The sequence below is a fragment of the Heloderma suspectum genome, chromosome Z (assembly GCF_057233095.1).
Source record: "Heloderma suspectum isolate Gila_16-S chromosome Z, 16-S_ref, whole genome shotgun sequence".
NCBI classification, from domain to species: Eukaryota; Metazoa; Chordata; class Lepidosauria; order Squamata; family Helodermatidae; genus Heloderma; species Heloderma suspectum.
In genome coordinates, this window is record NC_139476.1 from 10,519,902 (window position 1) to 10,662,176 (window position 142,275).

The 142,275-nt window shown below is 46.3% G+C and overlaps 5 protein-coding genes across 28 annotated transcripts in view; 3 read left to right on the forward strand and 2 right to left on the reverse strand.

The window, feature by feature from the left end:
- The window catches only part of NCLN (nicalin), a 23,789-nt gene extending 18,972 nt beyond the window's left edge, over nt 1-4,817 (forward strand). For 9 of the 22 annotated variants that reach the window (XM_084825519.1, XM_084825521.1, XM_084825518.1 and 6 more), the window contains 5 exons: nt 736-774; nt 887-1,050; nt 2,951-3,004; nt 3,469-3,547; nt 4,242-4,812. In XM_084825519.1, the coding sequence (XP_084681645.1) occupies nt 736-774; nt 887-1,050; nt 2,951-3,004; nt 3,469-3,547; nt 4,242-4,301 (396 nt within the window). In that variant the 3' untranslated portion in view covers nt 4,302-4,812. Of the gene's footprint in view, nt 1-735; nt 775-886; nt 1,051-1,692; nt 1,791-2,950; nt 3,005-3,468; nt 3,548-4,241 lie in introns of all 22 variants that reach the window. The other 13 variants (XM_084825523.1, XM_084825520.1, XM_084825506.1 and 10 more) reach the window with 6 other exon arrangements.
- A 5,332-nt stretch (nt 4,818-10,149) lies between these two features.
- On the forward strand, nt 10,150-15,344 carry LOC146333661 (activated RNA polymerase II transcriptional coactivator p15-like). 2 transcript variants are annotated; one of them, XM_084825525.1, is made up of 6 exons: nt 10,210-10,267; nt 11,155-11,247; nt 11,405-11,477; nt 13,662-13,781; nt 14,767-14,875; nt 15,155-15,344. In XM_084825525.1, the coding sequence occupies exons 3-6, from the start codon at nt 11,406-11,408 to the stop codon at nt 15,232-15,234; spliced, it is 381 nt and encodes a 126-aa protein (XP_084681651.1). In that variant the 5' UTR covers nt 10,210-10,267; nt 11,155-11,247; nt 11,405; the 3' UTR covers nt 15,235-15,344. The 2 variants fall into 2 exon arrangements, with proteins under 2 accessions (XP_084681650.1, XP_084681651.1); XM_084825524.1 differs by lacking the exon at nt 11,155-11,247 and having other exon boundaries at nt 10,150-10,267.
- Nucleotides 15,345-20,661: 5,317 nt separating this feature from the next.
- CELF5 (CUGBP Elav-like family member 5) lies at nt 20,662-117,279 on the forward strand. 2 transcript variants are annotated; one of them, XM_084826094.1, is made up of 13 exons: nt 20,776-20,920; nt 52,263-52,345; nt 75,023-75,071; nt 85,300-85,428; nt 86,343-86,422; nt 93,906-94,052; nt 103,445-103,586; nt 107,156-107,302; nt 110,555-110,617; nt 113,155-113,157; nt 113,481-113,564; nt 115,232-115,375; nt 117,152-117,279. In XM_084826094.1, exons 1-13 carry the CDS (start codon nt 20,776-20,778, stop codon nt 117,277-117,279), a joined length of 1,344 nt encoding a protein of 447 aa, XP_084682220.1. The 2 variants fall into 2 exon arrangements, with proteins under 2 accessions (XP_084682219.1, XP_084682220.1); XM_084826093.1 differs by lacking the exon at nt 113,155-113,157 and having other exon boundaries at nt 20,662-20,920.
- A 19,298-nt stretch (nt 117,280-136,577) lies between these two features.
- LOC146333663 (repulsive guidance molecule A-like) overlaps nt 136,578-142,275 on the reverse strand; it is a 6,201-nt gene continuing 503 nt past the window's right edge. Inside the window, exon 2 of the mRNA XM_084825665.1 lies at nt 136,578-137,670. Within this exon, the coding sequence (XP_084681791.1) occupies nt 137,026-137,670 (645 nt within the window). The 3' untranslated portion in view covers nt 136,578-137,025. The remainder of the gene's footprint in view (nt 137,671-142,275) is intronic.
- Nucleotides 140,541-142,275, reverse strand: part of LOC146333664 (repulsive guidance molecule A-like) — a 6,212-nt gene continuing 4,477 nt past the window's right edge. The window contains exon 3 of the mRNA XM_084826277.1: nt 140,541-141,625. The gene's annotated coding sequence lies outside the window, so the exon portion shown is untranslated. The remainder of the gene's footprint in view (nt 141,626-142,275) is intronic.

Sequence of the window (142,275 nt, forward strand, 5' to 3'; positions counted from 1 at the left end):
ACAGCAAAGGCAGAGGTGGCTCTTGGCTCAAGCAGCTCATCAGCTTCTTTGGCTCCTCCCCTCCCCTCCCAGAACGGTGCTCTCTTAGGAGGTGCTCCCCCTGGCTGCAGCAGAGGGAGAGATGGGACAGCACAGCTTATTCCATCAGCTCTGCTGAGGGACCAGCTGCCTTGTGGTTCCTCTTCGCCTTGAAGCGCCCCTAGTCCAGCTGTTCATTATCATGTATACTAGCACTGCACTTGGGCGCTGAGCTGTGGTGGCTAGGTTTGCAAAAGCAGGGGAAATAATCCTCTAGGACCAAAACCCTAAAGGGGCAAATTAGAAAACCAAAACAGAACAGCCCAACAAGAATTGAATGTGCTCAGTAGCTACAGAATGCTACTGTTGAGGGGTGGGGATAGGGATAAAAATGGGGAAGGGGGCAGAGGATGGAATGGAGTATCTTGGAAAAAGGCATGGCTGGCTGGCTGGCTGGCACACTGAACAGGAGGACTGCAACATTTTGTTGCAAGTTGGACTTGTAAAGCCTATTATGTAATTTTAACTATTGATGTCTGAATGTGCTTGTTTTCCTCTTCCCTCCACATCCCCTTTTCCTTTTGGGTTGCAAAATTTCAAGCCTGCTGGGCGTGACAGTCTTGTCCTTTAATATTTGTACAGTACCTAGAAAATGCCGGGCACTTTATAAATGGGAAATCGTATTCACCGTTGTCTCTGTGTTTTCTCTTTCCCTAGGGAGTGCCTGCTGACCTTCAGATCTTCACAGAACAGATGGTAAGCATGCCTAGTAGTGGGATCTGTTGCTGTGAGGCAGGGAGGAGCAGGGGGAGGGGTTTAACCTGCAGAACAGGCCAACTGCCTCTCGGTTTTTTCCCTGCTTCTGCAGCAGATCCAGCAGGAGCAGATGGAGTCAGTGATGGACTGGCTCACCAGCCAGCCAAGGGCCGCCCAGCTGGTCGACAAAGACAGCACTTTTATCAACACTCTAGAGTATTACATGAGCCGCTACCTGAAAGATGTGAAGCAGCATCATGTGAAGGCAGACAAGCGGTAAGAGTGGGTGGAGAGGAGGTCCTTCTGGTACTGAACAGGCTACCCTTTTAGTCTTACCCCATTATGCTTCTCTTTTTCACTGTTGCCACCCCACTGTTCCCCCTAACAGACACACATATGCACATAGACAATGTTGAGTTGCCCCAGCTGGGTGGTCCATGTGGAGAAGGTGGCCCAGTAAAACATCTTTGGTAAGGACTTTAGATCAGGGTTGGGCAACCTTTTGGGGCCATGAGCACATGCGGCAATTTGAGAAACTGTCCTGGGCACCACCACAAAATGGCTGCCATGGGAGGTGAGGCAAAGGGCCAGTAACCTGTCCCAAAGACTGAGCACAAGGCAGAGGTGGGGTCTTGAGCCTCAACTCATTGAACCACTCATTTGAATCCACCATTTTCAGGATCAACAGACACCTATTTCATAGCCAAATGTGTTATTTTTGAAACATTTTTAAAAAACATTAATTTAAAAAATAATTGGGGGGTAGGGCACCTCAGTGGGCTCTAAGAAATGTGTCCAGGGGTGCACTGCCTATCCTTGCTCTAGATGGTCCTAGTATTTAGGTCTTGAACAGAATTCTCTCCTGGGTTACGTTAACCTTCCCCACCGCCTGCTTTTTGGCCTTGTATTTCCTTGCAGAGTGTGACTTGGCTTGCTTGCGCCTTCTCAACGGTGGCCCCTCATTTGTGGAAGTCCCTCCCCAGGATATGGTCGGCCCCTTCCCTGTTCATTTTCAGGCGAGCCCTTAAGACTTTTTTATTTCAAGTCTCCTTTAGCTAAATAGAATAGTCAGTCTTTCACGCTGAGGTTTTCCACCTTTTTTTGTTTATCTGGCTGGCTGGAAAGTGTATTTGATGTGGAGATGCTGGTTATGCTTGTTTTTGCACTTTAATTTTTACTCTACTCTGTTACTCGCGTTGGATTTTTAAAATTTTGAAATGTGGCCTAGAAGTATAAATTAAATCTCCAAATCTGTGGTGCAAGGCTTCCTTTGGCCACAGTATTGCTGGAAGGCTTTTTCGGAAGGCGTGTTGCTCAGCTGTGATCCCTGTATGTCTCAAGAACGTGAGCCTACTGTTTTATAGGGAGGGAGAGAAGTCACTGATCCTATGAGTGATCCTTTTAAGGAAAGGTTAGGATTCATGCATGTGGAATGGAATTATGTAGCGCAATTCCTGACAGCAGCATAAGATGGAATTGCCAAGGTGTACTTGCCATTTAAAATGATGACATTGAAGTTTTTATGGGGCTGTAGCTCAGTGGTAAACCACGTGCTGAAGATCCCACATTCCGGCCCCAGCAACTCCAGCTTGAAGGATCTTGGCAGAGCGGGGAAGGAGTCCGCCTGAGCCACTGGAGAGCTGCTGCTAGTCAGGGTAGACAGGTCTAAATGGGTTTGGTACAAAGCAGCTTTTTATCATTCCTTGGGGAACCTTTATATAGCTCAGCGGTAGGGACATGCGTTTTATGTATAAGATCCCGGGTTCAGCCACCAGTATCTCCTGTTAAAAGGGGCAGATAGAAGATGATGGGAAAGACCTTTTCTGCTTGAGAGTCACTGCCAGGGTGACGCAGTGCTGGGCTAGATGGACCAGTGGTTTGACTCGGTAGCGCTGTAGAGCAGGTACTTTGCACGCGGAAGGCCCCACGTTTGATCTGGGGTTCATCTCCATTCAAAAGGATCTCAAGTAGAAAGGCTAGGAAAGACCTTCATCTATTTTGACAGCAGCTCTTTAAGGTCTCAGTTGGAATAGATGGTTCTAGGTCAGATGGGCCAATGGTCTGACGAGGTATAAGGCAGCCTCATACTCTTATGTTGTCCCTCTAAAAAGCACAGCTATAATTAAACATTAAATTCTTCCATTTCCCCCCCTCTTCCCTTAAAAAAAAATTACAGGGATCCTGAGTTTGTTTTCTATGACCAGCTGAAGCAAGTAATGAATGCCTATAGGTAAGTACAAATGACCTTATTTTGTGGTCTGTCTTCTCCTATTGATACTACGGGGGTGAATGTTCCAGGGGGCTGTGCTTGGCGGGTGAGGAGAAGAGCTATTAATGTCATCCTGTTGACATAGGAAAGACTATGGAAACGCTTCTTATAAGCTCTCCTCAGGCACAAAATCTGGAGGTAAAAACTGGGAATTAGATTGTTGTTTTTCTAGAAGAAAAATGACCCCCCCCCCCCTTTGATGGATGAGGGGACACTGGGAAGAGCTCGAATAGGCTTTTCTAAGTAGCACTCACACAAACAAATGGCTTGAGGCAGAGTGAAACATCTTTCTCTTGAAAGGGTGGGTTGGTATTCCTGTTCCTTTTTCACTTTTAATAATCCTCTCAGTGGAAGTATGACGTCGTGCACGTGTTAGGCTTCAAGTAACTGTGTGCACACGCGCGAACATGGTGTTTGTTTTTCAGGGTCAAGCCAGCCATCTTCGATCTCCTCTTGGCGCTGTGCATAGCAGCGTATCTTGGAGTGGCCTACGTCGCTGTCCAAGTGAGTGCAACAGATGGTGGCTTGTTCCAGCTCCCTTTTTAAAGAAATCCCTCTTCACAAGTGCAGGCAGCGCTTTGCAAAATGAGGCACCAAAATGGCTTCCTGCTTTCCCCCAACGTGTTTTGCGCTTTCACGGTGTCTCTTAAAACGCTTCTTTTGCTGTATTGTGAGAGTTCGATCCCAGCCTCTAGCAGCCATTTTCAGGACTGAGGCTGTCTGGTAGGCTTTTTAAAATTAGATTAACGAATGTGCACGTAGCCAATTAAAAATGTCCAGTCCTCATGTCTACAGAGAAATGGTTGAAAACCGAACAACTGAAACAGCTCTGTACAAAAAACTTGCAGATTTTAAAAATCTGAAGCTTGATTTATTTCAAAACTTTTTTTTGCCTCCTAAAATTTCTGGTCAGTACCAAGAACCCAAAGAGTAGTAAGCAGTGCAAATCCTATCCATGTCTCCTCAGAAGGAGAGCCTTGCACTACCTCCAGACTGACACATTTTATTGTGACAAACTTATGTGCCTACAATAAATACATTATTCTTTAACATGCCACAGGTTTTTGCTGCTACAGACTTGAACACCCCCCTCCCAAAAAACCTTTCAGCCCCCCTCCCCTGCTTTGGCTTTACTCTAATTCAGCTTTAACTCGCGCATCCATTCACTATCTCACTACTTATGCTCTTTTTTTTTTAGCACTTCAGTCTCCTTTACAAGCTGGTGCAGAGGTTATCCCTGAAATCCAAGCAGCAATGAATGGACAAAGCAATGCTGTCAAAGGCAGCCCTTCAGGACCACCTCTTCTTCTTGCATCAGATGCTACTGCTGCTCGTTTCCCTGTTCTCTTTGACTACACTGGAACACGGAGCAAAAGTTGGGATGAAAAACACTCTTCAACTCCCTTGCATTTTTGCAAACCTGCATTTCTCCCCTCTTCCATCCCTTCCCTGGGATAGGACTGCAAATGTACACCACGCCTTCCACAATAATCTGATATTGGGGTGGCTATTCCCCCCCCCCCCCGGTCCCGGGAAATCATCCTCCGAACAAAGACGTTTCCATAAATTCAAAGCTGCTATACAAGAAGCAAGTGACACGTGCCATAGTTCTGAGCTTTGGGGGCAGAAACCTTGGGGGACTTGGCACATGGGGCCTGCCTGTCAAATGGAGAACTTGAAGTGTGGGTTGGTTTGTATTTTGATTTTGTTTGTTTTTTTAAAATGTGCACATGTAAATTAAAGAGAACTACTTAAGAGGTTTATTTCTGAACATACTTGGCTTTGATTTCACAGCATCTGACTCAAGTGAGTGCCAGCTAGAATGTTTAAGGTCTTTGCCCCATGGATGAGGAAGTTAAGTTCTGCCTGTTCCTCTGTGGGCACCTTCAAGAAGAGTTGCTCAATGGATTTTCTTCTATTTCTAGCTTATCTCGTCCTGTACTCAAGGTAGCTGAACCGTTGTGAAGATGAGCGGAGCCAAAAGTTCTGTGCAGGACTTTTATTTGGAAAATTTTAGGGACAAATTTTAGGAGGGCTTACGGGGACAGTGACTGATCTCGCCCCACCCCCCTTTAAACATAGTTTGTCCAAGCAGCAACAGACCTCCTCTTGACGGCTCAGTAGGCCTCCATATCCCCCTACAATGCCTCTGGAACAATGCTACATCATGATGTAATGTCATTTCTAGTAAAGCATTGTGGGGGAATATGGTGGCCCCCTAGGTTGCCATCCCGTGTGGTAGCAACCACCCCATTAAAAGAATTTTTAAAAAAAATACCCAAAGGAGTGTGGGAGGGGGCAGGAAATTAAGGAACACTTGAGCTTCCTGGGTTGTTGCAGCAGCATTACATCTCAGCTAGCACAGGGCTGAAATCTCTGCACAGTCATGTGTGGAGTACAATCATTTCCTGCCCCATTTGCAGGCTGCAAAAATGGGGGAGGGGCACATTTCAGTTGTTTCAGGACACATGGGAGAAAATCTAAAAATGCTGCTGTTGCTGGTGGGCTTGCCAAGACAAGCTGGAAAGCCGAGGGAGTGTTCACATCACAATTTCCTGGTTTGTCCATTATGGAGAAACTGGATTAACAAACCATGAACTCACCGCTGCTGCCAAACGCTCGAGGAGGAGGAAGGAGCTTGCTCATGCTCTGACAAACCATGATTTGTTGCAGGGGCAGTGTTATCTCTGACCTGGACTTTTACAGTCCATAATGCAAGAAGAAGAAAACATGGCTGTCCCTTCAACAGCAAGGAGCCACGGACCACCACCACCCCGCCACAGCTAACTTAAGTAACTTAATGGGGAATTCAGAGCTCTCCCTGTTTGTTTGTTTATTAAATTTATTAATTGCCCATCTGGCTGGCCACTCTGGGTGACGTGCAACAATAAAAACAGTTCAAGACAATAAAATTCAACATTAAAAACATCACATTTCTAAAATTACCCTAACTCCCACCCCAAATGCCTGCCTGAACAACCGCGTTTTTAATGTGTGGTGGAAGCTTTTGAGTTTTGAGTAGGTGCTTTTCCTCAGGGCCAGACTCCCATCATTGTACAAAAATTCCTTATGTAATGGTTCCTACAACCAACATAAATATCAAGCCTTTTAAAAATCACAGTTAAAAGGAATACTACCCATATATGCAGGCTGTACCATTAAAAAAAAAGGAACCTTTAATTGGACTTTGCAAGTCCCAAGGTAGGCACATCACTTTTAAAAGTGTGTCCCACGTTCTCGGTAACACTTGGAAAAGTCTTTATAAAAATGGCTACTTGTCATACTGCTTTTCCTGGCAGCTCACAGCAAAAGCAACTATAAATACTTTAAAATAAGTAATAATAAACTTATAGGTTAAAGACTACGGCGGGGGTGGGGGGACCAGTCTAGCTTGAGGCTTCATTCAAGTCATTTTATAACCTATCCAAAAGCTCAATTAAAGAGGTAACTCTTCAGGGAGGAGGTTTTGTTTTTCTGGAGCCATAACGGAGAAGGCTTAGCTCTGTTCCTGTGTCAAATCCATGAAATGGTAATGCTTCCCCACCCCAACATCCTAAAGTGCACATTAATGTCTTCTGAACTCAGATACTATTAATAAGTAGATGTTAATGTAGTGGACCATTTAACAAAATCTGAAAAAGGCTTTCATAATCAAATTTGTAATAAAGTGAGGAAACCCAATATTAGGAAGTCTGTAAGAGTGCAAAAGAAGCCAGCCAACCTGTGAATAACACAGGCCATTGTAAATCCTCTACTCATTAGCAAATTGGATGCGTAGGTAAAAACTGTTGCTCTTAAATACCAGTTCATTTTGCATCAGATTTGCTAATGGGTACGAAAGGATTTAAAATGGCCTTGTAAAACATTCCCATTTTATTTATCATAACATTTTTATCCCAACCAAGAAGTTGAGCGGCAGCATTACATGTTCAGTTTCTTCCCTCTTTTCCACACAATAACACTGTGAGGTAGGAGGTTAGGCAGTTCCCTAGCGAATATTCGTGGCAGAGATTTGAATTCAGGGCCTCACTGCTCAAAATTCAACACGTCGGGGAATGCTGGGAGTTGTAGGACTTTTTCCTGTCTAAAACTGCATAGGATTGTGCCCTAAAATGGGCAAGGTGATGAGGCCTTCCCAACAGTTGTCCACATTTTGATGACCTCCAGACTAGACTACTGCAATGCAATTGTGCATGGGGCTGCCTTTGATGACTATTTAGAATCATAGAATAGTAGGGTTGGAAAGGCCCTACAAGGCCATCGAGTCCAACCCCCTGCTCAATGCTTCAGTTAGTACAAAACGCACTGGGCCCAGCTACAAAGAACATATCTCACTAGTGCTTAAGTGAGCGATATTGGATACTACTATGTTTCTGGTCACAAGTCAAAGTGCTGGTGACTTTTAGGCCCAACACTTCTAGATTTTCAGTGCCAGTTCCCAGGAAGGTAAACTTGTCTTCTGTATATAGTACAGTACAGTACTGTATAGTACAGTAATATACGGTGTTTCATTATTATCTTATGCTGTATTTTTGTACATTGCTTAGAAGTTTCTTTTAATGCAAAAGAGTCATAAATATAATTAAATAATAATAATAGTTCAAAAACTAGCAACTCTGCTTGCAATCCGGCCTACGGAACTCATTGCCACATGATGTGGTTGCTGCAAGCCACATACATGGATTTTAAAAGATTAGATTAATATTCCAAGGATGGACTTTTTGTCAGTGGCTGGTATATGTGACTGTCAGAAGCACAGCCTCAGGTTTTATTACATTGCCATTCGAGTTGCTTATATTGTCAAACATAGCCTTCCCCAACCTGGCACCTGCCAGATGTGTTGGACTACAACTCCCATAACCCCCAGCTGGTGTATAGAGGGCACCTTGGGTGCTCTCTAATCCAGGCACTGATCTCACCCACAGGCATTTAGCTTCAGCAAGGTGACTGCATCATAAGAAGAATCCTGCTGGATCTAGCCAAGGTATAGTCCAGCATCTTTCAGCGGCCAGTCAGATGCCTCAATGGGAAGCTCACCAGCAAGGCGTAAAAGCAATAGCCCTCCCTCACTGTTCCCCAGGAACTGGTATTCAGAGGTAGGCTGCCTCTGAAGCTGGAGGCTCCATGGACAGACATATTCTCCACAAAGTTCTCTAATCCTCCTTTATAGCCAGCCAAGGGCCGGAAAAATAGACTTTAGACCAGGGTTGGGCAACCTCTTGGGGTCAAGTGGCTTCCAGGAGCATGATTCTGCTTGCAAACAAGGCAGGTGCTTCCTGTCTGCCCTGTTTGCTCGCAAAATTGCACTTTTGCTGCCATTGTGGCAGGGGAGGCCCACAGGTGTCCCATTTCTGCTTTACGCTGTTCATGGTTTTTTTTTTTTTAAGTGTAAATAGCAGGCAGATTGCAATAGGGGGAGGCGCTTTAGGAGGCTGGTGGCCCTAAGCCAGCAGCCATCCCTACATCTTGTGGCAGTGAGTTCCATAAATTAACCCTGCACTGTGAAATCTTTCCTTTTGCTGCCCTGCCTCTCCAGTTAGACATTCAGTACGATCGGATACCACCCTCCCTTCTAGTAGGGAAACAATTCTCTCTCTCCCTTTTCTCCACATCAGGCATCATATATCTTTAGATCAGGGGTGGGGAATGTATTTCTATCAAGGCAACATTCTGTTGGGGGCCATATGCTGGCAATTGATGAGACTACTCTCTCTCTTCCTGCCATTACATTCCCTTTTCTCTCTCCTGCTCTCTCTTTCTCTCTCACACACCCTCTCTCCCTCTCTCTCTCTGACACCCCCTTTCTCTCTCAATCTGCCCCCTCTAGCTTTTTGAAAGTATGCCAAGAGCCTTAGGGCTTCAGGTTGCCTATCTCTGCTTGCCCTAGGGCCAACGTTTTAGAGGCAGTATCTTTCTGATCACTAGATGCTGGGCATTAATGGCAAAAGAGATCAATAACACCATTTTGCTTTCCTGGTGATGCTTTGTGGAGAGTGCTTGGATGACTGCTTGATTCCTGACTTGGTCTGCTGGCCAGCTCCAAACAGTTGTTTGAATTACTGGGTTGAATTAGGCTAAGCCAGAGGTCCCTGACCTTTTAAACTTGGTGGGCACAGTTGGAATGTTGAGTGTCATGGGTGCACTCACCAAATGGGTACCAGAGTGGAGCTTGCCCATTCATAAAATGGCTGCCATGGTGGGCGTGGCTGGTTATAAAACACTTATTTTTTAGATGCCAAACTGGGGAGATGAAAAGTGATTTGCCCAAGAACAAGGCAGAAATGGGGGCTGAGCACCAAAACACCAAACTGCTCTTCTGAACCCACAGTTTCTTGGTCCAAGACCCATTTCACAGAAGGGAAATTGTGGCTCAGAGACAAGTAACTTGTCCAAGAAACTGAATACAAAACAGAGAAGTGAGTGAGGTCTGAGCTCCAAACACCAAACCACATATTCACCCTGAGAAGCAACGAGATTTCCATTTCACAGAAGGCAAACTGGTGGTGCTCAGAAAACTCTCTCTCTCTCTCACGCAAAATATACACATCCATATTTAAAAAATGCCAACACCCAGGTAAAACACATAACATACATACCACCCAGGCAAAATATGCACCATACCAAAACAGACAAACAAATCAGTTAACTAACATAGGCAGAGCACAGCACAGGCAACAGACAGACAGACAGACAGACAGAGACACACACACACACACACACACACACTGCTTACCTTTTTCTTTTTTGCTGGTCATGTTTTAAAGGAAAGCACTGGGCAGTAATCACCCAACTTCCTTATTTTCTAAAAATGCCTCTGGGGCCCATATGGAAATAATGGTATGCTGGAGTTGAGCAGTTACTTCCCTCTGCATGCTGCTAGCCTAGCAGGTTAAAAGGATGATAATTTAAAAGCAGCCTTAAAAATAATAAAAAAACTGGAGGGGGCGGGTGCCCATAAGCACCACATTGGAGATCCCCCCACCCCCCATAGCTAAGAGGTGACTAGTCCCCTTTAAATACTCCAGGCTGTCCTTACAAAGTGATTTGTAAGGACAAAGTGATTTGATGTCCTGACAAAATGATTTGTTCGCTCACCTGGGAAATCTACCTCCAGTGTGGTGATTGGTGGAGGGTTAGGATGAAAGTAAGGGCGGGGCAAGGCCTAGGATATAAGAATGGGAAGCCCAGGGCAAATAGCTGGCTATTGTGAACTTGCTATCTCAGGTAGGGTTTGCTAGCAGTGGTGTCTTTGGGGATCAGTGCTTTCTTTTGCTTGAGTTTGCTTCCTTGCAGGGGTGTTGGGCGGGAGTGTGAAAGGTCTGTTCTTTGGTGTCTGTAAGAGTGTTGAACAACAACAACAAAATTTTAAGGGTTTCTCTGTGTGGATGCTTCTATTAAGCCTCATAAGGACAGGAGAGAAAATGTATTTGATGGATGGGTAGGTGAAGGCATGGAGAGTGGGTAATCTATGCCTGTGAGCAGGTGTGGAGGGGGTGTAATCTTTTAAATCAGGGGTGGGGAATCTGTTTCAGCCCAAGAGCGGGGTTTAATCTTGCAGAAGATCTTGGGGGCTGCATTCCAGTGGTGGGTGAGGCCAAAGACAAAAGGGGAGGGGTGAAAATATTAGCATAATCTATCTTAAAGTTCTTACTGCTAGTAACTAAACCTTAGGAGAGGCATTTTGACCTTCTTGGAGTGGGGCAAAAAACTGCACAATAGGTTGGAAACCATTGAACAATTGATGGTCATGGGAAAGGGGTGGGGAATTTGGGGTACACCAGAGGGCTAAATCAGTCCCTGGGTCTCTGGTCCTGTACTCCTGTCCTAAATGCTTGCCTTTGTGCTTCCATGAAGGTGTTTTGTATCTCTTTGACTACTGCTCCTCCTCCTAGGGTGGGCTATATTGCATCCTTGAGCAGGAATGCAAAAAGGCCTCACCTGTTGAATTTTTGCCTGCCCTGTAGATGCTGAAGGCATAGGAGCTCTGCCAGAGGTGAGCTCCGTGAGGTGAGGTATTCACCGGGGGAGCTGTAGTAGCTGTAAAGCCACCAAAGAGTTTGTATTGGCCCGAATTTCAGATTGATTTGAATGCCACAACTGACATTTTTCAGCTCTCTGAGACCACTCACCCTGCCATTGGCTAAGCTGCTGTGATGTCACAGAAGGACTGGGGAAGCAGAGCAGTTGCAAAGCTGTGGTGAGAGGTGTGTTTGACTTGAGAACCAATGGGGGAGCAAAGGAGTTGGAGTTATTAAAACCTAATGGAGCATCTTAGACTTCCTGCATAGTATCATCCTCTTCTGAATTTATAGAAAGATCAATATTCACTCTTGAGTACTGGATCTCTTGTCCCTTCTCCAGAATGTCAGAGTCAAAGGTTAATGTGGAAACTACCTCGGTGGGCAAGGGATCAGATGAGGAGACCAAGAATAAGGTACAGCGAATGCATCAGTCTGCAAAATAGATACAGCCTCAAAGGCCTGCCTTGCAAGCGTGTTGTAAGGGTTGCAGTGACTGTGTATGTGGAGAGCTTTGTACACTGCTAAAGTGGGGCATAAATGCAAACACCAAGGGGGGTGCAAACCTTGTAAAGAAGTGGGCACAGCCAGAGGCACCTCTATATTTGTGGCAAATGGGGCAGTGACCCCCTGCCTGTCCCCTATGTAGTTGTGGTAGAGAGATCCCCCCCCAAAAAACCAGGTCCATTTACTCCACTGCTTCCAAGTGCCATATGTAGTCTTCTGTATTCCTCCACCAGTTGAATATTGAACACCTGCCCTGTCCTCTGCCCCACCAGCCCTAAGGGGCACCAGCTGCCACTGGGTACAGCAGCATTTCTACCCTGGTCATTCGTGAATGCTGGAAGCATCTATTTGGTTGATAGATCAAATCTATTTGGATCTTGATCTGATCTAAGAAGGAATGTCTGAGTTCTTTTTCTGTGGCCTTGTTGGAGCATTGGAGCATGCTTGTTGGAGTATTGTCACAAGTTTGATACTGGAATCCTTGTCCTCCACTCCTAACAAATACAGCTGAGAACTAGCTCAGAATTATTGTATTAAAACACCTTAAAAACGCACTTCATCCTTGCAGGTTTACAAATGGTTTACAAATACGATCAAAATATTACACACTACAATGAGAGCACTAACACTACATTGCCCTGGTTAAAAAAAATAAAAATAAATAGGGAAGGCAGCAAATACAATAGAACAGACAATTTTGTAAAAGGCATTGTATGTTTGGGGAAAATGTGGACTTTCACCACCACATTTTGAATGTGCCTCCCAGCCTGTTTTTTATTTTGTCCGTTGGCTCTGTAGTTTAATGGGTAGATTAATCAACTAAAGCATTAGTTGATCTGTCCATCAACCTACCTATTAAACCAATCAACAAATGCTTTAGTTGGTTGATCTTCCTATTAAACCACATAGCCAAATGACATTAAGCTTTAGTTGTTTGCAAGAGGGTATTTTTTAAAAATGGTGCGGGTGCAAGTTCTGTGTCTGCCTGCGTCTTCAAAGCTAATATGATTCTGATGTGTTAGGGAATGAAGGGGGGGGGGTAATCTTGCATTACATTTCCTTCTACTACAGAGCAGCCGATGTTTACCTTTTGTTTAAAAGTGTGTCTTCATTTCCTTCAGGCTGCAGTTCTCATTCACACTTCCCTGGGAGTAAATATCACTGAATTCGGTGGCACTTACTTCTGAGTAGGCCTGCACTGGGTTGAGCTGCCAGTCTTTCAAAAAGGCACCAGCGCCTAAGAACATAGGAAGAGTTGTGCTGGATCAGGCCAAAACCCTGTCTAGTTTACCATTTTTATCCACCATGGCTCTTGCATTAAGTGGGATTAACCAGGTACCTTCAAGAGGACCCAGAGAAGTGAATTAAATTTAGGTGGAAATGTAGTATTCCTTGTTCAGTGGTGCTGTTAGTATAGGACAGTGGAGCAAATATATAATGTTGCATTCAGCAGGAGGGCCCCTGAAGGCAGCCAGCCTGACTTACAACTTTTTGAAGTAATACACGTGAAGGAATCCCAGGAAAGCATTACATCCAGAACCTCACATTATCTATCTGCACCAGTGCTTTTCTGGGATGGGCACTTGGACCATGTCTGGGCTCTGGTGGGCTGAGTGGTGGCACTAGTAAAAATATTGGCGGTGGAGGCACAGAAGGGGCAAAGTGGTGTCTGGTCTGCTTCGGGAGCTGGAGATAAATTCTGTCCCATTTGTTGGATTTCTGGAAGAGGGTATTTTTTAATCTGGAAGATATGTTTTACACTAATGAGAAATTAGTATATTTTTGCAGTAATGCTCCCATCTTAAACACAGTGGCTCTGAAGACAGCCCTACTGAAACTGTGGTTTAGGCTTAGATAGAGTAACTTTCAAATAATCATGTTTAGGGTGGCATTCTTTATTTAATTGCCAGTTTGATTCAGTTATAATTTCCACAGGGGTCCAGCAGTGGGAGGAGCAGCGTTGAACCTACCTATGTGGGGCATGGTTGCTGTAATATGAACAAGAAAGCCAAAAACGGTCACATCTACACAACCCGTAGCTAGTGAGAGAGTGAACCACACTGACATTTAGTCTTCTTCTTCCTTCTGTACAGAGGAAGAAAAAGTTGAAGCATTTGAAACCGGAAAAGAGAGCCAAAACTGAATCCAAATTGCCACCAGCACCAGCAGCTCATAGTTCCAGCCAGGACAGTGGTGAAGAAGTCATGTTCCAGGTATTTCCAAACACTAGTATGTGAGGACAAGCTCCTGCTATCTATTGTCTCCAGATTTCAATTGTCAAATCCCAGATCCTGAAACAAGAAAATGCTGTATTCCATGTTTCAAAGAGGCCCGATGTAATATCACTCCCTCTAATAGATGGCGAGTGCCGACAGGACTAGAGCCAAAGAGGGTCCACCAAGGAATGAGAGGGATGTATTGGCATGCTTAGGAAAACCCTGAGACTTGCAGAAGTACAAAAAATAATACAATCTTGAGGGGACAACAGTCCTGAAAAAACAGCCCGGGGGACTGAGTATACAATATTGAGTGTTAGTCAGAAAAGGGAAATGGAAAATAGGGCAGAGAGGATGGATGGGCAGAGAGGATAGATGGCCTTCTTCAAGAGAGCACGGCCAGTTTGCTGGCTCCCTGAGTAGGAGCACTAATATTAGGAGGTGTGATTACTTGGTAGCAAGTATTTTTCTTGCAGGACTTGCTTGCTCCCTCTGACAGCAAATGCGGGTGGTTCCGTGCCAATCACTTTAGGAGTGAAATGAGGCCACTCCAGAATAAGGGAGTGGTTCCTACATACTCAGTATGTAAAAGTATAGACATCTATGAATTAAAAGAAATACCCTTTTTTTAAAAAAAAAATAATCCCTGCCTAACAAGAACTGGGGAGTTCACAGTAGTGGGGGCAACTTCTGGCTCTCCAGAAGTTGTTGGACTGCAATGTCCATCAGCTCTAAACAGCATAGCAGATGTTGGACTGCCAACAACATCTGGAGGGCCACAAGTTGCCCACCCTGGTTTCCTTCCACAGAGGAGGTGCCCCACTGTACCTCTGCATGGTTCCCTGTTCTGGCACTGGGGAGGCCCACCCTACGTCATGCACATGCTGAACTTGGGGAGGTGGGCTAATGTGCTTTGACCCCTGTACTACAATTCTTACTGACAAAGAATTAGTTCTGTTTCATATGTGGGTTTTCTCTCTAGGTGGGGAAGCTGTGCTATGTCCGTGTGTCCCACTTTAAGGGGAACGTCCTTGTAGACCTCCGGGAATTCTACATGGATAAGGCTGGTGAAATGAAACCTGGCCGGAAAGGTAAGGGGACATGGTCACGAGATGGCACCACTCTCTGTTCATTTTAACATGGCCAAAAACTGTAATTGAGCATTGCAAATAAGGCCTCAAAAGTTAAGTCCATAATAACTTTTTCTATCCAGCCTGCCTAAACATAGATATGTAAGCCATCTGAAAATTTTAAAGAGTTGACTTTTGTAAAGGTTATTTGCCTGGTCGTCTGTAAGCAATTTTTAATTCACTCCAGGTGAATCTTGCCAGCAAACTTACTAATATATGTATCTTTCCCCCTGTATCTAGGGCTCTCCCTCTCTGCTGAACAATGGATCAACTTGAAGACACTTATTCCAGAAATTGATGCAGCCATCAAAGAATGCTAAGACGCAAATGACTTAAAAGTGCCCTTTCTTTTATTTTAAAGATTTGGGTGTTTGTGGTGGAGGCAACATGATCTTGGTTTTGTTCTGGAATAAATCCCAGTGCTTCAGGGACTGTCTTGGTGTTTTTTGAAAATGCAACCCAATAGCAATTGTGGGAGGATTTGAGATATGTGAATAGGCTAGTTTGCCAGAAAGAACATGCCAGGTGAGGGTATGTTCTTGTGTGGCCAAACCTGGTCTGGAGTTGGCTTAATGTGTCTTGCATTTTGTTGGTATTTTTTCCCCCTGAGGAAGACAAGGTATTTGATATTAATACTAAAATGATCCTCCTTACCCCCCTCCCCCCACTGCCTACATTCTCTAAGGATGCAATCTTATGGATGTTTAAACAAGAAAAGAAGTCCTACAGCTCTCAGCATTCCCCAGCCAACCATGCCGGCTGGGGGATGCTGGGAGTTGTAGGACTTTTTTCCAGCCTAAACATCCATAGGATTGTGCCCTAATTCTTCCAGACTTTGGCAAATGTTCTTCAAATGTGTGAACTTTCAGCAAACCTTCACTGGTCTTCACTTGGAAGGCTTGGCCACTGGTATATGACTGTGTCAAACGGGTGGTGTGCAAGATCAAACTTCATGAATGGACAGAGGTAGAAACCTAGGACATCAGACCATGGCTCTCAGTGTAGCTTAGTCCTGCTCAATGCACCCCTCTCTTCTCACCGCCATTGTCATCACCTGCTCATGCTCCTTATCCTATTTCTCATCATTGCTACAGCTCGCTTGCTTGACTGGCAGAGAGCTAGTGAGCTGTCTGAGCCAGGGTGAGAGGCAGCTGAACAAGCAGGTTTTGATGTTGAAAAGGGGGAGCAACTCCAGGGGGACCCTCCTGGAGGTGTGGGCCATGGCAGGTGCTTGACTATGCCCACCCTTTAGGTAGACCCTGGCTCTACCACTGCTATTTTGGCCTAAAAATAAAAAGTAAGGTTTTGGTCCTCATGGTTTTGAATTAAGGGCTGAATTTAGATAAGAACATTGGAAGCTGCATTAACACAGAGACAGACTACTGGTCTCTCTAATTCAGCACTATTTGGTTACTGGTAGTGGCTTTCCAGCCTCTCGGATGGGAGTCTTTCTCAGCGTTATTGGGAAAGGATGAACTAAACTTGAGACCTTTTGCGTGCAAACCTTGTGCCTGCTGGCTGAACTACGTGCCCACTCCATCTCATTGTTTCCTAATCAATTCCTGATGCCATTAAAAAAAAAAAAATCCTGTTGCATTTTGTAGTCTTCCAGTGTTTTTCACTTCAACTCTATCTGGCATGTAACTCTATGCAGTGGGAAAAATATGGCAGCCAGTGACTTTGCAACTCTGTCCACCTCACAAAGAACTGAACACCTGTTCTTTCTCCCAGGCAGTTCTGCCCTGCCTCTTGAATCACTGTTTATATCCCAGCTAATATTTGGGAACATTTTAGGCCTCCTGTATTTGTAGCCCAGAACAATCAACCATTGCCTTGTGTTTCTCTCCCCCCCTTAGGTTTGCACAGGGGGTAGAGGGAAGCAACCCCCTCTACATTCCCACACCTTTTCACATATTACTACCTGAGACTGACTGTGGGCTGGGGCAGCAAGCTAAATGTAACCTCTGTGGGTTGTGGTGGTATATCTCAGGACAGTGGGGCAGGGGATAAGTTGGCCTTTGTGGGCTTCCTTTGTGTGTGGCTGGCTGGCTACTTTAGGAACCAAGACACTGATCTAGATGGACCCTTTGTTTGAGCCAGCAAAAGCATCCTTGTTGTTCAGTCATGTCCGGCTCTTCGTGACCCCATGGACCATAGCACGCCAGGCCTTCTTGTCCTGCGCTCTCTCCCGGAGCGTGCTCAAGTCCATATTCATTGCATCGGTGATGCTATCTAGCCATCTCATCCTGTGCCGTCCCCTTCTCCTTTTCCCTTCAGTCTTTCCCAGCAATAGGGTCTTTTCCAGAGAGTTTTCTCTTTGCATTAAGTGGCCAAAATATTCGAGCTTCAGTATCTGTCCTTCCAATGAGCACTCAGGGTTGATTTCCTTTAGGATTGACTGATTTGACCTTGCAGTCCAGGGGACTCGTAAGAGTCTTCTCCAGCACCACTGTTTGAAGGCATCAATTCTTCGGCGCTCAGCCTTCCTTATAGTCCAGCTCTCACAGCCATACATTACTACTGGGAAAACCATAGCTTTGATTAGACGGACCTTTGTCGGCAAGGTGATATCTCTGCTTCTTACTATGCTGTCTAGGTTGGCCATAGCTTTCCTCCCAAGGAGCAAGCCTCTTTTAATTTCATGGCTACAGTCACCGTCTGTGGTGATCTTGGAGCCCAAGGAAGTAAAATCTGTCACTGCTTCCATTTCTTCCCCTTCTCTATGCCAGGAAGTGATGGGGCCAGATGCCATGATCTTCGTTTTTTTAATGTTGAGTTTCAAACCAGCTTTTGCACTCTTTCACCCTCAACAAGAGGCTCTTTAGATCCTCTTCGCTTTCTGCCATTAGGGTGGTATCGTCTGCATATCGGAGGTTGTTGATAATTCTCCCCGCAATCTTAATTCCGACGTGTGATTCATCCAACCTGGCGTTTCTCATGATGTACTCTGCATTTAAGTTAAATAAGCAAGGTGACAATATGCAGCCTTGTTGTACTCCTTTCCCAATTTTGAACCAATCGGCTGTTCCATGTCTGGTTCTTACTGTTGCTTCTTGACCCTCGTACAGGTTTCTCAGGAGACAGGTAAGGTACTCCCATCACTTCAAGAATTTGCCACAGTTTGTTGTGATCCACACAATCAAAGGCTTGAGCGTAGTCAATGAAGCAGAAATAGACATTTTTCTGGAATTCTCTTGCTTTCTCCATGATCCAGCGAATGTTGGCGACTTGATCTCTAGTTTCTCTGCCTCTTCGGAACCCAGCTTGTACTTCCGGTAGTTCTCAGTTCTCATACTGCTGAAGCCTAGCTTGTAGGATTTTGAGCATCACTTTGCTGGCATGTGAAATGAGCACAATTGTGCGGTAGTTTGAACACTCTTTGGTGTTGCCCTTCTTTGGAATTGGAATGTAAACTGACCTTTTCCAGTCTTGCGGCCATTGTTGAGTGTTCCAAATTTGTTTGCATAGTGAGTGCAGCACTTTAACAGCATCATCTTTTAGGATCTTAAATAGCTCAGCTGGAATACTGTCATCTCCACTAGCTTTGTTGTTACTAATGCTTCCTAAGGCCCACTTGACTTCACTTTCTAGAATGTCTGGCTCAAGTTCAGTGACCACACTATCATGGCTATCGGGGACATTCAGATCTTTCCTGTATAGTTCTTCTGTGTATTCTTTCCACCTCTTCTGAATCTCATCTGCTTCTGTTAGGTCCCTACCTTCTTTGTCCTTTATCAAGCCTGTCTTTGCACAAAACGTTTCCTTGAGATCTCCAATTTTCTTGAAGAGATCTCTAGTCTTTCCCATTCTATTGTTTTCCTCGATTTCTTTGCATTGTTCATTTAAGAAGGCCTTCTTTTCTCTCCTTGCTATTCTCTGGAACTCTGCATTCAGTTGGATGTATCTTCCCCTTTCTTCCTTGCTTTTCACTTCCCTTCTTTCCTCAGCTACTTGTAAAGCCTTATCAGACAGCCACTTGGCTTTCTTGCATTTCTTTTTCTTTGGGATGGATTGAGTTGCTGCCTCCTGAACAATGTGACGGACCTCTGTCCATAGTTCCTCAGGCACTCTGTCTATCAGGTCTAATCCTTGAAATCTATTCCTCACCTCCACTGTATATTCATAAGGGATATGATTTAGGTCATATATGAATGGTTTAGTGGTTTTCCCTACGTTCTTCAATTTAAGCCAAAATTTTGCAACAACAAGCTCATGATCTGAGCCACAGTCAGCTCCAGGTCTTGTTTTTACTGACTGTATAGAGCTTCTCCATCTTTGGCTGCAAAGGACATAACCAATCTGATTTCGATATTGACCATCTGGTGATGTCCATGTGTAGAGTCGTCTCTTGTGCTGTTGGAAAAGAGTGTTTGCTATGATCAGCGTGTTCTCTTGGCAGAACTCTATTAGCTTTTGTCCTGCTTCATTTTGTACACTGGGTGACCAGCCAGATGGGCGATTAATGAATTTAATAATAAATAAATAAATAAATACACCAAGGCCATGCTTGCCTGTTATCCCGGTGATTTCTTGACTTCCTACTTTAGCATCCCAATCCCCTATGATGAAAAGGACATCTTTTTTTGGTGTTAGTTCTAGAAGGTGTTGTAGGTCTTCATAGAACCGATCAACCTCAGCTTCTTCGGCCTCAGAGGTTGGGGCATAGACTTGAATTACTGTGATGTTGAATGGTTTGCCTTGGATTCGTACTGAGATCATTCTATCGTTTTTGAGATTGTACCCCAGTACTGCTTTTCCCACCCTTTTGTTGACTATGAGTGCTACTCCATTTCTTCTAAGGGATTCTTGCCCACAGTAGTAGATGTGATGGTCACCTGAATTAAATTTGCCCATGCCTGTCCATTTTAGTTCGCTGATTCCCAAGATGTCGATGTTCAGTCTTGCCATCTCATGTTTGACCACCTCCAGCTTACCTTGATTCATTGATCTGACATTCCAGGTTCCTAAACAATATTGTTCTTCACAGCATCAGACTTTCTTTTCACCACCAGACACATCCACAGCTGAGTGTCCTTTCGGCTTTGGCCCAGCCGCTTCACTCTTTCCGGCGCTACTTGGAAATTCCCTCTGCTCTTCCCCAGTAGTATATTGGACACCTTCCGACCTGAGGGCCTCATCTTCTGGCGTCATCTCTTTTAGCCTTGTGATACATTCCATGGGGTTTTCTTGGCAGGAATACTGGAGTGGGTTGCCATTTCCTTCTCCAGTGGACCACATTTTGTCAGAACTCTCTGCCATGACCTGTCCGTCTTGGGTGGCCCTGCACGGCATAGCCTATGGCTTCACTGAGTTACGCAAGCCCCTTCGCCACAACAAGGCAGGGATCCATGAAGGGGAAAGCATCCTTACAGTTTTCCCAACCATCGTTTTAAAACATTTGTATATTTCTGTACTGCTTGTCATGTGCACCACCTAGATCTGTTTTCCCAACAATAAATCCTTGGATAACTGCTTGCCCCAGCCTAGTTTGGGGTATACTCCTCCCGCTCTCCCTCTCCTTTTTTTTTTTTTTGGCCTCCCCTCCTTTCTAAATCCCAATCCTGCCTCCCTGCCCCCCAACTTCTGCCCTCATCCTGCAATTCCTGGTCCTGGCCGCGCGGTGTCGCTGCAGAGCAGCTGCCTTTTGTGGTCCTGATGCTGCGATCGCCAGTTTCCCCCAGCTGCACTTCGCCTTCCTCCCGCCACAGCATCCCTCCACTGCGCAGCCTGCGCCGGGGGCTCGGGGGATGGCCAGACTGCCGGCGAGCGAGCCCAGGCGGCAGGCACAACCCCAGCAGCCGCCCCGCGCCTCCCCCATGAGCAGCGGCGGCAGCGGCAGCGGCAACTCGGAGCCCGAGGGCATGAAGGATCTGGACGCGATCAAGCTTTTTGTGGGCCAGATCCCCCGCAACCTCGAGGAGAAGGACCTCAAACCCCTCTTCGAGCAGTTCGGCCAAATCTACGAGCTCACGGTGCTCAAAGACCGCTACACCGGCATGCACAAGGGTGAGACGGCTTCTCTCTCTCTCTCTCTCTCTCGTTTCTCCCCATCCTTTCCCCCACCTCCCTCGGATTCTCATTTTCTCCTCTTCCTTCCTCTCCCCTCCTCGCTCACCCCGTTTTGATTCCCTAATCTTCACCCTTCTAAGCCCCCCCCCACACACACACAGATATTCCCTCAGCTACATTTCCACCCATCTGTCCATTTCTTTATGCCTCTTCCCAGTTATTTTTAATCCACCCCCCCACGTGTATCCCCTCCTTCTTGCATTTCCTCCCTCCCTCCATTTTAATCACCTTTTGGGAGGCCCTTTCCCCTCCTTTTCTTCCCTTCATTCTCCACATCCAACCTATTTCACACACCCCTCCCACACATTTCCCCCCAATTTTGCTGCTCTTCAACCTATCACTGTATTTTAATTTCACATCCACGTTCCCCCTCCTTCCTCTCTGCTGCCCCATTAACCACCTCCTCCTTTCATCATTCCAACCCCCTTCCCCCCACCCCCATTACTAGATCCAAGAGTGTGGTATGGGGCAGCCAGGCTTCCATTGCTGCCTCACACCCAGCCAGGCCTAGGTCCTAATTATTGCTGCCATCCTCGCCTTGTGTATGAGGAAAACCTTCCACTAATCTGCACCACCTCATCTGCAGGTTAGAAGATTCTGTTAGAAGAAGGGGGGGGGGATTTCAGCCAGAGTCCTGGTATTGGTTCTAATTTCTTGCTTTCCATCAGTTGACATTTTCCGCTTCTGTTCCCTCCAAACCACATTCTGTTTCTCTCTACATTTTTTCCTTTTTCCTCTTCTCCCACACTCCCTTCCTATCCCTTCTCATGGCTTTATTTTATTCTTCTGGCCTTTAGCTCTCCCCCGGCCCACCGCTCTGCCAATTTGTTTTTTAAAGCTTTTGATAGAAGCAGACAAGGGGCTTTCCCTCCCTCTGAATGCAGCTTGCACTGGCTGCCTATATACTTCTGAGCCCAATTAAAGCCCTACATGGCTCGGGACCACAGTACCTGACAGAACTGCTCTTTCAGCATGAAATGACCTGCACACTACACTCTGCATCTAAGGCCCTCCTCTGGGAGCCTCCTCCGAGGGAGGCTCAGAGGGCAGCAACAAGAGAGAGGGCCTTCATGGTGGTGGCTCCCCATTTATGGAATAATCTCCCTGATGAGGCCCGCCTGGTGCCAACATTGTCATATTTTCAGTGCCAGGTTAAAACTGCCCTCTTCTCTCAGGCATTTGGCAGCGTATAGTGAGTCTTGTGATTGTCTTTGGCTGATTGTTTTTGTTTTAGATATATGTTGTTGTTGTGTGTGTTGTGTGTGGTATTTGTTCTATGTTATTATGTGAATGGTTTTATATTTTATATAATTATTTTAATGGTTTTTAATTTATATGAACTGGATGGCCGATTCCAGAAGGTGGTGCTGGGGGATTACTGCTCTGTGCCATGGCAATTGTGCCATGGGGTTCCACAGGGCTCTGTTTTATCCCCTGTGCTCTTTAACATCTACATGAAACTGCTGGGGGAGGTTATCCGGAGGTGTGGGCTGAGGTGCCATCAATATGCGGATGACACCCAGCTCTACCTCTCTTTCTCATCAAACCCAGGTGAGGCAGCAGCTGTTCTGAATCAGGGCCTGGGCACAGGATTGGACTGGATGAGGGCCAATAAACTGAAACTCAATCCAGACAAGATGGAGGTACTGTTAGTGGGTGGTTCTTCTGTCTGGCTAGGTGATATTCAACCTGTTCTGGAGGGGGTTGCACTCCCCCTAAAGGATCACGTTCGTAGTTTGGGGGTGCTCTTGGACCCTGAACGGTCACTTGAGGCACAGGTGAACTCAGTGGCATGGAGCACTTTTTGTCAGCTTAGGCTGGTATACCAACTACACCCTTATCTGGACAGAGAGCCTAGCTACAGTTATCCATGCTCCGATAACTTCTCGTCTGGATTACTGCAATGCGTTATGCGTGGGGCTGCCTTTGAAAATGGTCTGAAAACTTCAGCTGGTCCAAAATAGGGCAGCAAGATTGTTAACAGGGACTGGCCGACAAGCTCATGTTATGCCAGTACTTTTCCAGCTGCACTGGCTGCCAGTCCATTTCTGGGCCCGATTCAAAGTGCTGGTATTAACATTCAAAGCCCTTAACGGCTTGGGGCCAGGTGATCTGAAGGTTCGCCTCCACCCATATGTGCCTGCCCGGACCTTAATATCATCCTCAGCCACCCTCCTCTATGAGCCCTGCTAAAGGCAGTGAGGTGGGTGGCTACTAGGAGGAGGGCCTTTTCTGCTGTGGCATCCCGACTGTGGAATGAGCTCCCTAATGAGGTTCGCCTGGGACCTACATTGTATTCCTTCTGGTGCCAGGTGAAGACCTTTTTATTTTCCCAGGCATTTTAGCATTTTAGCTTTCTAGACTTTTATCTTTGCTGTTTTAAATCTGTATTTTAACTCTCTGCATTGCTGCTAGGTTTTACTCTGGTTTTATTCTGGATGTATTGTTATATTGTGGTTTTAATGTTTTTATATTTTATATTGTTTTACTGTGTGCTTTTTGGTTTTAATTTTTGTGAACTGCTCAGAGAGCTTCAGCTATTGGGCGGTATAGAAATTAAATAAATGAAATAATAAAATAAATAATATAATAAATGAATGAATGAATGAAATGAATGAATGCAATTGCAGATTGCAGGCTTTTGACCTGCTTTCCCTATGCTGAATGTGAGGCTCCCAGGAGACTTCTGGGCCTTGAGACCCATTTGGCAATAGCCGTAGCTACTCTAGATGCTCTTGTCTGTGATGTTCTGTGCGGAGTGAGCATTGGGCTCTCTCAACACAATGTTTAAGTGTGTGTGTGTGTGTGTGTGTGTTTGTATACGTAACATGTGAGTAGGACATGTGCTCAAAAAGATTCCGTTGTGCAGAGACAGGGCTTCCTGTTGACTGTACAGTGAGGGGCAGGTACATGTCCGAAAATGGTCCATTACAGGACTTAACATGCATGCAGTGAAAGGAGTGGGGCTTAGCACCACAATCTAAAGGCCTTGTGCAGCTCTTCTGCCATTCCGTCCTTAACAGATCTGTGTGTGTGTGTGTGTGTGTGTCTGGAAAGAAAGAAAGAAAAACAGAAAGAAAGAAAGAAAGAAAGAAAGAAAGAGAAAGAAAGAAAGAAAGAAAGAAAGAAAGAAGACATGGTGGGAAAACACTGGAGGGGATGCTAAAGCCTCTTGAATCCTCACAGAAATGGCAGGGATTACCTCTTCAAAGCCTTTCCTGGAAGGGCCTGGTGTGAGCCTAAATCTGTCTGATACAAGGGTATGTGTCCAATTCTGGGCACGGCACTTTATGATGGATATACAGACCAATTGGAATGAGCTCAAAGGAGGGCAACGGAGATGATCATGGGGTATGGAAGATGAGGCCAGTGAAGAAAGGTTGAAGGGGCTGGTTATGTTTAGCCTTGACAAGAGAAGACTGGAGGGAGGAATGGGGTGGTATGTGTGTTGGGGGACATAATGTTGTTGTTGTTGAGTCGTTAAGTTGTGTCCGAAACTTCGTGACCCCATGGACCATAGCATGCCAGACCTCCCTGTCCGCCTTCTTCAAATCCCTGAAGAGGGCAAAGACTTGTTCTCTGCTGCTGCTGTGGAGGGCAGCAGTACCAGATCAAATGGGAGGGTAGATTTTGGTTGGGGATTAGGAGAAACCTCTTGATGTTAAGAGCAATTGGACAATAGAACCAGTTACTGGAATGGGAGACTCCCCTTGGCTGGAAGTCTTCAAGAGAGGCTGTTGGGGATACTCTAGCTCTGGGTTTCCTGCAGTGAGCAGGGGGCTGGACTAGATGGCATCCAAGTGCCCTCCTCCATCTCTGTGATTCTATGCCTTCACCGCTGAGAATTTGAGCTGGTCTTATTGGGAAAAATAACCTGCTTTTCTCATGGATGTGTTGCCTGAAGGCAGAACCCTCAAATCTGCTATTAACCTTTGCTTAAGACACACCCCAGAGGTGTGCATTGTTGTTGTTCAGTCGTTCAGTCGTGTCCGACTCTTTGTGACCCCATGGACCATAGCACGCCAGGCCTTCCTGTCCTGAGCTCTCTCCCGGAGCGTGCTCAAGTTCATAGAGGTGTGCATAAGTAAAAACAAAACGAAACAGCACCTTCCTGGGTCTATTTATTCTTTATTGACCATGTTTAGATCCTCCACACGTCTCTGTGAGAACATGCCCAAGGCAGTGAGCAACCATAAAAACAAATCATTTGTGATGTTAAAAGGACAGCCTTAAAAAGTGTAAATGCGCAGGGGAAAGGATGCTTTTTCTTTAGTGTTCTAGCTTAAACCCACACCATTCTAATGTGAAAAAAAATGTTCCTTTGGGGGGGGGGCACTCAAAGATGCTGCTTATGCAAGCACCTGCAAAAAGGCTTTGAAGATCATTGACCAACTCTGGAGGTAATCTGATTCTTTCCTATGACCCGCTTGAGCAGCCTCCCCCAAACCAGCACCTAACAGATCTGTTGGACTACAGCTCATATCATCCACAGCAAGGGGTGGTGGGAATTGTAGTCCAACAAATCTGGAAGGCACTGGGTTGGGGGAAGACTGTTCTTGAGACTTGTATCTTAGCTGAGTAATTGAAAGTTAATAATTCACCAGGCCCAGATAGTATCCATCCTAGAGTTCTTAAAGAACTCAAATATGAAATTGCTGATCTTCTTCTAACAAAAATATGCAACATGTATCTCAGATCAGCCTTTGTATGAGAGAACTGGAAGATGGCTATAGAACACCAGTTTTTAAAAAAGGATCAAGGGGGGATCTGGGAAATTACAGGCTGGTTAGCTTAACATCTGTTTCAGGTAAATTGCTTGAAAGCATAATTAAATATAAAATCAGTAAGCATATAGAAGGACAAGCTCTGCTGAAAAAGAATCAACATGGCTTCTGTAAAGGTAAGTCCTATCTCACTAAGATTTTCAATAAACATGTAGACAGGGGTGATCCGGTAGACATGGTTTACTTGGACTTCCAAACCTCTTTTGACAAAATCCTTCACCGAAGACTCCTGAGCAAACCTAGCAGTCATGGAATAAGGGGAGAAGTCCTCTTATGGATCAGTAACTGGTTAAAGAACAGAAAGCAGAGAGTAGGAATACATGATAAATAAAGAAAGCAGAGAGTAGGAATGAAATGGTTAATTTCCCAATGGAGGGATGCAAATAGTGGCGTCCTGCGGAGATCTGTATTGGAAACAAAACTTTTCAACTTGTTCATAAATGATCCGGAATTAGGTGTGAGCAATGAAGTGGCCAAGTTTGCTGATGACACCAAATTATTTAGGGTTGTTAAAACAAAAAGGGATTGTGAGGAGCTCCAAAAGGATCTCTCCAAACTGGGAGAAAGGAAAACTCCATGTTAGGCATAATTAGACAAGGAATTGAGAATAAAACTGCCAATATCATACTGCCTTTTATACAAACCTATGCTGTGACCACACTTGGAATACTGTGTACAGTTCTGGTCACCACACCTAAAAAAGGTATTGTAAAGCTGGAAAAAGTGCAGAAAAGGGCAACTAAAATGATCAAGGGGCTGGAACATCTCAACTATGAGGGAAAATTACAACAGCTGGGATTGTTTAGCTTGGAGAAAAGCAGGGTCGGGGGAGACATGATGGAGGTCTACAAAATCATGCATGGGGTGGAGAATGTGAATAGGGAGACATTTTTTCTCCCTCTCTCATAATACTAGAACCCAAAGGGGTCATCCCGTGAAACTGGTTGATAGGAGATTTGGGAAAGATAAAAGGAAGGGCTTCTTCATGAAATGCATAGTTAAACTATGGAATTCGCTACCACAAGATGTGGTGATGGCCACCACTTTGGATGGCTTTCAAAGGGGGTTAGACAAATTCCTGGAGGAGAAGGTTATCAAGGTTATGCCTATGTCAACCAATTGCTGGGGAACGTGGGTGGGAGGATGCTGTTGCACTCATGCCCTGCTCGTGGGTTCCTGGTCGACAGCTGGTGCTGGCCACCGTGTGCACAGAATGCTGGACTAGAGGGAGGGAGAGAAAGAGAGTGAGAGAATGAAATGAGGAAAACTGGTTATTAATACAGGCACAAGAGGCTAAAAGTATATGTAACCTGCACCTCCTTCTAGGAATTCTCTCCCTCCCTCTCTCTCTCTCTCCCTCCCTCCCTCCCTCCCTCCCTCCCTCCCTCCCTCCCTCTCTCTCTTTCTCTCTCTCTCTCTCTCTCTCTCTCTCTCACACACACACACACACACACACACACCCTCTCAATCAGAAATCATAACATTTCTTAATAGAGTGTTTGAACAGAGTCACTGAAGCAAAGAGGATGGGTCTCTGCCCCAAGCCACTTCCACAGTCAGCATTGTGCTAAGGAGATGGCTGCCTGACTGGAAGAGATGTGCATCTTGGCTCAGCTCGGCTCAAGCTGCCTTGAATGCCATTTCTGAGAAAGTTGTGGAGGCCGGTGGTTCCAGTGTCAGCGGGGCAATGAATTCGCTCTGTGTTTCAGTCAGAACCCTAAAGGAGCTATCCAAGGTGCTGGCAAAGGAGGCACCAGCCTCCACTGGTAGAAAGGTGGGGTACGAATCAAATCAATCAATAAATCTGCACGAATTGGTCATTAGAACATCAGAAAAGCCCTGCTGGATCAGACAAAAGTCTGCCTGGTCCAGCGTTCTCTTCCCACAGTGGCCAGCCAGCTGCCTCCTGGAAGCCCAGAAGCAGGACATGAGTGCAACAGCACTCCTGTGCTCATGTTCCTCAGAGTATTCAGAGGCCTGCAGCCTCTGATCCTAGAGGTCGCATGTAGCCATCACAACCTACCATTTTGCAACTTGCACCCATTGAGGTGAATTTTTGGAACTGTGAATTTATCCCCTAGCAAATTATAGGGCAACATGTCCCCTCCCACCCCACCACCAGCAGAAAGCTGATTTGTAATCAGCTTGGCTGTGATCCTTTGTGTGAGAAGAACAGGGCTGCCGCAGATACAACCATAAAACAACGTATGCTGGGTTGATCCATTTAAAGGAAAGATAAAATCCGAAACCCACAGTCGGGCAAGACTGACCAGTCCCAAATGCACAAAATTGTGGGCAAGCTTTCAGCACCTCCAGATTTCTCCCTCACCCAAGATGTTACAAAAAGCAGGCTGGATGCAGGGAGAAGAGAGGTGGGAGGGGAATGGCTGACTTGATGCTGAGGTCATGAAGTCTGCATGTTGTTGTTCAGTCGTTCAGTCGTGTCTGACTCTTCGTGACCCCATGGACCACAGCACGCCATGCCTTCCTGTCCTGCGCTCTCTCCCGGAGCGTGCTCAAGTCCATATTCATTGCATCGGTGATGCTATCTAGCCATCTCATCCTCTGCCGTCCCCTTCTCCTTTTGCCTTCAATCTTTCCCAGCATCAGGGCCTTTTCCAGGGAGTTTTCTCTTCGCATTAGGTGGCCAAAATATTTGAGCTTCCGCTTCAGTATCTGTCCTTCCAATGAGCACTCAGGGTTGATTTCCTTTAGTATGGACTGGTTTAAACTCCTTGCAGACCAGGGGACTTGTAAGAGTCTTCTCCAGCACCACAGTTCAAAAGCATCCATTCTTCTGCACTCAGCCTTCCTTATAGTCCAGCTCTCATAGCCATACGTTACTACTGGGAAAACCATAGCTTTGATTATGCGGACCTTTGTCAACAAGGTGATGTCTCTGCTTCTTACTGTGCTGTCTAGGTGTGCCATAGCTTTCCTCCCAAGGAGCAAGCGTCTTTTAATTTCATGGCTACAGTCACCGTCTGCAGTGATCTTGGAGCCCAAGAAAGTAAAATCTGTCACTGCTTCCATTTCTTCCCCTTCTATATGCCAGGAAGTGATGGGGCCAGATGCCATGATCTTCGTTTTTTTAATGTTGAGTTTCAAACCAGCTTTTGCCCTCTCCGCTTTCACCCTCAACAAAAGGCTCTTTAGATTTCTTTGCTTTCTGCCATTAGGGTGGTATCATCTGCGTATGTGAGGTTGTTGATAATTCTCCTGGCATTCTTAATTCCGACCTGTGATTCATCCAACCCGGCATTTCTCATGATGTATTCCACATATAAGTTAAATAAGCAGGGCGACAATATGCAGCCTTGTCGTACTGCTTTCCCAGTTTTGAACCAATCGGTTGTTCCATGTCTGGTTCTTACTGTTGCTTCTTGGCCCTCATACAGGTTTCTCAGGAGACAGGTAAGGTGGTCTGGTACTCCCATCTCTTTTAGAATTTGCCACAGTTTGTTGTGATCCACACAATCAAAGGCTTTAGCATAGTCAATGAAGCAGAAATAGACATTTTTCTGGAATTCTCTTGCTTTCTCCAGGATCCAGCGAATGTTGGCGACTTGATCTCTAGTTCCTCTGCCTCTTCGAAACCCAGCTTGTACTTCCAGTAGTTCTCGGTTCACATGCTGCTGAAGCCTAGCTTGTAGGATTTTGAGCATCACCTTGCTGGCATGTGAAATGAGCGCAATTGTGCAGTAGTTTGAACACTCTTTGGCGTTGTCCTTCTTTGGAAATGGAATGTAAACTAACCTTTTCCAGTCTTGCAGCCATTGTTGAGTGTTCCAAATTTGTTTGCATAGTGAGTGCAGCACTTTAACAGCATCATCTTTTAGGATTTTGAATAGCTCAGCTGGAATACTGTCATCTCTGCTAGCTTTGTTGTTACTAATGCTTCCTAAGGCCCACTTGACTTCACTCTCTAGGATGTCCGGCTCAAGTTCAGTGACCGCACTATCATGGCTATCAGGGACATTCAGATCTTTCCTGTATAGTTCTTCTGTGTATTCTTTCCACCTCTTCTGAATCTCATCTGCGTCTGTTAGGTCCCTGCCTTCTTTGTCCTTTATCATGCCTGTCTTTGCACAAAACGTTCCCTTGATATCTCCGATTTTCTTGAAGAGATCTCTAGTCTTTCCCATTCTGTTGTTTTCCTCGATTTCTTTGCATTGTTGCAAGAAGCAGCTCATGATCTGAGCCACAGTCAGCTCCAGGTCTTGTTTTTACTGACTGTATAGAACTTCTCCATCTTTGGCTGCAAAGGACATAATCAATCTGATTTCGATATTGACCATCTGGTGATGTCCATGTGTAGAGTCGCCTCTTGTGCTGTTGTAAAAGATTGTTTGCTATGATCAGCGTGTTCTCTTGGCAAAGCTCTATTAGCCTTTGTCCTGCTTCATTTTGTACACCAAGGCCATGCTTGCCTGTTATCCCGGTGATTTCTTGACTTCCTACTTTAGCATTGCAATCCCCTATGATGAAGAGGACATCTTTTTTTGGTGTTAATTCTAGAAGGTGTTGTAGGTCTTCATAGAACCGATCAACCTCAGCTTCTTCGGCCTCAGTGGTTGGGGCATAGACTTGAATCACTGTGATGTTGAATGGTTTGCCTTGGATTTGTACTGAGATCATTGTATTGTTTTTGAGATTGTACCCCTGTACTGCTTTTCCCACCCTTTTGTTGACTATGAGTGCTACTCCATTTCTTCTAAGGGATTCTTGCCCACAATAGTAGATATGATGGTCACCTGAATTAAATTCGCCCATGCCTGTCCATTTTAGTTCGCTGATTCCCAAGATATCGATGTTCAGTCTTGCCATCTCATGTTTGACCACCTCCAGCTTACCTTGATTCATTGATCTTACATTCCAGGTTCCTAAACAATATTGTTCTTTACAGCATCGGACTTTCTTTTCACCACCAGACACATCCACAGCTGAGTGTTCTTTTGGCTTTGGCCCAGCCGCTTCACTCTTTCTGGCGCTACTTGGAAATACCCTCTGCTCTTCCCTAGGAGAATATTGGACACCTTCCGACCTGAGGGGCTCATCTTTCGACGTCATCTCTTTTAGCCTTGCGATACGTTCCATGGGGTTTTCTTGGCAGGAGTACTGGAGTGGGTTGCCGTTTCCTTCTCCAGTGGACCACATTTTGTCAGAACTCTCTGCCATGACCTGTCCGTCTTGGATGGCCCTGCACGGCATAGCCTATGGCTTCACTGAGTTACGCAAGCCCCTTCGCCACAACAAGGCAGTGATCCATGAAGGGGTGAAGTCTACATAGTCAGTGTCTTTTAAGATGGAGTGGGGGAGGCAGTAATGGCTTGGGGTGAGCAATGTGTGGTCCTCCAGAGGTTTTGGCCTACAACTCCCATCAGCCCTCACCATTGGCTATGCTGCCTAGGGTTGATGGGATTTGTAGGCTGATACATTTGGAAGGTTATAAGTTGCCCTTCCCCCAGCTTAAATGCATGCCTTCCCCCCCATCTGGTGTGCTCCAGAGGCATTGGGTTATAACACCCATCAATCCCCAGGCAGCATGGCAGTTGACATGATACGACTTGTAATCCAAAACATCTGGGGTGTCAGGGTGGACACTGAGCCCATAGAATCCCAGAGTAGTTCTGATTCGGAGGAAGAGCAGTCGCTCCTGGGAGAGGAGCACGCTCCTCTTTCCCAGGGCCCGCAGCTGACGGAGATTCCTCCCACCAGCATTCCTAGCTTAGATAGCAGTCCAGGGAGTGACAGAGCACGGATAGCAGACTTGATGGATGCACGACGCCAACGCAGAGAGCGGCACCAAATGGAGGGCGCGGAAAGGAGGCGTAGTGCCCGGTTGGCGCGCACACAACGGCTGTGCCCAGAGGATCCAAGGGAAAAGGGGAGGGACTCTCCCTAGTCCTTAAGTTCAGGGGTCTGCCAGTAATTCCCTTTCAAATGAGTACCAACTGTTCCAACTTGGGGCATAGGTACTCTGCTGTAGATCTAGTAGATCTAGTTGCTACCTGTAGAGGTGTTAAGTTGTAAAAGAAGAATAAAGCTTTGAAAGGAATCCCTTTGTCTGTGTCTGGACTTGGCTACTGGATTAGACTGAGAGAGGCCTCCAAGGAGCCCTTGACATGGGGTAGCCTGGATTAGGCCCTATTAGGTGTCATGGGAGTAACAACTGGATTTTTTATTTTTGAGAATGGGGAGACTTGACCATCATGTGTTTGTCCCAGAAGTGCTAGGTGTAACCTGAAACCTGAGAGTGGATTTTTGAATGATACACCAGCGTCTCTTTATTTTAATTTCTGAAATTTGTGTGTGTGGGGGGCTTACAACTTCCCCATGTGCTTTCTGATTAAGGAGTCATGCACCCCGGTTCTGAAAGTGACTATTCACATGTAACCCACTGTCTCCCAATCATCACCCCCTCCCCAACCTGGTAAAGGTGTCATTCTGAGCCTGTATCTCTAGTGTGTAAGAGTGTGTATGTGGCGGGTGGGCAGGGGGATTGCTAAGTACTTAAGGGAGCAATCCTATGCATGTTTAGACAGAAAAAAGTCCCACAGTTTTCAGCATTCCCCAGCCAGCCATGCTGTGATTCATAGGACTTCTTTCTGCTAAACATGCATAGGATTGTGCTTGAAAAGATTCAGAGTCCAGGCCCATAGGACACCAATCTGCATAAAATGTACGTATGTTGATTTCTATCAATATGCACATTTAGAAATAATGAGTAGGATTCATTTAAATTTCACAGAAGGCAAAGCCTGCCAATTAATTTCTCATCCAAATAATCTCAAATAAAACCAATTCTTTAATTTGCACCCCACCCAAGATCATCCCAAATCAGTAATGAATTCCTCTTCAGTTACAATTTGCATCTCCATCCCCCCCCCCCCGCTGCTTTCCATGCCAAAGGTTGCCAGTTCAATCCCCGACATATCCGGTTAAAAACGATCAGAGAGCCGCTTCTCTTCCTGAGATCCTGGACAGCTGCTGTGAATCAGAGTAGACAATACTGGGTGACATGGACAAAGAGCCCCACCTAATATAAAGCAGCTCTCAGTGTTCCCTGTCTAATACCTTTCCCTTAGCTGGCACCACGTGGAATGGGCTGCCACCAATATCTTGTAAATTCAGACACACTGGTATGGTTCGCATGACACACCCATGATGTTTAACCCACAGTGAGTTGCCGTCCATGCCAGGCAACATTTTGAATATGTAACCCGTGATCAGGTGGTTCCCATGTTATGTGAACCCAGCCACTGTGGGTTATTTGAGGGTTACATAACCCTGGCATAACCCTTGGTTTGTAGTAGGGTTATGCGTGGGTTGTTTAATCCTCAAATGACCCACAGTGGCTGGGTTCACATGATACAGCAACCGCCCCACCCCTCGAGCGCTGCTTATTCAAAACATCTCCTGGCACGCCCCATGACTCATCGTGGGCTAAACAATCCCTGATGAGCCAGCATGTTGTGCAAAACTGCCTCTGAGTATGGAGGTTCCATTCCTAAGTATTACAACAAATAGCCATTGATGGACATTCTGAGTTTTTATGTTTTCCCTGCCCCCTTCTCCCTTGATTAATTGAGAGAAGTGAGCTGAAGGGTCGCAGACTTGAGGATAGCAACAACTCTGGTCCCCGACTGAATGTGGCTGTACAATGCAAAGAAATAGGGCAGGGAATATTTGAGATGGGTAAGAACTTGACTCCCTACCAGTGGAGGCTGGGGGCTCCAATTTCGGCGGGGCAGTAAATCCATTCTGGGTTTCGGTCGGAACCAGCCAGAACTCTAAACGAGCTATTCAAGATGCCAAATCCCATCCCCAAAATAGGTTCAGTACCCTGAATAGCTCCTTTAGAGTTCTGGTTGGCGCTGACTGAAACCCAGAATGGATTCACTGCCCCACTGAAATCAGAGGCACCAGCCTCTACTGCTCCCCACACATATACACTCTGTTCCTGGAGGTGTTCAAATAGCAAGCACTTCCCATTCCTATCACTGTGCAGGGTGGCCATTTATGCACCGTCCCCCAAAGAGGAAATGCAGTGCCAAAAAAGAGAGGACATCAACTTGCATTTGCTAATGTATAGATAAAAAATTAGGAATAATGATTCTAATTTAGATAGAAATACAATACATCTCACCATAGCATGATCAGGTGAGCTGTGTAGAGCCTGTCTATTCAGTCTGCTGACCAGGTGCTAACTATTAATGGAGAACAGCTCTTGCAGTTCTTTATCTTCAGCCTGGACTTGGACAGGAGAGTCATTTCATTTCATTTATTATATTTCTTTCAAAGAATCCTTCGAATAGAGGACGAAGGGCTGGATGCGCCCGACCTCGTCTGATCTCGGAAGCTAAGCAGGGTCAGCCCTGGTTAGTCCTTGGATGGAGACCGCCTGGGAATCAGGCTTCCTGCACTGAGCAGGGGGTTGGACTCGATAGGCCCCTTTCATCCCTATGATTTGAAGACTGCCCTCTGTAAAGTAGGACACCTGGCCACCCTATCTCTGTAGTCTCCCCCCCCCCATGTGATCTTCACAATAACCTTGTGAGGTAGGCTCGGCTAAAAGGGAGTAACTAGTCCCATGTCAGCCCATGTGCTTTACAGCTGAGCAAGGATTTGAACATGGCTCTTCCTAGACTGAGTAAGTTGCTCTAGCCAGAACATCACACTATCGGCAATTACAGCATCTTGTGGCAATGAATCCCACAGGGAAATTTTTATATTTTGGATCCAAGCATATACTTTGGGTGAGTGAGTGGGTGGGTGGGGAGTAGGGGGGGGGGATGTTATTATTCCTGAAGCTGCGGATTTTATCAGTTTCCCCATGAGGCCTAAATGTCTGGCACAAGGCTAGAACCCCAGCTACTGGAACTTTAACTTCTAGGGCAGCCAAGGGTGTGATATATGTTGGTTGCATTGCCTGCCTGGGGTTGGGTGACCAGCTGGATAGCTGTGATGTGTGGTGGTGGTGGTGGAGGTTGAATTTGGCTCACAGGAATCACACGTACTGCAGACATGATTGTGGGATCCTATGAGTATTTTCCCTATATGAGTAAAACATGAGAATTTTCCCTCTGTGAGTAAAGCATGAGTATTTTCTCTCAATGAGCAAAGCATTTTCCTGCTATGAGATTTATTTATTTATTGCATTTATATCCCACCTTTTTCTTCTTGCAAGGAACCCAAGGCAGCATGAGTTGTTGTTGTTCAGTCGTTAAGTCGTGTCCGACTCTTGGTGACCCCATGGACCATAGCACGCCAGGCCTTCCTGTCTTCCGCTCTCTCCCGGAGTGTGCTCAAGTCCATATTCATTGCATCGGTGATGCTATCTAGCCATCTCATCCTCTGCTGTTCCCTTCTCCTTTTGCCTTCAATCTTTCCCAGCATCAGGGCCTTTTCCAGTGACTTTTCTCTTCGCATTAGGTGGCCAAAATATTTGAGCTTCCGCTTCAGTATCTGTCCTTCCAATGAGCACTCAGGGTTGATTTCCTTTAGGATGGACTGATTTGACCTCCTTGCAGTCCAGGGGACTCGTAAGAGTCTTCTCCAGCACCACAGTTCGAAAGCATCGATTCTTCGGCGCTCAGCCTTCCTTATAGTCCAGCTCTCACAGCCACACGTTACTACTGGGAAAACCATAGCTTTGATTATGCGGACCTTTGTCGGCAAGGTGATGTCTCTGCTTCTTACTATGCTGTCTAGGTGTGCCATAGCTTTCCTCCCAAGGAGCAAGCGTCTTTTAATGTCATGGCTACAGTCACCGTCTGCAGTGATCTTGGAGCCCAAGAAAGTAAAATCTGTCACTGCTTCCATTTCTTCGCCATCTATATGGCAGGAAGTGATGGGGCCAGATGCCATGATCTTAGCTTTTTTAATGTCGAGTTTCAAACCAGCTTTTGCACTCTCCTCTTTCACCCTCAACAAGAGGCTCTTTAGATCCTCTTCGCTTTCTGCCATTAGGGTGGTATCGTCTGCATATCGGAGGTTGTTGATAATTCTCCCGGCAATCTTAATTCCGACCTGTGATTCATCCAACCCGGCGTTTCTCATGATGTACTCTGCATATAAGTTAAATAATCAGGGCAACAATATACAGCCTTGTCGTACTCCTTTCCCAATTTTGAACCACTCGGTTGTTCCATGTCTGGTTCTTACTGTTGCTTCTTGGCCCTCGTACAGGTTTCTCAGGAGACAGGTAAGGTGGTCTGGTACTCCCATCTCTTTAAGAATTTGCCACAGTTTGTTGTGATCCACACAATCAAAGGCTTTAGTGTAGTCAATGAAGCAGAAATAGACGTTTTTCTGGAATTCTCTTGCTTTCTCCATGATCCAGCGAACGCTGGAGATTTGATCTCTAGTTCCTCTGTATTTCCCTCTATGAGTAAAGCATTTTCCCTCTATGAGTATTTTTATTTATTTATTACATTTATGTCCCACCCTTTTTCCTCTTGCAAGGAACCCAAGGCAGCATGAATATTTTCTCTCTATGAGTAAAGCACGAGCATGTAATTTTTCCTCTAATTAATTCGTTTCTGCTGCTCATAGCTTCTTGTCTGGATTTAAGGATGGGGGGCATTCCTTTCTCACACATATCTCTGAGAATTTATAAATACAGGAACTGTTTCCAGGCATAGCTGTTTCACCTTGATAGACTGCCTGTGCTGACACAAATTGAGGTGTTCCATGCGAAATGGGGAAATTCCTCAAGGGAGACCCACAATTCCTACTCTGCCTCTTTCCAAGTGGGCAAGATGAGAAGCAATGAGTGGAAATTGCAGGGAATCATATTTCAGCTGAACATTGGAAGAAACCTTAAAAGGTCTGGGAATAGGTTACCTATAGGACCATCTTCACTTCTTGATACTGCTAGTATACTTAGGTCATCGTCAGGGGCTCTACTCATTTGCCCACAGCTTAGGAAACCTAGACTGGTGAGTGCAGGAGGCAGGGCTTTCTCAGTGGTGGCCCCTCAATTCCCAAACTCCAATGACTGGTGCAGGCCTCTAAGCAAGCATCAAAACCTTGTTTGTTCAAACTGACCTTTTCTGAGTAGGTCATTAATACATGTGTATACCACACACAACAACCTCAAACATGGCATCATTCCTTCAGTTCTGAGAGTGACATGTGTATGTTAGTATGTTTATATGTGCTGGTGACCAGCACTTTTATTTGCTTGTAAACCGCTATGTGGGTTGGACTAAATGAGGTGCATTCCAGCTCCGTGATTTACCTAGGGAGGTGGTGGGCTCTCCCACACTGGAGGCATTCAAGACGAGGCTGGACAGCCATCTGTCAGGGATGCTCCGACTTGGATTCCTGCATTGAGCAGGGGGTTGGGCTTGATGGCCTTGTGGGCCCCTTCCAACCCTACTATTCTGTGATTCTATGATTCTCAGATCCATGAGATAATCATCAGGGCGGGTGCACAGGGGCAGGGGGGGAGGTTAACCTTCCTAATAGCATCTTTATAGCCCTCGTACTGTATAAGTGACTGGTGTACCTGTTCACTCTTATACCTCAACTGCCCTGATTTTTGCCAGGGACCACCTCTTTTTCCTGATCTCTGAAACTGTCAAATTTATCTCCCTCTTCTTCTTCTTCTCCTCCTCTTCCTCTTCTTTCTCCTCTTCCTCTTCTTTTTGGCCCTCTTTTTGGGGATGCCTTCTTAAAATCATAGAATTATAGACCTTGCAGATCATCTAGTCCAGAGATGGGAAACCTTTTTGAGGCCGAGGGCTGGATTCCAATCTGGGACAAGTTTCGCGGGCCACATTCCATCTATGGGTGGGGCCAAAGGCAGAGTAGGTGGGGCCAAAATGTGCTTATTGTCGATTTTAAACCAATTCAGAAGTAAGCAGGACAAAGCTACTGCATGTCTATTCAGCAGGGCTGAATCACTCAGCAACCCTTTCAAGTACCAAGCCTTTGCATCTCTACTCAGAAGTGAGTATAAGCAGTATGTCTGCTCAGAAGTAAGCAGGACAGCCTCTGGATATCTGCTCACAAGTAAGTAGGACTGAATCACTCAGCAGCTTCATCCCCAGGCCCTTCACCCTTTCCTGCTCCAAGTGTGGCCTGACTAATCCAGAATAGAGCAGAATGATTACTTCCCATGAAGTACTATGCTTTTGTGAGCGTAGCCTAACATTGCATTAGCCTTTTTAGCAGTTGCAGCACTCTGCTGGCTCATGTTCAGCTTGTGATCCATTTCACATGTCCTGCTGCCAAGCCATGTTTCCCTCTGGTACTTGTGTCTGAGAGAGAGAGAGAGAGAGAGAGAGATCTAAATGAAAGACTTAGTTTAAGTGTTCAAGCCTGTCCTGATCTTTTTGAATCTTGATTCTGTCTTCTATGGTGTTGGCTATCCCTCCTAACTTTGTGACATCTGCAAATGTTGACACATGCTGCTAAAGTTCTCATTCTTCAGGGTCTGGCCTCCTGTCCTTGTCACTCCAACTGGTGCCCATGCCCGTTGATGTCCGCCCATGAACGCTAAGGCATCGGCGATGTGCAACTTCCCACCTTGCACTCTGTGACTGCTGAGGTTTTCATTTTGAACTGCCTATAATGGATTGTAGGATGGAGTTGGTATTTTCTCCAGCTGATCTTTTTTTAACCCAGTGAACAAACACTGTCTCGAGTTTTAAATCCATGGAGGACAAGCCACTGTCAAGGAAATGAATACAGTGTATAACAGATGGAGTCTTCAGGGGTAGTGTTGGGGGGCAGTGATCCTTGCTTTGTCAAAGATTTTTACACATGTGTCTCTATCATAACTGGCCCTATCATTAGGTAGAGTGAGGTGGCCACCTCAGGTGGTGAATGCTGCTGTAGGGTGTGGCTGTGGTGGCACAAGTCTCCCAACACTGGGTATTTTAATATGGGAGGTCATAATAGCGGTATCTTTTAATATGGAAGATCATAATAGCAGTATCTTTTAATATGGGAGATCATAATAGTGGTATCTTTCATGTCCCCCCATATCTTGTTGAATACAAAACTGTCATATCCAAGGGACCATGCCAGTCAGAATAGACCAGCTTTCCCCAACTTGGTTGGACTACAACTCCCTTGCAGGCTGGGGATGATGGAATTGTAGTCCAACACATTTAGAGTGCGCCAAGTTAGGGAAGGGTAGATTAGACAATACTGCACTAGATGGACAAATAGGCAGCTATCCATGTTTTCAGCTGATCTACTTCGGCCCAAAGCATATGAGGAAAGAGCTCATTGAGATCCTAAAGCACGGGCCCATCCTTCATTTTTTATCTAATTTTTTTAAAAAAAATTCTCTACCTTCCTTTTATTCAAAATTTCCAGGGTGGTTTATGTATTTATTTTTTAATTAATCTTTTATTGCGAATTTTTACAAAATGAAACAAACTAAAAACATTACAAAACCTAAAAAAAGAATGAAATAAAAATACAGCAACATATTCAGAATCCTCAGTTTCTAACATTACAATATTTGAGGGGAAAAAAAGGGTGGGGGAAGTTTACACATAACCTTCAGTAAAAGCAGACCAAATATCCACATATAAATCCATTCGCAAGTTACGCCTATATACCACTCTTTCAAATGTTGCTAGTGTTGTTAAGTCTTCAGTCCATTGCGTTATAGGTGGTGAGCTTTTATCCTTCCAGTATCGTAGTATAAGTCTTTTAGCAACCAAAAGGGCACCAAAAATCCATTTATGCTGACCATGTGTTACATTCCAAGAAGCAGGGAAGTAGTTTAAAAGAACATTTAAATCAGTAAATATTAAAGAGCTTTCCATTATGAAATTTATCTGTACAATAACTTCCTCCCCAAAGGAGGCAGCCTTTGGGCATTTCCAAAACATATGAACAAGAGAAGCATTAACTGCATTACACCTCCAACAATCAGCCAAATTTGACAAGCCTTTATTAAAATGACGTTGTGGTGTCCAATAGACTCTTATTCAGCTTTTGCTGAATAAGTAGGCTGACCATACGTACCGTTTTAAACGGGACAGTACCTTTTTTTTCATATTTCCTGACTGTCCCGTCGTTTTAATATAAATGTCAATTTTGTCCCCTTTTTAATTTTTTGTAAAAAACTGAACGTGTTTATCATAAGGCTCTATGCTAATCAAACTATTAGTGTGACGAAAGAGGAAGTTCCGTTTCCTTTATCCAGCCAGGGCCAGGCTTCTTGAGCGAGCGACGATCAGACGCCGCCCCCTTGCTTGTCTGCAGTGGCGGGGAATTCGAGAGGCGGTCGCTAAGCCACCTTCAGCGTGTGGGAGCCAGGAGGGCGAGTCTTGCTGTTATTTCTACCATCATTTCGCTCATAGAGATTCTTTCTGCCCTACATTCAGTTTGATTCAGACTTTTCAGACTCATATTTCGGTTCAACGGGCTGTTAGCTATTTTTTTATTACAGCGGAACTCTGCGCTGTAATAAAAACCCCATCCTGTTTTTGTCATCCTAATATCTCGTTTTTGTCTCAAGGAAATATGGTCAGCCTATGAATAAGGCATAACTGAAAATCCATTGAAATGTTTGATACAGACGCCAAAAAGGCAGTCCATTGATTAAACAAAATAGGACGTTCCAATTCCCTGTTCCATTCCTGCTGTAAACCACTTGTGTCATATCTATTCATTGATAATAAATGTTTATGCACATGAATCGTAGGTTGATACATCTGATCAGCTTCAATAAGTATTTCCAATAGCGAAGGAGACTCCGAGGGAGTAAAAGCAGCAGGACCGAATCTAGATACCAATTAATGTTTCAATTGCAAGTACTGCCATTCTGCTGAAGCCGGCAGATCAAATCGATCTTGCAAAGCTGAAAATACTAAAAATTCATCAACAACCCCCACTAATTGATCTAAAGTAAAGGTCATCTTATCTGTCCAGACTGCCATAAAAATATTTTCTTCCCAATTCTTAACTCTGGATTTCCCCATAAAGTCAATTTAGTGTGGGAAAATGGATCAAACTGTAATTGACATGACATTATACGCCAAGCTTTCCTAACTGCCAAAATTGCGGGAGGAGCCCAAATTTCCAGGGTGGTTTATGGCAATTCATAAAACACAATTTTAAAAAGCCATTAATCAATAAAACAGTTCACAACGGTAAAAGGCAATGCAACAAACAACATCAGTGGATTTTTCTTTTAAAGCCTGTGCAAATATATATATATATATATATATATACACACACACACACACACACACACATACACACCCACTTAAAAGGTCTTTGCTTGAAGGCCAAAAGATATTAATGTGGGCACCAGGTGACTCTTCCTTGAGGAAGAGTTAATATCTTGGTGTAAAGTCAGGTTGATGCAAGAGAAGACATTCCCTTGGTTTTCCTGGTCTCAAGCCATGTAGGGCTTTGGAGATTGATACAAGCATTTCCAATTGTGCTTAGAAATGGATAGGATGACACCGAACTGCTTTAACCCCTGGCAAGATGTATTCCTAGTGCCTGGTCCCCGTTAGTAGCCAAACGGCGGTGTTTTGAGGTAACCGCGGTTTCCAGACAGACTTCAAAGGCAGCCCCACCTCTAGTGCCTGGTAGTAGTCTTGACCTGCAGGTTACCAGGGCATGGATAATTATAGCTGGACTATCTCTATGCAGCAGGGGTCATAGCTAGTGAAAGTCACTTTAGGCCAATCGTAAGAACTGGGCCTAGGAGCACCCGATGATGTGGACTTGATCATTTAGTGCAGAGCTGTTGAACTTCTTTCAGCATGAGGGCCGCATTCCCTTGTGAAGAAGCTCTGAGGGGCCGCATTCCAGTGGTGGGCGGGGCTGAAATTCTGGAAACACCAACATATCATAGCTTGAAGCTCTTCCTGCCAGTAACTCAGCTTTAGGAGTGGCATTTCAACCTTTTAGAATGGGGGGGGGGGCAGGATGGCAGAAAAGATGAGTAACCACCAAATGATTGGTGGGTAGAGGAAAGGGGGTGGAGCCGGGGGAAAGGGTGTGGCAATCTGGGTATGCCTGGCAGGCTGGATGTGTCCCCCAAGCCTAAAGTTCTGCACTCCTGCTTTAGTGGGAGTGCATCCCCCGCTTTCCACAACAGACTGGACACCAGTTCCTTGCGAACCTTTGCAGAGTTACCTGGTAACAACAGGGGTGGCTATTTTGGCAGGATGGGGTGTTTGTTTTGCATGTCCCGCGTCTGCCCCATTTACATATGAAGTGGAGGCTGGGTGGGGTCTAATTTTGTGTAACGGAAGGCGCACATGGCTGAGGCGACGGAATCCTTCCTCAGGGGAGTCAGAGATCCAGGTTCTAGTCCCCACTCACCTATGGAAGCTCATTGGGTGACTTTGGGCCAGTCACAGACTCTCAGCCCAACCTACCTCACAGGGTTGTTGTTGTGAGGATAAAATGGAAAGGATTATGTATGCCGCCTTGGGTTCCTTAAGGAGGAAAAAAGGCGGGATATAAATGCAATAAATAAAGAAATAAATAACAGCTTTGATAACAGCAGTAAACTGGCCTGGTGAGAAACGCTCATCTCATTGATGTATTCTCGCTCACTTCCATTTTATTCTTATGACAAGCCTGTGAGTCAGATGAGGCTGAAAGAAGTCTGATTGGCCCAAAGTGACCTAGCGAGTGTCTCATCCCAAATGGGAGATTTAAACCTGGGTCTCCCATCTTTTTTCAGTCCAATGTGCAACCCGCTAAAGTAGACTGTCTCGCCCTACTTTAAAAACAAAGTGGCTATTACGACATCTTGTAGCAATGAGTTCCGCAGGTGATTTATATGTTGGGACAAAAATGTGCACTTTTTTTTGAAGTAGGGAGGCTTCATCCCCTCATAGCCATCTGCGACTTCTTTTTGGTCAAAATAAAAATCTTTCTGGGATAGACACGTCAAGGACAACTGTCACTGTCACATCAAGTTTGGCTTTTAGGGAAATAAAAATACAGGGTTCTGTATTCATTATTTAACGGTTCTATCATACCCTACCTTTTGATCCTGGCCTTCGTCCAGGAGCTCAGAATTCTTCTCCCATCTCTATTTTATCCTCACAATGACCCTGTGAGGTAGATCACGCTGAGAGATAACGATTGTCCCGAGGTCACCTAGTGAGGGTTACAGCTGAGTGGAGATTTGAACCCAGGTCCTACTGTTCCTCATTGGACACTCTAACCCAGCCTAGTCATGCTCCCTGTGAATGATGGGAGCTGCAGTCCAACACACCAAGGAAGGCACCAGGTTGGGGAAAGGATGCTTTAACCACTAGGACCTGCTGGCTCTCCAGGGCTTCCAACCCAAGGTGAAGTTGATAAAAGTGTCTGCATTTCCCCCACCAGTAGCCATTTCTCTCCCTGCCTCCTCCCTTGGTTGTTGAAGCCTCTCTCTACCTTGACTGTTCCAGCTGGTGAGTGGGCTGCATGCACCACAGATGGTGCTGAACACATGGAACCGAAAAAAAACGTTCCATTTCTCATGTCCGCAAACCATCCCTTGTTCAGGAAATGGAAGGGTAGGAGGAACTGGGGGAGAGGAACTGGAGATCTAGGGAAAATGGGGGGGGGGTAATATTCCTCCTCCCCATTTCTTTTTTCCTCCTGAGCCTTGAGCTGGAAAAATTAGAAATTTGGGGGCAGGGGAAAAACCCATCTTTGAAAAAATGCATTAGAATCTGCTCTTTGCCATTAGAATGAGGAGTAAAATGCTTTGAAAGAAAAAAGAAAAAGCAGTGTCTTAACGTAATACTGCTATGCAGCCAATTCATGCCGCTGCCACTGTCTGTAACAGGGGTGAGCAACCTGCTCCCATGGCCTAATTTTAAAAGCCCTTTGCAAGTGATCAGATCTCTGGCAAGAGTGGTCTTTCCCTCCCCAGGTGGTGGGGGAGAGGGGGGAGAAAAGGGGGTGGCAGAAGGAGGGAGAGAGAATGGGTGGCAGAGAGAGAATGTGAGAAAGGGTGGCAGAGAGAGAGAGAGAATGTGAGAAAGGGTGGCAGAGAGAGACAATGAGAGAAAGGGTGGCAGAGAGAGAGAGAATGCGAGAAAGGGTGGCAGAGAGAGAGAGAATGCGAGAAAGGGTGGCAGAGAGAGAGAATGAGAGAAAGGGTGGCAGAGAGAGAGAGAACACGAGAAAGGGTGGCAGAGAGAGAGAATGAGAGAAAGGGTGGCAGAGAGAGAGAGAATGCAAGAAAGGGTGGCAGAGAGAGAGAAAGAGAGAATGAGAGAAAGGGTGGCAGAGACAGAGAGAAAATGACATGCAAGAAATAGAGTAGGGGGTTGCAGAAAAAGAGGGGGGGAATGGCTCTGTCCACTTTTAGCTTTGGCCCCTCCCATCAGCATGTGCCACAGAAAAAAGTTCCCACCCGCACGATTCAAAAGCAGCAATGTTAGTTGCTGATTAGCATTGCTGCTGACTAGACTACTAAACAAGTGATGCTTTAAGCCAAGTATCCCGTTGCTGCAATAAGATGGCAAGGGCTTGGTACAACACATCCTCCAACTCCTCTTGCATGCCATGCAAAAGAAACAAAGGATATTTGAAAATACACGCTCTAGAAAGGAACTAGCTTGCCAAAACAGTCGAAAAGCTTGCTCCAATTTGTGCAAGCCTGCCTCAGTTACGCATGTCCCTGTTACATCCAGACTAGACTACTGCAATGCAACCTGTGTGGGGCTGCCTATCACGATGGTTCGGAAGATTCTGCTGGAGCCGAATGCAGCATCCTGGACTCCGGCAGGAGCAAAACAGTTGGAACAAATTATAAGTGATTCGTCATCAGCTGCTTTGGTTGTCTGTACACTTCCGGGCCTAATTCAGAGTGCTGGTATCAACCTTTTAAATACCGTAATGGTTTGGGGCCATGTTACTTAAAGGACCACCTACAGCAGGGGTGTTGAACCTCATGTCCGTGGGCCAAATCTGACCTGCCTGGGCTTCCCCAGATGGCCATGAACCCTTTCCCCAGCCCCCACCTACTTCCCCTGGGCACTAATCGTTTAGTAGTTTCCTGGCTTTTGCACGTATTCCACCATTCTAAAAAGAAATGCCTTTCCTTTAAGCATAGTTAATGGCAGTAAGAGCTTTAAGATAAAATATGCCAGCATTTTTGGCCTCACCCCTTTTGCCTTCTAGTCCTGCCCATTACTGGAATGTGGCCCCAAAGAGCTTCTTTGACACTGAATTTGGCAGAGGTTCCACATATTGGCCTATGCCAATATGAATCTGCCAGAGCATTAGGATCCGCTACAGAGGCCCTGCACACAGGCCCATCAGGGATGAGATTAGACTGGTGAGCACAAGAGACAGGGCTTTCTCCATGGTGGCCCCACCTTGATGGAACTCCTTTCCTTAGGAGATACGATCAGCTCCCTCCCTCTTGTCTTTTAGGTAGGCCCCAAATACATTTTTTTAAATGTCAGGCTGCTTTTAATTGAGAAGGATAAGTTACACTTGTATTTGTTCTTGGTGGCCCTGCTTTTCGATTTTGGCAGGCTGAAGTACAATGAAACGGTCTGGTTTCATTGGCTTTCGTCTCATCATTGTCATTGTGGGTCATTATTTTTAATGTTGTCGAAGGTGGTTATCACATTTTGGAAGGTGGCTAATGAATGTCTTAAATAAATAAATGAAATGTCTGAAATCCATGAAGCTCCAAGTAAAAGATGAGAATAAGAAGCTACAAGTCAGGTCTGCAACAAAATGTTGTAGCATATCCTCTCCCAATAGGAGTGCTAATTTCCAGCATGCCAGTCATGCTGTCTTCTAGGAGGCTGTTCCATTCCACAACCCCCATCAGTTTTCTTTTTTTTGTTTGTTTCCAACTGAAACTCAATGTTCAGTCCTCTCTGCTGTATTGGAGGAGGTTTCCCTCTTAGGGTGCAATCTTATGCAAGTTTAGACAGAAAAATGTCCTACAACTCCCAGCATTCCCAGCACAGCAAGCTGGGGGATGCTGGGAGTTGTAGGATTTTTTTTCTGTCTAAACCTGCATAGGATTGCACCTTTAGTTTATTTTCTAAAAAAAATTGTACTTCTGTAAGGCTCAGGGTTCCCTGAAGCAAGTATACCATTACCACCCTCTTGTTTCTCAATGGCTCCATTTCTGTCGGCATTGACCAACCAAGTTCAGTATTAGAAGGAGTGATGGAACTTTCAGGTGCTAATTCTAACTGGAGAAGTAAACTCTTCTTTTCAAGCATATATTATTTGCTGGGAGGGAGAAGGATGCAAAGCTATGAGTCAAAATTAAACATCTCTGTTTATCCGTAGTGTACTACAGCACTTGTCTATATGAGGATAGACTTTTCAAGAGAATCATGGAGTTTAGCAATATCCATATTTATTGCTTCTACATTTTAGGGATGTTAAGTTTCAGAGGTGTTTTTTTTTTTTTAAAGAGTTTCTCCTGTTTCTGCACAAAATGCTGAGATTTACATTATTCTTTGCATTCCCAGCTAATTTTAAAAAAAAAGTCTTTGTTTAGCACAATGTTTCACTATACAATTTATTTTTCCCCTATTTCCCCAACTGGCAAAGTCTTAAGATATACTCAGGACGCAGCAGCTTACAACTCTATTTCTACATGGCTGTAAGCTTTTATCCTATATACTAATCTCAAACTTGTCCTCAGAGGGCTGATCCTTACATAACCAAACTGGAACCCACGCACAAGAGTGGTGATCAGCATTTGTGCGGGAAACCCAAGGTTTGCAGGAATACACACTTTTTATAGGGAAAAAATACCCTAAAGGGGGTGTGGTGGGAGGATTAAAACCTCCTGAACAGCCCAAATGGGACTGAGCACAGCTCCGTGGTCACAGACGGCTCTTGTGCGGGGACAGACGAGTCTTTTATTGTGCAATCGCCCTGCCTCAAAGATGGAATTTTGCAAGGGATCCAGAAGACGTTCTATTTCCTTTGCAATCCTCCTGTGTTTTCCCACTGCTTTGCCTGTCTTTTTTTTTTTTACCACAAAAAAAATCGGTGAAAGGGGAAAGCTGGAATAGCTCCATTATGCCTTTTGCCTGGTAGCAATAGGAGCTGTCCGTCTGGAAGCACCCATGAAAAGGGGCATGGCTAGCTGGCTGGCTGGCACCCTGTAAAGGAACCCTCCACACTGCAAGATTTGTTGCAGGGTCTCATACTTCCTTAAGTTTTGCTTCAGCTGGGGATGGGGATGGGGTATTGTAGCTCCCCCGATTGGAGCTACAATAGGGGTCAAAAGTCGTGTAAAGCAGGGGAGGGCAGACTTTATGCTTACGGGATCTACTTTGTTTTTTTGCTAGACCCTTTAGATCCACCAGCTGGATCCAGGTGTAAAATAGCGGCCCAGGGGAGTGTGTGTATGTGTGTGTGTGTGTATGTGTGCGTGCTTAGAATGAAAGAGCGGGGTGCCTCTGAATGCTTGCTGAGCCCAGGAATTTGTCAGTTATGCGAACTGGAATTCTAAGTCTATTAGGGTAGCCAGGTGTCCTACTTTACAAAGTACAGCCCTCCATTTGAAGGACTGTCTAGTCCAAGTCTGCTGTAAAGATCAAGAACACTAAGAAGGAAGAGCAGAACAGGAGCCTTGGGAGTTGCCCCCAGGTAGCAGCACCTGGATAGCAGAATGAACAGGTATTTGGCTCACCGGGTCACAGTCTTCTCCACTTGGGTGAGACGTACTGCATTTCTATGTAAAATCATAGTCATGATCTCCACATTTGCATCTGGGCATATCAATTAGCATATGCAAATAATATGCAAATCTTCATCTTTTGGCGGGGGGGGGGATGCATTTCCTCATTATGTGGCTGGTTATCCCATGCCAAATCCAATTCCACCATGTTCTGCAGCCTCATTTGTGGTGCGGGGAGGAAGTGAGAAAGACCCTTTTTATTGCTAAACTATCCGAAGTAGAAAGTTTTTCCATTTTGCAAGTCAGCCAGAGATCTTCCTTCCTTCTGCCCATCCCTGGTGTAGAAGACCTGGATTACTCAGGGCAGAGAGAAGAAACCGCATTCCCTCTTCTGTAGTGCTCCTCTTAGGGAGCTGTGTGGTACAGCAGTTAGAGCATCACATGTGGGGCCAATTTGTCTGAAGACCTTCCTTATTATCTTACTTGTTTGCCCAATTTACCAGGACTTAAGCACAGCCTCGTTTAGAGATTTAGATTTGCCATCAAGCAGATCTGCTGGGGATTTGACTATTTTTTTATTGGGGGACCAGCCTCTCCTGTTTCTGAAAAGGTGGCCTGCTTTGCTTTTGGGGCAGCAATTTTAAGGGGAAAAGTTTGTGATAAGTCGAACTTGTGGAACGATCCTTTATTTCTTAGAATGCTAGGTTTTACTATTATTTTAACTGACCAAAGTATTTTACTCTTTTCTTTGTCTTTGACGTGTTCTGTTTTTGTAATGGCTTCTGCTATACAAAATAAACTGTATTTTGAGAGTGTCAGATTTAAGAGTGTCAGATGAGGCCCGGGGAGACCCGAGTTCAAATCCCACTCAGCCATGAAGTTTGCTGGTTGTCGTTGAAGATAAAATGTAGGGAAATTATGCATGCCAGTTTGAGGTCCTTGGAGGAAAAGGTGGGAAAGAAATGTAATCAATAATTAGAGGAAAAAATGAATGAATGTTTAGCAAAATAACAGCTGATTCTTTGGGTGGGCAGGCAGCCTGGGTTTGCAAATTGTTCATGGGCCTGGGAACTGATTTTGCTGTTTTGCAGGTCATGCTTCTTCATCTTTCCTAAAACCCTCCTCTCCCTGCCCCCCCACCCGCCCCGTGCCCTAAAACCTGCATTGTTGCTTTTTGTCTCTAGGATTTGGAGAAGGGTGTGTGTGTGAATGCAAGGCATGATCAGCAGATCCCCTTCACCCAGTTAAGGTGGGGTGTGCGAATCCAGAATCTCTTTGCCCTGCTTTTTTTATCTCCTTAGGGGAGTCCATGCTAAGTAATAATAGGAGGGCAGTGTTGGCTGGGAGGGGAGATCGTTCAGGGCTGGATTTAGGGGCAGGCAATGCCGGTGACCACAAGGATTATTAACTGGGAGCTGCAACAAAATTTTGCGGCATGGAGTGCTGCTGTTCAGGGTTCCAGCTGCTCCATTCCTCCCCCCTCAACTGGCACTCAATAATCCACACCTCTCTCCTCATTCAGCTACTTTTGGGGTTTACGTATTTTTTCCCCCCTAAAGATTTTTTTGTACTTGTACAAACCTCAGGGTTTCTTCCCAGTTCTGCTGATACCTCCTTCTTGTGCTGTTTTGGCTACATATGGATCAGCACTCACGCCTAAACATCAGAAAGAGAGGGAATCATGCTAATCATATTTAACATTGGTATAGCACTTTCAGGTGTTCAAAACGCTTCACATACAATGTCTAGTTATGATCCTTACAACAACCCTGTAAGGTGGGATGGTATTATCATCCCCCATATTGCAGATGCGGGGACTGAGGCTGAGAAGAGAGCAGCTTACGTTAAGGCCACTTAGGGGCAGAGGCAGGGTTTGAACTGGTGACTTTCTCATTCATAGTCATTCGCTTTAGCCACTGCACTACATCTGTGCACATAAAGATGGCACCATTAGACTGTGTGATGAGCGGTAACATTCGTTTATGCAATGGTGTAGTGGTACACGAGGGTCCTTGAAACCATGCCCCCAAGGGGACTCCAAAAATGCAGGCAGCTTTCTTGATCCATATCAACAAACCCATTCTAGCAGTTTTCATCTCCACCTGGAGCAGGTCTTTTATAAAGTGAATGGGTCTTAGTTGCCTATTCAAGACCAAGCCACCCCAAAATACTTTGCATCTGGACAGGGAAAATGTATTATTGCTGGGAAAATTTATTGTTACTGTGAGGTTTGCAGCTAAGCTGAGACAGAGCAGGGAAGTGTAAGTGGGGTAGGATGGCAAATGATATTAACGTCCTCGCGAATAAAAAAGTGCCGTCACTCCGTCCCTGTGAGCCCTGACTGTACTACACGACTGTGCTGAGTTATTTTTATTATTTGAGGGGAGATTTTTAACACTGCTGTCTGCTCAGCAAATGCTTAGCAGAGTGATTGTGATCAGGCCCAGGCATGCAAATTGATAGTCTTCTAGGATGAATTCCTGGAGGAGAAGGCCATCCATGGCTACTAGTCCTGATGGCTATGTGTTGCCTCCAATACCAGAGGCAGTGAGCCTATGTGCACCAGTTGCTGGGGAACATGGGTAGGAGGGTGCTCTTGTCCTCATGCCCTGCTTGTGGGTTTCCCGTGGGCAGCTGGTTGGCCACTGTGTGAACAGAATGCTGGACTAGATGGACCCTCGGTCTGATCCAGCAGGGCTCTTCATATGTTCTTATGACAGGGAGGAATCATGGATGCAATTTGTGCATCACCATTGTGACATGGGCTAGAAATGCAATCAAAGATGTTTAGAGATGCCAAAGGGAAATTTCTGGGAAAGAGTAGTCGGATTCTGTAATGCATTTAGTAATGTATTTCATTGCTTTCTGTTATTTGCATCCCCCCGCCCTTTTCCAAAGGCTAAAAATAAACATGGGAGTGAGGCATGCATTTCCCCTGCCCCTCCAACTCCCCATATGTTGCAAATGAAAACAAATAGTGCTTATAGTCAAAATGATCAACAGGTTGGTTTGATGTTCTCTTGCTCTTGGGGCATATTAATTAGAATTAAAAATTTAAACCAGAGTTCCGCAAGCATCTCTGTAGCACAAAGGTTAAGTGGATGGCCGTGCACAAGGAGCGTGAGTGAGCTCAAGCGTGAATCATAGAACTGAAGAGCTGGAAGGAATCTTTGAGGTCATCTAGTCCAATGCCATGTTCAATGCAGGATCTGCACTCTAGGAAGCAACTACAGCAGATTTCCCCAACTTGGTGCTCTCCAGATGTTTTGGACTTCAACTGCTATCAGCCTCAGCCAGCATGGCTCATGGTCTGGAATTCTGGGAATTGCAGTTTAAAACATCTGGAGCACACCAAGTTAGGGAAGGCTGAATACTGCTGATAGAGGATCACTAAGTCTGTGCTTATATACCTCCAGCAAAAGAGGAACTCAGCACCACCTCCCGAGGCCGTCTGTTCTGCTGTTTAGAACACCTTGCACCTAACATTTAGACAAAATCTCCAATTCCCTGCAATTTCCACCCACTGGCTGCAGTCTTGCCCTCCAGAGCCTGGTTCCTGCTTACAATTTTTCTGCTGTTGTTGTTGGTACATTGCAACTAGAGAAATACGGTTTTTGTTAAATCCATTCTGTCTGCGTTTCACAGATTTTCAGGCACCTTTTGTCCCATCATTGACAGAATCAGATTTTTTAAAAAGGAATGTGCAAGAATTTAGTTCCACTTGCGCTAATTTGCATTTGCACTAGAGTGCATTAGCGCAAGTGTACATTTGAGTACACTTAAATACCCCCGTAAAAAAATGGTCCACATGACTCAGAAAAAGCCAGTCTGCTGTGGAATCTGGTTTAGATTCACAGAAATCTGAATTCATTTGAATCCATTGTGAATTTCTCTGATATCCCTAATTCTAGCCCCCTTCACAGTTACTAGCTGGAACTGCTAAGGATGGAACTTCCATATTTAGCAACAGTCTACCTGATTATTAGATGGTGTGGTGGAGGAAACAACAAAGAATGTCTTTCCCTTCCTTTTCTTTGAAAAAAGTGATGGAAAACCAGCAGGTTTGTGTTATTGTTTCTTTTCCCTATCTCTTTTGGGCAGCTTTCTCTGACCTCGTGCTCTCGAGATGTGTTGGACTCCAACTCCCATCATCCCCAGTTGGCTTGGGATAACAGGAGTTGTAGAGCAACACATATTGACAGTGCTGGGTTTGGGAAGGCTGTTCTAGAAACTGGCCAAAAGGATGGACAAATTCATGGAGGATAAGCCTATCAATGGATACAAGCCAGGACGGCTATATGGAATCTCTCTATGGGTTCAGGAGCAGTCAACCACTGAATTGTCCACTCTGTACTTGGAGGTATCTGGCTGGCTGCTGGGGGAAAACAGATTCTGGACTTGGTGGACCTTTGGTCTGATCCAGCAGGGGTTCTTCTTATGGAGGGCTATCATGATAGCAAAATGGAACCTCCCTGCACAGGGGAAGTCTACAGCAGATTTCTAACTGCTGAGGACAAGGAAGATGGGAAGGCTGAGTTGCCTTTGTATTCTGCTCGAGCGCTTGCCTGGGGCATCTGGTTGGCTACTGTGGGAATCAGGATGCTGCTGTAGATGGGACTGATCCTGCAGGGCTTTTCGAATGTTCTTAAGCCCCTTCAACGTTCCTTCGCTTGTGTGTTTTATGGGACAGGTGAGGCAAAGGCTTCTTATAGTAATGCAAGAAAGCAAGGGGGGTTTCTTGGCAGGTTTGGGCATGTGAGTGAGTGTGGGCAGTGTAGTATACAAGAGGATGAGAGTCCTTAATACTGTTAGAGGAGGTGAAATGCCTTCTGCGCATGCATGCAGGCTTTTGTGGCTGATGTGGTGCATTCTGTCTCCATTTCAGGTTGCGCCTTCCTTACCTACTGTGCCCGAGATTCCGCCATCAAAGCTCAGATGGCGCTGCATGAACAGAAGACGCTTCCAGGGGTAAGTCTCGGCAGTTTTGAGACACGTTAGGTTGCTCCCTACCTTTCTGCTTGAGGGGGGCGTCTTCTGCTCACAGGAGGCGTCTTCCACTCAGGGGAGGGATGTTCCATACTTTGTTCCGAAGTACTGTGTGAGAAAGGGCAAAACAGCATCCTTGGACTATCTTCCCCAACGTGGTGCCCTCCAGAAATGTTGGACTACAATTCCCATCACCCCCAGCCAGTATGGCCATTGTAGTCCAAAGTAATTAGGTGTTCCTTGACCATATGCCTATCGATCTCAAGCTGCAATCCTGCTCCTTCAGCCTGTACTTCGCCTTTGTCAGGAGGGTCATAGACCCACTTTTGGGAGAGGACTGAGCCAAAGTAGGAATTGAGCACCTCTGCCTTTTGTTTGTCCTCTGTTATCATTTTGCCATCCTTATTTATTAGCTGAACCACCATTTCTTTCCTCTGTCTTTTACTATGCACGTAGCTGAAGAAAGCCTTTTTGCTGCTTTTAGCATCCCTCGCTAACCTCAACTTGTTCTCAGCTTTAGCCTTCCTGACACCATCCCTGCAATTCTGTGCTACCTGCCTGTATTCTTCCTTTGTTGCTTGGCCTTCTCTCCACTTCCTATATGTGTCCTTTTTTGTTTTCAGGTCATCCCTAAGCTTTTGTGAAGCCACATTGGCTTCTTCTGTTGTCTTCCACCTTTTCTTCTTGTTGGAATTGTTTGTAATTGTGCCTTGAGAATTTCCTTTTTTAAAAGCTCCTACTCATCTTGGACTCCTTTTCTCGTTAGAGTCGCTTGCCATGGGACCTTACTGATCATTGTTCTGAGTTTATTAAAATCAGCTTTCCTAAAATCCAGGGTATGCGTTTGACTACACTCGGCTTTTGCTTCCCTTAGAACCAAGAACTCAAGTGCAACATGGTCGCTTTCCCCCAGAGTTCCTGTAACTGCTACTTTATGGACTAAGTCATCCCTGTTGGTTAGGATCAAGTCAAGGATAGCTGATCCTCTAGTTCCTTCCTCTACTTTCTGTGGGAGGAAGTTATCTGCCACACAAGTCAGGAATTTCCTGGAGGGGCCATGTTTTGCAGAATTTGTCTCCCAACAAATATCGGGGAAATTGAAGTTCCCCATTACTACTACATCATGCTTCCTTGAAACATTGGCTATTTGCTTTTCAAAAGTTTCAACCTCCTTGGTTGGGTGGCCGGTAGTAGACTCCGACCACCAGGTTCCTTTTATTCTTTGCTCCATTTATTTTGATCCAGATGCTCTCGATGGGGCTACCAAGCTCCTCCTCCTGTATTTCTGTGCAGAGATATGTATTTTTCACATACAGTGCAACCCCATCTCCCTTTTTGTTCCTCCTGTTCTTTTTGAACAAGTTATATCCTTCAATTGCTGTATTCCAGTCATGAGAGTCATTCCACCAAGTCTCAGTTACACCTATCAAGTCATAATTTCTCTCCTGTATTAAGAGTTCAAGTTTGTTCTGTTTGTTTGCTGTACTCTGGGCATTAGTACATAGACATCGAAGACCGTGTGCTTCATAGTCTGGCTTTCTTCCTACATGTGTCTGAAGACTATTATTGGGCGCTATCAGAGCTGTTCTCTCCGTTGCAGTGCATGTGCCTACGTCCATTGTTACCCCCAACTTTACCTCTCCCTTCCCCGTAGCATTCAGTTTAAAGCCCTTCTGATGAAATGCTTCATGCTGTGGCCAAACACATTCTTCCCATCCTTTGTGAGGTGCAACCCGTTCCTAGCCAACAGCCCATCTTCCAGGAAGTATAGCCCGTGGTCCCAGAATCCAAATCTCTCTCGTCGGCACCACCTTCGTAGCCAGTCATTCACCTGGAGTATTTTTCTTTTCCTTTCTATCCCTCTTCTAACTACTGGAAGGATGGATGAGAAAACTATCTGGGTCCCAAAGTTCTTGAGTTTCCGTCCCAAAGCTTCAAAGTCTGATGTGATTCCGCAGTCCACATTCCTTGCTCACTGAGCATGCACAGTCCTGGTTTTGCCTCCCCCCGCAATTGTTTTTTTTCCCCCTAAAGAGTTTTTGTACAGGTTTCTAAAGTTTTTGTGTGCTTCTGTAAACCTTGAGGATCCCCCGAGCCTTCTTTTATCTCCATTCATGTGTGTGTGGATGGTGCCTTTTTTTTTTTTTGCCTACATAGGATCCATACTTGGAGAGTGAGTACAGCACTTTACTTCCACTCCTGTTTCTGTGAATCTACCCCATTCGCTCCAGTCCAGCAAGGTAGACCATGGGCTTTTCTTTAAAGAGGAATATATACAGCAAGGGTATCAAAGCAAGGGTGTCAAATATATACAGCAAGGGTATCAAACCTCAGGTCTGTGGGCTAAATCCAGTCTGCTTGAGGTCCTAGTCTGACCCTCCAGGGTTGCCCCTTCCCCCAACCACCAATTGTTTCCCAGTTTTTGTGCAGTTTTCTCAGCCATCCTAGGTTGAGATGCCTCTCCTAAGGCTTCCTCACTGGCAGTAAGAGCTTTAAACTAAAATATGTTGGTATTTTTGGCCACGCCCTTGTCTTTGGCCATGCCCCTTTTGCCTTTGGCTTCACCCACCACTGGAATGCCCCTGCCGAGAGTTCTTCCAAAATAGAATTTGGCCTTTGGGCTGAAATAAGTTCGACATCCCTGATATACAGTGAGCAACCCTGAAGTCGAGCAAGGGGGTTGACCAGTCCCTTTAACGAACTGTCAATGTGCACACCCCCTAAGAGTTTCCCCTTTACATTAAAAAAAAATCATAAAAACTCGACAACTGTAGGTATTACTTCCTACCACTAGGAATAAATGGAACTGAACAGTTCAGCTCCATAAATGTTCTGAGATTCTGACATCCAATGGGTCCCACTCTGGTTAAATTCTTGTCGGAAATTTGGATTTCCACATGGCAGGACAGAACAGCTTAAAAACAAACCAACAAACAAAAAACAATGGAAACATTGCAGCATTTCATGTCTGTTTCAATTGAACCATTACACCATTTCATGTCTGTTTCAATTGAACCATTACACCATTTCATGTCTGTTTCAATTTAATGCTATTTAATGTTTATGGAGGCTCTTGTCAGTGGGCCCCGCCTGAGGTGAGGGCGCTTGGCAGGTGCCCAACTATGCTTACCTTTGACGCTGGTCCTGCTGGCAATCTCCAGATGTGTTGGAGATGAGAGGGGAGAGCAGGGCCATTCCACTACCCCTGCTGACAGGCGTAACTTTTTTCCCTCATCCCTCCTTATTCCTTTTGTGCAAGCCTGTGGGAAGGGACTGTCTTCTTTTACTGATGATTTCTAAGCTGCTCTGGGAGACTTTTTGGCTGAGAAGCAGGATAAAAATAGTCTAAATAAATAAATTAAACTTCATCATCCTCAGCCAACATGGGCAATGTATGATGGGAGTTGTAGTCCCTACACATCTGGAACGCACCAGGTCAGAGAAGCCTGCTTTAGGGTAGTTGGGGATATCTCAGTTTCAAAATAATGTATGTGTGTATTTAAGATGCCCTGATGCCTGGACTACTGTAATGTGCTCTACATGGGGCTGCCTTTAAAGACAGTGCAGAAATTTCAATGAGTGCAAAACAAAACAAAACATGTGGCCACCCAGACATTGGTGGAGTCCAGGCAGTCGGAACATGAGACACCAATATTCTACCAGTTGTACGAAATGCCAGTGCATTTCGGACTCCAATTTAAAGTTAAATTACCTTCCAAGCTCTGCCTAAATTTTTTGGGCCACCTTCACATGTGTGAGCACGGCCCTGATCCTGCTTCATCATGGGAGTGCCTTACACATAAGCAACACGTGAAGAGGGCTATATTTGCAGAATGACGGATGATGTTTTCCTTTGCCTTTGAACCCAAAGAGAGAGCAAATGTGCCCTTTGCTTCTGAATCTGCCCGAGACAGGGTGATATGGAGGAGATCCAACAAGTGCAAAGGGACCTCCCGCAATGCGAAAAAGCGGGGCTGGACGCTTTCCGCCAGTGTGCAGATACAAGTATGCAAGAGTATTTCTGTTTCAATCTCTAAAATGTTGGAAATGGAAGGTCTTCTTGGAACACAGGGGCACACCAAATAGATCTTCCATTTGTTGCCATTTGCATTCCTGGCTTGGATGCTTCCTGAATTTTTGTTCTGTTGGGTGATCTTTTTTTATAGAATCATAGAATAGCAGGGTTGGAAGGGGCCTACAAGGCCATCGAGTCCAACCCCCTGCTCAGTGCAGGAATCCAAGTCAGAGCATCCCCGACAGATGGCTGTCCAGCCTCCTCTTGAAGGCCTCCAGGGTGGGAGACCCCACTGCCTCCCTAGGGAATTGGTTCCATTGTCGCATTGCTCCAACAGTCGGGAGGTTTCTCCTGATGTTCAGCCAGAATCTGGCTTCCTGTAGCTTGAGCCCATTATTCCGCGTCCTGCACTCTGGGATGATCGAGAAGAGATCCTGGCCTTCCTCTCTGGGACAACCTTTCAAAGACTTCAAGTACTTTTCTCTCCTCACTGCAGCTCTGTTCTGATGTCTTCAGGCTCTGCAATCTCAGGCTCTACATCTGAAGAATCATTCTGGCCTGGATATGGGTCAGGCATGAATCATGTGGAGTCACAGAATCATAGAACAGTAGGGTTGGAAGAGGCCTACAAGGCCATCGAGTCCAACCCCCTGCTCAATGAAGGAATCCAAGTCAGAGCATCCCTGACAGGTGGCTGTCCAGCCTCGTCTTGAATGCCTCCAGTGTGGGAGAGCCCACCACCTCCCCAGGTAATTGGTTCCATTGTTGTGTGGCTCTAACAGGAAGTTTCTCCTGATGTTCAGCCGTAATCTGGCTTCCTGTCACTTGAGCCCATTATTCCGTGTCCTGCACTCTGGGATGATCGAGAAGAGATCCTGGCCTTCCTCTCTGTGACAGCCTTTCAAGTACTTGAAGAGCGCTATCCTATCTCCCCTCAGTCTTCTCTTTTCAAGGCTAGACATGCCCAGTTCTTTCAGTCTCTCCTCATAGGGCTCTGTTTCCAGTCCCCTGATCATCTTTGTTGCCCTCCTCTGAACCCTCTCCAGCTTGTCTGCATCTTTCTTAAAGTGCAGTGCCCAAAACTGGACACAGTACTCCAGATGAAGCCTAACCAGTGCTGAGTAGAGGGGAACAGGATTTGGAAGCTATGCTTCTATTAATGTAGCCCAAAATAGCATTTGACTTTTTTGCAGTCACATCACATTGCTCATATGTGATCGACAACAATTCCAAGATCCTTCTCACTTGTAGTGTGGTTGAGCCACGTATCCCCCATCTTGTAAGTGTGCCTTTGATTTCTTTTTCCGAGGTGCAGAACTTGGCATTGATCCCTATTAAATGTCATTCTGTTGTTTTCTGCCCAGCGCTCCAGTCTATCAAGATCACTTTGAATTCTGTTTCTGTCTTCCAAGGTATTAGCTATCCCACCCAATTTTGTGTCATCTGCAGATCTGATCAGCATTCCCTGCACCTCCTCCTCCAAGACATTAATAAAAATGTTGAAGAGCGCTCGGCCCAGGACTGAGCCCTGCAGTAGCAGCCCTTCTACCTTCCAACCCTCTTCCTCTTCCTCCTTTCCAGCATTTTGCTTTTTCCAGGCCAATTTGGTGTTATTTGCAAGTTTGGGGAAAATGGAAAAAAGCATACAATGCATTGCTCTGAAATACTGAAGCACAGTCTGCATCCTAACCCCCCGCCCCACCCCCCAACCATCACCCCCCAACCCCTGGCCTCGAATTTCACTTAGTGAGAGATTTTAACTTTGCCCGCTTGTGATCAGGGCTGGCTGTTAATAATCCTCTTCAATGATTGCTTATTGAAAGCAGGAGCTGCTGAGAGATGGCATTGCTACTGCTCAGCTATAGATAAGTGCTACAGCAAAGTGTGATGATGGAGAATTACATGGTGGTGGAAGGGGGAAGAAGAGGTCTAGGGTGGCATATGAATCAACAAACTTGGTTTTTTGCTACCTATTCTGGGAGTATATCATCACTAGTTTACCTTTTTTAAATGATGGTACTGTGCATTGCTAGAGTTGTCACTGTTGTAATGCAACTGACCTTTTACTTCCATCATGAAAGTTGTGCTGATCATTAACATTCTGTTGCTGCCTCCTTCCTCCTCCTCAGTTGAAGGATTTACTTTAACATCACGGAGCTCAGCCAATGAGAAGGGAAAGGGATCTGAAACTGCAAGCAGGATTCACAACCTCATCCTCCAGAGTTTTAAAAGTTAAATCTCTGAGTGTGTGTATGTGTGTGTGGGGGGAATGCATCTTCTCTTGAGGGCTTGTGGATGTAAATGCATGCACATGAGTGCTGAAAGTTCCATGAAGCGCACAGCTGGCCATGAATGCTGGGCTGTTGTTTTTCTTTAATTAATTGCATTTTTATCCTGGCCTTTCCTTGTCCCCATTTTGTCTTCACAACAACCCTGCAAGGGAGACCAGTCTGAAACTATTACTGTGACTGTTCCAAAGGACACCCAGTGACCATCAGGGCTGACTGGGTGATTTGAACTCACAGAACTCACAGAATCGTAGAGTTGGAGGGAGGGGGACTTGAAGGCCATTTCGTCCAATCCCCTGCTTGAGTCAGGAAATTTAGCGCTAGGGCATGGGTCCCCAATGTGGAACCCGCGGACACCATAACACCCAAGGGCACCCCCAGTGGCACCCACAAAGCTCTTGAATCCCTTAAAAACTTTTTTTTAAAAAAATTGAAAAATAATAGGCCACCAGGTTCTCCTTCCTGTTCCTGATCTCTTCCTGCCCCTGTTCAGTGGGCAGGAAGAGAAAGCAAGGCAAATGGGTAGAGGCGAGAGAAAGAGAAGATAAAGGGGTGAATGGGAGAGAAAGAGCAAGGCCAGGGGCTAGGAATGGAGAGAAAGAAGGCTAAGGCTGGGGAAGGGAGAGAAATAGTGAGGAAAGGGGTTGGGTGGAGAGAAATAGCAAGGCTGGAAGCTGGGAGTGAAGAAGAACAGCAAGATAAAGGGGTGAGTGAGAGAGAAAGAGCAAGGCGAGGGGCTATGAAAGGAGAGAAAGAAGAAGGATAGGGGGAAGGGAGAGAAATAGTGAGGCTAGAGGCTGGGAGAGGAGAGGAATAGCAAGATAAAGGGGTGAGAGGGAGAGAAAGAGCAAGGCTGGTGGCTAAGAAGGGAGAGAAAGAGCAAGGCTGGGGGCTAAGAAGGGAGAGAAAGAAGAAGGCTAGGGAGAGGGAAGGGAGAGAAATTGGGAGGTTAGAGGCTGGGAGTGGAGAAAGAGAGAGCAAAGGGGCTAGGTGTGTGTGGATTGAAGAAGATTAGGCGGGCCAGGAAGCAACTCTTTCCATTTCCCTCCCCTTCGCAGTCCCTAGCCTCGCTATTTCTCTCCCCTCATCCCCAGACCTCTTGACTAGCCAGGCTCCCACAGCAGCCATTCTTTAACTAGGGACATCTTCCATGGGAGCCATTTTGTGGTGGTGCCCACAGCAGTTTCTCAAATTCCCAAATGTGCCCACGGGTCCAAAAAGGTTGGAGACCCATGAGCTGAGGCATCCTCACAGAGTCCTGCCCAGCCTCTGCTTGAAGGTCTCCAGCCAGCGAGAGCTCACCGCCCCTGTAGCTCATTGGCTCCATCCTCGAATTGCTCTTACATTGAAGGAGTTTCTCCTAACGATCAGCTGAAATCTACCCTCCTGCCACTTAAGCCAATTAGATCCAGTTCCACTGTGCTTTACGCTGGCAGCAGAGAACAGGTCTTTGCCCTTTTCTGTGTGACAACCCTTCGGGGATTGGAACAGGGCTATCATCTCCCACCATGCTATCATGCATGACTGGATAATTCAATTTTTCCTTAGAATATCTTTAATCAAAGGAACATGTGACTGTACAATATGGTGGAGGTCCTCACATCCTCACACTTCACCGATGGAGGGGAGGGTGCACGCGTCTTCCTCCAGCCCCTGAGAAGAACCCATAGGCTGGGTAGTGCTGGCTCCAGGTTTTGGAGGGTCCTTGGGCAAGACACCCCCACACTCCATGAGTCTACCTTCTTCCTGCCACCATCACTGGCTGCTGCTCCTCCTCCTCTTCCTCATCATTGCTCCCACTTGCATCCTTGGCAGGTGGAGAGCCAGGAGCAAGGAGGCCGCGGCATCTCTGCTCCTTCTTCTCACCACCTCCGTTGTCTGGGCCGGAGCGAGAGGCAGGTGAACATGCCGGTTGCAAGGGGGAAGAGGAGAAGCAGCTCCAGGGGGCTCTTGCCAGTGGGCCCCTGCTGGGGTGTGGGCCCTTGGCAGATGCCCGACCATGCCCACCCTTGACGCCAGCCCTGGGCTGGGTGTGGGTACAAGCCGATTTTCAGACATTGGCCAGGAACACGGTGCCGGGGTCTCCATCAAGCTAGGAAAGCTGATGGGGAGCGAGCACCCCATCCACCGCTTAATTACAGTCATTTGGTGGCGAAGTGGGTCTCTGCTAATTGAATGTTCTTTTGTTGTCAAGGAATGGGAGGCTGGTGGCTGGGCGCTCCAGCGCTTCGGCAGTACCGAGATGGCCTTTCTCCACCCTGGCCTCGGCGGCGTGTAGGCCTTAATTAACTCCACGGTCCCCATGGCAACGCCGCACAGCGCCGCTCCCTTTTCTGCTGAGCCGGAGCTGCTGTAGCTGCTCTTTTGGAACTCTGCAAACCGACAGGATGTTGGAAAGGCAGGGCAGGGCAGGGGACACACACGACCCTCACTCGATCGAACAGTGCAGGCCGTGTGTGTTCGCAACCGTGGCTTCGGACCACAGACGACGACAGGTCTGCCCCGTGCCAGCTCCAGGTTTCGGAGGGCCCTTGGCCAAGACACACTCCATGGTCCCCCTCCTGCAGTGAGTCCATGTTCTCACTGCCATTTTCACCAGCTGCTTTCCCTTCTCCTCCTCCCCTTCCTCATCACGGCTCCCGTTCACTCGCATGGCACGCAGAGAGCCAGGGAGCAAGCAGGCCCTGGCATCTCCTGCTCCTCGCCACCACCGTTGTCTGGGCAGGAGCGAGAGAGGCAGGAGAGCAAGCCGGTTGCACTGGTGAAGAGGAGGAGCAACCCTAGTCAGTGGGCCCCTGCTGGGGTGTGGGCATTCGGCAGGGGCCCCATCATGCCTGCCCTTGGCGTCGGCCTCTTGGCTTGCACTCAGATCCAACCTTGTTGGGGTAGAGGCGGTGACTGCTTTTTGCAGTGTAGCCTGCATGCATGTCCTGTCATAGCTTGTTCACTAAGGCAGCACAGCGGGGCGATGCCAGCAATTTTATAGCTATTGTGCGTATGTATTTGCTGCCACAGGTCTGGCTGGTTCACGAAGGGAGCACCGGAGGAATTGGTGGCGTGCCGCAGGTGCAGCGTGCAGGCTTGTGGTGTCCTAACAGTGACTTCTGTACTGAAGCACATATTTTTGTCGTGATATATGTGCACATGGGCTTATGTGCTAAGGCAGTACATGGGCTGGGGACTATGCTTTGTAATGTCATGACTGGATAGGCTGTGCCCAGCAACCCCTAGGCCTGGCACCGCACGTGGTTATAGGCTTGTAGAGTTTGAAGGAAGCTTGGAGGTTATCTAGTCCACCCCTGGGCTCAATGCAGAATCATAGAATAGTAGGGTTGGAAGGGGCTTACAAGGCCATTGAGTCCAACCCTCTGCTCAGTGCAGGAGTCCAAGTCAGAGCATCCCTGACAGGTGGCTGTCCAGCCTCGTCTTGAATGCCTCCAGTGTGGGAAAACCCACCGCCTCCCTAGGGAATCGGTTCCATTGTCGTATTGCTCTAACAGTCAGGAAGTTGTAGAATGCAACTACAGCATCCCTGAGAGATGGCTGTCCAACCTCTGCTTAAATACCTCCAGCAAAGAAGAGCCCTCCTCCCAGGACGGACTATTCTTCCATCAAAAGCTCTTATTGTCAGGATGGTTCTCCTAAAGTTTATCCAAAATCCACCTCCCTGCAACTTCCAATCATTCTAGTCCTTCCCTCTGGAGCAACAGGGAACAACTCTGTTTCAACTTCTGCCTGATAGCTGTTTGAATATTTGAAGGCTGCTGTCATGTCTCCCTTTACTCTCTTCCCCAGGCTAAACATACCCAGCTTTTTAAACCATTCCTCATAGAGCTTGGCTTCCTGGTCCCTCTCCTCTGGTTACACTTAGTCAATGTCTGTAAATCCAGCCCTTCTTGCTTGTTCTCAACAGGGGATTTGAGCTGGTGCATATCTCAGTATGGTCCTTCCCAAAGTTTTGTCTTCATTCATTCATTACATTTATATCCCACCTTTCCCTCCAAGGAGCTCAAAGTGGTGTACAAGGTTATCTCTCCCCACCTCCACACACACACTTTTTATCCCTACAACAGCCCTGAGGGGCAGGTGAAATTCAAGGCACCTTTCACTCTTATATCCCAAAGGGGTAAAAATTATTCACAGCCAGAGAAACCCTGCATGAGTCGCTTTTTGGAGTGTGCCTCTGTATCGGAAGGAGGCCACCCCGGAGTGATGACTCATGCAGATGTGCAGTGGGAAGCCTCTTCAAGACAGATGTTTCTGTCATGTCTCTGCCTTGGCAGCAGTTGCTTGAGCCAGTTGCACCTGATGAGGAGACATGGCAAAATTACCTTCACCTGCAGAGGCAGATTGGATGGAGACAAACACAACAGGGTGTCACACGCAGAGTCACAGTGGAGAGCCTCTTCCGAGGGCAAGCATTTCTGCTGTGTCTGTGTGTCAGGAGTGATTTGTGTGATCCAACCTCACCTGAGGAAGAGATGTGGAAGAATTATCTTCCTTCAGGAAAGAAAGGAGGCAAGGCCAAATTAGTAGGTCGTACAGAGACACTGTGGGCACCTTCCTCTGTGGACTGAACCTTTAAAATGAATTGATTGATTTCTTGGGCACATGGGCAGCTCTCTCATGGCACACTATTGGAGAATTACTGGCTCAGATCTCTCAGTCACTACGCTGCACTAGCTCTCTACCGTGACTCTTCTTTACTCTTTCTGGAATGATTAAAGAGAGGCCAGCTGGAGGGAGTGGGGGCTGTTTGGCCCAACTGGCATCTCGACTCCAGCAGCCCTGGGGTAGGAAATAATAAAGGCAATGAGGAAGGACGTCTGAGGCCAGAAAGGCCTGAAACACGTCCTGCCTGAGAAACCCCTTTGCACCAGGTGTCCACCAAAGAGTCGCTTTGGTATGGAGATCCTGTAATTGCTCTGATGGGTTGAGACTCCCTGCCCCCTGCCCACTCCCCCTCTGGGTGATGTTAATGTGGCGTAATGGCCTCTGTCATCATGGAAGGGGTCCTTCTTGAGTGTCAGTGGTGATGATGAAGCTGCTTGGGTACTGTGGCGGTCGACAAGCAGAGAGGACGCACTGGCCCGCATGTCAATGGCGAAGTGAAACACAGTGGCGTACTGAAGGCCGGTGACACAGCTTAGCTTGTGATTGTCACCACCCCCTTGCTCCTCTCTGCTGATGACTCCCCTGGGCAATACTGCCATTGCCTGACGCTGATCTCCTGGTGATATGAGGGCAGCCAGCACGTGTCGTCAACGTGCTGCTAAATTATGCAGGATTGCCCCCTCTTTCCAAGCCTGATGCCAGGGACTGGCATGGCTGGGCACCTGCTGAGGCCCATGCCCCAGTAGGCCATCTGCTACAGACTCCCGGAGTCCCCCGGCCATGCTCCTTCTTGCTGTCGCTACCTATTCACCTTGCACTTTCCCTCCTGCACTGACGTGGTTTGGGCCCAGAGAGAGAAGGCGAGCAAATAGATAGTGGTGACAGTGGCAAGGAGTGGGATCCTCTGAGGGCAACTTGCAAAAGCCCTCCTCCCCACAATCTGGACCCAACTTTGTCTCTTTCTCTAGGTTTTTGTTACAGCTGAAAAAATTTGATGTCCCCAAATTCGCTCCCCAGAATAATCTTCAGATCTTTTCCCAAATACTCAGGGTTTGTTTGGTTTTTTGGCCAAAATGTGGGAGAGGGCTATCGCCTTCCTGTCCTTTCAGCTTTCTTTTAAAAAAGGAAACAAAACAGAACCATGAAGAAGAAGCGTGGAATGCGCTAGGTACATGAGCAAGACAATGAATGCGTAAGTGGGATAGGGAACAGGAAGACGTAAATCTCTCTCTCTCTCTCTCTCTCTCTCTCTCTGTGTGTGTGTGTGTGTGTGTATACTGTATATTGTTATATAAAACAAATTTAAAAAATATTGTTGGGGAACACAGGATGTTTCAGAGTAGGGGAGGGCGCAATGTAGTTTTAGTCTTATAGTTGACATGTGCATGAGTGTTAACAGCAAACTCTTTACGCATGCTCAAAATGGCAAAACCCACAATGAAAAATGAAACCCCTCACTTAGGATTCACTCATCCCTCTTGGACATGCATTTAGCACCCAGATCATCCCCACAGGCAGTGTTACACAATGCGGGCCCAAGACATTTTGCTGCCTGGACTGGAGTGTGCAACCACAAATCTAGAGCCAACACTTTGAAAAAAGAGTTGGTTGCATCATTCAGACGCTACTTCCTGCCTTCATCCACCCCCCGCCCCAACATGGTGCTGGCCCTGAAGCAGGGCATGAAGGCCCTGTTGTTTATCCTGAGCATCTCATAGAGGTATCCAGCTCCTGTACATGGAGGCTCCCATAAGACTCTGTGACTTGAATTTGCCTAAATCCATCATGCTGCAAGTTCTACAACAGCTGTCCTCAAGGCCAGAATTACCTCCACACAGTGCACACCATGATTTATCAAATGAAATGCTTCTGCTCCAGTATTGATTGTTGGATAGATAATAAAGAAAGGCCTCTGAGTAAGTGAAGAGCGCCTCTTCTTGAAGCAGTCACATGAGTACAGTAATAAAGGAAGTAAGTTTCACATGGCTGACTTCAGCAGGCCACATAGGCAGTGGTTCAACTAGGTAATTTTAGACCCTATCCTTAATGGTATTATTGGGGGGCAGGAGGGGAGGGTGTTAGATAGCCATATGTATTATTTCAGTTGTGAAGCACTCAACTAAATTTCTCTTCTTCACACACATCCCTGCCATTCCCTGCTTTATAATTGCGTCTACATTTCTGATATTTTAGGGGGCAGGGGAGACAAACTGTTTGCTAACCCTAATAAAAAGAAAGAAAGAAAGAAAGAAAGAAAGAAAGAGACAGACAGACTCTGGGCATATGCAGTTTCACATTTTAAATTCACTTAAATCAAAACACCATCATAACTACAGGAATAAAACGGAGTTTGCTCCTGTTGTAAAATCCACTGACTTGGGAATAAACACTGTTTGTTGCAGCTATGCTCAGTGGAAACAGGGAATTCTGAGCTGGGTAGAAGATGACAGCAGTGTCCCTCCTAAGAAAAAAGTGTCAGTGTGGTAGCCCGGTGAGCCCTTTATCCACTGCTCTACTGGATAGGACCCGATCTTTTCTTACGTAGTTTCATTACTGGCTTCAGGTAAGAAAAAGAAGCTAAACCTCTCTCTCTGAATCTCTTGAAGAACTTAATTTGATATATGGCTTGTGTAGCTTGCATGAATCACCTAGGGAGGAGAAAAGGGCATGGCAGAAAGAGAGAGAGAGAGAAAAAGATGGCTCCACCCACCATTCTGACTTTTCTTCTGGGTCAATGTGCAATCGTAGTAAAAAAATTTCCTACCCCTAATCTAGGCAGAGCAGGAGGCATGCTCCCCTGCAATCTGGGGTGTGGCCTGCCCTCTGATGTCAAATGAGTGGGGCCAGACTCTTGACATCATTTGGCTCCCAGCAGCCAGGTCAGGAGACTCATCCACCCAACACGGCTACAGGCTTCCACTGCCCTGCACCTTCTCCCACAGAGGAGAGGATGAAGAACAGGTGAAGCTTCTGCCCCCCAGTTCCCTTGTTATCTTCAATCTGGGATCGGAGATAACAAGGGAATTCCTCTGCCTGCCTTCCCAGGAAGCCCCCGGTAGCCTCCAGGTCAGGAGGTGCAGTTTGGGGAGAGGCCAGCCCAGAGAGGAGCCCAAGCACAACCTGCCGAAGCTGGATTAGTCCCGCGGGCCAGAGTTTATCCTCCTCTGAGGCAGAGGATTCCAGAGGGCACCAAATATCCTACCTTCTTTTAAAGGGACTCAGCAGTATGGATGGTCAGACTGTATAAAATCCATTCCATCTGCGTTTCACGGGTTGTCAAGCACCTTTCGTTCTGTCCTCCGCTCATCAATGGAATCAGGCTTTTTTTAGTGTTTACAAATTTGCGCACATTCAAAAATGCACAAATCCCCCCAAATGCGCATTTTCACTCTTTAGCCTGTGGGGGAAATGCACCTTTTCAGATGCTTTTTGTTTTGGTTTATTGCATATTTTTCTATTACTCAATTTGCATGAAATCCCAGGAAGTTAGAAAAATTCCTAGTGGCCTGTCTGTGACCACAATTGAATAAAAGTAAAGTTTAAAATTAGAAAAATGGTCTGCAAGTCTAGGGAATCCGTGCGACTCGGGAAAAGCCAATCCACTGAAGAATGCATGGGTGGGATTCATAAAAAATGCGAACTCCTTTGATTCTGTTGCGGATTTCTCCGACATCCCTACTCAGCAGTAATCTCTTATAAATCAGCTTCCCAAATTCTGAAGCTGGTCCAATTTTGTGTGTGTGAGTGAGGGGGTGGGGGAGGCAAATTAAGCAACGAGAGAGAAATGCTTTGATTTCAAGATGGCGGTACACAGCATCTACCACATGCAGCTAACCCAATATCGGGGGCATAAGCTTGAGTGCTGGCGAAGTCCGGCCCTCAACGGTCCCCTGAGCCAGGCAGGGGAGCTGTCAGCCAGAGCCAGAAGGCCTAGTGCTGAGCGGGAGTGGAGCTGTCCAGAAGGTAACCAGACCTGGAGCAAGTCTGCGGAAGGTGTTGAATCAGCAGCTGCCAGACAGCTGCTCTGAGTTTAGGCCAAGCGTGGGGAACCTCTAACTTCTTTAATCACTGACCATTGACCATGCTGGCTGGGGCTGATAGGGGTTAGAGTCCAACTTTATCTGGGTGGTGGCACAGGTGCCCCACCCCTGGTTTAAGCACTCAGCATGGCTGCTCCCACCCTTCCTGGAGCACTAATGGACCGTACTTATGTCTTGCTTCTTCATCCCAAGGAGGGCTCTGACATGGGACTTCTTGTGCCACCGAGCAACTGTGGGTTCTCGGGACTGACTTCAGTGCGCGCTCACTGTTGTCGTTGTTCTTGAGCACCCAGTTGGTGACTGGGGGAGGTCCAGAGTCAGGTGTGTGTGAGTCCATTTGGGGAACATCAGGTCCCCCAATTCTGCAGGTTCCCTGAGTGGGGTATTGTGGGTTCCCTGTTTCCACCTAGCCTGGTTCATGGTTTGGCCTTTCCTCTCTGAGGGGCAGGGAAGTGTAAGTAGCCAGTAGTGGGGGGTGGGGGGAGAACCTCAGGCCCAGAGTCCCAATCTGGTGTTCTTGGGGTTCCGACCCAGCCCTCCAGGATTCCCCAGATGGCCACGCCTACTTCCCCTGCCCCCCTGCCTCCCCCCACTGATCTTTTGGTGGTTTCCCAGCTTTGTGGCAGTTTCTTCCCCATTCTAAAAGGCTGAAATGCCTCTCCTAAGGCCTAAGTACTGGCAGTGAGAGCTGGAAGCTAAAATATGCTCATATTTTTCATATTTTTGGTCCTGACCCTTTTGTCTTTGGACCCAACCCTTTTTCCTTTAGTCCCATCCAGGACTGGAATGCAGCCCCCAGCACTTTCTCTGTAATGAAATTCATCCCTCTGGCTAAAAGAGGTTCAACACCCCTACAGTAGGGAAACAGCCTGGAAGTACAGAGGGGTGCTCTCTCTCTCTCTCTCTCTCTCCCTCTCTCTCGGAGTGCACAAAGGGGTGCACTCTATCTCTATCTATCTATCTATCTATCTAGGGGTGCACAGAGGGGTGCAGTCTATCCATCTATCTATCTGGGGTGCACTCTATCTAGAGGTGCACAGAGGGGTGCCATCCATCCATCCATCCATCCATCCATCCATCCATCTCCTATCTATATCTATCAATCCATCCATCCAACCTGTCCACCCATTTATTCATTCATGTCTGTATTTATAGGATGTCTTTCTGGGCCACAGAATCTTACAACAATCTGTAACAATGGATATTATTGACTGATTTCATTTTTATACTGCCCAGTAGCCAAAGCTCTCTGGGCAGTTCACAAAATTAAACACACAAAAATACAACAGAAAATACAATATAAAATATAATAGCTGTTTGAAATTGACAAACACATCTAAAAATATTATTGCAGCAGCAGATAAATAAACAATATGAGTAGAGCAAAGCAATATAAAAATATATGAAAACAGACAGCAAAAATAACACATTGTTAAAAACAAAACATAATAACTAGCATCAGCAGTGAAAAGCAGTTGGAAATAACTTCATAGTCTGTTTAACAGACACAGTTGTAGGAGTCATATGTACCTATCTGAGGAGGGAATTCCAAAGGCATGGATGGGGCCAACACTGAAAAGGCCCTATCTCTACCGGCCACCAATCTCACACTTCTTGGTGGCGGGCCCGTGAGCAGGGCCTCAGAGGCTGATATTAGGGCCTGGGCAGCTTTGTACAGGTGCAGCGGTCCCTCAAATAACTTTCTCCCAAATGGTTTAGGGCTTTAAAGGTAACCACCAGCACTTTAAATTGGGCCTGGAAATGAATTGGCAACTCCCTGCCAATGGCAAGGAGTGGCACAGGATTGGCTTTTCCGGGTTAAATGATGACTAGGAGGCTTCTGGGTATCCATATCTTGGCTTGAACTGCCTCCAAAGAGAGAGGGGCAGGGAGTCTGACTGACAGGACTTGATGTATCTCCATGCTTCTGCACTGCTCTGCAACATGGCCACTGGTTGGGCCCTATAATTCTTAGTGGCAAGGAGCAAAACCTAAGGTGTCAGGGGAGAGGCTTTGAAGATGTGGCCACTGCTAGCCATGTGGACAACCTCATGCTTACAGAATTGTCTTTAGATAGCCTCTTACTACAATGAACAGAGAAGTTAATTCTTAATGCTCATTTAAATAATTTATGGTCAGAGCTGGTGTCGCTTCATAAATCATTAGCAACAACCCTCTGGATTTGTGGCAGATGGGTAAGGGGGTTTCTGGGCTTGTGGTTGTTTGATGCTCTGGGGTTGTGTGATGTCACAGGAAATTGTGCTTTTGGGTCTCCTTTGGTGGATTCAGCTAGCTTGCTTTGTCAGATTAATGCAGGGGTGCAGAATGTCAGGCCCGGGGGGCAGATCTGGCCCTCCTAGACTCCCTATCTGGCTTTCTGGTGTTCCCTGACCCCTGGTTTGGTGCTTTCTTGGCTTTTGTGCAGTATTTCCCCAATCTAAAAAGGTCAAATGCCTCTCCTAAGGCTTCGTTACCAGCAGGAAGACCTTTAAGCTGGTACTTTTAGTATTTTGCCTCCACTTCTCTCACCCCTGAGAGCGTCTCCAAAATGGAATTTGGCCTCTTCCACATGACTCATGAGAGCCCCATAGGTCTTTGTAGGGGGCTGTGGCAGGGCCCCAAGCTTTACATCTGCCCATGAAGCCAGAAGCACTCTGCCTGGCCCTGACCAGACCATGACATAGCACAACTCAGAGGGGGCTTCTGGGAAAAAAATGGCAGCGCACCCTGCCAGGAGGGCAGCTGTCACAAGGCGGGGTGGTAGCAAAAAAGGCTACGTGGGGTGGGGTGGGGTGACGTGGCAGCATTTTGGTTCCATTTTGACTTTCCACCCACCCAGTTTCAGCCAAACGTTCTCTTGAGCAGCGTTTTGGTCCAACCCTATCCAAAATGTGGGCACGTGGGCAGAGCTTGGAGCCACTTTGGTGGCAGAACCACATTGGGTGGCCTTTGAAAACCCCAACCAGACAAAACGGCATCGCTTTTCTGTCAAGCACGGCCTAAAAGCAAAATTAACAATTAATTTAATGGCCAGGCTGATCCGCCCCCCTGCCGCCGCCCCACCGATTGGTTGGCGCACCTGCTCCCAGCCCCATCACCACACATACACAAATATTAAATAGCTTCTCCTCCCGCCGCTGCCTTCTCCAAAATAGAGGAAAAGCCCCCCTCTAGAAGAGCCAGTTGCCAGAGCAACCACAAATGTCAGGTTCCATGTGGCGCACAGCCGTTGCCATGGTGACGGTTCCTTTTATTTATTTTATTATTTTTTCCCACCCAAGTGGAGTGACAGGCCTTGTGGGAGAGGAGACAGTGGGGAGGGGGAGATGAGTGGGGCTCAATTGGGTTTTAGGGAAAAAGGAAGTGGTGAGGAAAGTCAGAATGGTTGCATTGCAACTGTCCCTGTTTAGTGGGGATGATCTCTATCTGCTGTTGCTGCCTGGCAAAATTGCTCTCCTCTTTATTTGTTTTGCTTTGTTGTCTTCTGGGGAGATGTCTTTTCAGACATTTATGTTTGTTTATTTATTTGAAAAAGTTCTATGCCGCTCCTTCTTTGCCAAGGCTAATGCCAGGGAGGTGTATATAACATTATAAAAAGCAAATTAATGTATCAGTAAAATTCAGCAGAAACCTGCAAGCGAACAGAAAACCCTCAATGAATCTAAAATCTGTCAGGTGGAATGAAACTGACCAGTTTCAAATCTCAAGGCTTCAGAAATTGTCCTCAAAACATCTGGGCAAACAGGAACATTTTCCATTTGCCGCTGGGACAAGAAAGTCGGGGTGCCGCCATGGAGATTCTGTGGGTGTAACCAGAGGTGTAGTGGAGAATTTAAATCTCTAAAAGAGCTGCACCCCCCCCCCCCGGCAAATTTTGACTTGCGAGTGCTTGGACCTCAGTGCAGACACGCATGAGAGCTAAAATGCAGCTGCATGGCTTCCTTTCCAGTCCTTCGCACTGACACCCGTCCAGAGATAAGGCAGATACTTATCCGAGCAGCTATTCTGTAATAGGCGCAACCAGATCGAAAGTGAGATTAAACGGTCTTAAAGTGGTGTTTGGTTTTTTTGGCAGTTTTTGTGTCAGACGCCAGTGCATGAATGCTGCTTACAGGAGAGAGACGTTTTCAGAAATGTGCAATCGGAGTCAGAGGTTACCATCCTTTGCCAGGTGCTGAGGGTCTAACACTGAGGTCACCACATGGTGCCATGGGCATGAAAGTACCCATTGGCCTCTCTCTTGGTGCCTACCAGGCTCCCTCCTCCTCTGGATTTTTATTTTTTTTTCTCAATTATTAAAAACTGGGAGGCTGCCATACTGCAAAGCAAAGTGCCACCCTCCAGCCCTATCTTGATTTGGGTTCAAAAGAGCAGTTTTGTATTTCGAACTCAGACTCCACCTCTGCCTTGATCTTCAGTTGCTTTCCTTGTACTCTCACCAGTTTGCCATCTGGGAAATGAGTGTTTTGTGACTGGCCATGTCTACCACGGCAACCATTTTATGAATGAGCAACCCCCCCCATAGCAGCCATTTTATGAGAGCACTCATGGCTTTCTCTCAAAATTCCAAATGTGCCCACTGATCCAAAATGTTTGGGGACCCCATAATGCCTTAGAAGGGCCAACCAGAACTCTTTGCATCTTCAGCAATGCTGTTGCTCAGCATTTCTTGGGCAGATGAACATACATACTTACCACTCTTTCCCGCTCTCCCTCTGGGTGACAGTGAGAATCGGGGCAGTGTGCACAGCCCCCCCCCCCCGCCCAAAATCTGGAGCCAGAAGTCTGTAATAGTGAGATGGAGCCTCAAATGTGAGAGTCTTCCTTCCTTCCTTCCTTCCTTGCTTGCTTGCTTCCTTGCTTCCTTTCATTTTTAAACCACCCCATAACTGAAGTTCTCTGAATGGTGGATAAATCAAAAACAAAAATACAAAGTAACAATAAAAACAATTTATAATGAAGCAAGTCAGGTTAAAAACAAAAACAAACAAAAAAACAGGAGAAAAACAAGCTGCACGATGTGATAAAACCAAAAATGAAAACAGCAACTGGGCTAAAATAATGCGAAGATGCAAAAGCACTAAAACCATTTCCTAAAAATGCCTGAGAAAATAAAAAAAAGGTCTTCACCTGGTACTGGAAAGAATATAATGTAGGGGTCAGATGAGCCTTTTTGGGGACGGTATACCACAGATGAGGAACCACCACTGAAAACGTTCTCTCCTTAGTAGCCATCTGTGTCACCTCATAGAATCATAGAATCACAGGGTTGGGAGGGGCCTACAAGACCATCGAGTCCAACCCCCTGCTCAGTGCAGGAAGCCTGATTCCCAGGCGGTCTCCCATCCAAGCACTAACCAGGGCTGACCCTGCTTAGCTGCCGAGATCGTTTGGCAGGTCATCCAGGGGAGGGCCTCCGATGATGTCCGTAGGGTCCAGCCGTGCTGGCTCCAGGTTTTTGAGGGCCCCATGGGCAAGACCCCTTCCCTCGGTGAGTCTCCCTTCTCGCCACCATTGTCACCAGCTTCTTTTGCTCGTCCTCCCCTTTCTCATCATGGCTCCCACTTGCTTGCTTGGCAGGCGGAGAGACAGGGAGCAACCAGGCCCTGGCATCTCCTGCTCCTCCTTCTCACCACCTCCGTCGTCTTGGCCAGAGCAAGAGGCAGGTGAACGCGCAGGTTGCAAGGGCGAAGGGGGGGAGACACTCCAGGGGCCTCTGGTCAGTGGGCCCCTGCTGGGGGGATGGGCCCTTGGCAGGTGCCCGACCATACCTACCCTTGACACCGGGGGTCCAGGTAGATAAAGATGGGAGGAGATGCCACAGGGTTAAACAGGAGTGTTCCAAGTGCCCAAGAATGGGTTGGGACTGTAGGTCTGTGGGGGAACACCAGCCTTGCATGATGCAGAACTTCCCCTGATTCAACTCCTGGCGCCTCGAGGTACCAAAGTCTCAGGGGAAGATCTCTCTCTCTGCCTTAGACTCTGAAGGGCAGCTGGTGGGTGGACAAACAGCATGACCTGGTATAAAAGCAGCCTTCTACTTAGTTCCGCTCTTTCTGTAGAGCCATGAGGACTAGAATCTTATTTGGTATTTAGGGCAAGGACCATAGCTTGCCCTAAATACCATAGCTGACCGTAGCTCAGCAATACTGTACATGCTTTCCCCACAATCCACGGCATCTCCAGTTAATGAGAAAGTCTCTCCTTTGCCTGAGCCCCTGCAGAGCCAGTGCCCTCAGTTCAGACAATATAGGGCTACACCAGGTGTCCCCAAACTTTGTGGGCCTGTGGGCACATCTGGTATTTTGAAAAAGTGTCCTGGGCAACACCACAAATTGGCTACTGTGGGGGATGGGCAATCACAAAAAATGTTGGCAGTGCCCCCCTTATCTGAGTGTGTGTGTGTGTGTGCATCTCTCTCTCTCTCCCTCTCCCTCTCTTTCCCTCCCTCCCTCTCTGGCTCCTCTCTCTCTCTCTCTCTCTGTCCCTCCCTCCTTCTCTCCCTCTCCCTCTCTTTCCCTCCCTCCCTCTCTGGCTCCTCTCTCTCTCTCTCTCTCTCTCTCTCTCTCTCTCTCTCTGTCCCTCCCTCCTTCTCTCCCTCCCTCTCTCTTTCTCTGGCTTCTCTCTCTCCCTCTTTCTCCCCCCACCCCCAAAATCTGGCTCCCCTTTTTTACTTCCTTCCCTCCTCCCTCCCTCCTTGCCCTCCTTCATATCTTTGCTCCTCTTTCTTTCTAGACAAAGATGTGGTCCGGCCTGGCATAAGGCAGTTTCCTATGTTCCAAAAGACTATTTTGGTTGATGGAATGCTAGGATGTATGCTGTACGTAGGATCGGTGCTCAAATTGTAGTGGTGTTGGTGGTGAAGTTAGAAAGGCCTTTAGGAATTCCCATGCCTGATTTTAGCCAAATTCTGGTCCCGTGTAAAAAAAAAGAAAGAAAGAAGAAAAACCTAAGCCCGCTGTCAGAAAAGGAAGGGGGAACCCGGCCCTCTCTGGGCCCCTCTAATTCCAGTGCTACGTAGAACGCATATATAAAGCCTAGCATGCAGTTTCAGGATGTGCAATATTCTTCACGTCTGGTCAGATGTTAAGTTCCATTGTACTCAATGGGGCATGCTCCCAGGTAAGTGTGTATATAGGACTGCAGCCTTGAATAGGTGAAGTACCAACATTTCTCAATTTAGGCATATAGGAGAGTGAATGTATGACCTTATTCTATGATTTGCACAGGTCAGTTTGTTTTGTGCAAGGGCATTATTTATTGTGGTTGCTGCTGTCCCTGCTATCTCTGATGTTCAGAGTGAGTGTTGTTGCTTATATAGCCCAAAGAGTACCACTCATGCACAAGAGGGAGCTATGGGGGGACCCCAAAGTTTGCAGAAGTACAACAAATCTTTAGGAGGAAAATAGTGTGTGTGTGTGTGTGTGGGGGGGAGACCCTAAAGACAGCTCAGTGAAGACTGAACCTTCTCAGAGGCCACAGAATACTGACTGACTATTGGAGTGGGGAAACAGGACATGGAATAGAGTATCCTGAAAGAGGGCTGGCTGGCTGGCACTCTGAACAAGAGCACTGCATACGGCAACATTTCACTGAAGGTCCCACTTGTGATATGCATTTGTTATTGACACACATTTCTGTAGCACTCCAGAATGCTCAAAGCCTTTTCTAACATTTGGCTTCTCTCTTTCTCTCTCTGAAGATGGCACGGCCAATCCAGGTGAAGCCCGCGGACAGCGAAAGCCGTGGAGGTAGTTGTCATCTCTCCTTGTTTATATTGTCGCTCACTCTGTTGCAGACTCCTCTGTAGGTTGTCTCACTTTTGGTATGCAGAATGCAGGCCCTTGTGATGGAGTCAGGGTAAGCGGGGTCTGAGCATCTAACTTGGAAGGCCCAGGGGTGAGGCCAGGATGGAATGATGTGTGAAGATCCAGTGTGGTGTGTGGTTAATGTGCCAGCCTAGGATTGGAGAGGCCCGGGTTCAACCCCCCGCTCAGCTAGCCTAATGTCTTAGCCTCATCTATCTTGCAGGGTTGTTGTGAGGATTAAATGGAGGTGGGGGAGAAGAAGAACATGTATACTATCATAAACTCCTTGGTAGAAAAGTGGGATACTGTTACTGATATTGGCATCATCATCATCTCAAAACCTAAGCAAACCACATTATCCTCCAATCATATATATATATAAGAGCCAATACAACAATTTGTCTTAGTTTCTCTACACCAGACTAATCTTCCTGTTATCGATTACTCCGAAATTTATTCAATTATTTGTTAAGGATTCATTAACTTTATCCAATTAATCACACCTAAAGTAGGGTCTTTATTATAGTAACAACAACACAGAAAGAATTGTCTAAACAATTCATTACTTCAAAATATGGCAGGCCAGCCTGGCTGTATTTTGGGGGGGCTCTCCTGCTCATTCTGTTGAGTGGGGCCCTAGACGCCTGCCCCATAGTCCTACCCTGATGGCACCACTGAATATCCACTGATGGAACTCTGTTTCATCATTTTGTCTGATCCTTGTTTTCTTTTGTTTTTTAAAGGCATTTGTTCATCATCATACCTCATTGGCCACAAACTCCATAAATGTTATATCTGTTTATATCCTTTCACTGAGTGTTTCTACACGAGGCTTTTATTGTGCACCCCTGATTGCTCCCTCATGGTAGCTTGTGGGTCCTTTACATGATGTCAGCCTCCTCCAGGGCCTCTCCCATGATTTGCAACCATTATTGCATTTTTTTTTTCCTAACGAGGAAAGTCTGGTATTTAGAAATGGTGGAATGAGAGTCTCTTGTAACTGTACAGTTCTGCTATACCACACCACCATTTAGTGGTTTTATAATGAAACATATAGAAAGGCAGAGAAAGAAAAGCCCCGGGGGGGGGGGGAGCATGTGTAAGGGAGCCAAGCTTAATTCTGCAAAGAATCCGGAAGCAGAAGCCTCAGTAAAGGTGTGGGATAAAAGCCTCATGTAGAAATGTTTAACTGTCTTGGGCTTATTGATGGTCAGTTTTCATTGGGTGACTCAAAATTACAGTGTTTTGAGAGACAGGGAGATTTGGGGAGTGCCCGTCGCTCCATGACCAAGCACCTGCTTTATGTGCAGAGGGTCCCAGGTTCAATCCCCAGCATCTCCAGGTAGAAGGATCAGGTAGCAGGTGGTGCAAACAACCTTCTCTTCCTGATAGCCTGGAGAAATGCTACCAATATTGGGCTAGAAGGACAGAGTTTGACTTAGTATCAGGCAGCCACTGGTTCCTATGTTCATGTCTTCTCTTTCTCCACACTATTCTTAATTTCATAAAACATGTATCATGTTCAGTCTTGGGGATGATCTTCTACAACTCCAGCAGAGAGCTGTGGTACACCCCCCCCCACTTCAGAACACCAGTGGACAATGACAATATGATTGAATGCTCTCCTGTGTGTGTGTTTAAATAGAACTAAACCACCTTGCATTGAGAAAACTAGGTTATCAGGGTCAAGCTTAGCCTTTCCCCTGATGAACTAATTGTCTAAATGCAGGGATGTTTTTTGTTTGTTTGTTTTTAGCACGTGGGAACATTTAAATCCGCAATTCCCATCCATATTCTGATTACCCCCAACCCCTGAACCACAAGAATTGGGATTTACAGAGTGTTTCTCTTCCTTTCCCTGACTCATCTGAACCATGCCCCCTCCTTGCTTTCTGTCTCATATTTTAAATTGTTTGCCCATGGCATATGTCAGCAAGGTATCCTGCAATTGCCTGTGGAGGTTCCTTCCTTAAGCCACAAAAGACCCTGCCCATTCCGCTCCCTGGTCCAGAAATGATGAAATATCATCTCTCTGTCTCTGATTGTTGGAGTACTGTTTCCATGGAAACCCATCATTTCCCAGAGGCTGCTGTAACTCACAGCCGGATGGGTAGGTTGGATGTAGCTGGGGTGGGGGGAAGGAAGGAGGCAAAGGATAAGATTAAAAAAGCAAAAACAAAAACGAGAAAAGAAACAGCAGTGTTTGTTGTTAAATAAATGAGGTCACGTGGATAATCAGCTGCTGAAGTTTTCCTCCACCAAGGTTTATTCCTTTTCCTCTGAATCCCCCTATGGAAGCTCTAACCAAGCTTAAGTCTGTCTAATTGTATCTGGAACCTGGAAAACTGCCTTATACTGAGGTAGACCGTGAGTCCACCTTGCCAGCACTGATTGGCAGCAATGGCTTCCCTGGGTCTCAGGAGTTTTTCCAGCCATACCTGTGCACGCTGGTGATTGAATTTGGGCCCAGTGTTCTGCCGCTGAGCTGCAGTCCCTCTTCACATCCCGTTATATTCTCTTCCCTCTCTTCTCTCTCTGCTGGGAAGCGCGTGGCGTGCAAAGGACATAATCAATCTGATTTCGATATTGACCATCTGGTGATGTCCATGTGTAGAGTCGTCTCTTGTGCTGTTGGAAAAGAGTGTTTGCTATGATCAGCATGTTCTCTTGGCAAAACTCTATTAGCTTTTGTCCTGCTTCATTTTGTACACCAAGGCCATGCCTGCCTGTTATCCCGGTGATTTCTTGACTTCCTACTTTAGCATTCCAGTCCCCTATGATGAAGAGGACATCTTTTTTTGGTGTTAGTTCTAGAAGGTGTTGGAGGTCTTCATAGAACCGATCAACCTCAGCTTCTTCGGCATCAGTGGTTGGGGCATAGACCTGAATTACTGTGATGTTGAATGGTTTGCCTTGGATTCGTACTGAGATCATTCTATCATTTTTGAGATTGTACCCCAGTACTGCTTTTCCCACCCTTTTGTTGACTATGAGTGCTACTCCATTTCTTCTAAGGGATTCTTGGCCACAATAGTAGATATGATGGTCACCTGAATTAAATTCGCCCATTCCTGTCCATTTTAGTTCGCTGATTCCCAAGATATCGATGTTCAATCTTGCCATCTCATGTTTGACCACCTCCAACTTACCTTGATTCATTGATCTAACATTCCAGGTTCCTAAACAATATTGTTCTTTACAGCATCGGATTTTCTTTTCACCACCAGACACATCCACATCTGAGTGTCCTTTCGGCTTTGGCCCAGCTGCTTCACTCTTTCTGGCGCTACTTGGAAATACCCTCTGCTCTTCCCCAGTAGTATATTGGACACCTTCCGACCTGAGGGGCTCATCTTCCGGCGTCATCTCTTTTAGCCTTGTGATACGTTCCATGGGGTTTTCTTGGCAAGAATACTGGAGTGGGTTGCCATTTCCTTCTCCAGTGGACCACATTTTGTCAGAACTCTCTGCCATGACCTGTCCGTCTTGGGTGGCCCTGCACGGCATAGCTTATGGCTTCACTGAGTTACGCAAGCCCCTTCGCCACAACAAGGCAGTGATCCATGAAGGGGGACATTACATCACAAGTGCATAAAAATTATGTGAGAGCAAGAAATTTGACACCTGTAGTTTTGACCCTTGGATTGTAAGCTCCCAGCCATCTCGGACATGTGTGTGTTTTGCCAATAAAACTCTGTTAAGTACCATGTTCTTCTTCTTCTTGTAGTTACTTACTCCAGTTTTTACCCAGTCTTTCTTCCAAGGGGTACGTGGTTCTCCCCTCCAACCCCCATTTTATTCTCACAACAACCCTGTAAGGTAGATGAATTGTTGTGAACTGGCCAGAGAGTTTTACCTATTGGGCGGTATAGAAATGTAATAGATAAATTTAAAAAATAGGCTGCACCCAGGTTGCTCAGTGAGATTCCTGGCTGTATGGAGATTTGAACCCAGGTCTGCATAGTCCTAGATGCAGCTTCTAACCCCTGCACCACACTGTTGTGGTTGTAGTTCCTGTTATGGGCTCCAATGTTTAGTCAATGAATCACTGGTATGAATGGATTAACAGGCATTTCGACTTGAGTAGACAAGGAGGATAAGGCTATCAATGGTCACTATGGCTGTAGGTTGCCACCAGTTTTGGAGGTAGTAGACATCTCTAGTTGCTGGGAAACATTAGTGGAAGGGAGCTATTGCACACGTGTCCTGTTTGTGGGCATCCCATAGCATCTGGTTGGCCACTGTGGGGACAGAATGCTGGATTTGATAAGCCAGGTGTGGTGAACCTGTGCTCCTCCAGAAGTTGCTGCACTGACCCATCATCCTTGACCATTGGCCATGCTGTCTGGGGCTGCTGAGAGATAGGTTTCACCCCTGATATAGGCCTTTGGTTTCATCCAGGATAGCTCCTCTTACGTTCTTATGACTAAAAGAAAAAAGGAGAGTGCTCTCCAATTAATCTAACAGCAGACTTAAAAAAATATTTTTGGTACAGGTACTTTTAAAACCTAAGGTGGTGAGTGCTGTCTTAAAAGAGGCATCCCCTCCTGCATTAGAGGGAAGGGAGAATGCCTCTTTTAGCATAATGTTTGCTGCAATTCTCCCCCCCCCCCCCCGCCCACACACACATCATCTAAAAGCAAAGATTTGTTTTCTTTAGAATGATTTTTGTCATATATGCAAATGCATACAAATTTAATCTATCAGTCGACTGATCTGCTAATGCCCATATGATGAATCAAGTAAGCGTGTGGCAACCCTTAATAATAATAAAATAATTCATTTATATATTTATAAAAACGCAGTCTCCCAACATTCCACCACCTTCTAACGCAGGGGCGGGCAGAAGTTTGGAATCTACTATTAGATCTCTGGGTGATTTAGAGTAGATCGAGAAAGGTTTCTGAACCCCAATAGTTTAACCACTGCAAACAATATTGGAGGGAAAAAATTAAAATCTGTGCACCCTATGCCTGGTTTTGTGCTAATTGCTTATCTCTTGGCCTCAGTGTTCCTTCACCTGTAAAATGGGAGGAATAATTTATTGCCTTTGACCAGGTATTTGTGCAGCTCTGATGGGTGCTTTGATGTTTTGTTTTAGAATCCCTGACCGATGGTAACTCAGATGTAGATTTGCATGCATATTTGCCTCATGGGATGCAACAGATAACTGGCCCCATTGCCATACACACACACACACACACACACACACTACTTTGCACCTGGCTGTGATTAGTGGACTTTGGGGTTCTAGTAAATAAACAAAGTAGTCTGCCTACTAGGGTTATGCAGTTGAAGTGTGGGGCTATGCAGATCAGAGCAGGCCTCCATCTCAGTGGGCTGGATTAAATGAAATTGCCTGGAACAAAGAGTGGAATGAACCCCCAGCTCAGTTGATTGTCCTTGAGTGCACCCTGTACTTTCTCTCCTGTCCCATTCACTCCTATGGCGGAATGTTCACTGCTGCCCTGACACTGGGGGTGGGGTCTTCTCCCTATTGACAGGGATTCTGCCGCTGAAACTCTCCATACTGTGCGTACAGCTACCTTACACCTTTCCCCGGATTCCTGCTACGTACAAATCTTGCCTCCATCTGCACCGTGCCAATCATAATCGCAGGGATTTTGCTAGCAATAAATAATGCACAGGCTGGTGGGGGTGAAGTTAGGAGAAGAGGATGATCCCCTCCCTATCCCTGCTCCGCAACTGCACTTTACGGATGTGTGGGTTGCCACGACTCTTGCTGCAAAAAAGCGTGGCCGTCAAATCTGGTGATGCTAATCGGTTCAGGCAGGCATTCCGCTCGGGGCCACCCGCGTGAGATGCAGAAACAAGATTCCAAAGCATTGGAGAGCCTTCAGTGTTTTTGTTTCTGGTGCCTTAGTCATCCCTCTTAGGAAGGGCTCCCCCACCCTGTCCCGTGTTTCTTTCTACTGGGTATCAAGAATTGTCATAGTGGTGGTGGGGGGGGGATGTTGAGTAGCACAGAGGTTCATCCCAACCCTATTTACTGGTCACGTTTTTAAAGCCTTGATAACGGAGTTGTGCTTTTGCAGCAGCAGGACTATGTTTCCAGTTGCTAGTTGGGCCCTGAGCTGGGATTTGAACCCTGCTCTGAGTCTAGCATTCTGCACACTACACCACACTCGGATAGTCTTGATAATTTGGGACCAAACTACACACTACGTAGAAGGTCCATCGATGGATCTCCCGGTGTAATTTGCTTCTGGAAAAAGCAGTCGTGCTGAGGGAGGCTTGGATCACGGGCACAGCAGAGAGGGAGGGCGTCAAACCCTTTCCAATTTTTGGTTCCCTTTCGTGATACCAATCCAAATTACACCTCGCCCAACCTAGAGCAGAGGGACAAAGTTGTAGGCACAATATGCATGTGCAGCTAACTGGAGTTCCGAGTGGTGTGTGTGATTTGAATCAAGGCTACTGGACAAGGGGGAAGTATTAAACACCCTCCCCTTGAGCACATTAGCACCCTCGCACTTGTGTTCCCCAACATACTGCCTCTGATACTGGAGGCAGCATATAGCCATCATGATTGGCAGGCACTGATAGCCTCCTCCTCCCTGAACTGCCTAATCCCCTTTTGAGGTTGTCCCTCTTTAAAGATGGACTTGGACCCCTGTGGCAGTCTGCCCACAAGGCCCACCTGGGTATAGCGTGTAAAATTAAGAATGACTCACCCTCCGAGATGCCCACTCCCTCTGTTTTTGACTCAGAATTGGAAAGGGACAAGCTGAGAGCACTGAGTGATGCAGAGACACAACATAAGCCTCTGCTGGGGACAGATTCTTCTTCTTCCTTGTTGCTTTGGGCGAATTTGTCAGTTTTGATTTCTCCCACATTTGATTTTTTTTTTAAAAAAATCTTAAGTTCTTTCTCTCCCAAATATGAAGAATTTTGCAAATTTTGGCAAACCTCTATCAAAAATGAACTGAAACAAAGCTCTCACCCATCGGTGCTGGCCATATTCAAGGTTATTCTCAGCGGAGAGGGCCATGATGTCCTTGCCTGCCATAGAGCTGTTAAAGATGATGATTCTGTCAAATCAAAGAGGTGGCAACTCTAATTAAGAACTAACAGGGTTGAATGCAGAGGGATTCAAACCCAGACTTTTAAGAGCTAAGCACTCAGAGCCCAGGGCCTGGATGGACGGATATGTCAGTTTCAGTTTCTCCCACATTCAATTTTTTTAATCGCAAGTTCTTTTTGTCCCGAATATGGAGAGCTTTGTGATTTTTTGCAAATTCTTCTCAAAATGAAACTGAAATGAAATTGTCACCCATGCCTAGATCATTCAGTCACATCTGATGTGGAGACAGGGTGGAATTACCTTCTCTGTGGAGGCTGCCTGCAGCATGTCTTTATGAGTCCACGCTTGTCTCTTTGCAATTATTCTCTGAAGGGGAAGGGAATTCTGCCACATCTTTTCATCAGGTGTGATTGGATCTTGCAATCGCTCCCCATGAAGAGACGTAGCAGAAATATCTGCCCTCAGAAGAGCCTTCCTATTGTATCTCTTTATGGCTGTTCTGTCCCAAGGGGTGGTCTCAGGCAGATGGGGTATCAAATGAAGCAGAGGGTTCTAGGCAAGAGTTTGGGTTCCAGCAAGGAAAGCATGGCAAAACCAAGCAAGGCAAAATTCAGGTTCTCCTAAGGCAAAGCCAAGCAAGGCAAACTCCAGGTTCTAGGAGTCATGACAATGAGTCATTGCTCTGGGCGTGCTTCCTTAAAGTTAGGAAATGTGTCAGAGAAACAACTCACCACACTGAAACACTTATTTCTGTGTGGGTCACTCCAGGTGCAGCTCACATTCAGAGAATGAGGTGTATTCCGAGCATCTCGAGGATGCTGATTGGAAGGAGGCAAACTCAGAGCAGAGACTCATGCAGAGTTACTGCTTTGAGCTCACAAGAACCTTGAAATGAATTTAGTACACACACACCAGCAAATCAGGGGGAGACAAAGCCAAAGGATCAAATCATGCAGAGGCAGACCAGACACTCTCCTTCGTGGCTGGGTCCTGTGGGCTCAAGGAAGGCTTTCATTATTTAGCACACTACCATAGTGGTTCTCTTGCAGCTTACAGTTTGGGAGCGACCACCCTATGCAGTTGCAACTTGTAGTCCCTTTCCAAAGCAAAACAGAAAAAAGTATTTCCAGGTCTCCAACGGATAGCGCCCCCTTTGCAATTCCTCCCGGCACACATCATGTTAAATCCGTTTCCCTTTCCAGCCAAGTCCTCTGATCCTGTCGCTTACAATAAGGGAACTTTTTGCACAGCTTCTTGGAAGCTGCAGCTTGACACGTTCCCAGCCTTTGTCACCCCCGGGGGGCATTTGTGTGATGCCCCACTGCGGGGAACGTCACATTTTAATCCTTTAGCTGAGATGAGCCCTCTGTTTCAAAAAGGCTGGGGGCAGGGCAAGAAGGGGAGAGAACGGTACGTCCCGCATGGGGCTGTACTGTGTCCAGAAATCTATCTGAACTCTGGGAGCACTACTTATATCCAGCCTGGTGATAACTGATTGCAGCTTCTTCCCTTTTTTAAAGCCCCAACAATACAGCGCAGAGGGAATAAAAAGCCACAGTTCTTCATTAGTATGATGCAGAGGAGATCTTGCACGGAGCCATGGTTTGATCGAGAGCTCAGCTCTTGCGAAGCTTTAAGTGGTCGTTATATTTATACATAGCAGTCTTGAGGCGGATGGTGCTGAGTTGTGTAACTTAAGCAAACGGGAGAGGTCCCTGCCCCCAAGCAGGTTACAATATAAGGGCTAAACTACACATTATGTTGCCACTCCATCTTGGACACTCCCAAAATAGTTTTCTTTGAAAACAGCAAGTCAACAACTACAACAACCCGTTCCCCATACCATGGCCCTGATCCAGAAATGCCCCCTTGGAGAAGCTCTTAGCCACTGTGGGGACAACTTGTACTAGCTAAACGCTTAAGACTGCAAGTTTCGACCTCCATGGCTAATACCAGCTCCTCGGGCTGGGGAGGGGTATCAAAACCAAGGCAGGGCAGGGAGAAAGGATTAAACTCCTCTTCCCCCTTGCACTGTGTCCCAACAACCCCCTGCCCATACGCACACACAATGCGGAGCTCTGTATGCATGCCCTGCAACTGCAATCTGATGAGAGTTTACTCAGAAGTAAGTCCCATTGAATTTAATGGGGCATGCTCTCATGTAAGTATGCATAGGGGTACAGCCTGAGGTTTTGTTTCAGCTGAGGATGCGAGAACCATGGGGTTGAGTAAAAAACTTGGCTGGTTTTTGATGAGTGCTTCGGAAGAAGAGAGAGAGAGAGAGAGAGAGAGAGAGGTGCTGTCAACACCACACACTTGAAATCCATTTAATTTCCATAGCTCCTCCGGGAGCCGTAAGAGCTGTAATTCCCTGAAGGCACCTGGAATCTCTAATAGCTGTGTTTTAGCACCTTTTCCCAGAGCTCTACTATTCTGTGCTAAATATATTTTAAAACATTCTATGGCAAGGTAACCCACATTCTAGGACAAGGAAAGCTGGATTCTTTGACCTATAATGAATTATGGAAATTATGCCCGTGGGCATGATTGTTTTACATAATTTATTTGTCAGTGTTTACTATTTTACACAATGTATTCCCTTTCTTCTAATAGTCGGGAAGGGTTCTGAAACATCCCTGTAGTGTGGGCAGTGGAGACCTTATTCAGGCATCCCTGTGGCTTCTGAGATTTTGAGTTGATTTTGACCATAGCATTTCTTCAAATCGATAAGGACTAGAAACTTCCTCATTTAAAAAAAAACACACACAAAGCTGAATCTGCAGCCAGTACTGCATTCTACGGTTTCCCTGCATTTCTGCGGAATGGCAACTTCCACGCAGCACTGGTTGTGTGTTGGCCTGTATGGCCCCAACATAAACCCCATAGCCTTATCATGGCACCCACAACTCCCACCCCTTGGAACCTTGGGAACTCCCGTTCTGTGAAGTGGACTTGGGATATCTAGCAGATCCCTTATCCCCTTCAGAAAATGGTAACACCCTTGCCAAATGATTGCCCTCGAGGTTCCTTTGGGGAATGGATCACCCCTGCCCGTTTCCTCCCCAGTCCTGAGAGATCCACAGAAAGTTGATGGTTCTGTGTTGTGTGCTTTTTCCCCCCTTCTAGGGGACAGAAAGCTCTTTGTGGGCATGTTGAACAAGCAGCAATCCGAAGAAGACATACTCCGCCTCTTTGAACCATTTGGTGTCATCGACGAATGCACAGTGCTCCGAGGGCCCGATGGCAACAGCAAAGGTCGGTCGAACGTCTTCTGTCCACCTAGGGCTGAGAACTACTCGATCTGTTTTCAAAGGGCCTGTCTACACTGCAAAGTCAATCGATTTTCAAAGTGGTTTAACTCTCAAGACATCCTCCAAAGAGCTCTGGGAATTGTCACTGCTCATTCTTGGTTGGATTTCTACTAATAATTCATTCATTTTTATTTTTCTATCCACTTCCTAACTGAAAAGTTCTTACTTAAACTCCTTTGACAGTTCCCATGGCTACTTGACCGGAAGCAATAGTAAGTTAAGCAGGTCTGAAACTGGTGTAGTATTGCAGATGTATCCTTCGATATGGCTGCCTGTGCATGTCGTTGGGCTCTCATCTCTTAACTACGAGGGCTAGAAAATTGTGGATCTTTTTTTGTGTTTAAACAGAGATAATCCGAAACCAATTTTGATTGGCAGACCAACATCTTAAGAGCATTGGTAGTGGTTTCTCTTTCAACCCTTATAATAACAGTAACAGTGTTCTCATACCTTCAGCAAGATTAGCAACAGAGGTAAAAAACCAACCAGAGGTAAAAAAAAAAGAAAAATAAAAAGTTAAAGCAAACAGATTTGTACTTTTGACATGTGCACCAAATTCTACGTTACACCATGTGATTGCTTAGAGAGTATCATCAGTGTGCTTGCCAAAAGAGAGAGGTGTTCCTGAAAGCAGCCCTACTTTGTCCAAAATGGAGCACTCCTGCGCTCAAAATGTCTTAAAACAAAACAAAAATTGGGAGGGGGACATGGGAGGTTCTTGCTGAGGCCAGGTGCAAAGAGGGGCATGGGATCCGCCTCCTTGGATTGCGTATTTCCCCCCAGCTTCATTCTCACTTGCTGCTTTTCTTTCTGCCTGTCCTCTTCCCTTTTCTCTCTCTTGACTCTGACATCCTCCAGGCTGTGCCTTTGTTAAATTCTCCTCTCACACGGAGGCCCAAGCAGCAATCCACGCCCTGCATGGCAGCCAAACTATGCCCGTGAGTAAGAATCTGAGGTATTGCTACAGTTTGGGGAGTGAGGTGGGATCAGGTTCCCTGGTGTTTATCCAGTGTTGCAACTGGCTGCTCACCTGGGGTGAGTTGAAATCAGCAGAGGCGAGCAACCAAGTAGAACAGTGCTATGGCAGCTCCATTGGTACAGTTGTTGCTTTTGGTTTTAAAAGAGCTGATAGGAAATCAAGGTACAAGGGGGGCAACTCAACCTGCAAATGAAGATACGCCCCACCCTGTCCAGAGCCTTGAAGGTAAGGATGTTGCCAGAAGGTCTCTGGTGAGGCGACCTAAGTGGCCATAGGAGAAGAATACCCAGAAGTGAAATATTGCGAACCCAGTGTATTTATAGAATCATAGCATCATAGAATAGTAGGGTTGGAAGGGGCCTACAAGGCCATCGAGTCCAACCCCCTGCTCAATGCAGGAATCCAAGTCAGAGCATCCCTGACAGGTGGCTGTCCAGCCTCGTTGTGAATGCCTCTGGTGTGGGAGAGCCCCCCGCCCCCCCCCCGGGTAATGGGTTCCACGGTCGTATTGTTCTAACAGTCAGGAAGTTTTTCCTGATGTTCAGCCAGAATCTGGCTTCCTGCAACTTGAGCCCATGATTCCGTGTCCTGCACTCTGGGATGATCAAGAAGAGATCCTGGCCTTCCTCTCTGCGACAACCTTTCAAGTCCTTGAAGAGCGCTATCCTATCTCCCCTCAGTCCTCTCTAAACACGCCCAGTTCTTTCAGTCTCTCCTCATGGGGCTTTGTTTCCAGCCCCCTGATCATCTTTGTTGCCTTCCTCTGAACCCTCTCCAGCTTGTCTGCATCCTTCTTCAAGTGTGGTGCCCAGAACTGGACACAGTACTCCAGATGAGGCCTCACCAGTGCTGAGTGGAGGGGAACTAGTACTTCCCGGGAAGTTAAATTTAAATTACATTGAATCTGTGGTAAAAGTTAAATTTAAATTAAAAAGTTAAATTTAAATTGCATTGAATCTGTGGTAGGCAACTGGTGGCCTCCAGATGTTTTGGACTACAGCTCTGGTCCTCTCCCGCCAACATGCCCAGTGGTCAGGGATTATGGGAGTTGTAGCCCAAAACATCTGGAGGGCATTGGTTTTCCTACTGTTGCATTAATTATTATTTTTTCAAATGAAGGTAACATTTTGGGAATAAGGGCCAAGTGCTTATCAGCTTTCCGAGTGGGCTTGCATTCATTGTCTACAACATGAGAAGGCTGGATATTATGTTCTTCGGTCCAGCTCCACATTTTGCGGGGTCCTTGGGCAAGACACCCCCAATGGGCCCCTCCCTTGGTGAGTCTCCCTTCTCACTGTCATTGTCACCAGCTGCTCTTCCTCCTCCTCCTCTTCCTCCTCATTGCTCCCATTTGCTTGCTTGACAGGCAGTGGGCCTGTTCAGATGTCATGCTAAGCCACTGTGGTTCTCGTTTCTGAGCAAACCATGAAGGCCTACCATGTCATTTATGGGGTCAAAATCCCAACTACGATGGCTAACTAACCACCCTGGCTAACCCCCCTCTGCAGTTCGGTTAAGGGGCCGCGGGGTTGGCTTATTGTGTTGTATGGCGGGATCTCCATTGTTAAAAATGGCCGCTTCACTAAAAAACGCAGCAACCATAGAGATGGCAGCCTAGAGTGTAGCACTTCCAGCGCAGCCAGACTCTATGGTCACTGTCGCATAGCGGTGAACAGAGCAGCCAGCATGCACCACTTCCCAGCGCGATGGCCGCTGGGATAACCATCCCAGGAGAATGATACGGTAACCACAGAGCAGGGATGGGTAAGTCAACTGCGCCGCGCGGTTCCTGGTCATGTGATGGGTGCCAGTGTCATGATTAGCCTAACCCTCCCTGCTCCGTAGTTACCTGAGCCACCTTTCCTCCTTTCGCGAGTGAACAGGGCTGGAGAGTCAGTGAGCAAGTCGGCCCTGGCATCTCTTGCTCCTCCTTCTCACCACCACCGTTGTCTGGCCCAGAGTGAGAGGAGGGTGAACAAGCAGGTTGCAATGGTGGAGAGAAGGAACAAATCGAGGGGGCTTGTCGGTGGGTCCTGCTGGCGTGTGGGTCTTTGGCAGGTGCCCGATGATACCTATCCTTGACACTGGCCCTGCATGTACTTCTTGATGAATTCTTCCCACATGCTTTCTCCTACTTCCACAAACAGAAGGGACTAGAGACTTACTTAAAAAAACAAAACTAAAAAAGCTAAAAATTCAGGGAAGGGTCCGGGTGTCTCTGTATGGGGACCAGAGCTGTATGGGGATGTCCACAGCACTCCTTCCCAATGGCTAGAGCTATACTTTGAGACTAGAAAGTGATGGTGGAATGGCATATTCTTCATGGGAGGGTGTGGCAAGGAAGAGGAGTAGCTACAGCAACAAAGATGAGCAGGGTGAGGGCTAGTGCTGGATGTTAATTTTGTCTTAGCTTGCAAATCAGGCACACGTGCCCCGTTCGAAGCTCTGGACAGGAGCATGAGCACACATCTGCCAGAAATATTCGCAAATTGTCAAATACGTGCTGGCGTTTGGCTCATTCCCGATTCCCAGTTTGATTTGCATGACTTTCCTAATTTGTGTAAATTTCCTCAGGGGCCTGAATCGGCCCAGCTTTAATCTATGGAGGAAATTTGTGCAAATTTGGGAAGGTCTGCGCAAATCTCCCATTCAATCGCTGCTCGACTGGTGCAAGTTTCCCGTTTGCGTGAATGGGAATCGGGAACGAGAGGAGTGGTGAAACAGTGTTCGGAGGATCCTAGTGATCTCGAATATCACTTGTTCGCCCATCCCTTGTGTGGGCAACTGGTACCCCTGAAGCATTATTTGCAAAGATGGCTAAATATCTCTTAATAAAAACCATTTTATCACGTGTGTGTGTGTGAGTGAGAGTGAGCGAGCGAGCGAGCGAGCATGCTATAGGCCCTTAGTACCAAAGAGGGGATGGCAGTTTGCACATGCTCCGAGGTACTCTCCACTTTATTTGCATTTATTATTTATTTCTTACATTTTTCAACCGCCCCAAGAACCGAAATTCTAAATCCTGCAAAATAAGAAGCCAAATTCTGCAGTGTTCATTTCATTTCATTTCAGTTCTGTCTGTCTGTCTGTCTTTCTTTTTTTGGCACATGATCCAACCTGGTTGGTGCTGGGGGTGGGAATATTAAGAATTCCCACCACCCGTAATTCCCAGTCTACCCTGAACATCTTGGGAGAAATGTCACACATTTGTACGTTTTGCTGTCCTGTGATTCAAGATGCCTTGCAATGCAATCCAGGTTTACTCAGAAACAAGTCCCACTGTGCTTCTAGGGAAGTGCGCATATGATGGCAGGCTTACAGTGCAATCCTATGCATGTCTACTCAGAAGTAAGTCACATTCATTACAGTGAGGCTTACTCTCAGGGAAGTGTGCATAGCACTGCAACCTATGCACATCGTTCTCATCAATCAATACTATTCTAATTAATCAAATCAACACCAATTTGCATGTGAATAAAGCAGACTTCTGAAGGAAACCACATCCTTAGCATTGGAGCAATATCTGTCTTAGAGGAGGCATCTCGCATCTTCTCTTGCATGCTGAAAGGTGAAATGCCACCTACAGTTAGTGTATTTAAAGATAAATGAACATTTTTTAAAACACAGAATCTGCTGCTTCGTGAATTGGTGGCATTTGGAGTCCATTCAGAGATTTTATTTGTTTGTTTGTTTGTTTATGTATTGCCCAATAGCTGAAGCTCTCTGGGTGGTTCGCAAAAATTAAAACCACAGAGTGCTGCGTAAAACAATATAAAACATGACAGCTTAAAACCACAATACAACAGTACAACCAGAAGAAAACCTAGTAGCAATGCAGAGACTTAAAATACAGATTTAAAACAACAGAGTGAAAAGACAAGGAAGCTAAAAAGATAAAATACTGGGAGAATAAAAAGGTCTTCACCTGGAGCTGGAAGGAGTACAATGTAGGTGCCTGGTGAGCAGCTGGGCTGCCACAGCAGGAAAGGCCCTCTTCCTGGTAGCCACCCACCTCACTTCCTTTGGCGGGGACTCCCGGAGAAGGAATCCTGAAGTTGATCTTAGGGTCCGGGCAGGCACATATGCGAGGAGGTGATCCTTCGGGTAACCTGGCCTAGATTTTCATTGATGAATCTAACTCGGCTAAACATGGTAGCCCTAGATATACCATAGTGAATCCTAGGAGGAAGGCACCATCTCCAAATCTGGCTGGATTCAATTTTGCATTGCCTGGACACACAGATGATGATTATGGTTGTGGTCACCAGAGAGTCCTGGCATAGTAGGCTTGATTAGGAGGCCTTCAGATTTGTTTCCTCTGAGGGAGACCGTGGATCATGCTGATATATGCACCTCTCTGACCATATTTTTAATTCCATCTCTCGCTTCCCAGCCCTCTTTGGTTTTCTTGAAGTCTCCCTCTCTCCCATGCTGGCTCTGGGCTTGGGGGTGGGGGGTGCTTTGAGCCCTGAATGTGGACCTCCCTGTCTTCACTAGACCCACTGAATGTGGCCACTCAGCAGGGAGAAAGTCAGCAGAAGAGAAAGCTAGTGGTAGGGGCTCCTCCTCCTCACTACTAGTACTAGTAGTAATGCTTAGTCGCAGCAGCTACCAGCAGTAGTAATAGTGAAATCCCAACTTCAAGTATAACCCAGAGTGCAGGACACGGAATCATGGGCTCAAGTTACAGGAAGCCAGATTCCGGCTGAACGTCAGGAAAAAGTTCCTGACTGTTAGAGCAATACGACAATGGAACCGATTCCCTAGGGAGGCGGTGGGCTCTCCCACACTGGAGGCCGTCAAGATGAGGCTGGACAGCCACCTGTCAGGGGTGCTCTGACCTGGATTCCTGCATTGGGCAGGGGGTTGGACTCGATGGCCTTGTAGGCCCCTTCCAACCCTACTGTTCTATGATTCTATGATTCTATTATTCTAACCTGATGGGATAGTGGTGACCGATCAAGAAAGAGATCTTGGGGTTGTGGTGGACAGTTCGATGAAAATGTCAACCCAGTGTGCGGCCGCTGTAAAAAAAAAAAGGCAAACTCTGTGTTAGGCATAACTAGAAAAGGAATTGAGAATAAAACTGCCAACATCATCCTGCCCCTATAGAAGTCTATGGTGTGGCCACACTTGGAATACTGTGTACAGTTCTGGTCACTACACCTAAAAAAAGATACTGAAGACCTGGAAAAGGTGCAGAAAAAGACAACTGAAATGATCAAGGGGCTGGAGCATCTCCCCTATGAGGGAAGGTTACAGCAGCTGGGATTGTTTAGCTTAGAAAAAAGGAGGGTAAGGGGAGACATGTACAAAATCATGCATGGTGTGGAGAATGTGGATAGGGAGACATTTTTCTCCCTCTCTAAAAATACTAGAACCCAGTGGGGTCCTCCCATGAAGCTGACTGATGGGAGATTCAGGACGGATAAAAGGAAGGACGTCTTCACACAGCGCAGAGTGAAACTATGGAATTCGCTACCACAGGATATTGTGATGGCCACCAGTTTGGATGGCTTTAAAAGTGGGTTAGACAAATTCCTGGAGGAAAAGGCTATCCATGGCTACTAGTCCTGATGGCTATGTGCTACCTCCAGGACCAGAGGCAGTGAGCCTGTGTATACCAGTTGCTGGGGAATATGGGTGGGACAGTGCTCTTGCACTCGTTCCTACTTGTGAGTTCCTGGTTGACAGCTGGTTGGCCACTGTGTCAACAGAATGCTGAACTAGATGGACCCCATCTAGTATTTTGAGAGAGGGAGGATTTTTCTCCCTCTCTCAAAATACTAGAACCCGGGGACATCCTATGACGTTGATTGGTGGGAGATTCAGGACAGAGAAAAGGAAGGACGTCTTCACACAGCACAGAGTTAAACTATGGAATTCACTTCCACGAGACATAGTGATGGCCGCCAACTTGGATGGCTTTAAAAGGGGATTTGACAGATTCCTAGAGGAGAATGGCTACTAGTCCTGATGGCCATGTGCTCCCTCCATCATCAGAGGCAGTATGCCTATGTACACCCGTTGCTGGGGAACATGGTGCTGTTGCACTCATGTCCTGCTTGACTCCTGAATCTCTAACAAAATGAGTGAAATTTTAACCAGCGAGGAGTGAAACTTCAAATAATGGAAAAGAATGGAGTTTATATTGCCCCCCACCTCCCCGCTGAACTTACACACCCTGAATAAATACTGAAATTATTCACTGCTGGTGCCACGTATTCATTCTCTCACTGATTGAGTGGCAGCAATGAGGAGGAAGAGAAGGACTAGTTCCTGCTTGTTCTGGGTGGCAGTGGGCTTTGTCTCTGGCTTGGACCCAGTCCCTGCAGCCACCCAGAAGGAGAGGGCAGGTGAGCCATTTTAGCAACCGCTTTTCCACCTCATCGCCACTCCCTTGCTTGCCCCCCTGAGCCAGGCAAAGAGGAATATGGGCAAGTGCAGCGGTTACATATCCATTTAGTTTACTTCTACCGTATTTTTAACATGCATAAAATGCCCTTTCTCCACAAGGGATCCCAAGGCGATGTACCTAGCATCATAAAAAGAAAAAATCCAATATAATAACAGTGATAAAATTGTAAAACAAGAAGCGTAAAAACTATTCAGCCAGCAAACAAACAAATCCATCCATTTAAAAAAAAAAATGCCTGGGCAAAAAAGGAACATTTTGATTTGGTAAAAGAAAAGAAATATAAGAAGTCAGACCTTCAGCTGGTGGAATTCAATATTGCCTACACCAGCCTTTGCCAGCCTGGTGCCCTGCAAATGTTTTGGACTTCGACTCCTATCAGCCCCAATCAGCATGGACAGTGGTCAAGATTGCTGGGAGTTGTAGTCCAAAACAATTGGAGAGCGCCACGTTGGGGAGGCCGCACTACACTGACTGGCAGGGGCTCTCCAGGGTTTCAGACAACGGTCCTTTCTAGCTCTAGCTGGAGATGCTGGGATTGAACCCATGTCCTTCTGCATGCAAAGCCACTAAGCTACCTCTCCTTGCTTGTTGGGCAACAACAGGGAGGAAGGGAGAGGAGACATGGGGGCTTGGGGGTTCTCATTGGTGGGTCTCGGCATGTGTATGGCTAAAACAACTCCTCTTGGAAGATAGGAATCTGCCTTTTACTGAGTCAGACCCAGGATCTATCTAGCCCAGTACTGTCGACACGGACTGGCAGCAATGGCTCTGCAGGGTCTCAGACAGGGGTCTTTCCAGCCCTACCTGGAGATACCAGGGATGGAACCTGGGACTTTCTGCATGCAAAACGTCTTTCCTTATCATAGAATCATAGAAGAGTAGGGTTGGAAGGGGCCTACAAGGCCATCGAGTCCAACCCCCTGCTCAATGCAGGCTCAATTAATATCTCCAAAGAACCATTGCCTATTGGCAAAGCAATTGGAAACACGCCACCCCAGCTCATTAATTTCTTCTCCCCGGCCAGGGCGCTTCCTCCAGCCTCGTGGTGAAATTCGCAGACACCGACAAAGAGCGGACTCTGCGCCGTATGCAGCAGATGGTGGGGCAACTGGGCATCCTCACGCCGTCCTTCGCCTTGCCGTTTAGCCCGTATAGTGCGTATGCTCAGGCCGTGAGTATTGTTGGAATTCGAGCTGGCTTTGTCCCAGGCGGTGGCATGAAGACATTGCAGTGGGGGGCAACTTCTGGCCAGCAGGCTGTTGGTCTGCGTCAAGGCATGCGCCATGATGTTGTCATTCCCAAACCTAAGGAGCGGATGGGAGATAGCCTGGATTGGGCCCACGTATGCCGCATAGGGCCTCCGGGGCATCATCTGAAGGCATGTAAAGCAGCCACACTTTGCTGAAGTTAAGCAAGTCTGGGCCCGGTCAGTGTTTGATGGGAGGCCACCTGGGAACCTCATGTTCACTCTCATAAAAATTCCAAGCTAAAAAAGGTGGGATATAAATTTAAAAAATTGGGACTTGCAACAGCTACATTGCAATGCAGCCTTGCCCTCTTTCACAATATTCCATTCCATTCCCCTTCTCACTCCACCCCCGGTTTTCCATTTCTCCCCCCGCTCCCATCCCATGACTACTAAGCATGCTGTTCATTGGGCTGTTTTGGGGGATTTCCCCCTTCTTCCCCCTAAAGTTTGTTTTGTATGTCTGCAAACCTTGGCAACTGGAATCAGAATGCAGTTTACCATGAAAATCTATTCGCTTCAAAATCTTGTGATGGAAAAAATGTGCTAAAATGCGTATATCTGAAAAAATATATATGCAACCCCCCCTTTATTCATTGGAAAATTACTTTAAAAATGAATAGGTCTGCAAAAAAATTTTTTTTTTTAAGTTTATCTTTTATGTTCCTTTTCCAAAAAAATTTGCACAAAAATCTGTACAAATGTACATACAAAGAAAAAAAAAACAATGCTGAAATAAGACAGAACACACTTAAAAGTGAAAAACAAGAACTGAGCAAAATTGAGCTAGGCAGATTTGCCGTTCCTGCTGGTGTCCTACAAATTCATCAGATGACAACTCCCATCATCCCTGTAAGCATGCCCATGCTGACTGGGGATGGTGGGAATTGTAGTACAGGACTTCTAGAGGGAACCGGGTTGGGGAAGGGTGGTATAAACAAACATCAGGAGTTGTGAGTTTTCCCAAGGGGGAACAGGATACAATAATACCTTTATTAGGATTTGCCAAAACATCACAAAGCCGTAAGCAAGCATTTGAATTCCCTAGAGCTGGATACTGAGGGAAATGTCAGGGCAGGGGGAGAAAAAAAACACTAATCATGATGTTTTTACGCCCCCCCCCCCCAAGACTGTAATTTATAAACCAGATATTTTTTGACTACAGCTCCTATCTTTCCTGACCATTGGCCATGCTGGCTAGTGCTGATAGGAGTTGTAGTCTAAAACATCTGGAAGTTGCCAGGTTGCAAATGGAGTGAAGGAGGAGTTGTGCAGACCTAAGGTATATAGTGGAGGGGCAACATGCTGGAGGCTTTTTTACTTAGCAGGAGTGGCGATGTCATCTGTCAGAGTGCATTGACGGACTTCTGTCAAATGAGTGCGGTGATAATGAGGCTTTCAAGTTTTACTGTTGTTTGAGACAGATTAGCATAGGGGAAAGCAGAGAATGAGGTGATCTCACTATTCTGTGACTTTAGCTGATCTTAATAAATTGGGTATTATGCTATGTACTGCTGTTCTGTGTGCGTGTGTATGTATGTATGTGTCTGGGGGGACGCCCTCCCCATGCATGATGAACTCTTATTTATGTATTTATTTATTACATTTATATCCCGCCTTTCCTCCAAGGAGCCCAAGGCGGCGTACGTAGTCCTCCTCTTCCTCCATTTTTATCCCCCCAGCAACTCCGTGAGGTAGGTTAGGCTGAGAGACAGTGACTGGCCCAAAGTTACCCAGTGAGCTTACACAGCCGAGTGGGTATTCGAACTCGGGTCTCCTCAGCCCCAGTCCAACACTTTAACCACTACACCGCAGTGGCTCCCGCACTTCAGAATTCACCTCTGCGCCATTGCTGAAGAGGTAATCAGGTTAGCTTCCATTAAACTGAAGAAAGATATCAGGACACACCTAAGGAACAAGAAGTAAAAAAAGAAAAGAGTAGCTTTTTTCAAAATGTAATACCTAGCATTTTGCTTGGTTCAGTTTCCAGACGTATTTGGAATGCATGCAGGTCACTTGGGAGGCAGAGAGAAGAAGCAACATAATAGTAATCTCCTGTATAACAACATCCCACTAAAAAGCAAGATTGCAGCTTTGAGGGCTGAACACAACGACAGGGCTGAAAAAGCATGGTGAATGTCTGGTGAAATTAAGAGATGCTCTGATATTCTCCTCATCCAAGTTTCTTCCTGGATTTCTGAGTTCTGAAGGTACCTGGCCTCATTTAAGAAATGGAGCTAATGGATTAGGCAACCTCCATTCCTTTGTTCCTTCTGATAGCAAACCTGGGTGATGAGTGCCAACAGAACTGGAGGCAAAACTGGGGCCACTGAGAAACGAGAGGGAAGTACCATAGCTCAGCAGAGGGGACCTGGTTTGCATGTACAAGGTCCCAGGTTCAGTCCCCAATATCTCCAGGTAGTGCTGGGGAAAGACGCCCTGTCTGAAACCCTGGAGAGCCACTGCCAGTTGCTGTAGAAAAGGGGTAGGCACTGGTGCCCATGACACACCTCCCTTGGTGACCAAGAAAGGGTGTTGTTGTTTTTTTCTGAATTAATACATTTTCTTACCGGCGGCTGGGATTGCCATGAAATAGGTTTGTGTTGGTGCTGAAAAGTGTGGGTTCAAAGGAGCTGTTTAGTCTGTTGGGGCTCAGACCTCTGCTTTGTGCTGAGTCTCTGGGGCAGGTGACCTGTCCTTTGCCACGCCTCCAATGGCAGTAATTTTGTGGTGGTGCCGAGGTCACTTTCTCACTTGTGCCCGTGGCCCGAGAAGGTTGCCTTCCTTGGATGTAGAGGATACTGATCCAACTAGAACAATGGTCTGATTTGGTATAAGGCAAGTTCCTCTGTTCCTAACAGCTTGGGGAATTCTGAGTTTTGCAGACGTACAATTAACACCCCCACACACACAACTTAAGGGGACAACCGCCCCTCCTCAAAAACAGCAGCCCACTGTAGATTGAGCATGCTCAGTAGATACAGATACCATTTAAAACAGAAAAGAGGGATATATAAATGCTTTAAATCAAGAAACGTAACAAATCAATAAATGATGTAATATGTGATTGAGGCAAACAGACATTTGGGAAGCGGGGGACGGGGGGACGGGAGATGTCCTGTAGAGACACTCTTCTCAGAGAGCTAGGATTGTCATCAGCGCTCTGTCAAGTGTATCAGCGAGGGAAATGTGCTCTGGGCATGCTCAGAGACACTCGCTCCTTTATGCTAGCTTCTTCACTCATCGTCAGGAATTAGATCTAGCGTTGTATATTGGCTCTGGCTGGTCCTTGCTGGACGCTGACTCAAAGAAAGCCCCAGTGTGTGTGTGAATGTGCACGTATGTATATCTGTGCATGCTTTCTTATGGTTGATGGATGCAAGTATATCCTGTCTTTCATTCTTGCTTTTCTCATTTTCCCAGTGTGACATTCTCATTTGACAAATGTGACAGAGGCATGGGGGTGGGCTGGGGTACAGTTTTGGGAAGGAGGAGGATGAAGAGCAGGGAGAAGATGCTAAGTAATCCCCCCGCCCCTCCGTAGCAAACCTTTGCTGGCTGTATGGCATCAGAACTGAGTAATTGAATCTCACACTTCATAGCATCTGCCAATTTTTATTTTTTGCTATAGGGTGTGTGTCTGTGTACGCGCGCGCATGCGTGGAATTAATTTCCTCTTTCTGCAGTATTATTTATGGTGATCATTATCTTGGGCTCAGCAGGCCTACAGCCAAAAGAGATTTTGCTTAGTTTTTGAGTTTCCTTGGTACTTGGTTTTTTTAAAAATATTTTATTTCTGTGAGATTTTACATTGAGATTTTCCTTGGGACCTGGTTTTTCGCCCTTGGTTTCCCACCTTTGGTTTTCCCTTTCTGCAGCTTTATTTTTGATGATGACCATGAACTGCAGCAAAAAGAATAGGAAGAATGGTGGAATGAGATGGTGAACTCTCTGTGTGTGTGTGTGTCTATGTGTGTGTGCGTGTAAGAATAGGGGTAGATGGATCGGTCTATTTCTGGTCCATTTTACACCTGTTTATTCCTAAATCTGTTTTATTCCATTTCAGCATCTGTCTGAATTTTTTTTAAGCTGTTTAAAATTGTATTATTAAACATATTTTGCCAAATTTCACAATTTTGAATACATTTTACCCTAAAGCATGCATTTTTGTATGTATTTTCTCATAAAACACATTTTTGTATGCATGTTAACCTAAAAATATGCATTTTTATATACCTCCTTGGGTTTTTTTGCATTGCACAATTGGGGAAGTGCTCATTCCAAAGGATAACTGTGTTCTGAACCACATGCTACCATGGGAAGTGCAAATTAGGTCGGTTCGGATAAAAATCTGGATCAAACAAATTCCCTGAGCATCTCTACATGTGACCGGATAATGTAAATAAGGTGGCCACTTGTGAATCCCCCAAAAAGGGGACAGCAATTTGCATACATTTTGCATATGCTGATGTATCTGTATAGATGCAAATTTAGAAAAAATGATCATGATTTAAATAGAAATACTGTAGACTGTGACCAGGTAACTCTGTGCTTGCTCAGTCTGTTGCCCAGGTTATGGTGAGGGGCTAGTTTAAGGACTAGCTCTTTCTTCGGTTGGTTCTTTCTCTTTAAACTGGATTTTGACTGGGCATCCCTTCCAACAGAGGATGCCTTCAAAATAAAGGACTATTCTCTGTAAAAGAAGAGTCACAGCCTCCCTAATTAGGCCTGATTCTATATCCCAGCTGCAGCACCACCACCACTCTGGTCACTCCCACTAGCTCAGATAATTTCTGAGATCAGAGATAAGAGATCAGACTTAGTGACAGTCAACTGCTGTTAGCCACAAAAAATTAAATAGAGCCTCCATCTTCAGGGGCAGTGTACCTCTGGATGCCTGTTGCTGACAAACAGCAAAGGGAGGACATGTCTTGCTGTTGGGCTTCTCTGTGGGGGACATCTGGTTGCCCGCTGTTGGGAGCACTGATCTAGATCAGGGGTGGGGAGCCTCCTTTAGCCCGAGGGCTGAATTCCATTTCGGAGCTCTCGGGGGCCATATTCCAGCAGTGGGAGGGGCTGAAGGCAAAAGGGATACGGACAAAAATATAAAAATGCATATTGTAGTTTAAGGCTCTTACTGCCAGTAATGAAGCCTTAGGAGAGGAATGTCAACCTTTTAGAATGGGGGAAAATGCACAAAAATAAGGAAAACGCTGAACGATTGGTGGTTGAGAGGAAAGGGGTGGGGTCAGGGGAGGGGGCGTAGCCATCTGGGGAACCTTGAGGGCCAGATTTGACATCTGGGCCTGAGGTTCCCACCCCCTGGTCTAGATGGATGTTTGGTCTGATCCAGCAAGAATCCTCTTATGTTTTTCTTAATCTGGCATTTCTTGGATAGAGCCTGGAGTTAATCTGGAGTTAATCAGTATTTTGGAGCAGGGGAAAAAACCCAAACTTAGCTGGACTAGTAAAATACTGGATGTTGAATAACCCAATTTGCTATTGGTTTTTACAATGAAGGCAGGCCAGTATCAATAGCACTGGACTCTACAGCCTCCATCTTTCTGTCTTAGGGGAGAGTCAGTTGAGAACCTGCTGCCCACTAGTGCTGCCTCAGAGAATCACCCTTAACAGGGAATGATTTTTAAAGGCCCAATGCCCCAAAGTTGAGCTGTTATTGATTGTACGTCAGATAAAATAAGAAGAATCCAATGGAAATTTGGAAGAAGAAGGTGCTAGGATCTGAAATTCATCTAGAAATATGGAAGCGCAGATCAGAATCCAAAGGGGTGCAAAATGCTCCTGTGTGAGTCATAGAATTATAGAATTGGAAGGGACTTTGGAGGCCATCTTATCCAAGCCCCTGCTCAGTGCAGGATCTGCAGTGCAGGATCTTGCATGTACAGCACCCTGACAGATGGCGTTCCAGCTGGTATTGTGTAGCCAACCACTTTCTCTAGCCTAATGGAATCTAGCTGTCCACTACTGGAAACAGGATGCTCAGCTAGATGTATCCTTGGTCTATATCCTGTCCTGTCCTGTCCTGTCCTGTCCTATCCTATCCTATCCTATCCTATCCTATCCTATCCTATCCTATCCTTCTCTTTCTCTCTTTAATTATATTTATATCCTGTGTTTTTTTCCCCTTGCAAGGAGCACAAGGCAGCATATATAGGACCTCCTCCTCTCCATTTTATCCTCACATTGACCCTGTGAAGTAGGTTAGGCTCAGGGTTGCCAACCTCATGTGGCTGCAAGTCTGACAGACCTTACCGGCAGGCCTGCTTGGCATGCCCAAAGTAACCACTTTAAAGCCAGGACAGTCCATAAATTCATTTTTACTGTCCTTAATGTAAGGGCATACCAGCACCATGGCGTTAAACTGGTTTAAAAACCAAGCATTCCTTCTCACAGAGGATCTACAATGTGAGGGGTGTGACATTGTATGGTTTTTAGATTGGATTTCTTGTCTGTTTTTGATGTTGGGTACATTGCCTGGGAACCCTGTGGATGAAGGGTGGTTTATAAATTTAAATAATAAATAAATAAGACAAATTCAAGGAGGATTGTCAGGGTGGAAGCTGAGCCGATAGAACCCCAGAGCAGTTCTGATTCTGAGGAGGATCAGCAATCTGTGGGAGAGGAGCCAGCTCATCCCTCACAGGCACAGCAGCTGGCAGAGATTCCTCCTGCCAGCATTCCTGGGAGAGAGTGTGACCCTGGCAGCAAGAGAGTGCTGGAGTGGGGCTTGCTGGACTCTTGATGCCGACGCAGGGAGCGACGACAGATGGAGGGCACAGAAAGGAGGCGTAGTGCCCGTTTGGCGCACAAGCAACGGCCGCCTCCCGTGGACCCAAGGGAAAGAGGGAGGATCTCCCCCTAGCCCATAAGTTCAGGGTCTGCAAGTGATTCTCCTTCAATCACTCCGCTGTTCTTTGCTTAGTCGCTGGTGACTAGCATCTGAAAGAGTCATTACGTTGTAAAAGGATTAAAGCCTTGAAAAGAATCCTTTCGCCTGTGTCTTGAGCTGGCTATTGGAGTCTACTGAAAGAGGCAACTAGGGCGCCTCCTGACAAGGATAAGTCTTTCATGGGCTACTAGTCTTGATGGCTGTGTGGAACAACCGGCTTCAGAGGAAATATATCTCCGAGTACCAGCTTCTGTGCAGCAACAGCAGCAGAAAGGAGCTATTGCAGGCTGACAGGAAACAGGATGCAGGACTAGATGGCTATTTTTTAAAAGTTATTTACAATATTTATATACTGCTCCTCATCAAAAGATTTCAGAGCGCTGAACAACAAAAATAAAGGAATAAAACAACATTTAAAACATTTTAAAAGAAACAGATTCTGAACTTAATAAACAGTGGCTGGTCATTCAAGGAAGGCCTCTCGAAATAACAATGTCTTTATGAGGCGCCAAAAGCAACACAATGTTGGCACCTGCCTGACCTCTGAAGGCAGAGAGTTCCACAGGAAGGGGGCCACCACACTGAAGGCTGTTTTCCTGGTAGACTCCAACCAGGCCATGGGTCCATGTGGGATTCCCAGGGACATGCCCTCTGATGACCTCAGTGACCGGGCAGGTTGGTAAAGAAGAAGGTGCTCTCTCAGGCATCCTGGTCCTAAGTTGTTTAGGGCTACTGGGTCTAACCTAGAAGGGCTTTTCTTATGGAAGTCTTTTATGGAAGTTTGTTATGATGGCAAAATGGATTCTCGAGGTCTTAGAGCAGTCTGTCTCAAATTGCTAAACACTGGGGACTAGCAACATGCTTATAACCTCCCTGGAGGCATCTGGCTGCACACTGTGGGAAAGAGGATGCAGACAAAATTGGTCTGATCCAGCCCGGCTCTTCTTAGGTTCTATGTTCTTAGCAGACAAACCAATGATGGAGAAGTTGTGTTTTGATCGTCAACAGCCAGAGTTCTTATAACCAAAAGCTATAGAGGTTTGAAACACTGCAGCCAGAGTTTACATCAGGTTCCTTCCCCATCCTGCCAACACTACACCACCGTAGTTGAGATTACCTGATTTCAGGGCCAAATTGGCAAAAACCACCCAACATTAATGTGTTCTGTGCTTGAATTTGCAGCCTCACTTTCTTCTGGTGAGAGCCATAAATGATCATCCAAATGTGACCGTGACCATTTAAGATATGCTACAATCTTGTATTGGCTTTATACTGATTTCACTGTCATGGCTGCCCTCCCAAAAGAATCGTGAGGGTTGTAGTTTGCCAAAGGTGACTGGGAATTCTCTATAGCTAAGCCCACCCCACTCACAGAACTACACATCCCAGGATCCTCTGTGGAAAATCAAATGACTTTCTGCCTAAAGTAGGTGCTCTGGTCTTGATTGCTTTGGTCACCCCTTTTCTGAATGATTTTGCACTTTCAAACCAATATGTGACCCAAAGATCTATTATCCTTCAAAATCCGCCATTCTCCAAACTTTGCAATGGAATACTCCAATCAAAAAATGCATACAAAAACACTTGCATTCATGAAAAGAACATTAAAAATGCATTGTAGTATGGAAAATGTTTGCAAAAATGTGTACGTTATGCAAAATTGCATCCTAGCATGTATTGTATTATAAGAAATGTGCACAAAAACGCATGCAAATTTCCACGTGTACTTTAAACAAAGATTTTCAGAGCTCGGGATGAATTTAAGACTGGAAAAAGGAGAAAACAAGAAAAGCAAAATTAACAGATTTGTTCATTTCTAGTTGGGGAACCAGAACTGTACACAGCATTCCAGATGGGGCTGGGATGTCTGTACACATTGCAACCATCAAGGGATGGATGTCTTGTTGGGTTTGACGTGTAGACAGCTGCCTCATAGAGCTGTTAGACCACATGTGGGGGATGTGCATGGGGGAGGTACGTGAATGGCATGCAAGTGCGTGAGAGGTGAAGGGAGACATTGACTCAGCGGAAGAAGTGCACCGCTTAGTTACTCCATCTTTGGCTTATTTATTATTACAAGTGAAACCTGAGACAAAATGTTGCAGTGTGGAATGTGCTCCTGATCAGAGTTCCAGAGTGCTCCACCCCATCTTCCTCCTCGCCACAACAGACACTCAGCATTCTGCACCCGCTGAGCATGCTTGGCTCTCATTGCAGCTTTTGGGGAACATTTTCTCTGTCGAAATGTTTGTACTTCTGCAAACCTTGGGGTTCCTCGAAGCCTGCTGACATCTCCCCTCTTGTGCATGGATGGTACCATCTTGGTTACATAATGACCGGTGTTAGGAGAATGATCTCGCTGTTACCATATATCTATGGCTATTTTATGTATTTGTTTATTTTGCAGCTGATGCAGCAGCAAACGGTCCTCTCCGCATCTCATAGCAGCTTCGTCAGCCCGAGCCTCACTTTTTCCCCGTGCCATATCCAGCAAATCGGCACCGTCAGCTTAAACGGCCTGCCGGCCACTCCTATTACGCAAACCTCAGGTGCGCATCTTATATATAAAGTGCACATGTTTGCTCACGTCTTTACTCACTTGAGCAGGGATGCTCATGATGCTGTTGTACACTGGTTGAGACCCACTGGTCCATCTGCTCCAGCATTATCTACTTGGATTGGCAGCACCTTTTCCAGCGGGGTCTTTTCCAGCCCTGGATTGAGCCTGGGACTTTCTGCCTGCAAAGCATGAGCACCACAATGGAGCTGTCATCCTTTCCCTAAAAACAGAGGAAGATTCTAGTCCTCATGGTTCCAAATAAAGGGCTGATTTAAATAAGAAATAGGGCCTTGCCGAGTTGGTCCAATAGGTCAGGATTGTCAAAGTCAAGGGTGCGCAACCTTTCTGGTCCCAGGGACTGCATTGGCTGGCAGCTGGGGTGGCGGGGGCTCCAATATGTGCATCACACATGCACGCCTTTCTCACTCGCACTTGCCCCAGCAGCAACAGATCTTGGTCTTGCAGGAACAGCATCGAGGTGCTGAATCCCCTGCCCGTCCCCAGACACTACGATGCGTTCGAGGAAAAAGCATTCTAGGAACAGGCGTTATGGTCCCTAGAGCATTCCAGGAAGTAGACGGAACCCTTCAAACATGGCTTCATGGCACACTCAAGGAAAGAGATTCCAGCTCAGTGGCAGGAATTATAGAGCCTGTTTCTAGACTGTCATCCCTCCCCCTGCCCTGGTTTTTTCTGTGGTGTCAGTTGCTGGGGGTCTGTGGGCTGCCAGACATGACTTGGAGGGAGCATGTACGGCCTGCACTTTTTGCATCCCTAGTCTAATTCCAGGATTGAACTTGGGACCTTTTGCAAGTGAAGCACATACTTGACTGCTTCAGATAAAAGTGGAAGACCATAGCTGTAAATAATACCTGGCAGACCACCTCTCCCAGCATGAAACCACCCGTACACTATGTTCATCATCTAAGGCCCTCCTCCAGGTGTATCCTCCGAGGGAGACCTGGAAGGCTGCAGCAAAGGAGAGGGCCTTCTCAGTGGTGGTCCCCTCAGTTATGCAACAATCTCCCCGGCGAGGCCTGCCTGGCACCAACCCTGTTATCTTTTTGGCGCCAGGTTAAGACCTTCCTCTTCTCTCAGGCATTTGGCAGCCTATCATGAGGTTTTAATCATGTCCTGGATTTTTCTTATTGTTGATGGTTTAAAATGGTTTAGATATACGTATGTCTGTGTGTGTGCAGCCTGTTTATATGTTTGTATGTTGGACTGGGAGTCAGGAGTTCTGGGTTCTAGTCCCCACTCGGCCATGGAAGCTCACTGGGTGACTTTGGGCCAGTCACAGACTCTCAGTCCAACCCACCTCACAGGGTTGTTGTTGTGAGGCTAAAATGGAGAGGAGGATTATGTACGCCACCTTGGGTTCCTCAAAGAGGAAAAAAGGCAGGCTATAAATGTAATAAATAAATAAATACATGTATAATGTATTTTAATGGTTTTTAATATTTGTAAGCCGCCCAGAGAGCTTTGGCTATTGGGCGGTATAGAAATGTCATACGTGAATGCAATGACATATTTTCTCAAGGACCTTCCCACCTGCCTTTTCCTGTGAATGTCATGAGATTCTTCCCCCCTGCTTGCCCCCCCCCCGCTGCCTTTTTTGGAAGGAGATAATTATGCAAATTGGGCCTGATTCACATGGGAGATTATCTATGTGGCGGAAGAGAAGGACTCACATTGCTCTCTCATCATGTTATTCCATTGTTGACCCTGGCTGAATGCATGAACTATAGCTATGTCTCCCAAAGAGCTCATTGCAAGTTCGGGGTACAGCCTACAACAGCAATTACCATCTAATATTTAATGCCGGGCTGGCACCAGGCTTTTGCAGACCCTTGGCATAGTGCTGCTATGGGAGGCCTAGCACAGATCTGGCTTCAGCCACCATCAGAGCCTCACCTTCACTTGCTGCCATCACTTGGCCCCCCAACCAGTGTTACACCTGCCAGTCATTCAGCCCACCACCCCCGTACCTGCTAATTCAGCAGCAGCCATGCATTTCAATGGAAGCCAAGGGGACGCTCGGCTCCAATCAATGCCAGGCAGCTGCCATCTCAGATTTCCCAAAATGCATCAGTCGTGGGCATTGCATTTTGGGTGATAAGATGGTGACGACTGGTGCCCTCAGAAGCTGAACTGCTGCCACCCACTATAATTTTTTTTTAGCTCCGCTGTGTTAAATCCGCTACTGTTTTAAGTATCTGCACTGCTGCTACGTTTTACTCTGGTTGTATTTTTATGCTGTCGTTTGAATCTATTATATTTTATATCGTGTTTTGTGCTGTATTTTTGTGGTTTTAATCTTGTGAGCTGCCTAGAGAGCTTCGGCTATTGGGCAGTGCAAAAATTAATTAATTAATCAATCAATCAATTAATTAATTAATAAAAAGGGGTGAGGGGGTGTGAGACTCCCTCTGGGGTGAGTCTCTTCAAGGTCTCTTAGGCAGAAGGCCAGGCAGGTCAAATTTCTTCCCCCCCCCCCCCAAATTTTAGACTTTTAACTTCGTGTGTGGCCACCGATCAAATTTTCCTGTGGACAAGGCCGGCCCTACCATGAGGCAGAGTGAGACAGCCAGCTCAGGCAACAGAGATTTAAAGGGGCAGCAAATGGTTAGCTATTCGGTTTGCTGGTGTTGCATTTTTACTGCTAGAGATGAGGAAAGGCGCTTGCGGGATTTTCTGCTTCATGTGCCCAAATAACGTGCCTGCCTTTGGACCTTGGCTTGGGTGGTGGAGGGGCACCATTCGCTGCTCTGCCTCAGGCAGTAAAATGTCTTGGGCTTGCCCTGCCTGTGGATCAGTGGCCACCAGGAGGAAAAAGGTTTCCTGTCCCAGGGCTAGATAGACAATCAGCATGGTGTAGTGTAAGGCAGCTTCCGATGAGGAAAGGTACATTTGGGTTGAATCGGGTGTGATTAGGCCTGGGCCCATGGAGGGTCCAGCCTGAAACTATTTCCCACGGTCCTGGATCCATTCCCCAGAGCTCGAAATGTCCATTGTTGCCAGTGGAATTTTTTCTTTCTGTTTAATTGCTACGCAGGGGGCAATTTTTAAGGGGGATTGTAGCTGGGGGGAGAAGGACTAACCCCCCTCCCCGCAAGAGAAGGACTAACCCCCCTCCCCGCAAGAGAAGGACTAATCCCCCTCGGCGCATGCTGCAATGACTGCCCCCCCTCCCCCAATTATGCTTGGCAAAACATCTTTCCATTTCTCCCAATGGGAGGTTTTTCCTGAGCTTAGCTGATATGTAGAGAGGGATTTCTAGGAGGACCACTGTTTGGATGTGAAGGGTTTACCTTCCTTTCCTCGTGCACTGTGGGACCCCCAATTCCCCCCTCTATTTGGCAACTGAGCTTAGGGAAAAAAAACAAAAGCCCTTCTATCGATGCTAGTGGAAAGAATGGTCCCAAATCTTTTAAGTGCCTAGCAATACCCTTTGAATGAATGTAGCAAGGCTGAGTCCCAAATTGCCCCCATAGCTGTAAAAAAAGGAAAGAAGCGGCATCCATCATCAGCTTTTCTTTTCTTGTCTCTGATCTGCAGGGTTACACTCGCCTCCTCTCTTGGGCACAACTGCTGTGCCAGGGCTGGTCACGCCCATTGGCAACAGCTTTGCCGGAGTGCTGCCGGTACCTAGCAGCCATCCCACCCTGGAAACGGTCTATGCGAACGGGCTTGTGCCCTGCACAGGTATAAGGGGAATCTTGCTTGTCACCCATCAAGAACTCCTAGTGCTAACCATCAAAAGACATTGTGCAGGTGTTCCACCTTTTTTTTTATGGAAAGAAAAAAGGCGGGAGACGTGATTTATAGATTTAAGGATTTATTTGAAGTATTTTCCATAAGAACATCGGAAGAGCCCTGCTGGATCAGACCAAAGGTCCATCTAGTCCAGCATGCTGTTCACACAGTGGCCAACCAGCTGGCCACGGGAAACCCCTAAGCAGGACATGAGCGCAACAGCACCCTCCCACCCATGTTCCCCAGCATCTGGTGTACATAGGCTCACTGCCTCTGATACTGGAGGTAGTGCACAGCCATCAGGACTAGTAGCCGTTGATAGCCTTTTCCTCCAGGAATTTATCTAACCCCTTTCTAAAGCCATCCAAATTGGTGACCATCACCACATCCTGTGGTACCGAATTCCACGGTTTCACTCTGCACTGTGTGAAGAAGTCCTCCTTTTTATCTGTCCTGAATCTCCCACCAATCAGCTTCATGGGAGGACCAGTTTAGGTTCTAGTATTTTTTGAGAGGGCGAAAAATGTCTTCCTATCCACATTCTCCACCCCATCCATAATTTTGTAGACCTCTATCATGTCTCCCTTGACCCTCGTTTTTTTCATGCTCCCCCCACCCCCATTCTTCAGGTTAGAGTGGCTTATATAGAATCAGTAAAATGAGACAGTCTGCCTGCAGGCTTACAATCTAAAAAGACATGACATACAAGGAAAAGGAATGAGGAGGGAAGAGGAAAAAAATTGTTTCAGCATGGATGCTGGAATGCCCCGCTTCCCCCTTTCATCTTCCTTAGCACAGCCTCTCTATCATCATCAGGACCCCCTGTAAAATCCCATGAATGAGGCAGGCAGTTGCACCATACAAGCCTCATCTGGAAGCACCCTTAGTCTTATTCTGTGAGAACAAAGTATACATTTATCTGAGAGCCACCAACACCGTGATCCAGGGATCCATATGTGTGCCGTGCTGCACTCAGATCTCTGGCAGGTAGGGGCTGCCCCCCTCATGGTAAGGCAAACATGGAAATGAATGCAGAAGCCATTATGGGTGGCAAGGACTCCTTGGCCCCAAGCAAGCATCCTCACTTGGAGGACTGGCGCGCAAATGCACCCAGGAGATCCCCAAAGGTATTATTTTGATCCTTTGCTACTGATGATGCTCCACTATTCTAAGAACTTTGCTCCTAGCAAAAGTCACTTAGGGAGCAATCCTATCTGGATCAATGGTCGATTCTGATCCTGGGGGCGACCACCTATCCAGTGCAGGGTGGGAGGAGTGGTGAGGAGCGGATCTCCTCCTCACTCCCGCCACCCGGCTTTCACGGCTAGACAACCGATTTCAGCTGTCTAGCTATGGGACCTCGGAGCGCAGGAAGACACAGCCGGACGACACATAGGATGTGTTGTACTGGCATTTCCAACCTCCCTGCCCTGGCCTGCTCCTGGGAATGTCCCATTTTCACCACTCCGCACTGCTTTTACGAGTACGGAGCACGGGGCCTGTCTGTACTGCCTACAAGGTGGCGTGGGAGGGGGTGGGGGTCAGTTCTGTGGGAACTGACCTTGGAGCACAGGCTCTGAGGTCGGTTCCTGGAAACTGACCTATCCTGTGGCTGTCTAGCCACTGACCAGCAGCCATAGGATTGTGCCTTTAAATAGAGATTTAGGGCCGATCTACACTTATGGTTTTTTTTTGCTTCCAATGAGGTTTCACTGCCTGTCTTTCACACTACGCAGCACCTGCCTCGAATTGGAACTGGAATTTCCCGCTTCCGTGCTCCCGCTTTCAATTCCCCAATATCCTGATATTTCCCCCTAATGTACTCTGATTTTCCACCTTCGCAACCATATCTGGTTGTAGTCCCCTCCCCTGCCTGTCCATATATGGCGGTGTTTGTATTTCCCTCCTGTCCAATCACAACTCTCGATGGCTCCATGTTGTCTTCCGGCTGCTGATCGCATAGCTTCCTCAGCACTCAATGTTTTCTCAACAACAAGCAAAGGGCTGGATGTGCGTGCGCTTGTCTGATCTCAGAAGCTAAGCACGGTTGGCCACGGTCAGTAGTTGGATGGGCGACCGCCTGGGAATCAGGCTTCCTGCATTGAGCAGGGGGTTGTTCTATCCCTTCAAATGAGACTACATTTTACCCCCTTCTATCCCCCCACTTCGGCTTTTTTTAAAAATTAAGGTGTTAACTTCAAAGAATCGTGGCTTGTCTGCAATTTTTTTTTCTAATTCAGGCATGATCTTTGAAGATTTGAAGATCCGAAGATATGAAGCTTCACATCTTCAAATCTTCAAGTCTTCAAAGATCATGCCTGAATTAGGAAAAAAAAAATTCGAATATAATGCCTTAATTTAAAAAAAGTGCCGAAGTGGGGGATAGAGGGGGGTAAAACTTAGTCTCATTTGAAGTCATAGAGCAACCCCCTTCTCAGTGCAGGAAGCCTGATTCCCAGGCGGTCGCCCATCCAGCTACTGACCGGGCCGACATGAAGCTTCAAATCTTTGAAGATGCCAGCAGCCCCCCCCAATTGTGAGCGCGGGTGCTGCTGCCACTGCCCCTCTTCCTCACGCCGGCTGTCAAGGGCTGGCGCGGGGAAAAGAGCATTGGCAGACACCCCCCAGCCGCTCGCCCTGGCCTCCAGCAGGTGGGGGGGGAGAAGAGGATAGGTGCCTCCTTCTTCCCTCCACCCCCACCTGCTACAACGATGGCAGCAATTGACAAGCTGGTCTTTTCCCCCAAGGCCAGGAAAACATGCGGAAAACGACAAGCCTCTCCCGCGCCACTGCTGCGCAGTAGGCGTGGAGTCAGCAGAAACAGGAAGAGTTTCTGATCCTCCAATGAGAGCCACTGTCTTTAAGAGCAGGAAAACAGCACCGTGCTCGAGTGTGAACCTAGCTCGCGCATTCAGTGAAGCACCGCAACGGGGAAAATGGCCGAGTGTGGATAATCACGTTTTAATGCGAGAGCGTTTAACCTGACAGGACACCGAATTCGTTGCGATAGCGGGTGCAACGTAGATCAGCCCACAGTGGATTCAATGGCTTTGCTTGAGCAATAGAGTGAAATGTCATTGCAACTCCAGTTCCAGTTCTGAACTCGCTGGTTTTAATTTTTGGGTTTTGAGTTCCAGCTCATTTGAGTCACAGGATTTTCCTTCTCCTCCTCCTTTAAACAAAAATTCTCTCTTACTTTAGCCCAGAACCCATCAGTAGCAGAGACTCTCCACCCAGCCTTCACCGGAGTCCAGCAGTATGCAGGTACCTTTGCTGATATAATACTCTTCTTCTGACACTGTTGGGACTACTTTACATAAATCACTCTAACAGCAACCCCCCAGGGTTGAGTGCCAACAGGACTGGAGCCCCAAATAGGACCATTGAGAAACAAGGAGGAAATATCAACATGATTGGGAGATATCAGCATGCTTGGGAGAACCTGAGTTTTGCAGAAATACAACAAATCTTTAAAAAAAAATTCTAAGGGGACACCGCCCCCCCCAAATTAGGACTTAGCATGCTCAATTGCCATTAGAAAAGAAAAACAGAAAAAGCGAGGATGACGCACTGCTTGAGCTCCGTACAGCTTATAGTGTCTTGGCCTGGCTGGAATCCTGAGCAAAAGCATTCCTCTGGGTTGAAGATATGCTACAACATTTTGTTGCAGGTGCTACTTGTTCCCTCTAATAGTGAACACAGGTGGTTGAGTGCCAACAGAATTAGAGCCAAAATGGGGCCTCTGAGAAACAAGAGGGAGGTAACAGCATGCTCATGGGACCCCATGGCATGTCAAAGTACAAAACATTAAAAAAAAACCAAAGGGGGGGGGGAACCGTACACCCACGAGAAAAAGCAGTGAAATTTGAACATGCTTGGAGGCCTCCAAGAGCCACAGAATGTTAAGTGTCAGTTGGAAAAGAAAAAACGAAAAACTGAGAAGGGCCTTCTTTAGCCCCATATAGTTTATAGTATCCTGGAGGCGGGAATGTCTGGCTACCTGACTGGCCAGCAACAACGGTGCTCCTTTCAGGGTTTAAGGATATATTGCAGTATTTTGTTGCAGGGTCCTACTTGCACTATTTGATTTTCTCATGGTGATTCTCTCTACTATAATGTGTAGCCAGCACCTCCTGTTGTGTGAAACAGTTATTTCAACAATAACAAATTGTTATTGGACCTCTACAGTGGCAGGGTGGTCCTTGGGCCCCACTCCCCGATTCATACAGGGCAGAGAGACAAAATGGTTGGGTTACTTCCATATAACTGAGAACGCTGGGATTTGGATCACAAGTAGATCTCCTGATAACTAGACAGTTCTTCAAACAGAGGGTTTAGTACATGGATACGCAACATGGGGTCCTCCAGATGTTTTGGACTACAGTTCCCATCCATTTATTTATTTATTTATTTACTTACTTACTTACTTACTTACTTACTTACAATATTTATATACTGCTTCACATCAAAGTTTTCAGAGCGGTGAACAGGAAAGATAAAAGAATAAAACACCATGTTAAAACAATTAAAACATTTTAAAAGAACCAGATTCTGAACTTAGTAAACTGTGGCTGGTCACTCAAGGAAGGCTTCCCAAACAGCGATGTCTTCAGGAGGTGTCAAAAGCCACACAGCGTTGGCACCTGCCTGACCTCTGAAGGCAGGGAGTTCCAGAGGAAGGGGGCCACCACATTGAAGGCTCTTTCCTTGACTGTTTGGTGATGCTGGCTGTAGTCCAAAACATTTGGAGGGCACTGGGGTGTCTGTCCAGTCTCCCCCTCCCTCCCTCACACACACACACACACAGCTAGAAAGTGAAAACTTGGTACATTCATAGTACAGGTGTCCTATTACTAGGAAAGTCTGAAAGGGTGACAGGTTTATGGATCTCTGTCTGTAGAATGGAACCTGAACTGACTACCAATGGCAAGGATGGCTATAGCACTTACTGGGTGTCCTAAATGCCTCACACACATCGGCTATCTGTACAACAGGCCTGTAAGGTAGGCGACTAGTATCCACAGATTGGGGCTTGAAGTTAGGAGAACAGCAGTAGCAGCTCCCCTCAGATCACCTCAGTGAGTTTATTGCTCTGGTGGAGTTTGGGTTCCTTGGGCTTCCCTGACTTAGGAGGTGGCCGAGGAGTGAGCACAGGTGTTGCTTTTCACTGTACAATCATCTCTCTGGCCGCCTGCGGCCTCCCCAGCTTCCTACACTGCAGTTTAAAGCCCAGTGGAAGGGATCACGGGGTAATTCCTCTGCTGTGCACAGAGGGCCTCTCCAAATTCTCCACCTTATTTGTGGGCAGAGAAACTGGGGAAACCATTTCACTGAATTTCTCCAGGGGGAGGAGAAATTCTCAGCCGTTTCTCCCAGGCAGGGCTCCCCATTGGCAGGGCTTGTAGCACAGCTTCTTTTGTTTTTGGTAAGGGTTGGGGGGGCGGTCATGCTCCAACAGCATCAAGTGTGTTTCAGGCTGGCCCCCAGCTTGCATCCACTGCAGTGCAGGTGTGTGGGGCAGGGGGAGTGTTGTGTCCAGCTCCAGGGATGAGGTGGAGTTCGTGCTCTGCCAAAATCTGCCCTCCGATTTCCTGAATTTTTCTCCCCCGTGAAAGAGGCTTCCATTGTTCTGCTTCATTCAGAACGTTGTATGACGTACTCTTGTGGTGTTTTTGAGCACACCTAATCACAACCAGCCTCCCAGGCTGCCTGCACGCCCTGCTCCGAAAAAGCCCCATGGGAAGAATTACCCCGTGACCCCTTCCACTGGGCTTTAAACTGCAGTGTAGGAAGCTGGGGAGGCCGCAGGCGGCCAGAGAGATGATTGTACAGTGAAAAGCAGGACACGTGTCCTCACTCCTCGGCCACCTCCTAAGTCAGGGAAGCCCAAGGAACCCAAACCCAAGCCCAAGCCACGAGGGTTTCTCCGACATCTCTTCACCACTGAATTTCTTTTCGGAAGCGATTTCTGTCAAATTGAATGAGGGTGGTCGGAAAAAATGTGGGAGATATTTTCGGCACAACGGTAGTTTGAACTGGTGACTTCCAGGGTTGTCAGCGCAGTCTGTCCGCCCTGACACTACACTAGCTCCCACGAACACTGCCTTTCCTTTCTTGCCCCATGCAGCCGTTTACCCAGCCACGACCATCACCCCGGTAGCTCAGGCGATTCCGCAGCCACTTCCAATAATTCAGCAACAGCAGCGAGAGGGTAAGTCCGCTTCTGGGTACAAATGTGTAGGGCATTGAAGGGAAGGGTGGATAAAAAGGAACAAGTTGGCATCCCACTTTTGCCACCACGATTGAGTGGGTCAGTTTCCTGTCTTCCCAGGAAGTTGTCCAGCAGGTCAGAGGCCAGCTGGACAACTATATATTCCTTCCTGTATAGTAGGGCTGCAGTCAGCTAAAGAGTCACTGGGAGCTGGGCAGGATGAGGCACTGCTTCAACAACTGTTAGTCACCAGCTGAGCAGATTGATTGCTGGCCCTGCTGACCCATGGAGTGTGTAACGCATCTGGAGTTTCTCATCTGGCTTTCTCCTCATGAGCAAGCCTCAGGCCTCATGCTGCCAGACAGGCACACAGACCAGCCACCACCTCTTCTCTAGGGGGCCTTGGAGAAGGAGACCACGCTGGATCTGGGGAGTGAGTGGGACCTCTCAGGCTGTGAAGTTTCCCCTAAATCGGCACCCTCCCTAAGTAGGGCATCTTCCTGGGTGGTGGCATTGGGGGAAGGCGACAGGCAGTGTCCCCTGACTCCCCCTAGGGGTTCGGGACAGCAATAAAGGCCTCCTCCTAGGAGATGCCATCCTGTTCCAGGTACATCCTAAGTGGGAGGTGGAGAGGCATGACAATTGGGGCACATTGTGGAGAAAACACACACACACACACGCACACTTATTTAAGCTTTTTGTGACATTTCTCCACGTGTGCCTGCCACATCGGCTTGGCAATTCCTGTTGCAAGGCTGGTGTGTCTGGCTGCTTTTTTAACGGTTGATCTTGGTCCTCAACCTTTTTGGGGAAGGGTCAGCGGAAGCTGTGGGCTCCAATGTCAGTGGGGCGGTGAATCTGCTCTGGGTTTCAGCCAGAACTCTAAAGGAGCTCTCCAAGGTGCAAAACAGAAGGAGCTTGCAAAGCACCTTGGATAGCTCCATTAGAGTTCTAATTGAAACCCAGAGCAGATTCACCATCCACTGACATCAGAGCAACCAGCCTCCACTGATAAGAGTTTCACAGGCCTTTGCTCCGCTGCAGCCCCTAATTTTACACTTTTATTCCAGCCTTTCTCTGAGTAGCTCAGGGCAGTGTGCATGGTTCTATTCCCCCCTGCTCTATTCTGTCTTCACAACAGTCCTGTGAGGTAGGCTGGGCTGAGAGAGCGTGCAACTGACCCAAATTCACCCAGTGAGCTTCATTGCTGACCAGGAATTTGAACCTGGGTCTCCCTGGTCCTAGTCTGGCACTTGTAGAAGCATAGAATTGGAAGGTTCCTCAAGGATCATCTTATCTAAGCCCATGCTGATGCAGGATATCCAAAGCTATCATATTTCCTGATGGGCGGCCATCCAGCTTCTGCTTAAAAACCTCTAATGAAGGAGACCCCATCACCTTCTGAAGTGGCCTCTTCCACGGTCAAACAGCTCATGCTGTTGGGCAGTTCTTCCTAGCATTTAGTTGAAATCCCCTTCCTTGTAATTTTGTACGCATTGGTTCGGGCCTTACCCTTTGGAGCAACAGAGGACAAATTTACTCCATCATCTCTGTGACAACCCTTCAAATATCTGAAGAAGGAAATTGTGCCTCCCCTTAATCTTCTTTTCTCCGGGCTAAACATACTCAACACTAACCATTACACCATACTGCCTCTCTAACTACAGGTCCAGAAGGATGTAATCTCTTTATCTACCACCTCCCTCAAGAGTTTGGTGACAATGAACTGATGCAAATGTTCCTTCCTTTTGGGAATATCATCTCCTCCAAAGTGTTCATGGACCGGGCCACGAACCAGAGCAAATGTTTCGGTGAGCGAACCAAGGAAGGAGGGAGAAAAGTCGTGTTTGTGCATGTGTTGGGTGGCAAGGCAGTGGGCACAGACTGGCAGACCTGGAAGACTCCCACGAATGCAACACTGTCTTTTGTGCTATTGCGGAAGCCATATTGAAACAAAGATGGCTGTTGGTTTGTGTGTGACCTCCCTTGTCACACCTTTTGGGGGTTGGAGATTTGATAACATCTCTGCATATCATCAGTGGAAAACCTGAACCCTTTATATAAATACAGGTTTCTGAAAAACATGGGCTACATTTCATAATTATGTAGACCAGACTTTCCCAAACGAGCCCCCTCCAGATGTGTTGGACTACAACAGTCATAGTTGATGGGAATTGTAGTCCAACACATCTGAAAGGTGTCCAGTTAGGAAAGCTAATGCGGACTCTAAAACGGAGTCATACAGAAGACCGGAAAGTTCGAAATCTCTCTTTGTTTTGTCATCAATTTTAGTAGACTCATTAAAGATTCTGACTGTGTGTAGAAAAGAAACATCCTCTCTTGTACTGTATTGGCTGTGCTTGCTAGGCCAAAACGTCTGGAGGGCTACCAGTTGCCCACCTCTGTTGCATTTCAATGCCAAGTATCAAGGGGACTCTAATATTCTGATTTTGTCAGCTGGCGTTATATCATTCCCTCTAATGCCATATTCAAGTGGTAAGTGCCAACAGGATTGGAACCAAAACAGGGCCATGGAGAAAAAGAGGAGGTGGCATCAGCATGCTCTGGGGAACCCTGAGATATGCATAAATACAACACACCTGCACACAACGTAATTGGACAAAAAGAATACACCCCCCAAACACCTCAGTGAAGACTGAGCATGTTCAATACCAAAGGATGTTGATTATCAGTTGGAAAATAAAACAGGTCCTATTTATTTTGGTGGCGTTAACTCACAAGTGTATTTAGGACAGCAGTCCTATTTTAATTTCCAGTCTAGAACTTGTTTATAATGTGCATGTGAACAGGATCTTCAACTGACCACAGCAGTCCAGCAAAGAAAGCCAGGCAATCTACTTGTTTCAGGAGTCAGGATTGGCCGCTATTATTATGAGGTTTTTTGACCCCACTCTTCTTCTGACTTTACTCAGGAAATGACACATGGCTCTTCCCTCGCCCCCATGCACACATTTTTAACCTTCATGATAACCCTATGAATTAAGTTAGATTGGCAGACAGTGAGTGGTTCCCCCTCCTTAATCCCCCGCACAAGATTTCTTGCACACCTGCAAATCTGGTGTACACCTGCAAATTCCCCAACCTGCAAATCTTGGGGTCCCCCCAATCCAGCTGATACCTCTCTCTTGGGCGTGGATGGTGCAATTTTGGCTCTATTGGGATTGGCACTCAGATAATTGAATTTGCTATTAGTCTATAGGATATTTTTTAAAAGAAGAAAGGGGTGGAGTTTCCATCGCTGTTCAGCTGCACCAGCCCCAGTAATTCCCAACAGTCTTCAGGACCCCAACCTCTCGCATTACCTGAAGCAGCGGTAGGTGGAACAAAGGAATTAAGCTTGGAGCGGATTATAGGACCCCAAGTTGGATTCTCAAATGCCCTAAGGCATTCAGTGTGTCTGTGTGTCAGTTTTTCCGTCTCGACAGGCTCAGCATTCTTGACGGCAGAATCCCTAACCCAAAGTTCATAGCTGTATTCCTAAAGAGCATTAATTGAAGCAGCACACACACACACACACACATGCACACACACAGGCTGTTGTTACACAGTTCTCCCTTCTCTTCCAGGTTTTGTGAGCTTTGACAACCCATCGAGTGCCCAGACGGCCATCCAGGCTATGAACGGATTCCAGATTGGCATGAAAAGGTTGAAGGTGCAGTTGAAACGGCCCAAGGATGCTGGCCACCCCTACTGACGGGTGCGTATGTGGATTTGCAATGGGAACTGTGCAATGCAACCTTCCAAATGACTTCCCTCCCGCTTCCGCTAATGGTCAGCAAACATGAAATGGCCCGCTATGCAAAAATGGTTTTAAACAGCTCTGCGATGTTTGAGAGATCCCATTCAAGGCTCTGGCCCTCAGAGGTCTTTAGGTAAGTCAGTCAGCCTGTCAACAGAGTCCAGACTTCCCCCTAAAATCACCCCGAAGTAACCTTCTGCCAACCCCTCCTGAGTTATAGACAGCATCAAGTCTCTTCATAAGAACACAAGAAGAGCCCTGCTGGATCAGGCCAGGGGTCCATCCAGTCCAGCATTCTCTTCACAAAGTGGCCAGCCAGCTGTCAACAGGAAACTCACAAGCAGGACATGAGTGCAACAGCACCCTCCCGCCCATGTTCCTCAGCAACTGGTGTACACAGGCATACTGCCTCTGATACTGGAAGTAGCATGTAGCCATCAGGAATAGTAGCCATTGATAGACTTCTCCTCCAGGAATTTGTCTAACTCGGCTGTATAATTCAAAGCCAGCATGTAGGGTTGAGAGATGCTGACTTTAGCATCCCCACGACCAGGACACATTCATGAATTTAAATCCAGAAGTAAGACCATAAAAAGACTTGTTGGATCAGACCAAAGGCTATCTGTTCTAGCACTGTGTTCCCACAGTGGCTAACCAGATGCCCCAGAGGGTAGCCTAAAAGCAGGACATTAGTGCAATAGCACACTCCTGCCCATGTTCCTCCAGGAACTGATATAGCCATCAGGACTAGTAGCCACTGATAGCCTTCCCCATGAATTGGTCTAATACCCTTTTAAAGCTGTCCGAGTTGGCAGTCATCACTACATCTTGTGGTAGTGAGTTCCACAGTTTACCTAAGTGTTGTGTGAAGAAGTACTTCCTTTCATCTGTCTTGGATCTCCCACCACTCAGCTTCTTTGGATGAACCCAGATTCCGGTGTTAAGGGAAAGGATGATAAATGTGTCCCTATCCACTTTCTTCACCCCATGCAGAATTTTCCCTCACCTCTCCTTTATTCTAAGCTAAAAATCCCCAAATGTTGTAACCTTCCCACATAGAGGAGATGCTTCAGCCCCTTGATTGCTTTAGCTGCCCTTTTCTGCCTTTTTTCCAGGTCTACAATATCCTTTTTGAGGTGCGGTGACCAGAACTGCACACAGCATTCCAAGTGTTGCTGCACCCTTGATTTGTGTAAAGACATTAAGGGCGCAATCCTACGTATGTTCAGACAGAAAAAAGGCCTGCAACTCCCAGCATGCCTCAGCCATGGTAGGACTTTCTTCTGTCTAAACATGCATAGGATTGTGCCATACGATATTGGCAGTTTTATTTTCCATTTCTTTCCTAACAATTTTGAACATGGAATATGGCTTTTCATAGAATCCTAGAATAGGGTTGGAGGGGGCCTATAAGACCATCGAGTCCCCCTGCTCAATGCAGGAGTCCAAGTCAAAGCATCCCTGACAGGTGGCTGTCCAGCGTCGTCTTGAAGGCCTCCAGTGTGGGAGAGCCCACCACCGCCCTGGGTCATGGGTTTCATTGCTGTAACAGTTGGGAAGTTTCTCCTGATGTTCAGCCGGAATCCGGCTTCCTGAAACTTGAGCCCACTCTTCCGTGTCCTGCACTCTGGGATGATCGAGAAGAGATCCCAGCCTTTCTTTCTGTGACAACCTTTCAAGTCCTTGAAGAGTGCTTCTTCACAGCAGTTGGACACTGCTGGACATCGATGGACATCGATGTTGGACATGGATGGAAAATAACAGCCGGAAGAAATAAGTCACTTGATACAGGATAACAAATAAGAGTTCTAATATCCTAATGGAAGATAATTGACTCATGTCATCCATCTTTTAATCTCTCTCTCTCTCTCTCTCTCTCCCTCTCTCTCTCTCTCTCTCGCCCCCTCTCTCCTACCTCTCCTCAGTGTTTTCAGCTCCCACTTCCAACTTCTCAACTGACTTTCTCCACCTGTCCCTCAGTTCTACCCACCATCCCAACACACTTGCCCACTTTCAGTCTTTCTCCTGCTCGTTCATCTGTCAGAGGCTCACCTCTCTGCTGGTGGCTGTCTCCACTGTGCAAAATGGTTTGCATCCACCTGCTCGTCTCCCAGGACAACCTTCCCTAAACTGGTGCCCTCCAGAGGTTCTCGATGACCACTCCCAGCATTCCAGACCATTGGTTGTGCTGGCTGAGGCTGTTAGGAGTTGAAGTCCAAAACAACTGGAAGGCATGGGATTGGCAGAGATACACATTGGTGTGTATGTGGATTTTCTGTGTATAGGAAGCTCCCTTAGACAAGGTCAAGCCCTTGCCCATCTACCCCAGTATTATCTTCTGTGTCTGTCAACGGCTCTCCAGGGTCCCGGGCAGAGATGGGTCTTTTCCAACACCTGCTACCTGAGCCATTTTTTTTCCTAAGTGGAGATGTCAAGGATTGAACCTGTGATTTTCTATATGTGAAAGCATTTACTGTGCCATTAAGCTATGGTCCCTTCCTAATAGCGTGGAAAAGAGGTTCCTGGTCCGCATGATAAAATTCAAGAAAATACAAGATAATTTTCAGAAGTACTTAGAACAGGGGTACAGAACTAGTGGGCCTACAGATATTGTTGGGCTTCAACTTCCATCATCCCCAGCCAGCATGGCCAATAGTCAAGGATGATGGAAGTTATAGTCCAAGAACATCTGGAGAGCCACAGGTCTCCCACTCTGCCTTAGAACATAAGAAGCTATTGGATCAGACCAACGGTCCATCTAGTCCTGCATCCTGTTTCCGACAGCGCTCAGCCCAAATGATGCTGGGAAGGCCACAAACAGGGCATGAAGCCATGAAACTTCATGACTAGTAGCCACTTAGTCTGCTGAGTGTTTGATATTTATTTATCAATTTTATTTATTTATTTATTTACAATATTTTTATACCACTCCACATCAAAAGATTTCAGAGCGGTGAACGACAACGATAAAGGAATAAAACACCGTATTAAAACAATTAAAATGTTTTAAAAGAAACAGGGTTGGACCTTAATAAACTGCGGCTGGTCACTCAAGCAAGGCCTCTATTTATTCATTTTGGAGTTTATAGTGAGTATTGTTGCTGGTAATGTTTAACTCAGGGGTGAGCAGACTTGTACGCTCGACTTTGCTTTTTACTGCAATTCAAAGATCCATGGGGCAAATGACACACACATAGAATTAAAGAATTCTGAGAATATTTTGAGTACCAGAAGAACTGAACTGAACTCACAGTCCTTCCATACACAAATCCACTCCTGGTTACCTCATGCTTTCTGCATTTCAGCAGTATAATTTAGGATCAGAGGGGGATCATTTTATTGCTGCTTTTGTTAAACAGTTGGGAGTCAGAAATCCTTGCTGATCTCCTGCAAATCACCCAGAGATCTACCAGGAGGTTCAGATCTAGTGTCTGCCCCCATCCTTGGTTTAACTTACATTTGTGATCTTTGTACAGAGACACTCATTGTCCTTTGTTAACTGAACCTTCTAATTAGGGAGGTTTGGGAATTCAGTTCCTATTCGCGAATCAAACATACATGTCCTCTTCGCAATCCCGAACGTGAGTATGAATGCAATGCTTGGGAATTTTTTGCAATTTCCTGAACTTGTGTTTGTGTTCAAAAGTGCGTACGTGCACACATGAGCATTTCCCCCCCAAATCTGCGTTTTTACGCTTTAGCCTATGGAGGAAATGCACATTTTCACTCCGGGAAAACGTACATTTTTAAAAGTGCATATTTTTTTCAATTGGGAAAAATGCATGCTTTTACATCTGTGCACTTTTCCCTATCGAAAAAAAGACCATCTTTTTTGGGAATTTGAATGAGGTGAACCAAGCTTCGAAGAGGAATTCAGATAATTTCAGTGAGCCTGAACGTCGCATGTTCACCCATCTGTACTTCTGATCTCTCCTCTCTTTACAGCTAGGTGAAGATAAACACATCTTTTCCAGTTAATGTCTTTCTTTTGTTTTAAAGAGACTTCAAGAATGATTTCCCACCTTCCTTGGGTGGACCAGGAAAAAAGCCCACCCTAACAACAGCTAACACAGCCACCTTGAACTCCGTCTTCTGGAAAAGGATTCAGAGGATGTGAAAACAGGGCCCATTCAGCACTGTGGAGGGAGCCTCCACAGCTAAGAACGGAGCGTGTGGACCAATCAGACAACTTCATTGCACCTGTAAGGTCACCTTGGCGCCCTTTGAATGCCGGCTTATTAATTTAAAACATATGTATATAAATATATATATATATATATATATATATATATATATATACATACATACATACATATATATATGTATTTATATATATATATGTATATATATAAATACATATATATATATGTGTGTGTGTGTGTGTGTGTGTGTGTGTATATATATATATAGGATATATAAATATATATTACAGTCACTCTATTTTTTTTAAACGTTAACAAATCACAGGACCAAACTTTTCTTTCTTCTTCGGCGGCCGGCCGAGGGTAAGTAGAATTGGGAAGATAGTGCCTGATCCTTGAGTAATGTTGGAGAGGGCCTTAGAAGAGGGTGTGCCCAAGGCTTTGGTGGGGAAGTGGAACTTTCCCCCACTTGCTCCTGTTGCCTGGGCATAAAATGTGGCAACTGAGGCATCAGTTATCCTGGCTGAAAAGAAAACCATACAACACAAGGCCTAGTTTTGAATGCTTCGTGGATGGGGAAGAGGTACAGTAAGTGCCTTTGCAGCGGCAACATCATGGCTTCGCCCAAATGGAAAATGCAAACGAAACGGCTCCCTTTTTCTCAGCAGCCAAATATTCCTGACCAAATGGAGGGCTAACTGCTGGAACCTTTCAGCATTACAAGAACAGAAAAGAAACCTGATGTTAAGGCTTACAACACTGCCTCCAGAAATGGACTTGAATTCTCCTGACTGTTCCACGGATATCCAATGTTTCCAGTGTGTGAGTGCACGCGCGTGTGTCTGTGAACTCGGTAACCCAAGAAGATGCAAGCAGGAGAGTTCACTCTTCAATGGACAAATCAACCAGTATGCAACGGATATATGTGTATGTATATATATATATATCTTATCTATACAACGCAGCATAGAGACTCTGCACAGCCAAAGATCCGGCTGGTTCTTTTGAAACTGATGTATGAAATGTTGGCCCCACCACCATCACCCTTCCCACCAATAGCACACTGCACCCCCTTCTTATTGCATCCTTGCTCCACCCCACCATTCCAAGCCCTGCCCCACACCACCTGTTTCTTTAGCTCCAAAGTAGCCTCCAGATAGCAGTCCTCCAGGACCCATAAGAACTGTACTGCTGGATAAGGCCAGAAGAGCCCATCTAGTTGCCAATGGTGCCCAGCCTCTGAGCACTCACAAGATGAGGGGCATCAAAGGTGCCCCTTGTTTCTGAGCTACTCAGAGGTAGACTTCTTCTGTTCATGCAGGTTCTGTTTAGCTGTCTTGTCCAATAGCTATTTATAGACATGCCCCTTACCCATAAATCTGTCTGATTTTTTTTTAAAAGTCCAATCTTTCCTTCCTTCCTTCCTTCCTTCCTTCCTTCCTTCCTTCCTTCCTTCCTCCCCCCTTTCTCTTTCTCTTTCTTTCCTTCTTTCTCTTTCTTTTCTTCATTCTCCTACTTTCCTCTTCCTCTTTTTTCTCCTTTTCCCTTCCCCTTCCTTAGCTTTCTGAGCTAGCAGGCATGCCTTAACTGCGTCTTAAAACAGTTGTGGAATGGGACCATTCAAAATTGCTTTGCTGGATCAGACCAAGAGCCCATCTAACACTGCATTCAGATGCCAGCCAGCTGTATCTAAGCATGAAGGCCCTTAACGTTCACTGCTCCTTCATATCTGCACTGCGTAAGCATCTTTCTCAGCCAGTCCTTTCTTTGGGCTCAGTATGAGCCGTCACCCATTCCCACTCCGGTCTCCCTTCTTTCCCCTTTTCCCCCGTTGTCCTGGCTGCCTACCCCTGTTCACCCAGGTTGGTATCCCATGCTTTCTTGCCCCTCCATTCCCCCACCTTCAGCTGTCCCACCCCATGCTCCTTGTATTCCCACATCCCTTCTCATTCCCAGGCCTATCTCAGATTTAAAGCACATTTAAATCATACAGTTTAGCTTCTGTTACAGGAGATCCAACATGCCAAGGGTAGCCGTTTGACCAAAAAAAAGTATCTTCAATTTTTTTTGCTACACATGATCTCCTGTAGAGCTAGTCTGAAATATGCGAGAATTTGACTCTATACTTAAAACATTCCTGTTATTGTGTGCGTGTGCGTGCATGTATGTGTATGCATCTGCGTGTGTGGGCAATGGAGAGAGCAAGAGCAAGTGTGGGTATGTGAGTGTCAAAAAGCAACGTTCTGAGTGGTGATGTGTTTTAGGTGATGTCCCAAGGCAAGGCAAGCCAAACTTATCAGCAGTGCTGCTAAAAATTCAGGGCTCCTACAAGCAGCAAATGGAGGGCGGGGGTGTCTGTGTGTGTTACAAGGTTACCCTGCCACAGGGTAGATGTGTCAGAACTTGAACTTGGACCTTTTGCATTCTGAAAAGGTCAGCCCCAAGTTTAAGTGCCTTTTGGTACTTACATCTCAGACGCTTAGCAGGAGGGAGCTCCACTTAGGTGCCCAGGTCTGCCAGCTGCTGTCTTTTTAATCTCCCGCAATGCCCCCTGACGTAACGTTGCTGCAGGGCATTTTGGGGCATTTAAACGGCAGGGGCTCCCAGATCCAGACGCCCAGCAGTCATCAGAGCGCAAAGAAATTGCCGTTCCTGCTTGGTATGCCAGCAACTTCCTGGGGCCGCTGACGGTTGGTATGGGAGGCTGCATTCAAAACCTGTGCTCTACCACTGAGGTATATGGCACACGGCTCTGGTTTGGGGCCATAACTTCCTCCTCTTGGCCAGTTGTCATAACGGTGGGTTATAAATCCAGGGGCACGAAAATGGATGTTTGGCGCTCAGCAGGCAACACACACGCCCCGGGTTCAATCACCAGCATCTCAAGGGCGGACCGAGCGAGACCCCTGTCTGAAACCCTGGAGAGATGCTGCCAGTCAGCGCAGGCAGTCCTGAGCTAGATAGATCAATGCTCTGATTCAGTCCAAAGCAGCTTCCTATGTTCCTATTTCAATCAGGCCTTTATTCAGGATCATGAGGACTAGAATCTTACTTTGTTTTTAGGGGAAAGGCTATAGCTCAGTGGGCAGAGTGCATGCGTTACGTGCCAGGTTCGTTCCCCGGCACCTATCAGTAGGACTGGGAAAGACTCTTCTCTGAGATCCTGGACCGTCAGCGTAGACCAGCGCTGGGGACCGTGTGGCTCTCCAGATGTGGTTGAACTACAGCTCCTGTCATCCCTTGACTATTGGCCATGCTGGCTTGAGCTGCTGTAAGCTGGACTCCAACAACATCTGGAGGCTCACAAATGCCCCACTGATGGTGTAGAGTAGGCAGTTCTACTGACCAACGTATCCTGTTTGAGAGACTTACAGTGCAATCCTGTATGTGTCTACCCAAGAGTAAATCCCATCGAATTAAACGGGGCTTTAATTGCATCCGGATCCGGTAGTTTTGGCACAACGCTCTTATCTTTCCTAACCAGGTGCCTTCCTGATCGGTTGGATTGCCACTCCCATCATCCTCAGACAGCGCATCTGGGGATGATGGGACCTGTAATCCAAGCCATCCAGAGGGCACCAGGTTGTGGAAGGCTGATCTTGAAGGTCACTTTTTAAAAAAAAATCCGGACCAGAGAAACATCTGCCGTTATACCCAGCCAACCTCCTTGGACGTTTCAGCAAATTGGCTTTTACAAACAAAACAACAAGCATTAAACAAATGAAGATACAGTGCACCATATCAATGAACAGATGGTTGGTGGGAGAGATGCATATGACTTTATTAAAAATTGCAACTGCATTTAAAAAAAAGTGGGGTTTTTTTAACTTTTCAAACAGACACAGGCCACAAGCAAAACATGTGATTCCAGGGGAGTGCAGAATGTGGGAATGGCCACAGAACTCATTTTAAAAAAAATGAGCAAGTTTCTAGCCCTTATTGTCGCAAAGGTGTGTTTTGAAGCATATGGGTGATGCCTGCTGAAACGTCAGAAGCCAGAGAGGTGGCCAAGCAAGTTTTCCATTGTGCGAGGGAAAGGATTGGCTCACAGAGCAGTCCTACACCAGTTTACTCAGAAGTAAAGTCCCACTGTGCTCAGGGGAGCTTCTGAGCAAGCTTTCCTAGGCATTGCAGCTTTGGTGTCCTTGCCCATCCCATGTGGTGAAAATCGGAATAAACTTATGCAAAATAGCTTTAAAAATGGCAGAATAACCTATGCAACAAAACAGTGGGGTGTGGAAAGGGTGGCGTAATTTCTCCCAGCTCATGTGATTTCAGCTTTTTCTTGGTGCACAATTTTGGATGTTTCACTCAGGTTACACCCAGCTCTGCCCAAACCCATTGATGCCAGTGGGTTGACACACTCCTGACATTGTGCTAGATCAGGGCTGGTGTGTAGCTTTGCGGTGAGAAGGCCTAATGATGAACCAGAAAGACCCCAATTCATATCTGGCTCTGCCACAAACACAATCGGAGGGCTTAGACTAGGCACCACTCGCCCAGCCTCAGTCGTTCCATCAGCAATACAGGGATAACATACTTCGCAGCAAGCGGTGCGACTGAGGGGCTTAAGTCACTGCATTCTTCCCCTCTCTGCCAGGAACCAAAGCGCAAATGTTGGCAGATACGGTGAGATTCTTGACTTCATTTCTTTGAGCTGCACCCCGATATCAGAAGCAGCTTTTTAAAATGCCCTCCCTTTCCAAAGGGTCTTGCTATGCAGCAGGTGTGTGCCTGTGCCGTTGGAGAAACACCAAGTCCAAAGCAGCCTCTCACCACCCCCCTCCCTTGGACACCCAGCACTAATTGCACAGCTCTTGGATCCTGGCCCATCTGTAGAACCAATCCACAGTTTAAAAAGCTGGTCTAACACATTGGCTAAGAGATTACAGTTGTAATCCTAAATACGCCTACCTGGGAGTAATTTATGTGCACTGAAATTTATGGACCAGAACATTTCTAACAGCGCAATCCTATGCATGTCTACTCAGAAGTAAGTCCCATTGACTTCAATTGGATTTACTCCTAGGTAAGTATGTGTAAGGTCAGTCATGTATGCATTAGGTAGCCTTAATAAACCAGTATTCTCTCAGCCCTACAATATTTGCAGTGGCAAACGGGGGAATAATTAGTTCTGACCTACCTTACAAGGATGTTGTTAGGGATGACATAGGGTTGGATCCAGACTTAGTCATACTTAGAGTAAACCCATTGAAATTAACATGACTAAAAGTTAGGCATGACTAACTTAAGCTCCACTGATTTAGATGAGTCTACTCCAAATGTAAGTCGGGATCCAGCCCATCATGTCTGTGAACTTCTTTGGACGCTCAAAGAAGAAGTAGAGAACACTAAAGTGCTCAACATTAGTAAAGACAGATGCAGTATTCAAAACAGCCACCAATCATCCAGCTAGACTTTGCAAAACAAACGTTGTGTGCCAAAATGGTGGTGGTTGTCTTTTTACAAACCTTAGTGATGGAAATTTCAGACCATGTCAAAAACTCAAGTTACTAGATCTCACTGAGGAGAATGTTCCCTACCCCCAGTCTCAACTGGAGGCAGGGGTGTATATTTTGTCTGTGTACTTCTTGGAATAGCAGGCAAAGAGAGAGAGGGAGGCTGTATGAAGCGGTGTGAATGATTTGTGAGGTGTCTATTTTGTTTTTTGTGTTTTTTTCCTAAAGTCCACGTTTACAGCTGTAAATACAGGTTTTTTTATACTTAACGGTCAATTCTGTACGTGATTTGTACAATGTCGTTCTATTTCTGCTATGGAGTAATTTCATGATGGCTGAACCTTAATTTTGAACTTGAAAAAGAAAAATATATATAAATATATAGATATATATATACACAACTATAACCCCCCTCCCCCTTTCTTCACCTTAAAGGGACATTTGAAATATTGAGTGAGATAAAGAGGAAAATAAGCACACAGGATAAAGTATCTCTCTCTCTCTCTCCTTCCCTGACCCCACCCCCATTTAAAATTATTGCTGCCAACAGTTTCAAATGTTTGCAGGTGAAATATACCAATAGACATCTGTGTCCAGCTTCCTGCTGTGGTCTTAAGAATCTTATGACTTTTACTGAATAAATCTGAATTTATTTGAATAAATCTGGACTGGACTTGAATGGGATCTTAGTGGGGGTTTAAATTGTGTGTGGGGTAGTCCCAGGGGCCAAATCCAGGCCTCTAGGAGTCCCCCCCCCCACTATTGACTGGTGGTTTCCTGTCTTTTGTGCAGTTTTTTTCCCCATTTTAAAGGTTGGAATTCCTCTCCTGAGGCTTAGCGACCTCGCGTTCCCTTGTCCTCCCCCTTCGTAATCAACACATTTCAGGAAACCAGGCTTCAGGCTCATGACTTTATTAGTTAAGGACCAGCTTCTTTACAAATGCAGATTCTAGGGCACTCTCAGAGTGCAATGAAACAGCCAATCTACGACTAGGAGACGAAGAAGGAAGTTAGAGACGTTGCCAGCAGTCTGGGCAAGAACTTCTCTGCCAGACCCGCTTGGCAGGGATGCCCCTCCCGTGGGGTGGCTGCCTCCGACGCTGGCGTCCGCGAGTGGCCAGCCTGGCGGAGCGTCCGAGCCCTGCCCCTAAGTTTCCCCACGGACCCTGGCATCCCTCAAGTCACGCCCCTCGCCCTCCTCCTCCTCCGAAACATCAGTTCTCGTGGAGGAGGAGTGAGAGACCTGTTCAGGCTGGGCCATCTCCGTGTCAAGGTCCTGGGAAGAAAGTCTCTCCGTATCTGGGCTCGCTGGGGAGGGTGCCTCCCTCTCTTCTGGCTGTTCCCATTCTGATTCTGAGCCACCAGACATCTCCACACGCTCAGATTAATTCCTGACAGCGACTAACAATAAGCTAAAATATGCTGGTATTTTTTGCTCCACTCCTTTTGTCATTAACCTGCTCACCACTGCAATGTGGCACCTGAGAGCTTCTCTAAAGCTGAATTCAGCTCTGGGGCTGAAAGAGCTGCAACACCCCTGATTTAACTTGTTTTTTCTCTTAGAAGTGTTTTATTCTTAAGAGTCACAGCTACTTTAAGTGTGTGTGCATGTGCACACACACACACAGATCTCAGGGTGCAGGGGGAATGTGGCTGAGTTTGGATGAGAATTTTGAAGCGATCTCACCCGCAACCAAAGCTACCTTGCATTGTCAGAACAGCCATTGCTTTAAATAGGTGTCTAGCAACTACGTCTCCTTTTTTCTCCCATTTTTATTCTAGAGTAGACACAGGGCTGCTGATCTGGATCTTAAAAGCCCCCAGTGCTAGGATCCCAAGCTGGATTCCCCACTCCCACCCATGCCTACTCTAGAATAAAAATGAAGTGGTGGTGGGGAAGCCACTGATTTAAACTGTCTGTTTTGGCCCTCAGACCATGACCCCCCTCAGCTGGTGAGGTATAGGGCCACAGCTTCTACAGAAACAGTCCCTCTGCACATGTTCAGAGTTGCATGGCACTAGAAGCTTGGGTATTTGCAAAAAGAGGAGGAGCAGCCGTAGTGACCTTTGGAGAGGACTTTAAATGTTACACCACCTCTGTGAAGCTAGGTAAAGGAAAACACTTTTGCCAGGAGCAGAGACCTAAGGCTTAAATCAGGGGTCAACCTTTTTGGACCCGTGGGCACATTTGGGAATTTGAGACCATGCTGTGGATGCCACCACAAAATGCCTGATCAGTGGATCGCTGATTTGGCATCTACCTGTTGTGTCTATCGATTTTGGGCTGCGTCTTATTCAGGAAAAGGGTGTATGAGACACTGTGTGTATGAGACACTGCAATGTCTCTTCAATAAGAGATTGTCTAACTCAGCTAATTGCTGGTGGTGCAATACAGCCAATGCTTCTTAAATGTATGTTTTGGCAATATCCAGTAGTTGCTTTTTTTTTTATATCAGCTAAAAGACTGATGTTAGAACATTGGAAGGACTCACCTCCTGGACTGAAGACCTTACAACGCTTTCAATATTTGAACGGGTGGCATATAGACACCACCTTCGAATGCACACTTATTTGGATATTTCATCCACTTTTGTTGAAGCCTATGTACAATTGCTAGAAAGCTGCATGCATTTCATACAAATGTATGTATGCATATTAAAAAGGGGGGATTAAAAAATTAAAAAATAAAATTGGGTGGTCCACATTGGGGACCCCTTTGTGGGCACAGTTGGATGTGCCTTCAGGTGCCACGCTGGGGATCCCTGGCTTAAAGCAACTGTTGACACTCAGAAACCAAGAGGCCCAGAAGGCCAGAAACCAGATCCTGAGACGAAGATTTGCTGGAAGTAGCTGCCCTCTCACACAGCAGCAGGAGCCTATCAGCTACTTGGGGTTACTGGAGAAGGGCTCTCTAGGACTGGTCATTTCTGGTGCACTCAGGTAAGAGACTCACCTTGCTGACCCTGGGCACGTCCTGAAGGTATGTCACATGGTAACTTCAATGAAGATCACAGCTATGGTGTGATCTGGGTCCAACCCATGCCTGGATAGGAGAGGGGGTTTCTTTGGTTACAATATTTAAGAATCGCCCCACTGGAAAGCACCAAAAACCCATCTGATCCAGCTTGCCACAGTGACCAACCAGATGTCTCTAGGAAGCCCACAAGCAGGAAACAAAGGCAAGAACCATTTCCTGCACATCCTTCCTAGCAGCTGGTATTCAAAGGTAGATTGCACCAAGGGTTGGAGGTTCCAAATTGGGCCTCATGACTAACGTTACATTGATTTGTCTTCCATGAATATGTCCATACTATATTTAGTTATCATATATAGTTATACATTATAATTAATCATCACGGCTAATAGTCATTGATGGACCTCACCTCTATGAAAATGTCAAAGGCTGCAATCCTACACCCATTTACCTGGGAGTAAGCTCCACTGAACTTAATGGGACTTTCTTCTGAATAGACATGCACAGAATGGCACTGTTCAGCCCTTGTTGAAGCCATGTAAGCAGAAAGTTGTCAGTGCGTCTTGTGGGAGCGAATTCCACACATACTAATTATTCCTTTTTGGCTGTCCTGGATCACACCACCCAAGAAATTTCATCAGGTGATCCTGGCAACATGAGAAAAGGTGGCGGATGGGGCGGTATGTAATATCCACTTTCTCCAGTCCACACATATAGTTGAATACCATTCTTTTCAAAATCAGTAGATCTCAAAGCAGTTTACGGAATAAGATTTACAGGCAGAGAAATAGGATTTACAACAAAATCCTGGTCAGGGTTCCAGCCAACCATATCCTTTTCCAGGACACTCTGTTCCATTCTCTTTCCTCCCACCTCATTTTTCATTCCCCATTGCAATAGTCAGTCAGTATTCTGTGACCACTCAGCATACTATCCTCAGGTGATCCCGCTTTTTGAACTTCTGCAAGCTTTGCAGTTCCCCTAAGCCTTCTGCCAACTCCATTTTGTGCAGCTGTCTGGGCTAACAGCATTCATAGGCTGAATGATGGAAATAGAGGAAATTGTGGTGTTTGCTATGACAGAGCTGCTGTAGTGGGGGACATTATGAAGCACTGGTTTCATGTGTTTGCTAGATCTGTTCTTCTGAAAATGGTGGTGGAAATGATGATTACTGGGGCAGAGGAGAAGTTCTTGAGCATCCACCAAGTATCCCAACTGCTTATGCACACTGTCTTGAGAATCATTATGGAATAATTCCAATATAAATTTCATAAATAAAGCTGCAAGCCTCACATAGAGGACACTAGCTTGAGGAAGGCTGCTCTATATGGATAAAGGACTGGCTCCAGACTGCCAACTTGTCTCATTGATTTCAATGGGTCTACTCACAGTATGATGAAGTCTGGATCCAACCCATAATATTTTAATTACATCCACACCATAAATCTACCAGCACCCTAAAGAAGCTGCTCATGCTCTTTTTTTCTCGCATTTTTGACCCCACAACATTTTATTGGCATGATTAAACCAAACATATATTATTCTTAAAACCATCACTGATTTACAAAATCCAAACTGGGCAAACCCACTTAATTAATAAAGAAAAAAGAAAAGACAAGCATGCTACAGTGCGGTAAGCACTATTAACAGCCGGCACAGGAGAGAGAAGGGTGTCAGTTTATACAGAAACATTTACAGGAGGTAGAACAGAAATGTACATTACAAATACTATACATGTCCATTCCACACAGACGTTCAATGAGACTTACTCTCAAAGAAGTGTGTATATCAGGGATGTGGAACGTCAGGCCCATGGGTGAAATACAGCCCTCCGGGGTTCCCCAAATGGCCATGCCCCTTCCCTGGGCTCATCCCTGTTCCCCCAGTTGATTGCTGGCTCCTTGGCTTTTGTGCAGTTTTCCCCCTATTCCAAAAGTTTGAATTGCCACTTCTAATGGTTAGTTACGGGCAGTACGAGCTTGAAGCTAAAATATGCCTGCATATTAAAAAAAATTCCCACTCCCTTTTGCCTTCAGGCCTGCCCATCACTGTGAAATGCAGCCCTTGCAGAAGGGCCGTAGCTAGAGATGTCAAGGCCCAGGAAAAAAAACCTGGAAAAATTTGGGATAAAACACATTTTTTCCCTCCTTTTTTCTGAGAACCATTTTTGGTCCCCCCCACAAATTGGAAAAATTAAAGAGCTTAGGATTATGAAATATTTTCTTGTAGAATTTAAGACAATGCATTTATATATTGTTACCCAGCCTTTACTCCCCACAAAATGATTTCTAAAAACTATGTAGTAAGAACAATTTTAGAGAAAGACTAGAGATGTAAAATGTCTGGAAATAATGAAGCCATGAGGAAAATATATATTTTTAATCCTCTCTGTAAGATTCCCAGCATAGTTAGTTTTTTCATTCCTTATTAAAATGATTGATCTAAAGTAAATTTTACTGATAGACAATTGTGCTCCGTTTCCCAACGTGTGAGTAGAGTCACCATTGTGCATTCTAGACAGCTTGGGTTTTGTTCTATAGAGTCCTGTGTTTCTGATACTGTTTGTTGTTTATTTGGTCAGTCGCTTCCAACTCTTCGTGACTGCAAGGACCAGCCCACGCCAGAGCTTCCTGTCAGCCGTCGCCACCCCCAGCTCCCCCAAGGTCGAGTCTGTCACCTCCAGAATATCATCCATCCATCTTGCCCTTGGTCGGCTCCTCTTCCTTTTGCCTTCCACTTTCCCTAGCATCAGCGTCTTCTCCAGGGTATCCTGTCTTCTCATGATGTGGCCAAAGTACTTCAGTTTTGCCTTTAATATCATTCCCTCAAGTGAGCTGTCTGGCTTTATTTCCTGGAGTATGGACTGGTTTGATCTTCTTGCAGTCCAAGGCACTCTCAGAATTTTCCTCCAGCACCACAGTTCAAAAGTATCTATCTTCCTTCGCTCAGCCTTCCTTATGGTCCAGCTCTCGCATCCATAGGTTACTATGGGGAATACCATTGCTTGAACTATGCGGACCTTTGTTGTCAGTGTGATTGCTCTTAACTATTTTATCAAGATTTGTCATTGCTCTCCTCCCAAGAAGTAAACGTCTTCTGATTTCCTGGCTGCAGTCAGCGTCTGCAGTAATCTTTGCGCCTAGAAAGACAAGGTCTGTCACTGCCTCCACATTTTCTCCCTCTATTTGCCAGTTATCAATCAAGCTGATTGCCATAATCTTGGTGTGTTTTTTGAGGTTTAACTGCAACCCAGCTTTTGCACTTTCTTCTTTCACCTCCGTCATGAGGTTCCTCAGCTCCTCCTCGCTTTCAGCCATCAAACTGGTATCATCTGCATCTCTGAGATTGTTAATGTTTCTTCCAGTGATTTTAACTCCAGCCTTGGCTTCATCAAGCCCAGCACGTCGCATGATGTGTTCTGCGTACAGGTTGAATCGGTAGGGTGAGAGTATACAACCCTGCCGTACTCCTTTCCGAATCTTAAACCAGTCCATTGTTCCATGGCCTACATTGCTACTTGATCGTTATACAGATTCCTCAGGAGGCAGACAAGATGACTTGGTATCCCCATACCACCAAGAATTTGCCACAATTTGTTATAATCCACACAGTCAAAGGCTTTAGAATAGTCAATAAAACAGAAATAGATGTTTTTCTGAAACTCCCTGGCTTTCTCCATTATCCAGCTGATATTGGCAATTTGGTCTCTAGTTCCTCTGCCTAAACTCAGTTTGTACATCTGGCAATTCTCGTTCCATGAATTGCTGGAGTCTACCTTGCAGGATCTTGAGCGTTACCTTACTGGCATGTGAAATAAGTGCCACTGTTTGATAGTTTGAACATTCTTTAGTGTTTCCCTTTTTTGGTATGGGGATATAAGTTGATTTTTTCCAATCTGGTGGCCATTCTTGTGTTTTCCAAATTTGCTGGCATATGGCATGCATCACTTTGACAGCATCATCTTGCAAGATTTTAAACGGTTCAGCTGGGATACCGTCGTCTCCTGCTGCCTTGTTATTAGCAATGCTTCCTAAGGCCCATTCAACCTCACTCTTCAGGATGTCTGGCTCTAACTCACTGACCAAACCGTCAAATCTATCCCTGATATTATTATCCTTCCTATACAGATCTTCCGTATATTCTTGCCACCTTTTCTTGCTCTCTTCTGCTTCTGTTAGGTCCTTGCCATCTTTGTTTTTGATCATACCCATTTTTGCCTGGAATTTACCTCCGATGTTTCTAATTTTCTGGAAGAGGTCTCTTGTCCTTCCTATTATATTACCTTCTTCCACTTCCGCACACTGCTTGTTTAAAAATAATTCCTTATCTCTTCTGGCTAACCTCTGGAATTTTGCATTTAATTGGGCATATCCCCCCTCTCACTGTTGCCTTTTGCTTTCCTTCTTTCTTGGGCTGCTTCCAGTGTCTCAGCAGACAGCCATCTTGCCTTCTTGGTTTTCTTTTTCTTTGGGAGGTTTTTTGTTGCCGCCTCTTGAACAATGTTGTGAACTTCTGTCTATAGTTCTTCCAGGACCCTATCTACTAAATCTAGTCCCTTAAATCTATTCTTCACCTCCACTGCATATTCATGAGGAATATTAGTGAGCTCATATCTAACTGAATAGGTCTTCCCTATTCTCTTTAGTCTGATTCTAAATTGTGCAATAAGAAGTTCGTGATCTGAACTACAATCAGCTCCAGGTCTAGTTTTTACCGACTGCATAGATATCCGCCACCTTTGGCTACAAAGGATGTAGTCAGTCTGATTTCAGTATCAACCATCTGGTGAAGTCCATGTATAAAATTGTCTCTTAGGTTGTTGGAAGAGAGTGTTTGTTATGCACAGTGAGTTGTCTTGGCAAAATTCTATCAGCCTATGTCCTGCTTCATTTTGCTCTCCCAGACCATGCTTGCCTGTAATTCCAGGTGTCGTTTGACTACCCACCTTAGCATTCCAGTCTCCTGTAATGAAAATAACATCTCTTTTTGGCATATTATCCAGTAGGTGCTGCAGATCCTCATAGAACTCATCTGCTTCTGCTTCTTCAGCATCTGTGGTTGGGGCATATATTTGGATCATTGTGATGTTAAATGGCTTACCCTGAATTCGAATTGAGATCATTCGATCATTTTTTTGGATTGTATCCAAGCACTGCTTTAGCCACTTTATTATTAATTATGAAGGCTACTCCATTTTTTCTGTGGTCCTCTTGTCCATAGTAGTAGATCTGGTGGTCATCTGATGTGAAGTGGCCCATTCCAGTCCATTTCAGTTCACTGACACCCAGAATGTCTATATTTAATTGAAATCTCCCCAATAACCACATCCAATTTGCCCCGGAATCTTACATTCCAGGTTCCTATGGTGTGTTGATCTTTAGAACAACGGAGTTGTCATTCACCACCAGCACCATCGGCTGCTAGCCGTCCTTTCGGCTTTGAGCTAGCTGCGTCATCACATCTGGGGCTAGTTGAACTTATCCTCTGTTCCTCCCCAGTAGCATTTTGACCATCTTCCGACCTGGGAGTCCCATCTTCCGATGGTATACCGACATATCTCTGGTTGTACTGATCCATTTAGTTTTCATGGCAAGAATACTGGGGTGGGTTTCCGTTTCCTTCCCCAGGGATCGTATTTAGTCTGACCTCTCTGCCATGACCTTCCTGTCTTGGGTGTCCCTTCACGGTTTAGCTCATGGCGTCACTGAAGTGCTCAACCTCCAGCACCAAGACAAGGTAACAATCTCCTTTGCTGGAGTCTGATACTGTAGCAGTCCTTTATTGCTGTAGTTCTAATCTATTCAGACAATAATTACAAATTTGCTGAGTTTACTTTTAAAATATAATGATAATTTTATGAACAAACTAAGTAATATATAAATTAACTTTAGGAACAGAAAGGCTGCTTTATGTTCCTAAAGCAGCCCTCCCCAGCCTGGTGTCCTCTGGATGTTTTGGACTACAGCGCCCAGGATTCCTGACCATTGGTCATGCTGCCTGAGGCTGATGGGAGCTGAAGTCCACAATACCAGATAGGGGAAGGCTGTCTTAAAGCAACAAATGACTTTAGATCTGTAGAGAGCACTAAAAAATAAGTATTGCTTATTTTCAATTTTTCTAAAACTTCCAATTTTTCTGCCCCACCCCACCCCTGGAAAAAAACTGTTTTTTCCCCATGGCCTCAAAATTTCTGGAAATTTTACATCTGTAGCTGTAGATCAGTGGTAGAGCAGCATTGTGTGCAGAAGGTGGGCAGAAGGCCTTATGTTCAATCTCCAACAACTTCACTTAAAAGGACGAGGGAGCAGGTGATGGGAACATCCCTTCCTCTGGCTAAGCCCCTGGAGAACTATATGACTCTGTACAAGGCAGCTTCCAATTTTCCTGGTTAAAATCAGCCCTTTATTCAAAACCATGAGGACTGGAATCTTAGTTTTAGTGGAAGAGCCATAGCTCAATGGTAAAGTACTTGCTTTGCATGCAGAAATTCCCAGGTATTTACATTTACAAGACTCAGGTAGCAGGGGATGTAGGAAGACCACTGTCTTCCCAAAACCCCCAGGGAGCCAGTCAGAGTTGACAATGCTGGGCTGCAGGGACAAATAAAACAGCTTCCTCTGTTGCAAAAGCTGTACAATATGGACAAAGAGAAACTCTATGCAAAACATGCTCAGTTTGCATCACTTTATACAGATTGCAGAATGAAACTTCCTTGGCACAAAATCAGGTGGCATCATTTGGGGGAGATTCTCCTTTCCCCCACAAACACTGCCTAGAAGATTCCAATCCAGTTATTATTTTAACATATTATGCATACAAAGCCAAGTCCAGCTGATCGTTTGTGTCTTTCTTTCTTTCTTCAAATGGGGCACTGGTGCGGAAGGGGGTTCTAAGGTGGACAACACCCTCCTGGTTTATTCTATGGGAATTTCTTCCGTAAAGCAACATGCACTTCCGCTTAAGGGGGCGGAGCCCGAAGGAGCCAAGGGGCAGAGCCCGAAGGAGCCAAGGGGCGGAGCCTGAAAGAGCCAAGGGGCGGAGCCACTCTCCCCTCCAATATTTCACCCAACGTTCTACTGTTGCAATAGCACATCCAGTGACAGTGACATGGACCAAAGAACCAGGGCTAGATGAAGAGAAGGAAAGAGGTGAGTACCCAAGGCAGGAAAGAGGCAGCCATTTGTTGTCCGAGCTGTGGCCTGCTGCTGGCTGAGCTAACTGTTCTGAAGGCAGACTGCAGTTTGAGCCTGCCGGGGTAGAGAGCTTTCATGACCTTGAGAGCCCCATAAGCCGCCATCGAGAACTCTGAATCACCTGTCGTGAGGAGGTCAAAGAGGCAGGACTGGAAGTATACATCCTCCACATGCAAGAGCAAGTTGCATTGTTTGGCAGCAGATTCTGCCGTGTAGGTCTGCTGGGAGCTTGCCAAACCCAGACGGTGCTCCCAGATGAGCTCATTATGGGGACAGCTGTGGAGGCATAGCTGGAGGCTGGAGCTCTCCTCAGAGATGCCCAGTGTGTCTTCTGGGACACAGATGGCAAAGGTGAGGTACTGGCCCACCTGCCGGATGATGGTGGTGCTGCCGATGTAACGGGCCTGGATCTCCACTTGCTTGGCCCCAGGCTTCCCCAAAATGTGCAAGCTGCTCGCCCCTTCCTCGAAGCCGCCGGTTCTTGTGCCGTCACTGAAGGCCAACGGCAAGTCCTTGGGGGTTGCCTGGTAGACCTTCTGCTCAGTACAGCCTGGGTAACTCTTGAAAATCAGTGTGATCTATTATGGAAACAGAAGAGATGTATAAATGTGCAAGACCCTTTCCTGCAACATGACCGGTACTGCTAGGCCCTGGGCCCTGCAGACTTTTGGAAAAGCCTTCTCCCACGTATACCTCAGGGTTTCTTAAGAATGACAGATGTGGCCTTGCTTTCTCTACAGAGCTCGAACTGACTGAGACACAGAGGTGGGAATTTTGGTCTACAGCCTCATACTTATTGGCCAAAGCTCCATATTTGCATTATCTACTGGAGCTCCATATTCTGCAATTCCTACCCTAAATTTATATATATCGCCTTTCTTTCTCCAAGGTGACAAACATGGTTCCCTGTCACATGTTTCCATCCTCACAATAACTCTGCAAGGTAGGTTAGACAGAGAGAGTAAATAACTGATGAGCTGTATGGGGATTTGAATCTATGTCTCTCTAGTTCTACTTTGACGCCCTAACCCAAGGTTAGGCAGCCTGCAGCCCAACTGATGTCTTTGGCTACAACCCCCATCATCCTTGACCATTGGCTGAGGCTGATGGGAGTTGTAGTCTAAAACATCTGGAGGGCACCAGGTTGCCTACCCCATTCTAACTATGCCATACTGCTTGTCTATCATCATCATCACCACCACCACCACCACTGCTGAGGGCTTTAAAAAAATCTGTATACTTCTGAGACATTACGGAGGGGGAGTGATCTTCACAGCACAAACAACAGAGTTTTGTGGCATCTTAAAGACCAACGGGTTTTCTGTAGCATACACTTTCTGCATCTGATGAAGTGGACTGGAAGTCTGCTACAACAGTTTAATTCTAGGCATGTTCAACGGTAAGTAAAGTGCATACAGGGTTGCAGCTTCATCCTGCTAATTTTAAAGTGCTAAAAGACTGATGCTTTGGCCGGAATTCTATATACACAATTCCCTAGGAGTGTGTCCCATTCAACCTAACGGAACTTGCGTAGGACTGGATGTTTTTGTCGGGTTTTGATATGTGTATTCATTGCAAACTGTATGAATTGCGTTGCACAATTTTGTATATTTTAAACTATAAATTCTTGCAGCCATACCAGACAACCGGGACATTCCCTATTACAATGGGGACTTATCAGAGATTCTGGGGAGAAAACGCTGCAAAAAATAAAATGAAATAAAAATGCAGTTTTCAGAGCCATCATGGTCTCTTCACAACGGAGGGGAAGAAAAAAACATCTGGCTTCCTTCCAAATGCGGAACAACTGAACATTAATTACATTAAAAAAAAATAAATGCCAGGCCACAATCTGACGCAGAGTTAAGAATACACATTTCAGTGGACAATAAGGGATTGTCCCTTTCTTGAATATACCATGTATTTAAAAGCACTTTTCCCAACTGCCACAAGGTGGAAGCAGATAGCCTGGCCGTACACCATCCTGGCTGCCAGCCTACCCCTGCCGTACACCATCCTGTTTCTTGCTCTCCTCCAAAAGAAACTTCTAGAACACTGTCGGAGGAACCCCTTCCATGTTCAGTTATCTGTGCATTGCAGCAGGGTCTTCTTTAGTGTACATCGGATTGTGGCATCAGAAGATGTGGTAACAGCCACCAGCTTAGATGGGTTTAAAACGGGATTAGACAACTTCGCAGAGGACAAGGGCTATCAATGACTTCTAGCTTTCCTGTTTGGGTTACCCCACCCACCACACAAAGATTGTTTTGGACTTCTGCATCCCTTTGGGGGGGGGTGCGCGCATGCATGTGTGTGTGTGAGGTGCTGTTTTGGCTACATGAAGTCCACACTTGGAGAAAAGAATTTGATCAAGGACAATGTGTGGTAAAAGTCCAACCTGGACTTGGAGGTCTGTGCCCAGCTGCCCTCCCATTAAGCTCTGGGCATGCGGGCAAGATCCAACTCGAGTTTATTCTTGCACAACGAAGGCAGCTCTGTCAACCCAGAGGCAGCCCAGATCAACACTCACCAGTTACATTTATAATCATAGCGTGGCTACATAAGTGACATCAGCCAAGCCCAGCGCGCATGTCTGCTCATTGTCAACTGAACTTTTACTGGACCACCCCCCCCGGCTTCTTCTCAGAGCCCTGCAACTTTTGCAAGGACGATGATGCATAGGTCTGGGGTGACCTCCAAGTCCAGTTTGGACTTTTACCACAAATGGAACCTTTGATTTGGGGTGGCCACTCAAGCATCACCCCAAAGAGGAAAGTGGCTAAGACTGTGACCAGGTGGGCTGTGTGTCTCTGCTGTTGATGCCCAGGTGCTGCTACCTGTGGACAGGTGACTCCAAGCCCCCCCCCCGCTCTCCCTTCTTAGCATTCTTGTTCTTTAAACTGGACAGCCCTTCAAACAGAGGATGTTTCAAATAGAGGACTGTTCTCTGTAATACAGGTCACATGGCCACCCTACGTCACTTTCAGAAGCCATCTACCACTGAACGCCAATTATCGGGGAACAGCAGGAGAAGGCTATTGCACTGTTTGTAGGCTTCCATTGGCCAAGTGGCCAGGGAGCATGGGAGTCGTAGCAGAGGTCAACCGATTGTAGAAGGCTGGGTTAGAGGGAGACAGAGAACCAGAAGAGTCCCAAGTTGAAATCCCCACTGAACCACAAAGCTCACCGAGTGACTCTGGGCCAGTCATTCTCTCTCAGCCTGAACTGCCTCACAGGGTTGTTGCGAGGATAAAATGGGGGCGGGGAACCATGTGCATGCCGCCCTGAACTGAATATTTCAATGTTTTTTTTAAGTGATTCATGTCTGGATGATGTAGTTTAGAAATGCAGAAGTCTATTACTAAATCGGTAACTACATACAGACTGGAAATATTTAAGGTTATATTGCGTATGAAGCAGCCCTCGGAACCTGTCTGTTTTATATTTTCAAAACAGGCATTTATTGTTCTATTGATTTTAAAAGCAGATTGTTGCAACCCAACCCCGAGACCGCAAGAAAAGACAGGTTAGAAAACCAAAGAAAAAAAGTAAGCACACACATTAAAGCAGGACTAGGCAACTGATTTAAACATGGAGGGGCACAATCTAGATGGCTGCCATCCTGCAGCCTTTTTACGCCCACCGTAAGCAGAAAGCTGACCAATTAACAGGGGGCACCTTTTTAGCCGATGGTATTTTTGATCGACTGACTGGTGAATCGACTAAAAGGTTGAAGTGCTAATAAAAACATCAGCTTAAATGTTTTAAAGAATAGTTGAGGGGAACATTTGGCAAAATGCCAGACTCATACAAGGGATACTGGGACAGAAGTTTCCGGAACTCAATAAGCTGGAGGTGACCTCAGAAAGTACATTCCTAATCTACAGCAAGAAAATTGGGGCTTCCATATTAAAGGAAGTGACCAGATCTGGTCTGAGCAATGCCCACCCAAAACCACAATGTCATCACAACGCTAATCATAGAATGGTAGGGTTGGAAGGGGCCTTTAAGACCACTGAGACCAACTCCCTGCTCAATGCGGGTATCCAAGTCAAAGCATCCCTGACCCTGACAGGTGGCTGTCCAGCCTCGTCTTGAAGGCCTCCAGGGTGGGAGAGCCCACTGCCTCCCTAGGTAATTGGTTCCATTGTCTCATTGCTCTAACAGTCAGGAAGCTTCTCTTGATGTTCAGCCGGAATCTGGCTTCCTGTCACTTGAGCCCATTCTTCCGTGTCCTGCACTCCGGGATGATCGAGAAGAGATCCTGGCCTTCCTCTCTGTGGCAGCCTTTCAAGGACTTGAAGAGCGCCATCCTATCTCCCCTCAGTCTTCTCTTCTCAAGGCTAAGCATGCCCAGTTCTTTCCATCTCTCCTCATAGGGCTTTGTTTCCTGTCTCCCGATCATCCTCGTTGCCCTCCTCGGAACCTTCTCCAGTTTGTCTGCATCCTTCTTAATGTGGGTGGAGCTTGCTGCAAAAGCCTGTTTAATTGACTTAGCACCTCCTCCCACAGAGACATGTCATCACAGCACCCCTGAAAGGAAACAGCATAGAAGAAGCTAAGATGACCAAATCCAATAGAGTCTGGAAGCTCCGAGATCAGTGGGGCGGTGAATCTAGTCTGGGTTTCCATCACACCCAGTCAGAACTCTAAAGGAGCTATCCAAGATGCTGAATGCCATTCCCAAAATAGGTTCAACTTCTTGGACAGCTCCTTTAGAGTTCTGACTGGTTCTGTTGGAAACCCAGAGTAGATTTACAGCCCCATCAGAGCCACCAGCTCCTACTGGCCAAATCCTTCCTGTGGGCATGCTACTTTCCCAAAATGCAGGGATATTTTTAGATGGGGCAAACACCTTCTCCACTTGCAACCTCAAGCAGTCCAGTCCCGAAAAGCTGTGTCAAACAAATCTGCTGAACGTGCCGAATGGCCACAAGGGGACTTTGTCCCAGTTCAAACCAAAAGAAACCAGAAGGAGGAGACTCCATCAAATGGCTGATTCATAGCACATACCTTTCTGGAAAATCCCAAGAGCAACCAAGCTGGTTCCACACATATTGGGAAGTTCCTCTAGATTCAGCCTCACTCTCCTGGCCACTGGGTGGGACGGAAACTGCAGGTACTGACATTGTACCCCTTTCGGCGCCAGGTGAAGACCTTTTTATTTTCCCAGGCATTTTAGC

Excerpts from the sequence above, each read along its gene's own strand:
- CELF5 (XM_084826093.1), top strand. The coding sequence starts at position 20,662 with ATGGCCAGACTGCCGGCGAGCGAGCCCAGGCGGCAGGCACAACCCCAG. Across the intron at positions 20,921-52,262 it reads CTACACCGGCATGCACAAGG|GTTGCGCCTTCCTTACCTAC; the intron begins GTGAGACGGCTT and ends TCTCCATTTCAG. Across the intron at positions 85,429-86,342 it reads GCCCGATGGCAACAGCAAAG|GCTGTGCCTTTGTTAAATTC; the intron begins GTCGGTCGAACG and ends GACATCCTCCAG.
- LOC146333661 (XM_084825524.1), top strand. The coding sequence starts at position 11,406 with ATGTCAGAGTCAAAGGTTAATGTGGAAACTACCTCGGTGGGCAAGGGA. Across the intron at positions 11,478-13,661 it reads ATGAGGAGACCAAGAATAAG|AGGAAGAAAAAGTTGAAGCA; the intron begins GTACAGCGAATG and ends CCTTCTGTACAG. Across the intron at positions 14,876-15,154 it reads AATGAAACCTGGCCGGAAAG|GGCTCTCCCTCTCTGCTGAA; the intron begins GTAAGGGGACAT and ends CCCTGTATCTAG.